Below are 121,896 nucleotides of genomic sequence, written 5' to 3' on the forward strand. Positions count from 1 at the left end.
TCAAGGGGTGACTACAGCCTGAAGGTTAGCCACCTACTTTTGTAAATAAAGTTTTATTGGAATATATTCCTGTCTATTTCTGTACATACCATCTATGGCTACTTGGGCACTACATTGGCATCATTGAGTAGTTGCAAAAGAGACCCTATGGGCCATTAAGCTGAAAATATTTCTTCTCTGGCCCTTTAGGGAAAGTGTTCCTACCCCTGCTGTGCTCTGTTACTTCTCAAAGTATGGGCCACATCTTTTCTTCACTACTCTGTTCCCAAGACCAAGAATGATTCCTGTAACATAGCAGGTGCTTCAGAAATATTTGCATCAAAAATATGCCAATAAAGGCCCTGGCTGATGTGGCTCAGTGGTTTGAGCACCAGCCTGTGGACCAAAGGCTCACTGGTTCAATTCTAGGCCAGGGCATATGCCTGGGTTATGTGTCAGGTCCCCAGTGGTGGCGGGGGGGGGGGTGGTGACAGGCAACCACACATTGATGTTTCTCTCCCTCTCTATCTCCCTCCCTTCCCTTCTCTCTAAAAAGAAATAAATAAAATCTTTTTCAAGAATCTACCAATAAAGACATAAGGCTGGCCTTACCTGCTGAGGCCAGGTTCCCATAGTTCTCCAGCATCACGTCTCTGTACAGCATTTTCTGAGCAGTGCCTGTCAACACATGAGTGGATAAACAAAATCTATATATTCTGTTGATGCAAAAAACATCCAAACCTATAGAGAATTTTTATAAGAGTTTATCAGGTCCAAACTGACAACACATGCCAGGGAACAAGGTCTCAAATGCTCCAAAGAATAATAGTTTTATGTATTTGAAATTAAGAAGTGACTGTAAGAAAAATTACGTAGAGAGGGATAAGCAAGGCAGGGATTGTATTACAGGATCATTAACAAGATTATATGCTTTCTTGAGGGTGGTTATGACATATTTCAAAACTATGTTAATTTACATGCACAGAAACAATGAACAGGGTTTGCTTAAGGCAAAGATAAACCTTTTCCTAAAGAGGTAGGGTGTGACTACCTACCGTGACTGCCCAGTAAGGAATTTATGATCAGATCATCCTATAAAAGCAGGTCTGGGGTCAGCAACACAGAGCAACACAAGATCATTAGCAGAGCATTAATTAGCATGAATGTTGCCAGTGGGGACCTTTCCAGAGCATCAGCCACCTAAAGTATCCCTAATCCTTGTCTCTTCAAGTCCCCAGGGAAGAAAGGTTTTGGGGGAAGGAACTAGTATCAGGCAGGGAGCAGGACTCTGGTGTCTTTCCCCTACCCTGGGGCAAACCAACCCTAAGCCATCTTTTTTTGTCAGTTCACAACTTCCTCCAGCCTTTCCCAGCCAGAAACAACTCCCAGCTGGCAGTACCTCCTCCTCAACCCCCAAGATCCTTCTCACTATTCCCAGGTGTCCATGAGCCCAGCCTCCCTGACTTTGTGCCAGGGTTCTCCCATGGAATCTTCTAGGAAGCCTTTGCAATTGTATCTGAGCCACCTGACCTTCTCCATCCAAAAGTTTCCTCATTCCCCCACCCCCTTGAGGGACCCAATTTGCATCAAGTAGAGCTCAGCCACTGAGGAGACATAGAACGGAAGCTGGAGCCCTAAGGGCTAAACTGGGTTGAGTGGTGGTCTATTTGAACAGAACCTCCTCTGGTACACTGGGTGAACTGCAGAGGATGGCTGGCTGTTCAGGAGAGGTCCTGGGCTGGCTGTGAAATCACCCAGAGACTGATTGATCCTTTTTTTATAAAGACACACACTGATAAATTTCCATGGAGGAATTTTCATGAAGAATTTATTTCCTATCACTGGGCCATTAAGTCTCTAATTTCTCAACTTGTTTTCTATACAGCACAATTGCAACAGTGGTAAATTTTCTTTTCTTTTCAGTTGTTTCCTTATTTGTTAAAGAGAGGGGATGGGAGGAAGAAAGAGAAACATCAATGTATGAGAGAAACATTGACTGGTTGCCTCTCTCATGTCCTAAAGTGGGGACTTGGCCCACAACCCAGGCATGTGCCCCAACCAGGAAATGAACCCATGACCTTTTGATTTGTGGGACAATGCCCATTCCCTGAGCCACACCAGTCAGGGCACAACAGTGGTAAGATGTGATCACTTTCCTTCACCCACTTTGACTTAGTCTACATCTTTTCATGGACATCAGTTACTTTTCCTGTGTTACTTCATTCTTTCCATAGCACTTGGCTTCATTGCAGTAAAAGGCCAATTGGGATAGAAACTTGGGTATGCTTACTTACAGATCTAATCAAAGAATTGTTCAAAGGATAGTGGTGGTAAGGATCCATGAGCACTTTCCCCCTGCACCTCCTCTTTTCCCTCCCTTTCTGACAAAACCCCTTACTCCACCTTTCAGGTTTCAGATTCAAGTCACTCCCTCAGAGTCCTCCCCACCCCATCGATTTTTCACACTCTCCCTTGTAATGATTAGAACTTGGAGTTCTTATGATCATGAGAACAATGCTGTATATTTTATTTACATATGTTTATTGCTTGGACCCCATACATAGCCCTAGCATAAGCATGCATTAGGTGCTCTTTTATCCCTCAATAAATAAATGACTGAATGAATAAAGGAGCAAACCAGTACTCTCAAGAACACGTCCCACATCTCTTTCAAATCCTCTTCTTCCCTACTCCACAGCCACCATCTAAGTGCAGGCTACCAATACCCTATTCTGAGACATATTTCTTGTCACCATGACTTCTGAAGTGTTTCCTGAAATCCATTTCCATCCAGGAGCTAGAATGTTCTCACTAAATCAGATTGAATCACATCACATCCATGTTTTAATCTCTTCTGTGAACTGCAATTTCCTTAAAGTCCTCCCAAGTCCTGCTTTCCTCTTCTACCATCCTCCCCACATCTCTGGTCAGGCCTGTCTTTCCTCAGTTCCTGCAACACACCAGACTCTTCCTGCACCTGGGACTCTGCATGACATTAAGTTTCTCCCATCTCTCAAACCCCCTCCCTCCACAAGTCCCTCCCTAGCTCAGTCCTACTTATCTCTCATTCTCAAATATCATTTCCCCCTAAGAGGTCTCTGGACTGTACATATTAAGCTCTTCTGTTGGTCATAGACCCCACATCAGTTGCTTATCTGTTTCTGGTATAAACAGCCTATTCTGGGGGGAAAACACTATGTCTTTTTTATTGTCTCTGTGCCCATGAACTACTCCAGGCCTGACTCATACCCAGCACCCAAAGAGTTTCTGCTGAGTGCCCTGAAAATGTCCCTACAGCTGTATTGAGAAGGTGCACAAATCCAATAGAAATGCAATACAAATATTAACACAGGAATTACGTTAAATGCCTGTCCACATATAAACCACCAGTGATATTTCTGAAACTTAAGAAAAAGGCAAGGGGTGAGAAATATTATTTTTAGAAACAAGTGATCTGTGTTGCTGAATTTCTTCCTCCAGAATTATTTTTCCACCAACTTCTCACCCCTGAGTTTTTAACCTCATTGGGGGAAAAAAAAAAACAATGGTCAGAACACCTCTCTTTAAGGTTAGTAAAGTCAGTTTTCTGCTACTAACAATAGGAAAGCTGCTTTCTCCCTTTCCTGGAGATCCCGATATTTTTCTTTTTCTTTTCTTTGTTTTTTAATTTTATTTTAATCATTGTTCAAGTAGTTTTCTCCCTTTTACTCCCAATCCAGCCCCCCCTCCCAACGCTCCCCACTTCCCTCCCATTACCACCCTCCCCCTAGTTTTTGTCCATGTGTCCTTTAAGTTTGTTCCCGTGAACCCTTCCCAATGTCCCCTGATATTCCCTCTTCTCTCCCATGTGGTCACTGTCAGCCTGTCCTCTATTTCAGTGTCTTTGGTTATATTTTGCTTGTTTCTTTGTTTTGTTGTTTAGGTTCCTGTTAAAGGTGAGATCATATGGTATTTGTCTTTCACTGCCTGGCTTGTTTCACTTAACATAATGCTTTCCAGCTCCATCCAAGCTGTTGCAAAGGGTAGAAGTTCCTTCTTCCTTTCTGCTACATAGAATTCCATTGTGTAAATGTACCATAGTTTTTTGATCCACTCATTTACTGCTGGGCATTTTGGTTGCTTCCAGCATCTAGCTAGTATAAATTGTGCTGCTATGAACATTGGGATGCATAGGTTCTTTTGGATTGGTGTTTTAGTATTCTTAGGATACAGTCCCAGCAGTACAATTGCAGGGTCAAAAGGCAGATCCATTTTTAGTTTTCTGAGGAAGTTCCATACTGCTTTCCATAGTGGTTGTATTAGTCTGCAGTCCCACCAACAGTGCACTAGGGTCCCCTTTTCTCCACAACCTCTCCAACACTTGTTGTTTGTTGCTTTGTTTATGATGGCCATTCTGACTGGTGTGAAGTGGTATCTCACTGTGGTTTTAATTTGCATCTCTCTGATAGCTAGCGATACTGAACATCGTTTCATGTGTCTTTGGATTTTCTGTATGTCCTCCTTGGAGAAGTGTCTGTTCAAGTCCTTTGCCCATTTTTGAATTGGATTCCTTGTCTTCTTAGAGTGCTGTCGTGTAAGTTCTTTATATATTTTGGAGATTAAACCCTTGTCTGAGGTATCATTGGCAAATATGTTTTCCCATACAGTTGGTTCTCTTTTTATTTTGATACTGTTTTCTTTAGCTGTGCAGAAGCTTTTAATTTTGATGAGGTCCCATTTGTTTATTCTTTCCTTTATGTCCCTTGCTCTAGGGGACAAGTCAGTAAAAAAGTTTCTGCATGAAATATCTGAGATTTTCCTACCTATGTTCTCCTCTAGGACTTTAATGGTGTCATGTTTTATATTTAAGTCTTTCATCCACCTTGAATTTATTTTTGTATATGGTGTAAGTTGGTGCTCAAGTTTCATTTTTTTTCACGTGGCTGTTCAGTTCTCCCAACACCATTTGTTGAAGAGGCTATTTTTACTCCATTTTATGTTGCTGCCTCCTTTGTCAAATATTAATTGACCATAGAGACTTGGGTTTATTTCTGGGCTCTCTGTTCTGTTCCATTGGTCTATGTACCTGTTTTTATGCCACTACCAGGCTGTTTTGATTACAGTAGCCTTGTAGTATAGTTTAGTGTCAGGTATTGTATCCCTCCTACTTTACTCTTCTTTCTCAAAATTGCAGTAGCTATCGGGGTCATTTATGATTCCATATAAATTTTGAAGTGTTTGTTCTATGTCTGTGAAATATGCCATTGGTACTTTAATAGGAATTGCATTGAATGTGTAAATTGCTTTGGGTAGTATGGACATTTTGACGATGTTAATTCTTCTGATCCATGAACACAGTATATGTTTCCATTTGTTTGTGTCTTCCTTGATTTCTTTCCTCAGTGTTATGTAGGTTTCTGAATACAGGTCTTTTACCTCCTTGGTTAGGTTTATTCCTAGATATTTTATTTTTCTTTTTGCTATTTCAAATGGGATTTTGTCCTTGATTTCTGCTTCTGCTGTTTCACTGTTGGTGTACAGAAATGCCTTTGATTTCTGGATATTGACTTTGTGTCCCGCTGTTTTGCCAAATTCATTTATTAGGTCAAGCAGTTTTTTTGGTGGAGTCTATAGGATTTTCTAGGTACACTATCATGTCATCTGCAAACAGTGACAGTTTTGTTTCCTCCTTTCCGATTTGGATGCCTTTTATTTCTTTTTCTTGTCTGATTGCCTTGGCTAAAACTTCCAGTACTATATTGAATAGAAGTGGTGAAAGTGGACAGCCTTGTCTTGTTCCTGATCTTAGTGGAAAAGATTCTAATTTTTGCCCATTGAGTATGATGTTGGCTGTAGGTCTCTCATATATGGCCTTTATTATGTTGAGAAATGCTCCCTCTATTCCCACTTTACCGAGTGTTTTTATCATGAATGGGTGCTGTACCTTATCAAATGCTCTTTCTGCATCTATTCACACGATCATGTGGTTTTTGTCTTTGCTTTTGTTTGTGTGATGTATTACATTTACTGATTGGCGAATATTGTACCATTCTTGCATCCCTGGAATGAATCCCACTTGGTCATGGTGTATGATCTTTTTAATGTATTGTTGGATGCGGTTTGCAAGTATTTTGTTGAGGATTTTAGCGTCAATGTTCATCAGTGATATTGGCCTGAAGTTTTCTTTCTTTGTTGTGTCTTTATTTGGTTTTGGAATTAGGATGATATTGGCCTCATAAAAAGAGTTTGGGACTCTCCCATCTTTTTGGAATAGTCTGTGAAGGATAGGGGTTGGTTCTTCTTTAAATGCTTTGTAGAATTCTCCTGTGAAACCATCTGGTCCAGGGCTTTTGTGTGTTGGAAGTTTTTTGATTACTGCTTCAATTTCTTTTGTTGTTATTGGTCTGTTCAGGCTTTCTGCTTCTTTTTCATTGAGTTTTGGAAGATTATATTTTTCTAGAAACTTGTCCATTTCACCTAGGTTTTCAAATTTCTTGGCATACAGTTCTTTGTAGTAATTTCTTACAATCCTTTGTATTTCTGTGGTATCTGTTATAATCTCTCCTCTTTCATTTCTGATTGTGTTTATTTGGGTCTTCTCTCTTTTTTTCTTGATGAGTCTGCTTAAAGGCTTGTCGATTTTGTTTATCTTTTCAAAGAACCAGTTCTTGGATTCATTGATCCTTAAAATTGTGCTTTTAGTCTCTATGTCATTTAATTCTGCTCTGACCTTGGTTATTTCCTTCCTTCTGCTTGCTCTGGGCTGTCTTTGTTGTTGTTCCTCTAGTTCTTGTAGATGTAGGGTTAGGCTGTTTGTTTGGAATGTTTCTAACTTTTTTAGGTGGGCCTGTATCACTATGAACTTCCATCTCAGGACTGCCTTGGCTATGTCCCATAAGTTTTGGGTTGTTGTGAGTTCATTTTCAATTATTTCCAGAAACCTTTTGATATCTTCCCTAATATAATTCTTGACCCATTCATTGTTTAATAGCATGCTATTTAATCTCCATGATTTTGAGTGTTTTGGGTTTTTTTTCCTTGGGGTTGGTTTCTAGCTTCAGTCCCTTGTGGTCCGAGAAAATGCTTGGTATGATTTCAATTTTCTTGAAATTCTTGAGGCTTGTTTTTTGTCCTATCATGTGGTCAATCTTTCAAAATGTTCCATGTACATTTGAAAAGAATGTGTATTTAGCTTCTTTTGGATGGAGGGCTCTGTATATATCAGTAAAGTCCACTTCATCAAGGGTATTGTTCAATGCCACAATATCTTTGTTGATATCTTGTTTGGAAGATCTGTCCATTTTTGATAGTGGGGTGTTAAAATCTCCCACTATAATTGTGTTGCTGTCCATATCTTTCTTGAAGTCCTCTAAGATTTTCTTTATGTATTTGGGTGCTCCTATGTTGGGTGCATATATATTTACAATACTTATGTCTTCTTGGTGGATTCTTCCCTTGAGTATTATGAAGTGACCTTCTGGGTCTCTCTTTATGGCCCTTTTTTGGAAGTCTAGTTTGTCTGATATGAGTATGGCTACCCTGGCTTTTTTTTCCTGTCCATTTGCTTGGAAGATTTGTTTTCAGCCCTTCACTTTCAGCCTCTGTAGGTCTTTTATCCTGAGGTGGGTCTCTTGTAGACAGCAGATATGTGGGTCATTTTTTCTTATCCATTCGGCTATTCTATGTCTTTTGATTGGAGCATTTAATCCATTTACATTTAAGGTTATTATTAATAGGTACTTATTCATTGTCTTTTATGTATGTGTGTTCCTCCCTCTCTCCCTCCCTCTCTCTCTCTCTCTCTCTCTCTCTCTCTCTCTCTCTTCCCTCCCTTCCTTAAAGCAGTCCCTTTAGAATCTCTTGCAGAGCTGGTTTGGTGGAGGTGTATTCTTTTAGACTTCTTTTGTCTGGGAAGCTTCTTATTTGGCCTTCTATTTTGATTGAGAGCCTTGCTGGGTAAAGTAGCCTTGGTTGCAGACCTCTGGTTCTCATTACTTGGAGTATTTCTTGCCATTCTGTTCTGGCTTGGAGTGTTTCCGTTGAGAAGTCAGCTGTTAGCCTTATTGGGGCTCCCTTTTATGTTACTTCCTGTTTCTCCCTTACTGCCTTTAAGATTCTCTCTTTGTCTTGAAATTTTGCCATTTTAATTATGATGTGTCTTGAGGTGGGCCTCTTTGGGTTCCTCCTGGTTGAGACTCTCTGTGTTTCCTAGATTTGTGTGACTTTTTCTCTCATCAAATTAGGGAAGTCTTCCTTCATTACTTTTTCAAATAAGTTTTCGATCCCTTGCTCTTCTTCTTCTCCTTCTGGTATCCCTATTATACGGATATTATTATGTTTCATATTGTCTTGCATTTCTCTTAATCCCTCTTCATTCTTTCTGAGCCTCTTTTCCTTTTCTTGCTCTTTCTGGGTGTTCTTTTCTCCTTTGTCCTCTAGCTTGCTAATCCGATCTTCTGGTTCATCAATCCTGCTTTTCATTCCTTCTACTGTGTTCTTCAGTTCAGAAATTGTATTCTTCATTTCCTCTGGCCCTTGTTGAGAGTTTCTATTTCCTTTTTCATAGTTTATATAGTTTTCAGTGAGATTGTGTAGTTTCCCTCTAGTTTCTGATAGCTCATTGTGAGTTCATTGAACTTCCTGATAATCATTGTTTTGAACTCAATATCTGATAGTTGAGTTGCCTCTATTTCATTTAGCATTTTTCCTGAGGCTTCCTCGTTTCCCTTCAATTGGGGATTGTTTCTTTGTTTTCTCATTGCTCGTGGGTTTCTTCTTGTTAGCCTCTGTTTCTTAAATTGATCTGTTCTGGTTCCCTGTAATTATGGTGTGAACTTCTGTGGTAGAATATTTGTGAGTTTCAGTGGTGCAGTCTGCTTCGTGTATCCTGGTGTTCAGAACTTCCCCTTACTCTTTTTTGTGATCAGTTGGAGGAGTAAGGTGAAATGGTTTAAGACAGCAAGACAGTATACTATGATATTTACATTAGCAGCCAGTAGAGAAGAGATGGGTTATCCTTTGGCTCCTTATAGTGTTAACCATGATCCTCCACCCCACTATCCACGTTTTAGAAAGGATGGAAAGAAGGTAAGACTCTTATTGGGGATGAGAGGATTGTTAGTTGGATCTAGAAAGCTGTGAGGCTGTGGGAGGTCAGATTCACAGGTAGAGTTGGAATAAAGATTAGTAAATAGGAGTGGTGTGTAAAAGAATAGAGACAACCCCCACAAGAGCATAGTTCAGGAAATTGCAAAGTGGGCTGAGATCAGGTAGGGGTATTGAGTAGTATTTACAATTGTATGAACTAGGTCTTATTAACAGTAATAGTAAAGCGACAGTCTTGTGGCAGAATCGATGAGATCTAGATAACAAGAATAAAGAGTATAGGACCTTGAGAGGTGTATTAATGGAACACAGATGAAGGATAGTAAATTATCAACACACTGTGACTGAGATACCAGGGGGAACCTATCAAATGACAGTATAACCAGCCAAGCAAAGAAGATTATACAGAAAGAAAAAGAATACCAAAATACTATTAAAATAAAAAATGTCACAAAAGTGAGAAAAAGATAATACAAATTTACAGTAACTTGCAAGATCAAAAAAAAGCAGAAGATGGAGTGCAGGAGAGATAAATTTGGAGTGGAAGAAATAATACTAGGGTGAATGGGAGAGAAACATAAGGGATTGAGAGATATAAAAATAATAAGCATTGAAAAATAAAAAGTCACTTAAAACACAGATAAAATCAATCAACCAACAGCCACAAAAACAAAACAAAACAAAACAAAACAAAACAAAACAAACCTCATGTTGGTTTCTAACTGGCCAGACCAGTTTTTCTGGTCTTGCTGGCTTCAGCTGGCTGAGGGACCTTTGAAATGCTTATCACTCTTCCCAGCCAAATCTCAGCAAGTCTCTCAGGTACCCTGGGCGCTCCCGAGCACACTCGCTCTCCGGAGCTCACTGCCATGTTCTTCCGGGCTCCGGGGTCCCTGCAGAGTTCCAGCTCTATGATCTCAGGAGGCACCCTCGACGTTTTGGAATTCACTGTGCCCTCTCTAGGAATCGTAAAAGGGTGCACCCATCCACCAAATTTTTGAGTTTTGGGCTCTAGGAATGCCCCAAGCGCTGCGTCCCTTCTGGGTTCACAGCACAAGAGTCAGGATTCCCCATGGGGCTCGCGCTTCCACAGTTCAGCACCGCAGGCTCCAGAAACCTGAGAATGCCTGTGCCCTTTCCTGGAGCCAGGCTGTGATGTCTGGGTTTTCCACCAATCCACACTCCCACCAGGCTAGGGGTGTGGGTGCTCTTCCAGGCCGCCCCTGGTCATGCAGGCTGGAGGCCCTCACTTCTCCCAGTGCCCTGGGTGGGTGTTCACAGACCCTGGGTGATTTATTCCCCCCAGTCCAACTGGCCTCTCTGTGCCTTCAAGCAACAAGTTCTCCCCTGGTGTTGCTCAACCCCCATATTTGGGGGAGGGAGCAGTGACTCCCCTCTCCCAGGAGCACCGGGCCTGGAGACTGCAACCCCCTGGGTCCCTTTTGTCCTGAAGCAGTCTCCTTGTCGTCTGGTTTTTCAATGATCGCAATAATTTTTGATGTCCTGCTTTCAAAAATGATTCAGTTACCTCGGCCACTTGCTCTGTTTCTCCACGGATCCGGGAGTTTCCCTCCTCTTCACAGAAGTGGAGAAACACGCTGCCTGGAGTAAAGCCGCCATCTTTTCTCTGAGATCCCTATATTTTTCATAAATACAATTTCATGTATTTCACTTAGGCTTTAGACTTCTATTAGCTTTAGGTACAAGTATATACCACCAAACTCCATTTTAATAGTATGAATATTAGGAAATCCTTATGATTTCAAATTCTGCGGGGATCATAGCCTCATGAGGAGAGGTGGAGCTGACATGAGAAGTACACAGCTAAATAATCTTACTTTAATTTTTTTCATGTTCACTTATTCTATTTAGTTTTCTTTTATTACACTTATTTACACTCACCCTAGAATCCTGAGAAAGTATTTTCCCAAGTGAATTTGTCAAACATAAATAACTGAGAAAAAAATTTACGATCCCCTCGCATTAACGATGCTCACAAAAGCAGAAGCCACAGGTAAAATTCTTTCCAAAGCGGGGCAGAAACGGACCTCCTCAATTAAATTTCTCCGGCGCCTCCTCACCTCCAAAACCCACGAAATCCCAGGTCACAGGACACAAGGACTCGGGGACCCAGTCACGTCAGCATGTCTCCCACCTCCTCAGTAGTGGGGCGGCACCGCCCTGCCAGGTGGACAGTTGCAGGGAAGGTGGCGGCGCGTGGAACGGTTGCAGCAGAGGCGGCACCGCCCTTGCAATGTGCGCTCCACTTCCGGACTCCGGGTCTGAAAGGCTGAGGAGCTCTGGCCGGCGTGGGAGCGCCTGAGCGCGGGAGAGGTAGCGGCCCAACAGCCCTCCAGCCCTCCAGCCCTCCCCTACCCGCAGGCTCCACTGGGGACTTTGGGGACAGAACCAGGCGAGAGCCGGGCTGGGAACCTGACCGAACAGTTCCGGGCCTACAGGCGGGTTGGGTGAGGTCTCTCGACTGCCCCAGACCCGCCAGATGGAAAGAGGCTCAAAAAATGTTTTTCCTGTCATTCATTCAACAAATACTTGAGTCTTGCCTTCACAGAATTTTATTTCAAACGGCGACGAGGGCAGATGGTAGAACAAATACACGAAAATATGTCCTATCAAGGCCACATCGGAATATCTCCACAGAAAATTTCCAAATTTCTGTGGAGATTCATTCAATCGTTTCTTTGTAAAGTCTTTTCAAAAGATAAAACACACACCAAAAAAAAAAAGGACACAAAACAAATGGTGTGATAAATACTTTTAAAATCCACTACCATATAAATTTCTTGTGTCCCTTCTCTATCACAAGGCCGGTTCCCCTCCCAAAAAGATGCAATATCTTGCCTGTTATACTAATTGTCTTTATACTTTTACCACCTGAGCATTTATTCCCAGTACCACAGTTTAATTTTGCCTCTTTCTGAGTTTTATGTAATCATACAGGGTTTTGTTTTGTTTTGAGTTTCTTTCACTCAACATTGTAAGACTGATGCATATTACTGTGTATACTGGAGCTGGGTGGGCAAGGCGCGAGGCCCAAGCGCGCACTGAGGGGACACCGCCCTTGACCACCAGCGGAAGAGTAGAGATGACGTCCGGTTTTGTGCGCGGAGGCAGAGCGGTACCCCAGAGCTTGGGCCAGGCAAAGGGAAGGGAAGGGAGGAGCCTAGGGAAGCCAGAGGGGCAGTCAGGAGCCGGAAATCCTTCCAACCTGGGGTGAGGAGATAGGGGCGGGAACAGTGCGTGGAGGGCGTGACCTACATCGAAGACCTATCCTACGCGGTGAGACCAAAAGCTACCAGACCCAAGGGCGGGGCTAAAGGGTGGGCTCCACCATCAGAGGGTGGAACCCCAGGGAAGGGAATGAGGTTGAGGGCCGGGCTTGGCCAGGACCTCGTTTCTAGTTGCCAGTTCTAAGGATACCAAAAAAGCTTTTCTTGATCTTCTTTATCTGCATTCTGAGACCATACAAGAGTACACCACGCTTACAAAGGTATCTGCCAGTCCACAAAATGGATCACACTTCCATTCATCCCATTCCTCCTTTACGCCCTTGAAGAAAGTCTTATTTTCTTCTTCAATGCGTTGTCTTTCAGTTAGGTCAATTCCTAGACACTATATATACATACACTTAACTTTTTGTTTCATTTCCCATTTTATTATTTTTGGAGAGTTCTGACGGATAAGGGACATGCTCTGACAAATCACAAATGGAAATCAGAGCATCCAGCTGATACAGCAGATGCCCAACAAATATGCATTTCCTTCTCCTTCCCCCTTCTGAAGTATAGACAAATATTGGTAGTTTCTCAATTCCTGTTATGAAGATATAATTTACCTGTAAATCCAGTGAGGTACTGCCATCTTCTGGGATTCATGGGTATTACACACTATCTCAAGCAGCTGTTCTTGAAACCAGTCATACCTTCCTTCCCTATGAGAAATTTCCTATTTTTGAAAGCATTTTTTAAAATAAAATCTTTAAAAAGCGCTTTTATGATCCAATATATCTTTGGGTTAGAACATCTGCCTAGTGTTTGGGCTGGGGGGAGAGGAGCAGTGGGAGGAAAGGAGTGACAATTTGACAGATGAGAGAACTCAAGCTCAGAGTCGTTGGAACACAGAAGTGCAAGTATGCACACTTCACACTTCACCCCCAGAAACCAGGCTGAAGGAATTTAGGGAATGTCTATGGATTTCTGTGGAGAGAGTGAACAGCAAGTGCAAAAAGCCCTGAATGTTTGGTCTCTTTAACAAACAGCAGAAGCCAAAATGTTTGAAAGAGTTGAAATGAGTTTGACAGGATAGAGACTAGAAGGAAGTGAAATCAGAAAAGTAACAGAATCAAATTATACTGGACCACCTGGACAACTGTAAAAATCTTGGGTTTGACTCTGAGTGAAATGGGGAGCCCATGAAGGGTTTTGAGCTACAGGAACATTATCTGATGTGTATTTTTAAAAGGTCTCTTTGTCTTTTCTGCGACTCTAGGGAGGCAAACATCAAATCAGGGAGGAAAGACGGAGGTGGCTAGACCATGGTGGAAGGGGAGGGCAGGAGGAGTGGGACTTGAGTATTAAGGCAGAGCAGGTGGATATTTTCTGGTGGATTTGATGTGTGGTTTGGGGTAAGGAGTTGAGAATGACTTCAAGGATTGCTTTTTTGTTGTTGTTTTCTAGTGTCAAGTAAAAATAATTCTGGACCTCAGAAAAGAAACTTCATTCAGCCCTGGCTGGCATAGCTCAGAGAATTGAGCACGGGCTGCGAACCAAAGCATCACAGGTTCGATTCCCAATCAGGGCACATGCCTGGGTTGCAGGCCATTTACCCCAGCAACCGCACATTGATGTTTCTCTCTCTCTCTCTTTCTCCCTCCCTTCTCTCTCTAAAAATAAATAAACAAATAAATAAATAAATCTAAATGTGGTGATTTGCTAAAAAAAAAAAAGAAACTTCATTCAAAAATTATTGCAAGATGGAGAAAAAGGCCTATTGCCTTTTAAGGAGACCATAAGATTCTGCAAGCATCTAAAAAATTAGACAGAAAAAACTTCTTTTGCAGGGAGGAGTAAGCTAAGCTCAGGGAATGTCTGTGTTTAAGGGGGTGCAGTGTGCATGCCTGAAAATAAGCTTTTGATTGATGAGGCATCCATTTCAAAGACATCTACCTCAAATAAACATATTGCTACTGCATGAATCAGTTACTAGCTAAGCAACCAGACTGAAAGCAGGCTGCCCCACCCATGGTTTCCCTTTTGGAAAACCCTGAGTAACCTAGATAACTGACCACTTGAGTGACCCTGCTTTTCCTTTCTCATTCCTTAATTTCTGCTCTTATATTTTAAATTTACCAATAGTGTGAACCCAAGAAACCCTAGGCCCCCACCCTTGACCCCAATAAAGGCAGAGCCTCAGGTCCATGCTCTCTCTCCCTCTCACTCTACCTATGACCTTGCCGTATGGCCTTTGCATGCTGTGTGCACTCCAGGGCCTGAGAGTAATAAACCCTGTCATGTCAAAGTTCCCTGAGGCATGTCTTTCTATCATAATAAGGACCACAAGGGTAGGTGGAGGCACAACATTAGCTTTGGTCGCAGAAATGTCTGGGGGTTCTCATCACAAGTTGTAGGTGGTCCTAGCCAATAGCATCACTATCAGTAGGCTGAAACCTCCACAAAACAGGCAATGCAATCTACTGCAGTCTGAGCTAGGGAAGAAACTCTGTCCTCTGACTTCCTGTGTCCAAGTAGGGAAATTTCAGCTGAAGCGACAGTCCTGACCACTCTGCACATACACACCCATGTACCTTATCTGACTAGTCAGTTTGGAAAAAGGAACTGAGCTTCTTTGGTTCATGTCCTTTTTCTCTCCCTTTGGGAGTCTGTGGGACCCCAGAGAGAGGGTATTTTGATCAGGCCGAGGCCAGGCAGTAATCATCCAGAGGAGCCTTGTGGTTGAGCAGCTGTGCCATGCCCAAGTAGGTTGGCAAGTTCAGGAGTGAAATCACCAGAAAGCTCACTGGGGCCTCATAGTGAATCCACATGCTCCAAGCCTGCTTTTATCAGTCATAAAGCTAAATAAATCACCTCTGATTCCTGTGATTGGTCCCAAACTCAGATATGTCATTGATTTTCTCCAAAGTCCTAATAATAGACAAAGTTCTAGAAGATAATATATCAAACTTCGCACAATGATTCCCTCCAGGGTCTGTGATTAGAAAGAATTTCACTCTCCGTAATGCTAAAAATTCTTTACAAGCATGTATTATTTTTCACAGTAGGAAAATTATTTTTAACAAAAAAGTGTACATTTAAACACATATTTATCATCAGTGAATAGATACACATTGTGCCATAACCATATGACGTACCATAGGGGATTCCCCTTATCCTCAGGGATACGTGCAAGACTCCCAGTGGATGCCTGAAACTGCAAATAGTACTGAGCCATATATATATGTGAACCATATATATATGGTTCATACTGAACCATATAGATGAACCATATATATTGAACCATATATATATGGTTCATACCGAACTATGTACATATATGAACTATATATGAAATGGTATGAACTATATGGTTCTTAATGAACTATATATATAGTATATATATAATATATGCTATGTTTTCTTCTATATATACCTACCTATGATAAAGTTTAGTTTATAAATTAGGTGCAGTAAGAAATTAACTTATAATAAAATTGAATAATTATAATAATTTACTATAATAAAAGTTATATGAATGTGGTATTTCTCTCTCTCAAAATATTTTGTTGTACTGAACCCACCCTTTTCTGTGATGATGTGAAATAACAAAATGCCTACATAATGAGGTGAAGTGAAGTAAGTGACATTTGCATCATGACACAGTGTTAGGCTACTACTGACCTTCTGAGGATAAGTCAGGAGGATCGTCTGCTTTCGGTGATCCTGCATCATTGAGCCAGGATGATGTCAATGGTTGATGTCAGGAGCATATGAGGTCAATGATTGGAGAAATTTATTATTTTTGGACTGGGATTGACTGCGGGTAACTAAAGCTGCAGATAAGGGCAGGGGGTGGTTACTGTACTACTCAGAACAAACCATTGATTCCTCCAACCTGGATGAGTGTCAAAGTCATTGTGCCAGGTGAAACAAGATTGCAACCCCCCCACACACACACAAAAGTACCTACTCTATAATTCATGTTCATAAAATGTTAGGAAAAGCAAAATACTCTATAGTGACAGAAAGCAGATTAGTGGTTGTCTGCAGACAAGGGTAGAGGGAGGAAAGGATACCAGGGGCCACAAGGAAACTTTGGGGAATGAAGGCAATGTTTGTCATCTTGATTGTGGTGATGGTTTCATGAGTGTATACATATGTCAAAAGCCATCAAATTATATAAATATGTGCAGTTTATTATACATTAATTACATCTCAATAAAGTTGTAGTATTTCTTATGTGTCTAGTTTTTAGTTCCTAATGAGGCACAGTTACGGAGCCATCCTTTCGGTACTGTTACACATTAACAACATAACTTTACATAATGGTTAAGATTGTGGAATAAGGTTACTCAAGTTCTGCTTTTTTCTTTTTAAAAAAAAATTTTAGCCATTTTTAGAGGGAGGGGAAAGGAAGGAGAAAGAGAGGGAAACATCAATGCCTGACCACCTCCCACACACACCCCCACTGGGGGCCTGGCCCACAACCCAGGCATGTGCCATGATTGGGAATCAAACCGGCAATCCTTCGGTTACCAGGCCAGCACTCAATCCACTGAACCACACCAGCCAGGGGTCAAATTCTGCTCTTTTTAACAGCTATGTGACTTTGGACAACTTAACTTTTCTGATTAACAGTTTCTTCTCCCTCTGTGCCTTCTTCACTGGGGTGCTCGTAGGAGGCCAAGTCAAGCAGGAAGGACTGAGCACAGTGCCTGACACAAAATAAACACTCAATAATGTCGGCTGTTGTGGTGGTCCTTAACCTATCCTGGAAAGAGTATTGATCATGCTTTTTAAATTTCCTGTATTTTATAATGCCTTGACATCTTAGGGCCTTGCGAACCTGGGGAAGGACCACCCCAGCAAAGGTTGGATAATTCCTGGAGACAACAAACAACTTATCTTCTGGCACACCTTTCAAATGCAAACTAACCAATTCAACCTATCTATCTCTTCCACTCTAAACCAATATACACTTTGCCCTAAGTCACCTCAGGACCAAGTAACAGACAACTAAGGACAACCCCTAGAGCCCACTGAAATTATTCAAATTAGCCAATTGTAAACTTGCTTAAACTTGCTCAACTTGCTTACCCTGCCTCGCCTATTCCTTCCCACAAAAGTCATAATAAATCCTCTGCTCATGCTTTACCCTCACTCTTTCTGACCAATTCTGGTGCACCCCAGTGTGGCCATGAGTGGCAAGGCATGCCCCCTTCTCCTGGGAATTGTATGTAATGAACTTTTTTTCAGAAAGTTGTCTGCCTGTCACTCACCTTACTATCCATGATTGAAACAAATCTCAGGTATATTTTCAAGTAGAGGTTATTCTTAAGGCTGTAGCCCCTTATCCAGGAGAAGACAATGGTTAGGGGTGGGGGATATCAAGAAGTGGGAAGCTATATGACATCCTGTAACCACACCACCCCTCAGAGCTAAGCCCAGAAAGGGGTCACTAAGGTAGAGTGAGTCCTCTAGAAGACCCCTCTAACCAGTGCTGTTCATGGCAGCTCAGGACTACCCATTACTAAACTTTCAGGAATCTTGTGAATCAGCTGTTAAACCATTGGTAGCCTGAAAGCAGCCATGATGGGAGTATTTACACCACACAAATCTGCCCTCTACTAATCCTTCACATCAGGGCTTCCCCACCACCACCACCTGCTAACACTGTTAAACGTTTACATGTGCACCACTGACTTGAACTTCACATCTGCTTCTCTGTTCCTCCTAGAAAGGCTGAGTGAAAGGAAGCAGCTTTTTTTCCCCCTAGAACTGCTTTAGGTGGAGCATCTGCAGCCCACCTCCAGGACTGCTGGGGTCCAGCCTCGGCAGGATCTCAGGGTCCCCAAAGGATGCATGGCTAAGGCAAAGAGACTGAATTGAGATACCGGGTGGGGTGCCGGAGGACAGTCAGGCTTTTTGGGCCCAACTGACTCACCGAGAAAAATCAATCTTTATTTTTATAGGGGAGGTTATACAACATTCAATGCATAGTGTGATTATTAAAACAGAAACGGTTACCACAGAAATAATTTCTAAAAACACAGAAGATTTTACGGATCAATCATGTTAAACAAAGAAATAGCCGAAAAGTACAGGAAGTCCCACAGATCAACCATATTAAACAAAGGTTATTTTGACTAAGAGGGTCATTAATTAGTTAGCCAATGAAGCTATATGGGCACAAATTTTCAGGTGCCAATTAGTAACTAGGCACCTATTAAAATTCTAGGAATTGGTCTAAATTAAAAGGGTGCAAGGGGTGATTTATAGGTATATAGAAATCAACTATTATCCATTAAAATTAAATTTATCTCAATCAAATAACTAATTTTTGGCCTATATTTTTTGATTTATACATCTTGGGGAGGGGCCATGTTTTGTGTTTGTTTCCATGTATTGAGATTACTATTCTCAACTAGAACTCCTTGTTTCTATACACTCCTGTCCAGGGTATGGGAGGGGTAGTGGTTCTAATTAATCTTAAGCTTTCAGGTGGTGACTCCCTAAGAAACATTCCTAGCAACAGCTTCCTTCAGCATTCTGGCAGTTGGTCTGCCCATAGTTTAATTTTGTCCTTAATTTCCCAGGTGAGGGAAACAGGCAACATTAGGATTGCTAGGGGTCTCTATTCTGTGGTCAACAAATCATTTCACGCAGAATCAGAGGCATCGTGCAAATTTTTTGTTATAACACACAGGTATCTAAAAATCCCACCACCTATTGCTAGCAGGGACAGGCATACAGGAAGAGATAGACAGGAGATCCAACCATAGTCGCCTCTGCTGTGCAAATGTGTCTCACCCAACCCGACTGTGTCAAAGGTCAGCTGTTGGTCAGCTCCCGACACAGGACCACCAGCAGGGCCGGCCCAGGCAGCATTGGTGTTGGCCCTTCCATCACAGTCCCTACAATCGATCCCAGGTCTCCAGAAAGACCTCATTTCCCCACCCGACATTTCTCCAGTCCGCATGCCACAGCTTGGATCTACCCAGTGCCCCAGTGCTGAGCTGGAACCGCCAGGTTTGTCGTGGTTTGGGACCAGTAGACCCTAACTATGGCCATACTAAGGGAGAACTCATACCCCAGTGCTCATGTGGCCAGATAAGGAGGGAATTTCCACTCTACCCTCCAGTGGGAAAAGAATGGGAGAAACACCTGAGTCTTCCCTGACAGACACACTTGGAATAAGGAATCAAGGTGTAGGGTAAGTGGAGGCAGTCTGGCTTCCTCACCCAGGTGTCTGGGTAACTAAGGAGAGCAATGTTCCCATAGCCTTGGAGGGGCCTGATAACCAGTGTTCTCACAGCCTTGAGACTGGGTCCAATAAACTGTTCCCATAACATGAAGTGGGCTCGCATGCTCAGAACTATGTTATGTTATGTAACGTTCCGGCATCTTGCCAGCTTTGTTCCCCTCTAGTACTTAAACAGGTAGGGACTCCCTACTAGGAGCGATGATGATGAGAGACACACACCAGGGGACAGGTGCCACGATGGGGGCCACACTGGGGAGCAGAGGCCATGACATGAGACATGCATATAGACATGCAGCTTGCAGTGTGCGTGGCTCGCCCGCCAGTGAATAAAGGCACGCCAGACATCTCAAAGGCCCCGAGAATCTTCTTCCATCTGCACGAATACCATGAACCTGCCTGGCCTTGAAAGGTGACAACACACAAGGATACCCAGCTCAGCTCCCGTCTCTCTCCTGGCTCTGCCCACCACAGAGCAGGCTGGCTGAGGGGGCAGGTGGTAAGACCATACAGCCCTCCTACCTAGCTCAGCTCAGAAGTAACGCTCATCTCACCAGGTGGCGCCCATGATCACTATCAGTCTGCCACCTGCATGTTTCAAGTGGTTCAGACTCAAAACGCAGGAAGAGGAGCCCCTAAAACCTGAGCCACCTGTGAGGCCCTGTCCAACCTCACCCCCTCATCTCTGACTTCACTCCTATTGCTCAATTCTCATTCCTTCAACCACAGGGACCTTTGTCCAGTTCCTGGAAATGCCAAGTTCATTTCCACCAACAACTTTGCCTTTTCTATCTGCCCCAGCACTCCCCAGGGCTGGTTACTCAACACAGCTCAGAGGCCCACGCTACCAACCATGCGTCTCCAACACATGACCCTGGCTTATTGTCTCCATTTCTGAAACTGTTCCCTGGATGTGCTCATGTGTTTATCACCCTGTCTTCTCAGGTCTTGTCTGTTTGGTCACTGCTGTGACCCAGCACCTAGGACAGTGCCTGCAAAATTGCAGGGGCTTTAGAAATGTGTGTTGAATAAACTGAATGCTTTCTTTTTCTAAACAAAATAAGTATTTTTCTTTAATAGTAAAGTAATATATATTGTGGAAAACTCAGGAAATATAAAATACAAAAAAATGAAATAAAATTCATTAACACTTTAATCCATGCATGTAGGTATAATCAGTGTGGAGGTGTGTGGGTGTGTACACAGTCCTTCCAAGCTTCCTAAGGGGCCCTAGCCCTTCCGGTCCCCCTAACTCCTAACCACACCCTTCTGCATCCCTCCTGTTCCTGAGGGCTGTCTGACAATGACCCTTCACTGAGGACCTTCTCGGGCCCAGGAAAGTGTAAGGCTTTGCAACATAACTGTGAGGTAGCTATAGTCTTCCCCATTTCCAGATGTGGAGGCCAGGCCAGCTGATGTCACAGAAGCTACACAGGTGGCAAACAATTCCAATGATCTGGCGGTGCCAAGATCATTGGCCTCTCTCTACCTTTGGCCTTCAGGCCCCTTTAATCTAATTACCTATCAGCAGCAAGGTACTGCCTAGAGGGCTTGGGTCTCATTGATAAAAACTGATACACCTCAGGGACAGGTGGTGAGTCACATCCACCAGTCCATAGACTCTTTGGGGCAGGCCCTGACAATGACCAGACAGTGGGGCAGGCCCTTACACAGGATCCTCACTGCCTCCTGACCCTCCCACTCCAGCCCCTGCAGCTCAAGGACCCTAAGCTTGGGCATGGTGAGGCAGGAGGAGATTATTTCAGCTGGGGAAGGCGTTTCCGGGGTGATGTGCAGGCCCTGCAGGCACAGACTCTCCAGGGCTGGCATTCCCTCCAGGACTGACAGACCAGGGGCAGAGAGGCCTCTGATGGTCACCCGGATCTTCCGAACATCTCGGAGGTGGCGGCTAATGGCCAGGAGGGTGCTATCAGCCGAAGGGGTGCAACCCAGCACCTCCAACCTTTGCAGGTAGCTCAGTTCCTGCAGGCTTGCATCCAATCCCATCTCAGTCACCCGGTAGGTGCCGCCCAGCACCAGTGAGCGCAGGGCGCGAAAGCGCGTCAGGCCCTGCAGGTGCTCATCCCGAAAGGCAGGAACTCGAGACAACACCAGGCACTCAAGTAGGGGCAGCACGGTGGGGTTCTGCCCCTCAAGGAGCCAGTCCATGGAAATCTCACAACTGTGCAGCTCCAGGGTCCTCAGGGTACAAGGCAGACTGGTGACTGGCACCATGCTCAGGTTGGCCACATGCAGGCAGAGATGCTTCAGGTTGGGGCACTTCTGGCCCAGAGCGTTCATCAGGGCTGGGGACAACTGCGAAGCCTGGGAGCCTGAGAGCAGGTAGCCACCCAGGCGCAAAGAATGGAGGCGAGATGTCATGTACCGGTGAAGGAGGTGCCATATGACTTTAGGCCGCACCTAAGAGCCAAAGATAGGGGTGACTAGGTGAGAGACACAGTGATCTTCCAAGGTCCTCACCTACCTGGAGTCAGATGAACCCCAGTGGGATTTCTGCTGCTCCCCTGGAATTATCCTTCCACCACCAACTTCATCTGACCAGACACTTCTCCAGAGTAACAAAACAATTTAACCCCAACACTTTGACTTCCAGATTTGAATAAAAGCAATGCAAGAAAAAGACTATAACAGACCTGTCTTTAGCAACAGAGTGGATTCTCATTATGTTGTGGAGTAAGTAACCAAGATTTTTATCCCTATTTTAACGACCACCTTGGAAAGAAACAATAACGTAAAAGAAAACTGAAAAAAGCTAAAACTGCCCAGGGTACATCAGTTCTAGGTTTAAAAAAAAATCACAGCCTGGTAATAGCAAAAGCTGTAAAAAAGTAGTCCTGAGAAGTTAGACTAAGAAAACAAACAACTGATAGCACTGTGCATTGCACTGTATGTACATTTTACCTAGAAAAATAATAAAGAAAACACAGCATAAATTTTTTGACTATTTTTGACAGAGGAATCACATCTTCCTGGCCAAATTTAAACCTTCAAGTTTGAAGGACAAATTTTTTTGTTTCAGAATATCAAATATTAGCCTACATGTGGAGAACCAGCTCTCGAGCCCTGCTGGTGGGAATTAGTCTCGATACTTTGGAATGCAATCTGGTGATTTTTATTAAAATGTAAAATGTAGATACCCACTACCACCTATTTTGCTTTTTAATAAAGATAATTATATTTTTGCATGCAGAGAATACCCCCAAAAGGACTCCAAAGAAAAAGGGAGTATTTGCTGCCTCTGGGGGAAAAGCCAAGGTGACCTGGGTGACAAGATTGTTGGGGGGAGACATTCCTTTCCACCTTTTATTATTTTGCATATTTTGAATCCTGGTTACTCTGGGGAAGGGTTAAGGGCACCAGGAAACAACTATCAGAGGCTCTTAGCTTCATCTGTAGTAATATTTTAACTTTTTTTGTTTTTATTTGTTTTATCTGCAATTTATTTTGCAATGTATTTAGAAAATAAAATGGATTGGTGGATGGAAAGAGGGATGAGTCAACAGGTGATAAAACAAATGTAGTTCACTATAAACGGTGGCATATCTTGGTGTTCCCTGTACTATTCTTTCAACTTTTGTGTATGTTTAAAATTTTTCATAAGATGATAGGAAAAAATAATACAGAAAACAATAATCATTTTTAAAAAGGTAATCTCAATAAAAATAATTTCTATATAGGGCCACAATTCCTTATCCAAAACCCTTGTGGACAGATGGGTTTCAGAATTCAGAATTAACATGGTATAGACACCATATGCAACACCAATAGTGGGGTCTAGGTCAGCACCCTGTTATCAGGTTAATATTATTCAGTATAACATAAGACTATTTATTCTAAGTGGAATAAGAAAAAGGACATTAATATCTTCAACCCACTTCAGGTCAGGTTTTGGCAACAAATGAATTAGTGTCAAACTTACAAAACAAAACTTTCCACTTTGCAAGTTTGTTTTGTTTTTTAAGCACTCAAGGGGGACTTTTTTTAATGCTTCTAGAGAGGAAGGGAGAGAGAGAAAAAAAAACATCAGTTTGAGAGAGAAACATGCATTGCTTCCTTCTAGTACGTGCCCTGACCAAATAGAACCTGCAACCTGGGTATGTGCCCTGATCGCAAATGCAAACTGCACAATAACTCAATGTTTCTTTCTCCCTCTCCCTCCCCCTTCCTCTCTCTCTCAAACAATTTTTTTTTAAAAAGTGATGTAATGTGAATAAAGCTAGTTGTGGGTGGAAATATAGGTAAAACAGCATTTAATTTTCTAAATAGAATACCATTATCTAAACTTTAGAAACACATTAACAGTACTATATATGGCTTATGGGCACACACATAGGTAGTAAATAGAAAGCCAAAGGAAAGTTACGATTCCATTTTATATGGTGGTTCCTCTGAGGGGGGTTTCAAAAAGGGCAAAAAATATATCTATAAATGTCGTGTGTGTGTGTGTGTGTGTGTGTGTGTGCGCGTGCTTCATGTGATCCTCAGTAAATAAGGCCAAAGAATAAACCAGGTTAAATCTAGGTGGTGAGTACCTGTTTCTTTGAAATCATGTTATCCTCTATACATTTCTATATATTTGAAATAATGCACAATAAAAACAAAAAATGCAAATGGTAGAAAGTGGAAACGGTTCAGTTGCACTACTCAGGAAATTAATTCTGGAAATAAGTTGACTATGGAAAATGATTTTCCCATGAAAACTCATCAATTATAATAATCATAAGTGATAATCTAGTCATCAACCAGCATTTATCATATGCTGACTATGTACATCTCAGACACTAAGCCCCATTCCCTAACAATCTCGGCTATCCTCACTTTAGAGACGGGGAAACAGGCCAGGAGGTAGCAAAGGAACACGTAGGCAACGCAGGCGGGATGTGCCCAGGACAGCCTGGCTGGAAATCCAGGGTGGGAGGGGGCTGGTCCCTGAGGTCCGGCCAACAGACCACGGCCCAAGTCTGCCCCGCCTACCTCACTTACCTGGTAGACGGACAGGTCAATGTGTCGCCACAGCCACCCGTCGTTCACCAGCCTCTTCCAATGGCGACAGACCCTGAGGAAGGAGAATGCCGTTAGAACAACCCTAACCCTGCCCGGCCCTTCCCCTCCCGCCCTCCCAACCACGGGGCCCTCCCAACGACTGGGGGGAGGCCGCACCTGGAGAGGCGAATCCGGTCCCGGACGGGGAGGTAAGAAAAGATCTCCAACAGGACTAAGTCCGGCAAGTCCGAAAGAGTCGCCATGATCCCGCTGACACACATTGCCACTTCTGGTAAAGGAACTCCGTGATTCGCCCTGGGAGCGCCTTAGGAGGCGAGGGTAGTGGGGTGTGGGCAGGGAGGTGACAACGGCCTCTGGTGACCAGCGGAGAGTTTCAGCTTTCCTTCAGAGGGAACGTGGTTCAGCCCCTCCCAGGGATTCGGACCAGAAGCGTGGAATGAGCTTCCAACCAGTAGTAAGCCGGAAAGGCCTCTCTGGGGCGCTGGCGACACAGGGGGCGTGGCTAAGGGCGGGGGGGGGGAGCGGGGGGGACGGTTGGGGGCGGGCTTAAGGAACGTGAGGCTCCTCGGGGGCGGGGCTTGGGACAAGGACCAACCTCCCAAGTGACGGGAAGCGCCAGGGCTGAGATGGGGACCAGGACCAGCCACAGAGCCGAGGTTAGGGTTCGGACCGGACCAAACTCGAAAGGCGTGGCTGGGGTGGTGACAGGCCAGGGAGCAGGGCCGGGAGCAGACGGGGAGGGCCGGGGCTGGGTACCACCGCGGAGCCAGGAAGGTGAAGCAGAGGCGGTGACGAACCCTGGAGCGGTCCAGGGCGGAGTGCGTGGCTTCTACTTTTCAATCTTAATGTTTTTTATGCATATGCACTAGAATAATTTGTAGACAAGAAATAATTTGTTAAAGGGCATGTTGAACTTTTCGTTTTGATTGATAGTGACATTGTTGCCGTAGAGGCTGAGTTGACAGTCCTATCAAATGTCACTCATTTTTATTTATTTTTAAAAAGATTTTACTTATTTTTAGAGAGAAGAGAAGGGTAGGGGAAGCAGAGGGAGGGAAACGTCGATGTGCGGGAGATACATCCATGGGCCACCTCCTCAAGCCCCCAACCAAGGTTCTGGCAAGCAACCCAGGTATGTGCACCGACTGGGAATCGAATTGGCAACCCTTTGGTTCACAGGCTGGCACTCAACCCACTGAGCCACACCAGCCAGACTAAATATCACTCATTTTTAAAATAGTAATTGAAAAAGAACATAATCATTATGCACCTGAGCCAGGGATCAAACCCACAACCTTTTAGTGTATGGGCCAATGCTGCCACCTAGCCACCTGGCCAGGGCTACAAAATGGAAACTTTTAAGGGTAGTTGTTCCTGGGGAGGGGCGGGGGTCTGAAGGCAAGCCAACTTTGTGTGCTGTATAGATACTTTTATACTACTTGAATTTTTACCATGTGCAAGTACATATTACCTGGAAAAAAAATAAGTCCCAAGTATTTATTAATAAATAAAACCTTTGATATTTTTCCTTAAACAAGAGCACAGGAAACATGTTTCCAGCTCTGGCAGCCATCTTGTGACTGAAAGAAAATATCAAAAGAATTGCACAGAGGTCAAGTCATATGCTAGGACCCCAATCTCAAATTTTTCTGATCCCAGAACATGGCCTCCTTCAAGATGCTCTATGGTCGTGATTTCCTCCGGAAAACCCACATCATCTTGCAGAGACAATACCTTCTGGGCTCCCAAGGCCTGGGCTTCCACTCACACCACCCATCACAGTGTGTTGCAAAAACCTCTTCATTTTTCTTCTTTGTCTTCCTCCTCTATCAGACTGAACTCTGAGGTGGCAGGTCAGCCCTGGTCATTGCTGTACCTTCAAGGCCTGCTGACATGCTGAGATTTTAGGGAAAGGGATCTCCTGAACAACTCCCTCTACCCCTAAGATGATTCCCCTCTGGTGAACCCTGGGTGTGAAGGTATCTCTGCCATCAGCACAGTTACAGGAGGTTCCTAAGAACCATCTTCTGCCCCACCTGCAGAATGAAGAGAAGGGATCCCCATAAGAAAGCTCCTTCCTCTGGGCCAGAAACCCAGGAAACAAGAGAGCAGAAGGGGCCTGCCCAACTTGCTCCTTGGGTCAGGACCCAGACCTCTCCTTCCTAGGAAGCACCTACCTCCCCAAGAAGGAGCAAATCTGACTGCAGATCCTACTACCTCCCAGGCAGGGGCATGGGGCTGCCCTGGCCCTTCAATGCACAGTCACTGAGCCCTTTGGTAAGAAGCCCCAAATTAACATTACCCGGGTGTGGTGTCCTGTGCCCTGAGGCCCCCTCCCCCTCTTACCTGGGTTCAGGGGTGTGTCTGTAGCACTGGCAGTCTAGTTCTGGGACTGCCCATTGCCTGCCCCGCTCAGGACAGCTTAGTCCAGCTGGAGCTCCCCATGGACCCCAAGCCTCCAGCAACCTCAGACTTATTTTCCTCCCCTTTCCAAAATGCTCCCCATCCCTTTCCGATCTCCCCCAGCCCATAACTCAGCACCATGATCCTGTGCTTGAGCTATCTTTGAATAACGTTGAGAAATTAGAACTTCCTTTAAAACAAACAAACAAACCAGCAGCCCTGGCCAGTGTGCTCAGTTGGTTGAAGCATCATCCTCCTGTACACCAAAAGGTTCGATCCCTGGTTGGGCTTGTCAGGGAGGCTACCAATTGATGTTTCCCTCTCTCATCCCCCCTTTCTCTCTCTCTAAAAGCAATGAAAAATGTCCTCAGGTGAGGACTAAAAAAAAAAACAACTCACATTTACTACCCCACCCCACCCCCTTACAAACATAACATGTTCGTTGTAGGTAATCTGGGAAAATACCAAAAAGCACCAAGGAAAATAGGCCTCAGCAATTTATCTTGGGGTATCAACATAAGAAACATCCAAACCTGTAGAGAATTTTTATAAGACTTTATCTGAGCCAAACTGACCACATGCTGGGAAAATCTCAAATGCTCCACAGAGCAAGTTTTGTGGCTCTTATGCATTTGAAATTAAGGAGGAAACCAGCAAGGAGAGAAAGGCAGAGATTGGATTACAGGATAGTTAACAAGATTATGTGCTCTCTTGATTGTGGTGAGGCTTATTACAACGGTGTGTTAACCTAGATTCTCAAAAACAATGGACAGGGCTTGCTTAAAGCAAAGTAAACCTTTTACTAAAACGTTATATGCCTGGGACAAGACTACCCACTATGACCTCCCAGTTTGGAATTTATGATCAGATCACCCAGTGAGGTTACTATCCTTAGAACTCCCTTTCATCCACAGAACATAGGGAGGAGCACCCCCTGTCGCACCAGCCCGGGGGACCAACCTGTAGTACCGGGGCTACAAGGTATGTTTGAGATCTACAAAGTGCTTACTTAAGGGCGGAAGCTACCTTTGTTGAAGATAAAAACCTGGAAGATTTTGCCTGTGTGCCGTTTCCACCTTCCTCGTTTCTGTTGCTGTTAGCGTGCAACGTCCATTCTAATAAGTGCTGGTATCCAGGCCAGGATCCAGGATCAGCCCCTTCGTTTCCTTCGCTTATCGACTATAGTCTGCACCCTAGAGGGGAGACCCAGCCCAGAATGAAGGCAGAGGGCGGGACTCGACTCGGCTTCCCGTAGGCCCCGTAGTTGCAGTAAGAGGCACAGGCAGGCTCAAGAACAGTAGGTCACCCGGCCCCTCTAGGGTCCCCACCAACTGACGGTGTCTCCCCACAGCGAATGAGACCCTAACCAGATGGGCCCTGACCCCTGACCTCTGACCCTCCCTCCATGCACCTTCCCCCGGCCCTCCACAGGCTGGCACCCCCCACTCGGCCCCACGCACCAGCTCCAAGTTTCCCCTGCCCAAACCGGGGACCCCAAAGCCCCGCCTGAGGACCACAAGCCTACGCAGGGCTGGTAGGGCAAAGAATGCGATGGGGCGTTTACTAGCACCGGGGGAGGGGCTTTAAGTTGCGCACTTCCGCTTCCGGTTCTCCGCGTCGACTCGGGTCCTGGCTTCGCTTTCGCACGACTAGGTTGTGGCGTCGGTAGGTTCTAGGCGATTCGAGGTGAGGGGCCAAGCGGAGCGGTCTGGAGTTGGAGAAAGCTGTCGGGACCCGACTATCGACGGTCTGCGGTCCCGAGAGAGGCGACCTAAAGGGGGGTTGGCGCGGCTAGGTGAAATCCGCGGTCCTGGGACAGGGAACTTGGGGTCCCGGAGGACTCGCGTCTGGGGGTTGGGAAGTGAATGTAAGTCTAAACCGGAGGTCTTGGGGCCTGGGAGACTTTGACGTCCCGCCTCTGCTGCTTCCCAACTACTACCCTCTGTAGTTCCAGACAGGATGATCGAGGTTGTTTGCAACGACCGTCTGGGGAAGAAGGTCCGGGTAAAGTGCAAGTATCCACTGCTGGCGGAGAGACAGTGGTCCCTGGGGGTGCTTGGAGTGAGACAACTCAGTCTGTGTTGTAGAGGGGGCGGATGGGGTCTTGGCAAAGTGCATTCCGCCCTGCAATGCCCTCTTCTTCGTTCTACTACTCCGTACCATTTTCCTTAACTCTTCTGCGCCCAGCACCGATGACACCATCGGGGACCTTAAGAAGCTGATCGCAGCCCAAACGGGTACCCGTTGGAACAAGATCGTATTAAAGAAGTGGTGAGTGCAGTGACAGAGCTGGGGGACCGACTGGACAGGCTACATCAGAAGGTTTGGGCTGGAGGAGTGCTGCAGACAGCCCTTTGCTTAGCCGGGGCTTCCTTAGCTTACCTCCAGGGTGAAGAGCCACCTCAGGTTTCTGTCTGAAAGGTTGCTATCCTGTAGGTACACCTTTTTTGTTTTGTTTTTTACTTTTTTCAAATCATTTTTTATTGTTATTCTATTATGGTTGGCCCAATTTTCCCCCTCTGCCCAGCTCACCCCTGCTCCCACAGTCAATTCCCACACTGTTCATGTCTGTGGGTTATTCATAGATGTTCTTTGTCTAGTCCCTTCCCCTTCTTTCCATCAGTATTCTCCTCCCCGTCCCCTCTGGTCACTTTCATTCTGTTCCATGTTTTCACAGTGGTTCTATTTTGTTCATTAGTTTATTTTGTTCATTAGATTCCTCTTATAGGTGAAATCATTTGGTATTTGTCTTTCAGGTACACGATTTTTAAGGACCACGTTTCTCTGGGGGACTGTATCCTTTGTGTGATTTCTTGAGGAAAGGTCCACACACTGCGTCCTAGTTCTCTTTGTTCAATACTGAGTCTGAGATTATAGTATAAGATGTTTAACTTAGTATGTAGCACATGGTAAGCATTTAGAAAATAGGAGTCACGTGATTATTTTGTTGGAGGAGGAGTGTGGTTTCCTTGTTAAATGTTTTGAAGCTTAGAAGACACTTTAAGGTCCAAATATTTATTACTGAGCTCCACCTAGTGTGGACAGGAGGTTGGGATGGAATGAGTCAGCTATGCAAAAGGATCATGAACTTTTTTTTTAATAGTTTGGATTCTTTCCATATCAAAATGACCCTGTCCAAAATGGCTTCCTTGGCTCTGGGCTGAACGCTTAAGCTGCCCTGTCCCAGCTGTGAGGTGAAAGGGTGGGGACCAAACCCACAGTAATGCTTCCTTAACACCTTTACTTCAGATGAAATCCACGATGGGATGAACCTGGAGCTTTATTACCAATAAAGCAGAATTCCTCCTCTACACTCTGCCCTCCCTAACTCTCCCCTCTTCTCCCACCCTCAACCCCCATACTGGTATGAATGCTTGTTTTTAAAAAGTCATGTTAATAAAAACTTAGAAGCAGCTTGCTTCATTGTTGTCATCTTTGAATGAGAGTTATTTAAGGAGGGGAGATTGGCATCTTGTTGTCACTATACCCTCAGTGTGCAGCTGCTCAGTAAGGGCTCAAGATTGACTGGATCAGTGAGGGAAGAACAAACCAGTAGAGTAGAAGCCCAGTGCTCTGGGGCTTTCCATGGATTCCTGAAGGGCAAGAGATCCTGAGATGATTTTCATCCTGATAGACCAAGGAGCCTCTGGGTAGGAACAGTAGATGTAGTACTTAGGAATACCAGTTCTGGATTCAGACAGACTATGGGTAGAGTCCCAGCTCTGATACCAACAGTAACCCTGGGCAAGTTATTTAACCTCCCTAAGCCTTCACCTCCTTTTCCAAACTGGAACTGATAGTTCATTGTCATGTTGTGAAGTACAGATGAGACAAAACATGGTTAAGCATCTACAGTTCCTGGCACTTACAAAGTCCTAGTGGACAGAGCAAGACAGTATGGCATGGGCTGAATTTTGACTGATCATTAGTAGTGGGATTTGGGGAAGTCAGCTTCTTTGGTCCTCAGTTTCCTCCTTGAAATGGGGTACCACGATGATACTCATATCTTAGTGAGATAGTGCGGTTAAAACAGCAGGATGTCTGCTGTGTGGTTTTATTAGCTGTCTCCAGCCTTCTCCAAGATGTGAGTAGACAGGATGCCAAACACCCCATCTCTGTTCTCCTAGCCATAGATCCTAGGGTCGACCTTGGCCTTGTCCTTTCCCAGACCTGGAGCCTTCTCAAGAGCTTCACCCAAAACCTAGCTCCATTCTTTCTCCCCTCTCTTGCACTGACCTGCCCTATCCTACCTCAGTACACAAACACAGTCAAGTCCAACCCAGTGTTCCTTCCCTTCCCCCCAAGCTCCTCCCAGCCTCTGCCTTCCCTTCACCACCAAGCTTCTTGGGAGGTGAATCTGCCAGCTGCCTGGGATGCTGCTGGCCTGTAGTCAGTTGAGAATGTTTCTCTTTTGTCTCCATTAGTCACATCTCTACCCGCCTCTTGGTTTCCCGTCTGTCCCTAAGAGATATCTGTTTCCAGGTACCCTTCTTCTTACACTTAGAGCTCAATCAATCTCTCCTTTACCTGTCTGTTAAAATACAACCCCACACTGAAATTTTTTAACTCTATGACAGCCTTTTATTAACCAGTATCACCCCAATAAATTTGATAAAAAATACATATATAATAAATTAACAAATATAAAACCTGAAGTAAAGCAAAAAAAAAGATGTAATAATAAACTATGTGAAAGCCTTTACAGGTGATTCCTTATAAATTCAAATCAGCATAGAAAAGTGCACACTAAAAGTGAAACCCCTTTACTCACTCCAGTCTCCTAGGTCAGGACTTTTTCAGTGCATTGGTATAAACTTCAGTTTTATTTGTAACATAACTATGCTAATATCTGCTTGTAAAAAAATCCAGATGTTATGTTAAAAATTGTTTTATATTAAACCACCCCTCCCACCAGGGGAAGTCATTAACATACTCGAGTGAATACAGACATTTTCTAAAACACAACCTATAGTTTTTATACAATTAGGATAATTATACGTTCTGTAATCACATGCCATGCAGTTTGCTGTTTTATGCTTTTGACGTCTTTCCATATAAATTATATATCCCATTCTTGTTAATTAGTATTTTTATTGATTTTTGTTATGTTTCTTTTTTAAACATAAAAGGGCAGTATGGTGATAGATGCAGAACTCTTCATTTGTCAAGGAGGATGTAGGAAGAAAGATGGAATGCAGGCCATCAGATGAATCTGCCTATATTACAGATGAATCACATGACTACACTGAAGAAGCTGAGGATGAAAGCTGGCCTAAGTTTGGGAAAAGTATATGATGGGGGTCCTGGCCGGTGTGGCTCAGGGGACTGAGCTTTGGTCTGTGAACTGGAAGGTTGCGGGCCCAATTCCCAGTTAGGGCACATGTCTGAGTTGCGGGCCAGATCCCCCATTGGGCATGTGTGAGAAGCAATCGATGGATTTTGCACATGTTTCTCTCCCTCTTTCTCCTTCCCTTCCCCTTCTCTAAAAATAAATAGATGAAATCTTAGAAAAAAATTTTAAGTAGTATATGATGGGGTACAAGGAAGGTTATGGACAAAAGTGTGCAAAAACACTGTACTCTAGTTGGTAAATACGTTCCTCATAGGGGTATGATTTAGCAGTTCTGAAACTTTGTACGCATATGTCCACACAGTTGAACAAATGGGTAAATATATTGTAAATAATGAGAGCCAGGTTTCTTACTGCTGGAGAAAGAAGTTACAAATAAAATGAGGATCAGTGAGTGGAAGGGTGTGGTTAGAATGAACCCTGTAGGACTGGATTAGACCTGGAGGCATCCCTGTGGACATGGTTTTTATTTACTATTTATATGGGCAATGCAGATATGTGTGTATACATTTATTTCTTTTTTCCACCTAGAAGGACCAGAAGCAGTGACACCCCACTAGCAATGAGCATGCCCAACACCCAGGTCTTGGTGTCTAAATAACATTCTCCAATGAAAGAAGCCAGGGATTCTTGGAGAAGTGTTTGTTTCCAGAGCTAGGGGCAGGAAGATATGAGCTGAGCATGGAACATCCTGTGATGTCAGGAAGTAGGAAGTGCCCAAAACAAAAAGGATGAAGACATGTTGAAAGGTCACAGTCTCAAAGTATCTCCTCAAAAGTATTCATTACAATAGTAAGTTCGGAAACTGCCTTAACCAAATGATCAAAGTTAACGTTGCAGGTGTGGTATGTAACCTTTGAAGTGGTGCCTAATGATCCCCTTGTCCTTGTGTATTCACACCCTTGTGTAATCCCTTCCTCTTGACTATAGACTAGACCTAGCTTCAGACAAATAGAACATGGCAAAAGTGATGGCATATCACCTCTGAGATGAGGTTGCAAGGAGACTGGCTTCTGTCTTGCTCTTTCATTTGTTCATTGATGAAAGCCAGCTGCTAATGCTGTGAGCTGCCTTATGGGGAGGCCCCCAAATAGTAGCCAGCAAGGAACTGCAGTCTTCAGACAAATATCCTGTTAGCAACTGGAGCCTGCCAGCAGACACAGGAGAGAACCTAGAAGCAGATCCTGCCCCGCTTAAGCCTTCAGATTAGACCACACCCACCTTGCTGACACCAGCTAACCTGTGTCTGGATTCCTAAGCCACAGAAGCTGTGAGAAAATAAATGTTAAGCCATTAAATTGTGGGGTAATTTGTTATTGCAGCAAATATCTTATTACAACCAGGAATACATCGCATACTAGGTATGATGCACTGAGGTTATATTGTCTCTATGGTATCCTTCCCAATAATGTATAACCTCATTCTAATCATGAGAAAATACCCAACAAACCCCATCATGACAAAACATCAAAATCAGGGCCATTCTGCTATTCAAAAGCATTAAGATCATGCAAGACAAGGAAGACCTAAAAATTGTCACATATGAGAAGAGACAAAGGAGGTGTGACAATGTGGATTCAAGTCTAGTTTAGCTAATAGTATTGTACCAGTGTTGACTTCTTTGATATTCCATGGCAGAGTTTCTCAGCTCTGGCACTGTTGGCATTTTGGGCTGGATAATTCTTTGTTCTGGAGGCTGTGCATTATAGGTTATTTAGCAGCACCCTTGTCCTCTACCCACTAAATGCCGGTAACATTTCCCTCCCCTCTTTTGTGACAACCAAACATGTTAAGACATTGTCAATCCCTGACAGGTGTGGCTCAGTTTGTTGGGCCTCCTCCTGCTAGCAAAAGGTCAATGGTTCAATTCTTGGTCAGGGCACACGCCTATGTTGTGGGTTTGGTCCTGGGTTGGAAAGCATATGAGAGGCAACTGATCAATGTTTCTCTCCGTCTCACTCTCTCCCCACTTCTTCCTCCCCTTAGAATAAATAAAATCTTTTTTAAAAATACATTGTCATATTTCCCCCGGGGAAAAAAAATCACCTCTGGTTAAGAACCTCTGTTCTGTTATTAGCACCTGTTATTAAATGCTAATACAAGGGAAGGCTAGGTGAAGGTCTATATTCCATATAAACTCTATACTACTTTTGCAACTCTGCCCTAAGTATAAAATTATCTTTTTAAAAAAGATTATTATGCTAATACATGCCTGTAAAAAATCAAAATGACATATTTAAGTTGCTCATTTCTTCCTTTACCTGCATCACCAGTGGTAAGTCATTAACATTTGATTGAATCCAAAAATTTTCTGTGATATACACCTATAGTTTTTACACGGTTGAAGCAATTATACATATTCTAATATTGATACTGTTTAGCAGCTTTCTTTTTCATGCTTTTTTAATGCTTTGATATCTTTCCATATCATTTTTTTAAAAGAATTGTGCCTCAAGGGTCATTGGCCCACTCCTTTTTTTTGTATTTACTTTTTAGAGAGAAGGGAAGAGAGGGACAAAGAGAAGGAAAGAAACATCAATGTGTGTGAGATACATTGGTTGCCTCTCAAGCGCCCCCTACTGGGGACCTGGCCCACAACCCAGACATGTGCCCTGACTGGGAACTGAACCGGCAACCTTTCGGTTCGCAGGCTGGCGCTCAGTCCACCGAGCCGCAGCAGCCAGGGGTGATGTCATTATTTTAAGTAACTATTTGTTGATTTGTTAGGCCTTTCTACACATTATAATTACTATGCTGTACTATGATTTGCTTTTTTCCACCCAGCAAATACAGCCTTGCTATGTATAGGCCAGGCACTGTTTTGAGTGTTATAAATTAACTCATTTAATCTTTACATCAAAGGTATGTATGAAATATATTTTATTTCTTATCCTCATTTCATAGATGGGAAAGCTGAAATGCAGAGGTTAAGTAAGTGATTTGTTCAAGGTCATAGCAAATGGTGGAGCCAGGCTTGAACTCAAGCAATCTGGCTCTTGAGCGCTGTTAACCTTCTACTGCATCCTGTCTCTACCTTCTTGTGAACAAGTTTCCCTGTTTTTCATGTCACTGTGCCGCATTCTTTTTAAAGGTGACATGAGAGTCCATGCTATAGATGAACTGTATTTGAACTCTTCCCCATTAATGTCTAACTTCCATATATATCTCCATCCCTGGGTCCCCAACCACCTCCTCAGTATCCCATGGGCGCTGCAGACTCCATTTTAAATTGACTCAAATTGAATTCATCCTCCTCCTCCCACCTGCGCTTCCTCCCATGTCCCCATCTGAGTGGCAGTGCCAACAACCACAAGTCATCAGGTTGGAGGCAAAAGTCAGTGTGAGCGAAAAATAGTGAAGTGATTAGGTTCCAAAATACCAAAGTGTCTGGGTCGGTGGCATAGGGAAAGGGTTAGCTTTGCACAAAATATAAAAGGGGGGTGGGATAACCTGAGAGGAAACTAGAGGAAAGAGGTGGGAAGAGGGAGGAAGGAGCAGCCAAATTCAGGTTTCTGGTTATCAGCTGCTCGTCACCAAGGCAACTGCGTTGCTACGGCAACAGCAAAGGCAGTACCGCATTTCCAACTACCCCATCGACTTGCCGTTACCTCTACACCAGCCATACACTTCCGCTTGGGGGTCTGCGGACGTCCGGAAATGGTTTAGGAAAAAGGGAATTGCTGCTGCAATAGCCAATCGGATGGGTTCTGTGCCTAAGGACGCGTAGAAAGGGGTCGAGACTTCTCCGAAGCTTGCCAAAGGGCCTTGAGAAGGTGGGAGTGTATTCCTTCCTCACCACTAAAAGGGCCGAAGAAAGGGGGAAGGCGTGGCTCAGATTAAAAAAAAAAAGGCGGGGATACGCCTACTCTCGCTTCTGCCCAATAAAAGCAAGAAACCCAGTTAAGGTTCCCAATAAATGTCGTTACCAGGCTTCTGTTCTAAGCACTACTAGCCAATAGGCGGCGGTGGTGGGCGGGCACAGGTAGTAGAGGCGGTGCGGCGGGGGCGGAGCAGGCGCTGCAGCAAGAGGGAAGATGGCGGACGAAGAGAAGCTGCCGCTCGGCTGGGAGAAGCGCATGAGCCGCAGCTCAGGTGCCGCGGGGGTCGGGGCTAGGGCGGGGCCGCGCGGGCCTGCGGAAGCAAGACTCGAGCTTGCCCCTCGGGCACGGCGCAGCCGTCCGACTCCCGTGGGGTCTTGGCTCCTCCGCGTTGACCCGGGTAACGGCTCCGGCCGGTCCTGTGGAGGCTCGAGCCTCTGGAGTTGGGAAGCCGAAGAAAACTGAGGCAGGGACCGGGCCGGCGAGGCCCAGCGTGCTGGCGGCGGGGGGGGGGGGCGGGCGGCTGGGGCGGGGTGGTGATCCCGTGGCGTCTCTCCCAGCGATGGCCTTGGCCCTGCGAATCTGGCTGACATCTTTCGGCCTAAAGCACCTGATGTCGCTAGGGAATGTCTCTGCACCCCTTTGGGCCCTGGGAATGATCCCTGTGAGAGGATACCCCAAGCTCATGCTCAGGGCGTGGCTCCAAGGTGTTGCCGGGCCTCGGATGCACAACCTAACCCTGCTACCACGCCTGCCACCTATCCCTAATCCTGAACCTATGGTTATTTTCTGCCTGACGAGGGCTCCTGTTCTTCGGTCCAGTTTAAGGCTAATCTACAATAATTATATCGACAGCAGGGCACTTTTATCAGCACCAATCATTATGCCAAACGTTTTAAGTTTCTTCTCTCTGAATGGCCACAACTTTGGGAAGTCAGTTGCCATTATTTCCATTTTGCAGGTGAGGAAACTGAGGCCAGAAAATGTAAGGAACTTGCCTAAGGTCATTCATTTGAGGGGGTGGGGGGCTTAGGACTCTGTTAAAACCCAGTTATTTTGACTCCAGAGCCCCATGCCCTTGTCACTGCAAACTGCAGAGGAGCAGTTCCTGCAAATTACTCCATTGTCCACAGTAATCATAGTCGCAGTAATAACTCTGGCTTATTGAATGCCAAGCCCTCTGGTGAGCACTTTGTGTACATCCTCATCCACGCTCCACATTAACCCCAGGAAGTTTGGTGGCCTTACCTCTTCACCACCACTTTTCAGGGAGTTAGAGTCCATTGCTAAGGTTTTAGAGACCATCAGTGGCTCAGCTCTTGCTCACCTTACTCTAGCCCTGGCCTGTGACTATGACCTGTGCCATAAATCTGAACCTGGGGGCTCAACTCTGGACCCCCAGTCCTGCCATTTCTGTGTGGCTTGACCCTGACAATCCTCAGGGGTGGCACCTAGCCCTTCACCAGTGCTGGCCACAAGTCCTCCATATAACCCAGGCAAACTCTGGGTCCCTGGGATGACACCCCTTTTCTACTGGGTCCCTTCCACTTCAAGTTGTGTGCAGTGTTCACTCCATGCTCCTCAGTCCCTGGGTAACATCTGACCCCCGGTAGTGCTGGGCCCACTTTGTTCGGCACAGTACACTGTAGGGGAAAGAGCAGAGCTTTGGTGTGTGACATCTGGGTACAGTTCCTCCCTCTTGGCATAATGTGCCTGGGGCACAGTAAGCACTCAGGAAACATTACCTAGTTTTTTTGTCTATAAAATAGCAATAGTAATAGCTATCACACTCTTAATATGTGTCGGGAGCTGTGCTAAGCACTTTAGAGATAATGAATTTATTTAGTCCTTACAACAACCCTACAGGCAGGTACTGTTGTTTCCATTTTACAGGTGAGAAAATGGAGGCCTGGGGAAGGTAGGTCATGCAGTGAGTGAGGGGCAGAGCCAGATTTGCATAGGTGGTCTGGCTGCTGAGTGCATGCTTTGAACCACTTCATCTCCCCGACCTTGGCTGCTTCCCTTGTCACCCTGGGTTATTCAAAGGTATCAATGACTGAACTTACCATGTCTTATTTGCTTGACTGGTGCCGATCTGCCCCCACCTAGAATGGTAGCTCCCTAAGGGCCTGTGGCACATGGTGGACACACAGTGGATTTGCTGAATGATGGTGTCTCATAGGCCAGTCCCTTCTTCTGACTTCAGGGTGGCATCCTATGAGCAGGCCTAGCTGAGTTTCCCACCTCCTGTCCCTCCAGGCCGGGTGTACTACTTCAATCACATCACTAATGCCAGCCAGTGGGAGCGGCCAAGTGGCAACAGCAGTGGCAGCGGCAAAAATGGACAGGGGGAACCCACCAGGGTCCGCTGCTCACACCTGCTGGTCAAGCACAGCCAGTCACGGCGGCCTTCATCTTGGAGGCAAGAGAAGATCACTCGGACCAAGGAGGAGGCCCTGGAGCTGATCAACAGTGAGCAGGGCTGGACACAGGGTCTGGGGGGAGGGGGGCTTCTCTCCCCCAGGGGGCCAGAGCAAGCCTTGTTGAAATCACACCAAACCCTCCACCCCCGCTTGCTCAGCTGTCAGGTGTGGCATTGGCCAACATGGAAGTGCCTGTACATGACATGAGCCTGGCCCACGCAGCCACCTCTTCTTTTTCTTTCCATCTGTAGGAGTGGGAGGACCTAGCCTTGGGGGCTGGCAGGCCTGGGTTCAGGTAGTAGCTATGCCCCCATAAGCTCTATGACCTTGGGGGACCGGAATCACCTCCCTGAGACTCACTTTTCACGTCTATAAAATGGACATTGTCGTATACCTGCATCTGAAGCTTGTTGTGAAAACCCAGTGGGATAAGACAGTGGGTGGTACACAGTGGGCCCTCAGTCAGTGGGAATGGTTGTTGATAATATTAGGCAGGGTTCTGCAGCGCATACAAGAGGCTGGAAAGGTACAACAGTACATGGCTGGCCAGCAGTTTGTAAGTTTATTCTGCCCAGGGAGAGGAGGCTGTTCTTTGGTAGAGCAGTGGCTGGCAGACTTTTTCTTACAAGGCCCAATGGTAAATAGTTTAGGTTTTGCCAGCCATACAGTCTCTGTAAGCTCTGCTTTGTAACATGATAGCAGCCGCAGACAAAAAGTAAACAAATGGGCGTGGCTATAATACCAGTAAAATTCTCTTTACAAAAATAGCAGGCTTTGGCCTGTGGGCGGTTGTTGGGAGAACCCTGATCTAGAGCTGTCCAGTGTGGCTGCTACTACCTACATGTAGCTATATCCATTTGAATTAATTAAAATTAAGAGTATTAAAGATTACTTCTTTTTTAAGATTTTATTTCTTTTTAGAGAGGAGAAGGGAAGGAGAAGGAGAGGAAGGGATGGGGGTTGCCTCTCACACACCCCATACTAGGGACATGACCCACAACCCAGACATGTGCCCTGACTAGGAATCAAACCAGTGACCCTTTGGTTCACAGGCTGGTGCTCACTCCACTGAGCCACACTAGCCAGGGTATAAGGATTGTTTCTGTAATAGTGCTGGCCGCACTTAAGGTGTTTACTAGCCACATGTGGTTAGTGGCTGCCATCTTGGACAGCACAGATATAAAATACTTACGTCCATGCAAGAAGTTATGTTGGACAGTGCTGGTCTGCACCTCCATTGTGATTTCATCATCCACTGAGCCTCTCCCACCAGAGACCCCAGACCTCTCCCTGGCCACTGCTACCTCACATAACTGGTCCTTCACCCATGCCCAGACAGCCTGAATTCCTATCTGACTGCCAGGTCCTGGCTGTGTGACCTTAATCAAATTACTTAACATCTCCAAGCCTCAGTCTCTTTCACCTCTAAAGTTAATATGCTGCTAACAGAATCCACCCATAGGGAAATTGTGGGGACTCCAACCTAATACAGTAAAGCAGGAGTAATAGCACCTGCCAGCTAGTAAAATTGCTAACTGTGATTATGCTTGTTATTAGCACAGGCCTGGCTAAGAGTACACACTCCATCAGTATCAGCTGTTGTTTAACCATCATATCACTTGGTCCAGTACCTGGCCTGTAGGATAGTTCTTATACTTGCACACACACCCATATGGTGTCTGGAATGATTAATGGCACCTGCAGGCTCATACCTCCTAGCATTGTAGAGAGCATCTGAATTCTTGCACAGAACCTTTTTGAGCAAGTGCATCTGTGTTCTGTGATACACATTAGTTTGAAACCCAGCTGACACTGTTTTCTTTTAGCTTGTTGGCATCATTTTGAATTTTTTTTTCTTTTTCTTTGCACACAATCTTAAAGGCAGATTAAAAATCTTGCCTCCTGAGCTTTGTGAGGGCAGGGACTGGATCTGTCTCCCCACTGTACTTCCACCGCCCAACACACAGCCTGGCTATGTTAGTACTCACAGCACTGTTTCATGAACCAATAGGAAGTGGGAAGGATTATTGGCAGAGGCGATGACAGAAATAAAGGCCTGGCACCAAGCTGTGCAGGGGACTGAAAAGGGACTAGGTCCTTCCAGGGCAGGTCCCATCCAGGCAGAGGAGTGCCAAGAGTGAGGCAAAGAATTGGGGCCTTTCCTGGTGATAGCAGGAAACACATGGCTAAGTGTGACCCAGAGAAGGACCCTGCAGTGGTGTGTTTCAGAACTGTGTGGCTCGAGGATGGAGGGCCAGGGAAGCTGGAGGGTCCCCAGGCTGGCTGGGACCAACTGTGAGTGTTGGAGAAGAGGGAAAGTGGGGATGGGGGGTTGTTTGCCCCAGGGGAAAAGGAGGAAGTAGGTGGGGAAAGCCCAGAGAGAATCTTGAGGTGATGTCTTGGGTCCTCCAGCTCAAATGGTCCCCATTCCAAGGCTTCTGGAATACATGAAATTAAGCAAGAGGTAACAGGCATTTGAGAGTGAGTAGCAAGAGGTGCCACTACTAGTAGAGGGGACTTGGGAAGAGGAGCAGTCTGGGGAGGGACTGACTCAGTCCGAGGAGCCAGAGGAAGAGAACGTGGGAAGGCAACTGGGAGAGGGCTTGGGTTCAGCACATCAGCCAGACCAAAGGCAGTCCTGGCAAGAGATGTCAGGAAGCTAAGGCAGGTGGACACAGTGCGATCTCATCATGTCTTGGAAGGAAAATGGGCTGTGGGAACTGCCTGGGAGTGGCAATGAGGATGCCTCCGCCCATCTCTAGGATGGACAGGTGAGTGCCTGGTGGGGCTGACACTGCAGTGGGGGCCTGAGAGGCTGAGGTCAGCTTGGATCTTGGGGAGGGTTACCTGGGGTGGGGGTGCTCCCAGTAAGCAGCAGGGCCCTGAGGCCTAACTTTAAGTGGATGGAGACTAGGGTTAGAGAAGATAGGGCATGCCTGCCTGTGCTGGAGGGCCTGGTAGAAGCTATGGGAGGAATTAGAGCTAGAGATGATGTGACCTGAACTTGGAGGTGGGTGGGAGGGGTGGAACAGATTCCAGAGAGATTTAGGAGGCAGAATCCAGAAGGGATGGGGTAAGGTTGGAACCAGTGTGGCCCGCCCTATAGTCACGCAGAGATGGACACTAGTGCCAGCTATGTGGCCTTAAGCAAATGCCTTCATCCTCAGAACCTCAGTTTCCTTTTCTGTAAAACGGGGACAAGATGGCCATGAAAATCCTAGGAGTGCTTAGTAGAGCAATGGGCTGTGTCTGGCACTCACTTTCTACGTGATGGAGCCTTGACCTCAGTCATTTAGGCGTGTGTGGTAGGGGGCCAAGGTCAAGCAAGGCCTTTGTTCACAGGCAGCCCCTGCTGCTTCCCCAAGGCTGATGGGAAGAGCTCTGGGCAAGGATGCAGGACGCCAGTGGGCTCTGCATGCAGACCCTCTGATGACCTTGGGCAGTAATCTCCCTCTTTTGGCCTTAGTGTCCCGAGACACTGAGATGGGGCTGGGCCAGGCCTCCTTCAGGGTTGTCAGGAGGGAGCAGTGAGATGCAGGCTGTGGTGCCATGTCAGCAAGTTTGGGGCGTTTGGGCCTCCTATTTTCTCCCCTGAAAGTGAATGTTCCCCCTGTCATGGCTCGTTCCAGGTGATCAGGAGATGAGGATTGGGGCAGCACGATCTGTAGCTGGCAGCCTGATCTGGAGTCCCATCAGAATCCATTTAGAGCCTGTGCTCCCTGTTGCCCCAAGGGACAGGCTGCCTGCAGTGAGAACCAGCACATCCAAGTTTTCTGCTGATGCTCCTTTTCTCAGCGTTGGCTCCTCTGCAGCTGCTGGGCTGTGGCCAGGGGCTATCAGAGATCCAAGAACTGGCTGCCTGGAGTTGCCGGAGTCCTTGTCTAAGGAGGCCAGGCCATGGAGAAGCCCTCCCCACCTGCTCTCCATCCCTCTGCCCCCGTATTCCCATGGCTTAGGGCTTCAGGGAGGCCTTGGTGTGAACAACAGTCCCCCCCCAAATACACTTACACCCAGGATCAAGGGTCAGTGTGTGCCTTTGGTCAAGTCCCCCACCCTAGGTCAGTGACTCCCTTCCAGCCTGCTGGGTCTGTGGTCTCTCTAGGCCCTTCCTGCTGGATCTTGGGTCTTCTGGGATGACAACTCAACTTGTCACCTTTTTCCTGTCATGGTTTCTTCCCTTGTTTGTCTCCAGACCTTTTTAAGGTCAGAGACCACCCCATTTGTTCATCACTTCCCCTTAGGTAATTTTGCTGTGTTGGCTTGGGCTGCCATAACAGAATACCAAAGCCTGGGGGACTTAGGCAATGGGGATTTATTTCTCACAGTTCCAGAGGCTGGAAATTCAAGATCAAGGCTCTGACTGACTGTTCTGGTGAGGGCTCTCTTCAGGTTTATGGACAGCTGCCCACTGATGTGTCGCCACAGGGCCTTTGTGCGTGCCCCCGGCGGAGGGGGGGAGAAAGCTGGAGCTCACTGGTATCTCTTACGAGAACACTAATGTTTGGATCAAGGCCCCACCCTCATGACCTCCTTTAACCTTAATTACCTCTGTAAAGGCCCATCTCCACATACAGTCACATTGAGAGTTTAGGGCTTCAATACGAATTAGGGGCACACAATTCAGTCTGTATTATGGGGGCTGACAGCTGTCAAGGGCTTGCTCTGGTCCAAGTCCTGCTCCAGCAGTAACTTCTTTACTCCTAACAGCTCTTGAAGGTGGGAGCTGCTGATTAGCCCATTTTACAGGTCAGGCAAGTGAGGCTCCAAGTGGAAAAGTCACCCACCAGGGTCACAGCTCAGGAACAGTAAAGCTGGGATCTGAACACAGCAGTTAAAGTTCAAAGTCCACCCTCCTCGGCCTCTGGGATATGCTATGATCTGCCAGCAGGAGCAGATGCCATTCTGTTGGGGCTCCTGAACTCCCCACAGTGGGGGGAAGGTGCCTACCCCAGACTGGGAGCTCCCCGAGAGGCCCTCCTGGTCTAGCTAGCTCTCAGTGCCCCAGCTGGAGCTCTGTTGGACAAGGGTTGGATGAGCACTATTTCGGTGACACACAGGGAGGGGAGGCCAGGACATTGCTGGGGAAAGGCCAGGCAGCTCTGGTTTGTACTTCCTTTCTTGCCACCTCTTTAGCGTTTGGGCCTGAAGCTCACAGAAAAAGTATAAGATTTCAGCACTTCTGCCTACAGAGCCCAGTGGAAGAAGCTCTTTCCTTCCCCATGGCCTGTTTCTGTCTCATTTATTCATGAATTCCTTCAATATAAGTGAACACCTGTTCTGTGTGCAGCTCTGGGTACTGGGGACAGAGCAGTGAGCAAGGCCGACCCAGGCCCTGTCCTCCCAGTGTGAGGCAGGTTACAGGCACACAAACAGGATGGTGTTGAGTGCAGACCCAGGGAGGCACCTCACACAGCCTGGTCTTAAGGAAGCCTCCTGGGTGAGACCAGAAGAGAGCAGGTGAGCTTCAGGCGGGAAGAGATACCTAAGGGTGGCGTTATGGGCACCAAGGTGGCAGGTAGATGGGCGAGAGAAGCAGGGCAAGTCGGGGGCGGGGGGGGATGTAAGCCTGAACTGAGGGGACACAGGGATCCAAAGATTCCCTTGCATCTTGTGGCCAAGAACAGACCCCTGTGTCGGACATGGGGAAAACAGGTGACGAGCACGTTTATGGGAGTACCAAACAGATCAGATACCAGGACACTGCGTGCAGTTGCTGTGATGTGCGGTGAATAGGTGATGGCAACATAGTCAGTCATGCCATTTTAACTGGTCTCTGGCAGATGGGTGACAGTGACCTTGAGGTCAAACAGGAAACTGAGGCTGATGGTCCTGGCGAGGTTTGCAGCCCAGCATCAGGCAGGTGACCCTGGTTGGGTGTCTGAGCCTCAGAGTACCAGGTAGATGAATCCACAGTGTTCCTGTGCAACTCATACAGGTACCAGACAGGTGTGTCACAGCCCTGTTGGGATCTGACAGGAGCAGTGGTCAGAGCATCACAGTGGTGTGCAGAAACCCTGGCAGGTGTGGCAGGGTGACCCTCCCATCCGATGTGCTGGTGTCCCATTGCTAAGCCAAGTGGGCATGTGGCCCTGGGAGAGGGGTGGTCATGAAGGCCACGCAGGCCCAAGTGGAATGAAGGTCTGGGGCCAGATGTTGTGGGACCCCCCCTGTGGCTGAGCCTGTGGGCACAGGGAGGATACCTGCAGGGGCACTCATTCACGTGCCAGGACAGCTGGCCAGAGCAGGACCAAGGCATTTCAGGGAGGGAGGGATGGGTTCCAGCACCAAGGGCTCCTGCTTGGACTCAAAAGAGCAGCTGGTGGCTCCTTTCTACCTGCGCACACAGGGTCCCCTGTGCTCTGAACCCAAAGGAAAGACAGTGATGCTTGTTACTTCCCCTGTCCCCCTCTACTCCCCAGCCTCCCTCTCCATCCAGAGGAAATTGGTACCTAGTGGGGACAGTTTGGGCCACACTGAGAATATGGTGCTCTGCCAACACACCCTGTTAGGGCAGCTGGGAAAATAGCCTTGTCAGCTGCCTCTGGGGCCGTAGTCCATAGTCCATGGGAATGACACATGTCCTTTCCTGGGGTCTCTTCACAATGCCCCAGTGGGCCACCCAGGGGCTGAGGACTCAGCTGGCTTCTCTGGGAGAGGTGGGCTCACACTCTGGCCTCCTTCCCTTCTAGACGATTCTAGGAAAGTTTCCCACCACAGTCCTGGAGACTCTCAGAGGACCCTAGTCTCCAGCAGCCCTCTTTCTCTGCCTGGTTTCCTGCTGTTCTCCCCTATGGGGCCTGGAGTTAGCTTTTCTCAGAGTGTGTGGGAGGCAGGAGGGGACCATGCTAGGTTCATGTTATATTTGGGTGGAGTGATGGGGGGAGCGGGAGTTAGGAGTGGGGTGTGAAACTGGCATGGCTGTTGAGGTTACTGCAGGGTCTCAGTGCACATGTACGTGGAAGGCACCACTTCAGGGACACCTGGGACTCCAGGCATGACTCGGCACACATGTGCAGGGAGAAGGCATTTGTGTATGTGTTAGCATGTGGGGGTGGCAAGAGTATTCACCCGTGTGTGTGTGTGTGTGTGTGTGTGTGTATGGGTACACGAGCACAGTAGAGCGGAGGTTGCACAGTTCCATCCTGAGTGATGTGCCACCGTCCACCTGGAGCCCTCTGCCCTGTCTGTCCTGCTGCTGACTTGGAGGTCTCCTGTGTGCCTCATGTCGTGTGTGTCCACAGGCTACATCCAGAAGATCAAGTCGGGAGAAGAGGACTTTGAATCTCTGGCTTCACAGTTCAGTGACTGCAGCTCAGCCAAGGCCAGGGGAGACCTGGGTGCCTTCAGCAGAGGTGCGCAAATAATGGGCACCACCTGGCCTGTGGAGGATGGATGGCATGGCCCCTGCCACACAGGCCTTTGGGGTCCACCAGGTGGCAGCACAGTCCCTCCCTCAGGCTTCAGAGGCTGCCTTGCTGGTGGGGGACAGGGGTGACTGTTGGAGCCTTTTCCCCATGTCATTCCATCCTGGGTTGGGGAGTCACTTTGTGTGTTTCTTCGCACATTTTTCCCCATCACAGACCCACCACACTGCCATTAGCCTCTCCCCCTATTGGAGGTATAAGGCAGGGTTCCCTAAGAGCCCCAGGTAGTCTCCCGGAATTCTCCACCCCGCCCTTACTGGTGGGGAGCCAGAAGTGAGAGGAGGATGGGTTGGTCAGATCAGCAACCCTGAGTTTAGGTCTATATGTCTGGGACAGTGGGAAGGGAAGAGCAGAGGGGACCAGGTCACCACCCCCTTCTTTTTGTCCTCCTTTCCGTCCCTGAGATACCCAGGGTGGGGTGAGGGGTGTGGGGACAACAAGGAGCTGCTGCCCACCCCAGGAGGCAGACGAGACACAACGTGGCAGGGGCTGGGAACGGAGCCCAGGGAGACAAATTCATCACTAAAATGCATTTCTAAGCACACAGCAGCGCCAGGAGCTCTGCCTGACATCCCTCATGCTGTCCTCAGGCTTCCTGGGGCCTCCTTAATGGCCCTGCCACCTCCAGCTGGGCTGCTCAGCACTGTAACAGGGCCATAAACCTAGTGACAGATGAGTGCAAGGCAGGGCGCAGGTGGGAGCCCCATCTGGCTGCCCTGCCTAGTCCTAGCTTTTGCCAGGTCTTGACCGCTCACCTCCCCACCCCCACCCGTCCCTGCCTCCCGGAACATCATCCCTTACGCTTCCCCAGGTCAGATGCAAAAGCCATTTGAAGATGCCTCCTTTGCACTCCGGACGGGGGAGATGAGCGGGCCCGTGTTCACGGATTCTGGCATCCACATCATCCTGCGCACGGAGTGAGGGAGCAGGTGGCCCAGGCCTGGCCTGTGGGATGGGCCGGGGGCGGGGTGGCTGGGCCCGCAGACCCTGCTTACTGCCGCCAGCCGAGCATGGGCGCCCCTCCCTGCTGATGTCACACAGTATTTATTGTTCCCAAAATGGCTAGGAGAGGGGCTCTGCACCATTCAGAGCTCCCTGTCTGCCCCAGGTTGGGGCTATCCCTGCCAGATTCCCTCCTCTTCAGGAACTGACTTCTGAAGGGCAGCAGTATGGGTGGGCTCCCAGAGCTCTCAGACCAAGGGGGTGAGGGTTGCCTGTCCCAAAGGGAAGGCCCTGTCAGCTGAGCTGTCCCTTGACCCCCAGGTCCCAGATCGGGGTAGGAGGGCCTCACTTTGTTTCTGGCTATGCCATGTTCCTCTATTAAATTGCAAAAAGCAAATGCTCTGCCCGGGGCTTGGGCTGCCACTGCCTGGGGCCCGCCAAGCAGCAGTGCAGCACCCTCCACACCCTCCATTAAACCTGGAACCGCTGCTCTGCCGTCCTGTGTCTCATTTCCTCCCTGCTGAGGTGCTGGGGGCACTGTTGGGGACCTAGGCCTTTCCCGCCCCCCCCTGGTGTCCAAATGTCCAGCTGCACTTGCTCCCTCAGAAGTTTCTCCACGTCCCAGGCATGAGGATGCCCTCCAGGAGTTCATCCCAGCACCCAGACTTCAGGAAAGCGGGGTGCCACTCAGTGCCAGCCGTCCTCAAGCCTGGGTGTGGTAGAATGCAAGGACCCTGCCTTGACCGCATAGCTCTGGATTCAGCAGGTCAGGTGGAGCTGACGATCTTTGGGGGATTCTTGGAAAGCCAGATTTGGGCATGCTTTCCGCACACACCCCCACCCCCACCCCTCCACACATGGGCCACACAGAATGAATGATGCCTACATTCCTGTCACACCACAGGCTCTTCTGGCAGGTGGTACCTGGGTCCTGCCATCTCTGCAGATGCTGGGGAAGGCGTGTGCTGAAACATCGGGGGAGGGGCTGTCCTTGAGCAGAGGGGAATCCTGTGGCAAACGAGAGGTGGGGCATGGTGGGCATGACCCTCCTGCTGTCCATCCCATACTCACAGTTGCCCCTGTACCAGCGCCTGAGCTGGGGCTCTGAGTTCATTCTCATGATTTATGGGTCTGTTAGGTGGTTGTGCCCACTCTGGCCACCCCTTCTTCATGGGGACCAGCCACAGCATGGGGGTGGCAGGGTACCAGGGCTTGGGGACCTGAGCAAATTAAAGCCTTGCTGGGTTGATCCCAAAGGAAGCCCACAGGGCTAAATCTGTAATATAATGACCTGAGTCACAAACAGTCACCTAAGTGGACTCCAATCTGGCAGGTTTCTGGAGCAGTCACTCTGCCTGCCGCCTGCTGGAGCGGTGGTCATTAGAAAGGTTTAATGAATTTCAGCTCTGGCAGCCAAGGGAGCTGGCTCGGAGGCTGCACCTCCTGGCAGAATCTTCCACCGCCTGTGGGGACCATGGGGCAGGCAGTGAGCAGCCCCACCCTTTGCACCAACAGCTCTGTGGGGTTGGGGGAGCAGTGGCACCCGTCCTGGCCCAATAGTGCCTCTGGGAAGGATCAGAAATGAGTACTGGGCGAGGGTGGGGGGTGGTGCAGGACAGCAGAGTTTGTGGAGTTGTGCTTCAGGGTGGAGGGGCTGCTGAAGAATGGGCCTGTGCCTCACTTTCAACACCAAAGACGCAGAGAAAGTGTCCCTGGGCTCCCGGGTGGCTAAGAGGCTGCCAGAGAGAAGGTTGTGTATTTTCCTGTTCTGGCTGGCAGGAAAATGGTCTTTATGGTACTCCTGTCACTTCGGGCATCTGTCTGTCTGTCTCGCTTTCACTCTCTCTCTCTCATGTGCATGTAGCCATGTAACTGGTTGTGTCCAGTGCAACCCTGGGAGTGCCCCACCCCCATCTGGGTTTGATCCCCTGCCTCTGTGGACCCCCACCCCTTCCTTTGTCTAGCTGTGCAGCAGCCAAAACACAAACACAAAACATTGCTCTTAGATAAACATGCCCCCAGAGCCCACTCAGTGTCGGGCTGATTCACGGTTTGGTAGCTGTGCCTTTCCTCACCTGCTCCACGTTCCCCCACCCGCTCCTGCCTGGAAGGGGGCCATAAATCCTGGGCCTTCAGAATGTCAGCAACAGCATAGTCTTTCCTCCCAGCCAGACTCTGCCCCACTCTTCCCTGTGCACCAGCCCAGGCTTCTGTGGCCACAGGACAGGGCTAGTTCAGGTCCCTTCAACTCCTGGTAACCCAGGTACTGCCACCAGGTGGGCTTCAGTGCTTTCCCAACGCAACCTGGTGCATGCGCAGAAGGGGATGTTGGAGCTAGCAGAGGGTGGCCTGAAACATGCTGGCGGTTTGGGGGTGGGATCCTGGCCCATTGGGGGTGGGGGGAGTATTCCTGCCTTTGCGTGGTTGGCTGTCCAGTTGCCCCTTGAACAATGCAGGTGTTAGGGGCATCAGCCCTCACACAACCAAAAATCCACATTTAACTTGTGATTGCCCCAAAACTTAACTACTTATAACCTACTGTTACCAGAAGCCTTATGGATAATAAAGTCAATTAACACATATATTGTGTGTGACACGTATTATATACTGAGTTCTTACAGTAAGCTAGAAAGAAAATGTTAAGAATCATAAGAGAAAGCACATTTACTGTATTTATTGAAAAAAAAATCGGCCATAAGTAGGCCTGCACAGTTCAAACCCGTGTTCAAGGGTCAGCTGTGTTTCCATAAAGTACATCCACAATGTAAGGAGCGAGCACTAGGCCCGCCTTGTGACGGGGGTGTGGTTACAATGCCAAGTGCCTGTGGCATCCATTTGAGGATTGGCGTGCAGATGTGACAGACACACCCACACCCTCATGTGAGTCTCCAAGTCTGTGTGTGTTTTAGACAAAGATTGTTGAGCTCAGCAGCTCTCGGTCCCCACCTTACTTTGGGAAAATTTGCCATCAGAGAACAATGCCCTACCTGTGGCAACCACCACCACCGCCCCCGCCCTGTGCTCAGCTTGGAGATTTGCCTCCAAACAGAGGGCTGGTGTGCCTTTCTTTTCAAGCAGGTACAGAGCAAAGTGCCTCTCAACGTGTTTACCCAGGAATCAATTCTTTTTCTATGTCAACTTGTTAATTTAAATGGAAATTAATTGCTTTTCTTGAAGATTTCTTTAAAAAATGGTTTTAAGTGAGAGCATTAGGCAGTCACATATATTATTCATTGGTTTCCTTCACAAGGCAACCCCCATGTTCCCGAAGATGATTTAATCAGGGAGGCCATTAATTAGAGCCACGGAGGGGAATGTTCCTTCCAGAGGAGCAGGTTTCATTCACAGCCTCTGTGGCCTCGGTGGGGTGGGGTGGGGTCTGGGCCAGTGAGTCTCTGCACAATGTTTCTGCTCAGGGTTTGGTGGGGCCCATATGTTGTGGTGGACGGTACTGCCCTTGCTCCCAACCAGCAGCCCCAGAGGTCACTCTCCCCACTCTCCTTGCACTGTCTCACCCAGACTACTAGCAATCTGGCTGAAAAAACGTCATCTGCCCTTCCTTCTGTGACCCCCACAGCCACCCACCCGCCTTAGTCTTATCACCACAGGCTCCTGAGGATTTGGCCTCAGCTTACTTCAGTCTCTACCTGAAGTCATCCTTCTCACACCCCTTCCTGTCTCAGATACTTCCTAGCTTTGCTGTCCTTCCCCTTCAAGAGCTGGGGTCCCTGTGGTGGGCTCATGCCTGACCAAGGCCCTTCTAGGTAAATGGGACCCAGGTGTGGGCGCATTCAACGGAAAGCGCACTGCACCTGCAGGCTGTTTCTAGTCTTTTGTTATTAATGCAGAACAGGTGCAAATGAAATAAAGTGATTTTAAAATTACAAAGCAAAAAGAGAAGAAAAAGGAAAAATTCGACCATGTCCTATCCACTCATACCCAAATTCTTAAAAGTGGCCAAATTGTTTTAAAAAAAAAAAGTTGCCAGAGGGCTCAGCAGTGCACCAGAGTGAACAATGAGTGAAAAAATGAATGACGAAGACTATTCATTTGAGGCCTGTTTTCATTGTTGTGATAGAATTCTCAGGTGTTTTGATCAAACTGCTTTTAAACAAATTGTTTTTGATTGAAACAATTTTGCCTATTTCTCCAAAGGGCTCACCCTGGCCGCCCCGCAGGCTGGACTTGCCTGCCCTGGTTCACAAAGCTTGCCATATGGGACCAGGGTCCAACAGGGATGGGTCTCTGGGCTTGGGCTTACCCTCCAGGCCTCCTCTGCCCCTTCTGGACACACAGAGCAACAGAAGCATCAAATGTCAAAGGTCCCGTTTATTCCGGCAACCCAGGAAAAAAAGGTGTAAATAAAAAATAAAAAGAAACAGATCCATGCACTCAACTCCTTGGAGGGCGAGAGGGAGGGTTCAAAGAGAAGGAGAAGGAGTGGGAGGGAAGCAAAGAGGGAGGGGAGGGAGGGATGAGGAAGAGACAGGCAGGGACAGGGAATGATCTGGAGAGTCAGATCAATAAAAACAAAGAGACAGTGACATCAATAAAAAGGCAGAATGACAACTGGAGTATCAAAATCAGATCAATAAAGGAGAAGAGACAACACAGAGAAAATGCATCGGGAGAAATACAGAGGCAGAGAAGGAAAACTGGGCCAAAGGCAGGGACAGAGATAAAGGGACAGGAGGGGAGGCAGGGCACAACAGACAGACCAACTTGAAGGGACACAGGCAGAGTAGAAAGGGCCCCTGGTGGCCTTCTAGGGGTCCCCAGCAGTGCTGATGACATGGAAGAGGGTGACGTTGTAGAGCACCTGGTGGCCATTGTTCCAGGTGTAGAGGGCCCGCTCCCGGGGGTTGTAATCCAGCATGGAGATGTGGGAGTACTGATTGTGGAAGGGCACGTCCGTGTACTCGTAGCTGGACGTGTTGGTGAAGTAAGCAAAATAGACCTTGGCCCCGGCCAGGTGGGAGTTGGTCACGTAGAGCACACCACAGATCATGAAGGCCTCCCCAGCACTGCGCTTGGGGTAGCCGGTGTCCCAGGACCGCATGACCTCCAGGGTGTGTGGGTCCAGCCGGCTGACCACGATGTTGCCTGCATTCTGGTTGGTGGTGTACACGGCCCAGAGCCCGCTCTCGTCCACCATGAAGTCCATGTCGGAGAAGCCACCCCAAGAGTAGGGGAAGGTGTTGTTGTAACCGGCTCCCGGAAGGCTCCTCTGCACCAGCACGGAGCGGGAGCGGAAGTGGTACTTGACCACCACGTTGCTCTGGTACTTGTTGTAGAACAGGGAGCCATTGTACACCACATGGCCTGTGCCTGCCCACGGCTGGGGCAGCAGATGCTGGATAAAGTTCTGGCCTTTGATGAAGTCTCCCAGAGTGCGGAACTCCAGGACACGCCGGCCCTTGTAATAACCATCCATGTACCAGACCTACGAGAGAGCCGCTGGTCACTGGAGGGCTAATGCCAGTGACCCAAAGTCTCCAGCAACCACTCAGGAATCAACCATGCTCTTTAGGGCCAATGGTCACTAAGTAGTCATTAGTCAGTCATGGAATGACCAGTGACCATTCATGACCTGTCATAGTCCCAGTGACTAGGATTGTTTGATCAGGGAGTGCCACTAAAACACACACTAAATAGATGGTGCTTGGTCCCCAAGGATTGGGGAATTGCAGTGTCTGGGGTCTCACTGGACCCAGGAATTCACTGGCCATTGGCTATTGGATGGTTACTGGTCATTGGACAGCCATTCGATGATGAGAGGTCACTTGTATTCATTGCCCATGGTAGCCCCTGTGACCACAAGATGACCAAGCCTGCAATCAGCATCTTCACCATCCTCACTGGTCAGCCTGTTTATTAGCATGTTCACTAGCCTTAGTGCCCTTACTAGAGCTGGTTACTGGGCTATGCATCTTAAAAGCTTTAATGCTGACATCATCATGGCCCTTTTGAAGATACGGAAATTGAGTATCTGAGACATTAAGGAACCTTAGACAACTAAGAATTGGTGAAACTGAGACGCAAATCCAAATTTGATTACCAAACCCAAGCTCTTAGCCACCCAGTTGAACCACCATAATCCCTGGGAGGCCAATGCTCATGGCAAGGATACCAGTCACTAGCATAGTCACCAGGCAGTTCGTGGATGGGTGGTTCCTGTGGGTCAGAGGTGATGGGCAATTGTGAACACGGAGGCCACTGGAAGTCAGTGAGTGGTGCTGGATGCAGGAAGGGAGTGGTCCCTAGTTCTGTGAAGACACTGGTTATTACTAGGTAGTTACTTAAAGGTCAGTGGTCATTGGAAGCTGGTCAGTAGTACTAGTAAACATTAGTCTCTATACAGTCGTCAGAGGTCAACAGACTTGGGGATTCATAGGGCTGGAGGGCCCTGAATCGCTTGGTAGTCACTAGACAGGCAAGGGGAGGTCCAAGGGCACTGGAGATCCCAAGACACTTTGGACTACAAGAGAATCATTGGTGTGAAGTCACCAGGCACCTACAGACAGCCACAGGCTATGTCCCTCCCAGGCTCTGACCCCTGGAATGGGCACAGTCACTCACCCGGCTATCCGCACTGGGGGCCATCGTGTCGGTCATCCAGGAGCCAAAGCGGGACCCCATGGCTCGAATGGTGATGGGGTTACTGACCCCGGTCAGCTTCCCACAGCCTGGGAGGCAGGAACAGGGGGAATAAGGGAGTGGGGGGTGGAAAGAGCCCAAGGGAGGCTGAGCAATGATGAAGTGGGATTGGGAAGAGTGGGGACCAGGGTTGAGAGTGGATCCAGAGATCTGGTTCCAAGATGGAATTAAGTTGGGAGTGAGGGGCTAAAAGTCAAGGGTCAGGGCCATTTCCAGCTTTGAGGGTCTATATTTGGCCTTGGGAAGGGAGGTTAAGAGTCAAAGTTTAGAAGCTAGAGGTCAAAACTGTCTAGCTTCTGCGTATTGGGGTTGGGCAAGGAGGTTAGGGGTCAAGGTCAAGGATCAAGGCATACCCAGCTTCTGGGCACAGGCGTGGAGCCGGGCCTCCAGAGCCATCACCCGCTGCTGTAGGTCCTCATACCCGTAGGCACCCATCTCCTCCTGGATGGCTGCGAGGCTGCCGGACAGATTCCTCACCTCTTCCCGCAGGCGCACGATAGTCCGCGTGTCTGCCTTATACTGCTCCAGGACTGAGCTCAGGGGCAACAGCTCCGTCATCCTGTCCTTTAGTTCCTGCCCACCAAGATGGAACTGTCGCTGATCCCTACTCCTGACCTTTGACCCAGACACGACCCCAACATTTGACCCATAACCTCACCCCTTATGTTTGACATTTAGCCCATACTGGACCCTAGACCCCAGCCAAATCTCTGTCTTCCCAGATGTGATCCCACTCTCAGAAAAATGGGCATCATTCCTAATTCTTCCTTTGACCTCTGACCTGAACCCAGAAGGACCCACCTGGAAGCTCTTGGCCGAGAGGGACCCATCAGCTGCCCGGAGGCGTGCATCCAGGCTCCGCATGAGGGTCTCCATGCTGCGTACATACTGGAGGTCACGATACGTCCGCAACTCAAGGACCTCCATGGACTGGGAGACATTCTGGACCTAGGAACTGGGAGGGTTAGAGAAAGCCAGACTCCTGCCCCCACCCCCTCCCTGCAGATGCCACAGAGAAGACCTGGCAAGCACCCAACCAACCTCCTCCTCCCATGATCTTACCAGCAGTCTCCCAAAGGCATGCCCATTCCATCCATTGGCTCTTCCTGGAATGGCCACCATCACGTTTCACCACCCTCCTCTCCTCCCTGGCCTCCTGCTCCCACCCTAGCCCCCAATGGGCAGTTCACACAGCAGCCAGAGGGAGCTTCTCCGAAGACTGGATCACCTCCTTCCCCTGAAGACCCTGTGGGATGGTTCTGCCCCCTTGCCTGTCCCCTCTCCATGTTCATCCACTCCAGCCACCAGCCCCCTTCACTCTCACAGATTCTAAGTTCCTTTGCTCCTCAGGGTCTTTGCACTCACAGATCCCTCTGCCTGAAGCACTGTTCCCGTCATCTTCCCACAGCCTCTCCTTCTCATCCTTCAGGTCTCAACTCCAGCACCACCCCCTCAGAGTGGCCTTCTCTGACCATGTTAGCTGGTTATTATCTTCCCAGCTATGACTATTATCTGGAACATTCCTATTCATCTGCCTGGTTCAGGATGGAGGCAGTAATCCCTAGTGCCCAGCATTGCTCCCAGCAGATGCTTAATAAATACTTTTTGGCTAAATGAGTAAACTGGAATTCCCTAGACCTGGCCTCTCCTAACCCAAACTGGGCAAAGTGAGCTGCACAAAGCCAAGGTGAGCCCCACTGGCTAAGGTGAACTCAAAGGCTGCACTGGATGCTTATTGAAATACACAGGCTTTCCACATGACACTTGGAAGTTCTCAGAAAGCCAACAGCCTGATACCCACCCTGACTACCACAAAACATTATACAGCCATCGTCAATAATCAGGGGACATCACATGGGCACCCCAGATTGCTGGGGAAAGCAGCTCTGGTGTTGAGGTTAGGGCAGGGCCCTATGGAGTTCATGGGTGGGAGGTTCTCATGCCAAGAAGGGTGTCTTCTGTCCTCTGCCAAGCCTCAGCTTCCCCCTTTATACAGTGATGCTGGGAGACAGCCAGTGCCTTTTAACACCAACATTAGAACTGTCTAATGGGCAGTCAGCTGGGCAGCGGCAAGGGACAGCAATCAGTCTATAAAGGGCACTAAGACTGTAAAGGGATGTATTGAATGGGGACCGTTTTCTATTGGCCACAACCAGAGGGGAAGGAATCTTTATACAAGCCTCTTGGGATAGAGGGTGAGAACCCTCCCCAAGGGACCCCAAGCACCTTTTCAGCAGGTGAGTCTGGCAAACCACAGGGCTGAGTGGGGTGTGCACAGTGGGCAGGCCGGAGCCCACACGTGCAGGAGGCACAGATGCTGCCATGGGGGCCTCTTTCCTTCTGGTCCCCACACAGCACTCAGCTCCTCCTCCGAAGAATCACTGAGCAGATATTAACTAAAATATCCACCTGGATGGGAGGCAGGCTATCTGCCAGCTCTGAATAACCTGTATGGCTAGATGTGGCCCTGGCTGACCTGGATGGGGCCAGGGGGCAGGATGGGGACTGGGAGAGTTCTCCAGCTTCCCCAAGGAACATGGAAGGTTCTCACCTTCTCCATCAGCTGCCGCAGCTCTCGACTCCTGCCATCTCGGGAGCAGGTGCTCTGGGCAGGGATCACCGCCGTGCAGATGCATTTCCCATCAGGGGCCTGGGCCGAAGTATACAGTTGCCAGCCTTCCTCTGGGCTTTGGAAGAGGGTCTGTGGGGAGGTCAGGGATTAGAAAGCAGGAACCTAATGAGGGAGACAGGGGACCCAGAGAAACAAGAGATGCCCTTTGCTGGACCCCAGGAACGTGCCGGAGTAGGTGCCGAGTGTCTGATGCATGGAACCCCACTTTACAGATGGCAAGACTGAGGGGTTAAAGAACATGACAAGGAGTTGTGGGACTTGAGCCCTTCCACAAGACAGGAATTTATTCAATCACACACGTTTGCATACACACAGCATTGCCTCCATAACAACCATTAGAGATTGGCCTTTTTAAAAAATGGTTATTCTATTACAGTTGTCCCAGTTTTTCCCCTTTTGCCCTCCTCCACCTATCCCACCCCCTGCTCCCACAATCAGTCCCCACACTGCTGTCCATGTCCATGGGTCATTCGTACATGTCCTTTAGCTAATCCCTTCCCCTTCTTCCCATCATTATCCACCCCCACCCCTTCCCTCTGGCCACTGTCAGTCTGTTCCATGTTTCTTGCCTCTGGTACTATTTTGCTCATTAGGTTTTTCTTATAAGTGAGATCATATGGTATTTGTCTTTCACAGGCTGGCTTATTTCACTTAGCATAATAGGCTCCAGTTCCAACCATGCCGTTGCAAAAAGTAGGAGTTCCTTCTTTCTTTCTGCTACATTGTATTCCATCGTGTAAATGTACCACAGTTTTTTGATCTTCTCATCTACTGATGGGCACTTAGGCTGTTTCTAGAAAAAGACAGAACGAAGCCTGCTTGTACTGACACCCAAACCTGGACCCCTCTTTCTGCTTCCCCAGTCCAGGGCAACACATAAACTCTGGATACGCACTGTTGTTCCCACCCCACCCCTGCCCCTGCTCCTGAGAAGCCCAAGCAAGGCAATGGCCAAAGGGTGACAATTCTCTCAGAGACCTCCAGGCCCTTGACAGAAGCCATCACCTTCAGACCCCTCCTAATGAAACTTCAAGCTAGTTTACATCACTCAGGCAGCTCCGGGATCGATCACAGCTGTGTTTCCCAAGCCGTAGTCCTGGGAACCCTGGCAGTGTCACCCAGCGTGCTGGAGAAGGGGTCCTCTGCGGTCAGAGAAGTTTGTACACAGTTCAAAACACACCCACTGCCAAAACTTGGACATTGCTCTTAGCAGTATTTTTCTGATTTATCACCTCAGGCAAGGAAAACAAAAAAATAAATAAATGGGACTACATCAAACTAAAAAGTTTTTACACAGCAAAGGATACCATCAACAAAACAAAAAGACTACCTACCAAACGGAAGAAGATATTTGACAATGACGTGTTCAATGAGGGGTTAGTATTCAAAATTTATAAAGAACTCATACAACTCAATGCCCAAAAAAATCCTATTTAAAAAATGAGCAGTCCTCCATGACCAGTGTGGCTCAGTGGGTTGGTCACTGTCCCACAAAGTGAGAGGTGACTGGTTTGATTCCCAGTCAAGGCACTTGACTGGGTCACAGGTTCAGTCCCCGGTGGGGTGTATATGAGAGGCAACCAACTGATGTTTCTCTCTTTCATCGAGGTTCCTCTTCCCCTCTTTCTCCCTCCCTTCTCCTCTCTCTAATTTTTTTTTTTTTTTAAATAATGAGCAGCTCTGGTCAGGTGGCTCAGTTGGTTGGAGCATCATCCCATACATCAGAAAAAGTACACGTACAGTCAGGGGCCCTCAGGAGGCAACCAATCAACATTTCTCTCTCACATCTGTTTTTTTTCTCTCTCTCTCCCCCCACCCCACCTTCCTCTCTTTCTAAAATCAATAAATACATCCATGAGTGACAATTACAATAAAAAATGGGCAGAGGACCTAAATAGACACTTCTCAAAGAGGACATACACATTGTCAACAGACACATGAAAAGATATCCAATGTCACTAATCATCAGAGAATGTAAATTAAAACCACAATGAGACATCACCTTGTACCTGTCAGAATGGCTGCCATCAATAAATCAACAAACAAGTGCTGGAGAGGATGTGGAGAAAAGCGAAACCTTGTGCACTGTTGGTGGGAATGCAGACTGGTGCAGCCAGTGTGGAAAGCAGTATGATGATTCCTCAAAAAATTAAAAATGGAACTGTCTTATAACTCAGCAACTCCACTTCTGGGTATATAGCTGAAGAAACCCCAAAACACTGATTCAAAAAAGATATATGCACCCTTATGTTCATTGCAGCATTATTTACAGTAGTCAAAATAGAGAAACAACCTAAGTATCTGTCAATAGACAATTGGTTAAAGAAGATGCAGTACATATATACAATGGAATATTACTTGGCCATAAAAAATAATTACATCTTACCATTTTCAACATCACTGATGAACCTAGAGGGTATTATGCTAAATGAGGCAGAGAAAGACAAATACCATATGATTTTACTTATATGTGGAATCTAAAGAACAAAATAAAGGAACAAACAGACTCACAGATGCACAGAACAAACTGATGGCTATCAGAGGGGAGGAACATCAGGGGATGGGTGGAAAAGGTGAAGGATTAAGAAGTACAAATTGGTAATTATAAGATAGTCACAGGGATGTAAAGTACAACATAGAGAATATAGTCAATAATATTGCAAGAACTACGGATGACAATGCCAGGTGGGTACTCAAATTATCGGGGATCACCTTGTAAATTTATAATTGTCTAACCAATATGTTGTGCCCCGAAACTAATATAAAATGATACTGAATGTCAACCGTAACTGAAAAATAAAATTTAAAACAATAAGCACTGATTGCCACTGGGTGGCGCATGCTGGGCCCCCAGGTCAGGACCCCTTCAGCTTCCCCAGAACGCACTGGAGTTTGTCACAAGTCCCAATCCTCTTGTTTTCACTAGGTCATGATGGTCTCATTTGTTCAACAAGTATTTGTAAAGCACCTACTGTGTGTCGAGCTCTGTTCTGTACCCTGAAAACACAGCAGTGAACAAAACACAAACACAAAACTCTTCTAGAAGTGCACATTAGAGACACAGAAATAAACATCACGTGTAAGTAATGTTTATTACTTTACATCTGAGTGTAAAGTAAACATTTCGTGTTTAAAGGGCAATGAGTGCCACAGAGAGAGGTAATGCAGGGAAGAAGTGACAGGGGACACAGGGATTGGGGTTGTTAGGGGTTGTAGTTTTAGGCCTGGGAAAGCCTCCACTAGAAGATGCATCTGAGTCGAGACTTGAAGAAGGCGAGGGAGAATCATGTGGCTAGCTATCTAGGCAGTATGTTCCAGACAGAGAGAACAGGAGGTGCAAAGGCCCTGAGGCAAGATCATTCCTTAGCACGTTTAGGAAACAGGGAAGAGGCTGGTGTGGCTGGAGCAGAGTGAGCAAAGGGGTAAGTGGCGGTGGGGGAGCGGGGAGGAGGGAGATGAGGGCAGGGAGGAGACAGGGAAGCATGCCCAGGGCCTGTAGGCAGCAGGGAGGATCTGTTGTTTGCTCTGAGTCAAATGGGAGCCATGAGGGTTCTGAACAGAGGATGGACATGACCTAACTCACAGGCGCCCTCTGGCTGCTGTGGGGGGAACAGACTGTAGGGGTTGGGGAGCTGGGCCAGTGCAGGAGATCAGGGCAAAAGTGACTGCACATCCAGGCAAGGGATGATGAGTGGTGAACAGAGAGGTGGGAAATGAAAGATTCTGGTCCTAATCAGGATGCATTCCTACAGACACCGAAGAAATTCTGATAAAAGCCAAGTGTTTTACAGAGAAACAAAGCCCCACAATAATTGATCATTTGCAGGCTGTTAACTGAGGCTGTTCCCAGGAGTTGTAGCAGAGATAAGCCAGGCTGTGAATTACGCACAATCTCAGAGTCTCCAGCTATTATACGCCCACCTTTCTCTCTCTCTCATTCAATAAAGTCTTTTTTTAAAGCTTATTGAAATGTGAGCAAGTGATATAATTGTACAGATGAGTTTGACTCCTCACTAATTTATAAGGGAAAAAAACATTCAGAAATGCCATCTAAAACTACTGTAATTAGTCATTCTTTGTGCCTTACACACACACTTCTGAGTTGGGAGAACCCCCTTTTTACACATCCACATCTCCCCTGTGGAGGAACGGAGTCACTCACCTCCCCAGACTGCCTCACATGCAGGTGTGCTTCAGGAGGAGCCTGGCTCGTGACTCTGCAGAATTGCCCAGGATCCCTCACTGCCATGGGCTTTCTCTGGTGGTCTGAGCCCGCTTTGCCTTTGCACTAGGCAAGCAGTCCCTCCCACCCACAGGCCCCATCCACGCTTCATGGGAGTTACTGATAAGTCCCACCCCTCTCCCTGAGGTGTACACTGCACAGTTCCCCAGGGGAGCCTATTAGGACCAGCGCTCCAGGTGCCCACGGCAGTACACTGCTCACTGGCTCACCCTTCATGGGTTTCCTCGGCTTCTGGTCTCACTCCCCCCACTGGTTCTTCTTGGGATCACCTGACGGTGAATGCTTGTGCTCAACTCGTCTCCTCCAGCTCTGCCCTGTGCGAGCCCGACCCAAGACGAGACAGGCAACCCAAGACGAGAAGTGACCCAAGACAAGATGGGTGACTCAAGAAAGCTTCCCCCTTGGCTCTGCTTCCTTTCAGAACAAATCCAGTTCTTTAAAAACACACACACAACACAATGCAACACAAAAACAATGAATGTGAGTCCCAGCTTCCCATCCCTGTTCCCCAGGCTTTGATCCCCAAGCAATTATTGACACCCCCCCCCCACTAAAATTCTCACTTGTACAGAAACAGAGCTGCCCAGTACAACAGAATTAACATCTCCTTTCTGCAGCTCCTACCCTGTGCTTTGAAGCAAACAATCCATGTTCTCTCAACAATTGAAATACTGAATTGCAAAAGAGAAGCAAGATTTAAGTGGCCAGGAGAGGCAGCCTCCACGGCTTTCCTAAAATAATTGTCCACGTGGACACGCCCCGCCGAAGTGCTCTCTGCAGCAGTGTGATTAAATGCCTGGGCTTGGCTGCCAGCTCTCAGCACAGCAAAGATTCTGAATTTTGCTCCTTGTCAGGTTCAAGATCAAATGCACAGGCAGTTCATGTCCTGAGGGGACCCATGGAATGTCCTGGAAGTTTCAATGTTTGAGTGTCCAAATGCCTGCTCTCCAGACTGGGTTTAGCTTGGAACCAAAGTCATGAACTCTTGGTGGTCACAGCCTCAGGGACAGAGAATGGCGTATACTAAAGAAAATGCTGTAACAGTAGGTGTGAAAGCTCAGGAGCTCCCCAGGTACAGACACCTCCGATGGGGTAGCCTGTCTCACCTCAGATGCAGCAAATGCTCCTGAGAAGCCAGCCACTCTCTTGGCTTAGCTGCTGGTTCTGAGTTTAATATTCCTGCTAATGAACTCTAAGAGGGTAAGCTATATGCTCAGTGGCTGCTCCTCAAACTGTCTTTCTGGCTGGGATTTTTCAAATACTTCTGCTGAGGCTGCTGCCCCAATTAAGCTGATGTCTCTATAACAGACCCAGGATTGACTGAGTATGAGAAACTCAGGAAAATTTTTCTTGCTGTCACATCCAGGGTCATCATCTCAGGGTACAGTTCTGTCACCTACACCTTGGTTTAAAATCAATTTCTGGATCTTCCAGGGGCGGAGGGATTGCTCCAAGATCCTGGGGGTAGCCAGCCAGCCAGCACTGGCTATCGGGGATTAGCCAACAGGAATAGAGCAAGCAGCTGCCTCTTAATAAGACAAGGATATTATTGCATTTGAGGCTGGACAATTTAATCAGGAAGCAGAAGTGGCTTGGGGCTTATAAATATATTTGTACCTTGCCTTATTCCAGAGAGGACTCCGAGTGGTTTACAAGGATATGTAAAATACCACGCGATAGCGCCAATTAAATAGAAGAGTGGGAATTAGATGTTTCTGGAGGGCAGTCTGCCAATCCAGGGCCAGAGCTTTAATGTTTCTGCATTTGTATTTGACCCAGCCAAGCCAAGTCTGAGAATTTAGCCCAGGGAGATCGTGTGGACAAACACACTGCTACAAGCATCCTCATTAAAGTGCTGTTTAAAATTGGACAACTGGAATTTTTTCCTCATTTTGCCTGATGATAAGAGGATTGACTTCAAAACTTAAGGTGCATTCACAGGATGAAATACTATGCAGACACTAAAGGGGGATTAGCCCTGGCCAGGTAGGTCATCTGGTTGGAGCGGCACCCCCAGCACCAGGAAGGCTTCCATTCAATCCCCAGTCGGGACACATACAGGGGGCAACCGTTCAATGTTTCTCTCTCACATTGATGTCTCCGTTTCTCTCTCTCTCTCTCTCCCTAAAATCAATAACTATATATCCTCGGGGGAGGACTTTTTAAAACTTGGGGCTTAGTGGGGATTCTTATTGCCATCTTCAAAAGTACCTTATTTTCTAAAATGAATGCATAGTGGTCTTGTAAAGATTTTTTTTCAACCCCTTAATTTTTTTTTTTTTGGCAAGGGAGAAAAGGAAAAAAAGAGAAAAGTGGGGGCAGAGAGACAGAAATGAGGCTAAGAAAAACCCGAACAACCAGCATATGGCTGGGCCATAAAACTGGCTCCTGGCTCCTTAGCAGCCAACTCAAAAAGGGAAAGCTGGTCATTTATGCGGTTCCCAGTGTCCTGAGACAAAGAACACCAGATGCTCAGGAGAAGGCTTGAGTATTTTTGGTAACCAAGAACAGGCAGGGATCTCTCCCACAGTCCTCCCAAAAAGGGGCCTGTGTGATGTCACCAGCATCTCTCCAGACAACTTCCTTACGACAGGAGCCACTCGTTCCTCTGGCTACCTCCTAGTGCCACTCAGATGGCAGAATCAAGCCACATGGTTGAGAACTGTGTCCTGGGGTCAGGCTGCCTGGGTTTATGTCCTGGCTCGGCCACTCACTTGCTGTGTGAAGTGGGCAAGTCAGTTAACCTCTCTGTCACACCATTTCCTTGTTTGTAAAAATGGACATGATAACTGTACTGACCTCACAGGATTGCTGGGAAGCTGGAACATGCTCATACTATATGTACAAGCAATTAGAACAATCATCGGAAGTGTTTGTTGTTGTTGTTACAACCCTCACAACACTCTACAGCCAGTTCAGGAACTTTCTGAAGGCAGAATGGTTTGAGCTTGATGCGGTCACTAAATTGAGACATTCTGCAAGGACTGATGAAACTCATCATCATTCCCCGTGGAGTTGGGGCTGAGGCTGTGGAATGAGGAGGCATCACGGAATGTCCAATGATAGAGGAGTGAGTGGGAGCCTCGAGGAAGATGGCCAGAGACACTTGCTGCATCCTGGTCCCTATGTGGCCCGGCGGCTTCCTGTCCTAGGGGCTCTCCTTGACATAATTTGGTGGAGGTGAGCCCTGCTTCAACAAGACTCACAATGCAGTGTTCTCTCTGGCCCATACTCTAGTTGTCCTGCCCTTCCTGCAACACACAAGGCTTTTTTCCCACCTCCAGGCCTTTGCACTGGCTGGACTCTGCCATCAACACTCACCCCATCTCCTGGCCAGGCTCACACTTCCCCACTCCTGGGCTCAAGCATAACCGTCTGCTCCAAAAGCAGCCCCTGCTGAACCTGTCCCATGTACCCCATCCCCCAAGGCATCCTGTGCTTTTTTCCCCCTAATACTTCTATTTTTTTACTATATGTTCAGCATTGTTCTAAGTACTTTGCATGTTTTAACTGATTTGATTCTCACCACAAAGCTAGGAGGCAGTTGCTGTCATTATCCTCTTCTGAGAAGTGAAAAAACTGGGTATAAGAGGCTCATGTCTCTTAACCAGAGCCTCACACCCTGTAAGTGGTGGGCCTGGGATTCGAACAGGGGCCATCTGGCTCCAATCCGAAGCATCACGCTGCACCTCCCCTGTCCTCCTTCAATCCCTGATCACAGTGGCCATTAGGACCTCACGGGTGTGAGAATTCTGTCTGTTTTGCTTATCACTGAATCTCCCAGGCCTGACACAATGTTTGCTGAATGACTGGATGCTAGTTGGCCCATGGGACAGAGAGCAAATATCTTCACAGATCCACCGTGCCTCTCCCTGCTGCCACCAAATGGGCTCCCACGGAGGGATGGTCTGAGATCAGGATGCAGACAGATGCCCAGCAGGCTCAGAGGCAGCCATGGGTGGCAGCATGGCCATGATGAATGATCAGGGACATGCTTGTCTGCCATGTCTGAGCCATGACAGGGGCCATGTCCCTTTGGACGGCTTAAGATAACAGCAGGCTGCCCCCGTCAAACCTCGAGGTATTGGGCAAATCCTCCCTGAGTGATAAGCTTGACAGGCCTTAAAGAAGATGTCAGCTCATTCATGCCAAGAGAGAGAACTGGGGCCTCCCTCAGCCTGAGCAGCTGGGGCTTTGCCTGTGAGAGATTGTGACTGGGGGAGGGGCCAGGTTGGAGGCAACCCCCAGTCTGTCCATTCACTCATTCACTCCCAATGTAGTTAACCCATCTTTCCCTGAGAGGCTATGCAGGCTGGCAGCACAGCACCACTTCTGACCCTTTGAAGACCCCCAAGTCTTGGCAGAAGACCCCAGCAGCTGCTGAGCCACAATCCAGGCCAGTACTTATGTTCTAGCATGCCCTGGTCGCTGCCTTCACAGCGCCAATGCAGACCAATAGTCAGTGAGATAGACTTCCTTGGGGAGGGTGGGAAGAAAAACAGGTCTCTGAATTCAAATGACTTCCTTCCCTGGAGTTCAGGGAAGGGGTGCCAGAGGCTTGCCTTGTGCAAGAATTTACAAATACAAAGACTCAATTTAAATTCAGAAATAAGCCAAGATTTGAAAGTAACCCAAGTGCCCATCAGTAGATGAGGGGATGAAAAAGCTGTGGTACATTTGCACAGTGGAACACTGCTCAGTCACAAAGAATAAGGAAATCTACCTTCTGCGACATCATGGATGGACCTGGAGAGTATTATGCTAAGTGAAATAAGCCAGTCAGAAAAAGGCAAGTATCAGATGATTTCACTTCCATGTGGAATTTAATGAACAAAATAAACTAACAAACAAAATATAAACAGATTCATAGATATAGAAACAGACTGACAGGTGTCAGAGGGGAGGGGGGCTGGAGGCTGGGTAAAAAAGGTGAAGGGATTTAGCAAAGATGAAAACTCGTGGACACAGACAATGGCATGGTGATTACCAGAGGGAAAGGAGGTGGGGGAGGTAGGAGAGGGTAAAGAGGGGATAAATGGTGATGGAAGGAGATTTAACGTGGGTTGGTGAACACACAATACAGTGTACAGGTGAGATGTTATAGAACTGTACACCTGAAACCTATGTAATTGTATTAACCAATGTCATACCAATAAATTCAATAATTTTTTTAAAAAACCAAAAAAATTTTTCAGAAATGAAAAAGAAGTTACAACAGACATCCCTGAGATAGGAAGGACTATGCAAGAATACTGTGAAAGGCTACACACCACCAAATTCCAATAACCTAGAAGAAATTGACAAGTTTTTAGAAATACAGCTTTCCTAGACTAGATCATGAAGAACTGGAAAATCTGAACAGACCGATTAACAGTAAGGAAATTGAAACAGTCATCAAAAACCTCCCCCAAAATAAAAGTCCTGCCCTGGTTGGTGTGGCTTAGTGGATTGAGTGCCAGCCTGCAAACCAAAAAGTCACTGGTTTGATTCCCAGTTGGGGAACATGCTTGGGTTGCGGCCCAGGTCCTTAGTGGGGTGCACTCAAGAGGCAATCACACGTTGATGTTTCTCTCCCTCTTTTTCTCCCTCTCTTCCCCTTTCTAAAAATAAATAAATAAATGAAGTGGACTACATCAAATTAAAAAGCTTCTGCACAGCAAAAGAAACCATCAACAAAACAAAAAGGCAACCAACAGAATGAGAGAGGGTATTTGCAAATAATACCTCCAATAAGGGGTTACTATCCAAAATACATAAAGAACCCATACAACTCAACAACAAAAAATCCTATTAAAAATGTGCAGAGGACCTCAATAGACACTTTTCCCAGAAAGACATACAAATGGCCAACAGGTATATGAAAAGATGCTCAATTTCACTAGCTATAAGGAAAATGCAAATCAAAACCACAATAAGATATCACCTCACAGCTGTTAGAATGGCTATTATTAACAAGAAATAGCAGGTGTCGGAGAGGGTGGGGAGAAAAAGGGACACTTACACACTGCTGGTGGGAATGTGATTGGTAGAGCCCCTATAGAAAAATTTTTGAGGATGTTCCTCAAAAAATTAAGAATAGATCCATTAATTCCTCTTCTGGGTATCTACTGCAAAAACTTGAAAACATTTATTCATAACCATATATGTACCTCCATGTTTATTGCAGTATTATTCACAGTAGCCAAGACATGGAAACAACCTAAATGTCCTTCAATGAATAACTGGGTAAAGAAGATGTGGTACATATACACAATGAAATATTGCCATTTGCGACAGCATGGATGGATCTTGGGACTATCATACTAAGTGAAATGTCAGATAGAAAAGGACAAGAACAGTATGATTTCACTCACATGTGGCATATGAAACAAAAAGTAATAAACAAACAGGCTCATAGACACGGGCAACAAACAATGTGAAGGTTATCAGAGGGTAGAGGGAGGTTGAAGAGGGTAAACAGGGTGATGATGGGAGGAGATGAGACTTTGGGTGGTGAGCACACAATGATTGCATACAACAGACATACAATGGAAGTGGTCTATCTACAACATACAACAGATGGTGTATTGCAGAACTGTACACTTGAAACTTATGTAATGTTATTAACCAGTGTCACCCCAATAAATTTCATTAGAAATCTACAAACACAGTCCATTTCCTCTGAGTGTGGCCCAAGCTGTGTTGGAACCAGGAACCCCTGCAGAGAGCAGAGTTTATGGACTGAGGTCTGCTTTGAGGCTCTAAGTTCTCACTCAAGAGCCACATCAAGCTTGCTTTGAAAAAGGGCAAGTCCCCCACCCCAGCACTCAAGAACAACCCAACTGAGAAAACACTTCTAGGTGGAAACAAGTTCTCACTCAAGTCTCCTGAGTCTCACGGAGCTCCTTTCAGATTCTCAAAGACTCCTCAGCTCTTTATCGCCCCAGGACCTTCAAACATCCTGCCAACACCACCGTCGTCCAGGTGAGCCATGGCTAGCACCAGGATGGACATGACAGACAAATGGGTAGATTCCTATGTTTCATTTTATTTTAATTTTTCAGTTTTTATCTTTCAATTAAAGTTGACATTCAATATTACACTAGTGTCGGGTGTACAGCATAGTGGTTAGGCATTTAAATAACTTACAAAGTGATCCCCAAACAAGTCCTGCACCCACCTGACATCATACATACATAGTTATTACAATATTATCAATTATGCTATAGTCCACATCCCCGTGACTATTCTGTAACTGCCAATTTGTACTTCTTAATCCCTTCACCTTTCTCACCAAGCCCCCAACTCCCTGCCTGCTGGCAACCATCAGTTTCTTCTCTGTGTCTGTGAGTTTGTTTCTGTTCTGTTTGTTCATTTATTTTGTTTTTTTGATTCCACATATAAGTGAAATCATATGATGATTGTCTTTCTCTGTCTGACTTATTTCACTTAGCATACTATCCTCTAAGTCCTCCCATATTGTTGCAAATGGTAAGAATTCATTCTTTTTATGACCAAGTAATATCCTATTGTATACTTCTTTATCTGTTTGTCTTTTGACTGGAGCATTTAATCCATTTACATTTAAAGTAATTATTGATAGGTAGTTATTTCCACTTTATTGTTTTCTGATTGTTTTTTCTGTAGTTCTTCTCTGTTCCTTTCTCATTCTCCTCCTCACTTCTGTTGTATGTTGATGGCTTTCTGTAGCATTGCTTGGATTCCTTCCTTTCCATTTCTCGTATCTCTCTTGTAGATTTTTGGTTTGTGGTTACCATGTTCCCTCAAATATACCAACCTATATATAGCCGTCTATTTTAAGTTGATGGTTGCTTAATTTCAAACACATCCTAAAATCACTATTTTAACTCACTCCCTCTACCTTTGTTTTTGTCATTATTTTTTTACTTCTTTTGTGTATGTTTGTTAATTTATTGTTGCAAATATAATATTCCTTCTTTTGCCTCTTAACCTTTGTACTAGCTTTAGTGTTGATGGATCCACTGCTTTTATGTGTTTGCCTTTGTCAGTGAGATTTTTTCTGTGCAATATTTTCTTATTTGTAGTTTTAAATTTTTCTTCTTTTTCTTAAAAAAGTCTCTTTAACATTTCTTGTAATACTGGATTGGAAGTGATGAACTTCTTCAGCTTTTCTTGTCTGGGAAGCTCTTTATCTGTCCTTCAATTCTACTTGATAGCTTTGCTGGGAAGTCTCAGTGTAGGTCTTTGTTTCTCATCACTTTGAATACTCCATGTCAGTCCCTTCTGGCCTGCAAAGTTTCTGTTGAGTTATCAGCTGAAAGTCTCATGGGAGCTCCCTTGTAGGTAACTGACTGCTTTTCTCTTACTGCTTTTTAGATTCTCTCTTTGTCTTTAGCCTTTGACATTTTAATCATGATGTGTCTTTGTGTGGGCCTCTTCAGGTTCATCTTCTTTGGGACTCTCTGCACTTCCAGGACCTGTATGTCCATTTCTTTCTCCAGGTTAAGAAAGTTTTCAGCCATTATTTTTTCAAATAGGTTATCAATCCTTTGCTCTCTCTCTTCTCCTGGTACTCCTGTGATGTGAATGTTGTTATACTGATGTTGTCCCTCAGGTCCCTTAAACTATCCTCATTTTAAAATTATTTTTTTCTTTTTGCTATTCTGATTGGGTGTTTTCCACTACTTTGTCTTCTAAGTCAGTGATTTGATCCTCTGCTTCCTCTGATCTGTTGTTGATTCCATCTAATGTATTCTTCATTTTAGTTATTGTATTCTATATTTCTGATTGGCTCCTTTTCATGGTTTCCATTTCCTTTTTTAAAAAAATATTTTTTTATTTATTTTTAGACAGAGGGGAAAGGAGAGAGAAAGAGAGGAAGAGAAACATCAATGTGTGTTTGCCTCTCATGCACCCCACACTGGGGACCTGGCCTGCAACCCAGGCATGTGTCCTGACTGGGAATCTAACCAGCGACCCTTTGGTTTGCAGGCCAGTGCTCAATCCACTGAGCCACAACAGCCAGGGCTCCATCTCCTTTTTTATGTGCCCTATCTTTGTAAAAGTTCTCACTAAGATCATATATTCTTACCCTAAGTTCACTGAGCATTCTTATAACCAGTGTTTTGAACACTGCATCTCATAGATTATTTGCCTCCTTTCCTTCTATTCTTTAATTTGGGGCATGTTTCTTTGTCTCCCCATTATGGCAGCTTCCCTGTGTTTGTTTCTATGTATTAGTAGAGCTCCTACATCTCCCAGTCTTGTCGGAGAGGCCTTATGTAGTAGGGTTTTGTGGCGCAGTCTCTCTGGTCACCTGAGTCGGGTGTTCCAGGGTGTCACTTGTGTGGGTAGTCTGTACCTTCCTATTGTAGTTGAGCCTTGACTGTTGCTGGCACATGAGTGTGTGAGACTGCCCCTCATGCTGACTGGCTGTGAGGACTGGCTGACTTCAGTGGACAAGCTGTTGTGTGGCAGCTGACCTGATGGAGCTGGTTCAATTTAGCAGAACTCTGCTATCTGCCAAAGCCACCCTTTGGGTGTGTCATTTGTGGCACTAACTGGGTGGTGCTCTGGTGTGAAGCCAGCACCTGGAGAGTTGGTTCTGGCCTCTTGGGTACAGGCTCAGGCGCAGGCCAACGTCAGCTACTGCCTGTGTCCAGCCTGGGGCACCTGGTAGCAGCTACAAAATTCTCTGCAGTTGGTAGCTGCATGTGCTGGGCTTGGAGATGCCTGGGAGTGGTTATGCTGTGAACTGAGAGGCTGGCTGCCACTAGTGCCAGGCTGGGGCCACTTAGCAAGAGGTACAGGGCACTCTGAGGCCAGCCACCATTTGTTTGGGGTTTATGAACTTTCGAGAGATTTTAGGAAAGTTTGCAGTGCCTCTCATATAGATTAGCCTGTGCAAGAGGTTTGGGCCAAGCTCATGAATCAGATAAAGTAGGTCTCAGGGAATCACTAGGGCAGAGAAGAGCTACATTAGCTAGGATGATGGACACTCAGCTATGGTGCCCACCTGCACCTGCAGACTGTGTGTGGGGAGAGTTCAGCAAAGGAACAATGTCGCCTGCCAGCACTTTAGTCCCAGACAGAACTGTCCCCCTACCCCTTGCCCTGAAGCCAAAGAATTGAGTTCCTCTCCATATGTCCCTGGTGCCTTTTGAGCTAGTGTCCCTTCTCTGGAATTTAGGGTGAGTGTGGGTGAGTTTGTGCGCAGACCCTTTAAAAGGATGCCTGAGTCTACAGCAGCCTTCCATCGCACCTGGACTGAATCCCTGCTGATTTTCACAGCCAGCTGTTGTGGGGATTCCTCTTCTCAGCCCTGGTGCCCTGGGCTGAGGACCTCTTGCTCCTCAGAGGGAGAAGGGGATGTCATTTGCATTGGAGATACCCATCCTGATTCTTAACCATCACACCTGTTTCACATCTCTGCCTTTCCTACCAGTCTCCACATGGCTTCTTCTTTATACCCTTAGTTAGTAGAGTTCTGTTCACCTAGTCCTCAGGTGGTTCTCAGAGTTAGTTGTTCTATAATTTAGTTGTAATTTTAATGTGGTTATAGAAGGAGGTAAGCACAGGGTTTACCTTCCTGACCAAAAGTTCCATATTCTTATGTTGAGCCCACAGGCTTGGAGGAACCAGATGTGGGGTAGAAAGGAATGGGGGGAGTTGAGAATGACTTCCACTTTTGGAACCCAAGTGATGTAGTGGACAAATGGGGGTCCACTTACTGAGCTGGAGAAGGCTGGGGGGATGGAAGTCAAGAGTCCAGCCTGAAGGCATGTTCCGGTTATGGATGCTGTGACCACACCCAGGTGAAAGTGTCAGGTCGGCAGCTAAGAGGAGCAGCAGCAAAGAGATGCACATTTGGGTGCTGTCAGCAGACAGGGATTGAAAGCCACAGGAATGGCTGAAGGAGTGGACCAGGCACCCACCAATGAGGTTTTCTATTTTACTGAACACTGACAGAGCTCATTCTTTGCTACAGGCTGAATGTTTGTGTCCCTCCCAAATGCGTATTTGAAACCTAGTCCCCACTGTGCTGGTATTTGGAAGTGAGGCCTTTGGAGTGGAATTCATGCCCTGAGGACCTAACAAGAAGACACCGTCTATGAACCAGGAATTTGGTTCTCATCAGGCACTGAATCTGCCAGTGCCTTGATCTTGGACTTTCCAGTCTCCCCAAATGTGAGAAATAAATGTTTTGTTGTTTAAGTCACACCATCCATTGGATTTTTGTTATAGCAGCCTGAATGGACTGAGACTCTTCTAAGGCGCTTTATAAGTATGAAATCCTTATAGCTTCCCCTCCCCTGATGAGGTAGGTACTAACACTAGCACCATTTTACAGATGGAGAAACTGAGGTACAGAACCAAAAAGCAGAGCTGGTAAGTGTCCGAGCTGGGATTTGGACCCTGGTGCACCAGACTCTCAAGTCCTCGATTTTAGCCAGCATGCTCTGAGGGGAGAAGAGTCCATCCCTTCAGAGAAGCTTGGCCTCAAGCCTTTTGCTCTCTGATCCATTCTCCCCAGAGAAGCCAGAGCTGGCTTTTATGAGTCACCCCCACATGGGATCCTTCATGGATCCCAGGACCCTCAGTATAAAGCCCAAATGCCACCTGGACGCACTCACTTGTCCTGCTCTGTTGGGCTTGACCGAATTAACCTCATCACTTGTCTGTCTCCACCCAGTTGTTTCAGTTCCCTTTGCCTGCCTCTGGACCTTTGTCTGTGCTGTATTTATTGCTTAGGGCACTCTCCCCCAACCCCCTTCACATGGGGAAAACCTGCTCAGGCCTTAGCAGTGTTGGGTGCCCTGGTTCCAGGATGAGCCCCCCTTAAGAGGTCCCCTGGCATTTTAGTAACCCCCCCACATACACACACAGAGTCCTGTGACAGTGGGACATGATAGTTCTACGCAAAGGTAGGTCCTTAAGCATCACCAAAATGGCGGCAATCATAATCATCATCATCATCATCATCATCATCACCAGTAACAGCTCACATTTCTGGAGCACATCCTGTGAGCCAGGCCCTGTTCTAAGTGCACCACAGCTCATTCTCACCAATCTTCAGAAGAACCTACGAGGTTGAATCATACTCAATGTTCAAGTCCTGGACCTGCCACTTCCTCTTTGGGAGTTCTGAAGCAAATCTCTTTGTCACTGTCATTTGTAAAGTGGGGATCAAAACTGTCCCCTACCCTTCTCTCCCAGGCCCTCCATGCACACATAAGCTTAAGTGTAAGCTGCCTGACAGCTGAACTTTCATTCCCTTTCCCTCCCCTGCCCTGCTCTGTGAGCTCAGGAACAAAGATTCCCACACCCCTTTGACCTCTGGCTTCCAGGAAGGTTCAGACAATAGGTGGCACTCACGGAAAATCTGAGGGCAAGACAAAGGGCGAAGCAGGGGTACTTCCCCCCTCTCCCTGCCTCCTGTGTTCTGCCATGGCTACATCTCTTCTGTGGCTTCAGCTCCCACCGGTAGCCACACTCCTGGGTTTCATTTACACCACCTCTTCCATCTGACACTGCCCGCCACATCCTGAAAGGATAGAGGCTCTCTGCTATTGTCAATCGCTGAGCCTCATCTCCATCCTCTGCTTATTTCTCCTCCCTTCATCTTTGTGACCAAGTCCCTGAATTAAAATCTCTGAAAGACCTAGGAGAGTTCTCTTTCTCTAGTCAGCCCCTGAGGGGATATAGTAGCTGCTCAATAAATGCCTGTGTGTGAATGGGCAAGTGTAGAATTTAATAGCTCAGGCTTCTTGGACCCATATTCTGATCTGTGCCTTCCTATGTGACCTTCAGCAAGTAGCTTATCCTCTCTGTGCCTTTCTTAACCTCTCTGCTTCCTCATATAAAAGTTGGGATCATAATGGCTGGGATTCTCGAGGCTGTTGATTAGTACGTCAAGTCAATCCCAGCACCCATCACTTAGTGAGTACTCAGCGATGAGGAGCTTTTATATCAACTCACAGAACCAGCACTATTCTAGAATGGTTCCATGCCCCCAGTGACTTATTTAAAATAGACTTTTCATTTTGGAATAATTTGAGATTTACAGAGAAGTTATGAAGTTAAGACAGAGAGCTCCCATGTGCCCCTCACCCAGTTTCCCTGTTTGTTATCATCTTTCCATAGATCCAAGATATATTAGTCACAACTAAACATCAACATTGGTACGTCACTATTACTAAACTCTAGACACGGCAGTATTTGGATTGCCCTGGCTTTTCCACTCATGTCCTTTGCTGGTCCAGAATACCATGTCATTGAGTTGTCATGTCTCCTTAGTCTTCCCGGTCTGCAATAGTTTCTGTCTTCCCTTGTTTTTCATGACTATGACAGTTTCGAGGACTAGCGGTCAGGGATTTTGCAGCATGCCCCATGGGCTTGTACAGCCAGGAACTGGGTTCTAATCTGCCCCTGCAGTTCCTCCAGCTCACAGCCTCATGCCTGGCACACAGGAGCTGCTTCACGGGCGCTTCCTAAATGAATGAACACATGAATGGCAGTCATTTATTTCTTTACCCTCCCACACCCCACGTTCTGCAGACTTCCCTGCCAGAGGCTAGATCTCAAACGTTCACAGTGAAATAAAAGCCCTTCTCCTTTCAGAAAGGTTTGTTTTTGATCCTTTTTTGTCGACATCAAGGATTCATTTCTTTAATATCGTAGAAAGGGGAAACAGCTACATTTGCACCAGACGTCTCATTTTTCAAGGCAAGCAAGAGAGATCTTTCTAGCAAGATGGGGTTTCTTCCTCCACAGAGCTGTGGCTTGGTTTCTCTGCTTCTCCTTCCCCCACCTTTGGGCCAGAGGCAGGGGGTGGAATGGAGGCGAGGGGCTCTGGAAATACCCACACTTTGAGGTCTTCTCCACTGCAACCCAAGGAAGCTTAATTAGAACCTTGCAAAGGCACGGAGACCAAGTCAGCCTCAGGAGCTGGTGCAGGAGCCTGGCAATGAATTAGAAGCTTTACTTCCCATTCCCCCTAATGGCTCAATATTTACCACGGGGACCAGGAGGCTTGCCTTTGGGTACACAGAGTGTGCCCTTTCTCTAACATTAGCTGATCAGAAATGGGAATTCCCTGTAACTGTGCAGGCCCACAGGCCTGGCTGCTTTTTATGTCTCAGCCCCGGGAGGCCAAGCTGAAGGCAGAGAAGGTAAGGAAAATACCCACAGTGAGTAATTTCCCCCCCACCATGGTCCCTGCTGCTGGAAGACACTGGCCCAGGTTTAATCTCCCGGCTGGAGTTTGTCAGAAGTAAAAATGAGTCTGGATGAGCTCTTCAGACACTTCCCTCGACTTACAGGAATTCAATTTCTGGCACCGGCATAAATTTGCAGCCGTCAGTGCCTGCAGTGGGGGCTGGGCCTGGGCACACTGGTGGGGGATAGATTTCTGAAATCAATCCATCAGCACGTGGAAAAGGTCATCATGGGGTAAGTTAATCTTCCATAGCTGGCAGAGGCATTTCCCCGGATAGCCAGGCCATCCCTGCACACAGCGAAGGTGCTTGCCACCAGGCTCCCGGGCAGGGGCTGCATGGAAGAAGGCCTCGGAAACTGGACAGAGTGGCCAGGAGGTGACAGAGGAACCAACCTGCCAGCTAAGAACTCACAGGGACAGCCAGGGGCCAGCACTGCCTGGAACCCACTTCCATGGGCTCTGTGTGTGCCCCTGGGGATGCCAAGTTAATTTGAGTCCAGAGCTTTTATCATGTGGCTGCACCTTGGACACACATGCCAGGGTTTCAGAGAAATGATTCTGAAAGGCATTCAAGCCACCAGCCAAGGCAAGGCAACAAAGCATGTTGTTTAGGGTGCCAACTCTGAAGCCAAGTTGCCCGAGTTCAAATCCCCACTCTGCCGTGTGAGCTTAGGCTAGTGACTTAACTCTGGGCCTCTGTTTCCCCAGCTGTAATATGATGTCATGGAGGTGGTTGTTTATATATGCAAATGGATTCATACAGGCAATGTAATATAATAGTGACTGCAACAAAGTTGATTATGGAATAAAAATAAGCAAACAGATGCTGACAGAGAATATAAAAAGGCAAACCAGTATCTGGGGACCAGATGGGCTGCATTTAAATCCTGGCTCTGTGTTACCCTGGGCAGCTTACCTACCTGCTCTGTGCCTCAGTTTCCTTATCTCTCAAAAGGGAGGGGATGGTGACAATGTTGGTGTTCTGTGGGTTAAGTGAGCTGATATATTTGAAAGATGAGGAAGAGGTGATTAAAAAATGGTGTGTGACATGTGCTGTGATGGGGACAGCACATGTCACACAGGGGCTAAGAACAGGGGCTGGCTACAGAACCTGGATGGGCAGGGATAGCCTCCTGGGAGAGCGATAGCTAAACAGACTGGATGAGGGAGCAGGAGTCAGCAAGGCGAGGAGGAGAGGGTTCCAGGCAGAGGAAACAGCATAGGCAAAGGCCTGGAGAGCAGAGAGCATCTGTGCAGCCCACACATATTTATTGAGCACATACTATGTTCCAGGCACTGCTCTAGGCACTGGAGGCCAGCGAGACAGGCAAAGATCCCTGCCTTCCTAAAGGTTCCACTCTAGCAGGGAGAGGCACGGGGCACCTGAAAACTACCCAATGAGGAGCTGAAACTCAAACTGGGAGGCCCCTGTTCACCCTTCGAGATCCACTCTCCCCACTCGTCCATGCTCTGTGCTCTGGGGGCTGGCCCCTGTAGCCCACCCCTCCCTGCCCTGCAGCCTCCAGTGAGGCCTGGCCATGAAAGCAGGCACAGGGGGGCAGAGGAGAGAAGTCTGGGGTATTTAGTCCCCTCGTTCCCTTCTAGCCAAGCAGTGGTTCCACCGTGGCTTTGTCCCTCTCCAGAAGCTGGTGGCTGCTTTGGGTATCCCCTCTGTTATGGACTGAGTTGTGTTCCTCCCAAAATCCACATGTTAAAGTCTTCACCCCCAGGACCTCAGAATGAGACTGTATTTGTAGATAGGACCTTAAAGGAGGTAGCTAGTGGGTGATTAGGGTGGGGTGGGCCCCAATCCAATGAGACTGCTGTCCTTACACAGAGATCAGGACACAATATCCACAGAGCAAAGACCGTGTGAAGACACAAGGAGGAGGCAGCCACCGACAAGCCAAGAAAAGAGGTCTCAGGTCAGGAGCCACCCCTGTGGACACCTTGTTCTCTGTCTTCTAGCCTTCAGAATGGTGAGGAATCATGTCTGCAGTTTCAGCCACCCAGTCTGTGATATTCTGTTATGGTAGCTCAGGCAGACTCACACTCTCTCCCACAGCCACGGCTCTCCAAGGTCTGTGGGTGGCAACAGCTCTCCTCAGCTGCTGACCCCAGGGGTCTTCAACACCCCCTTGCTTGATCTTTTAACCCTGCCCACCCCCCTGAAAATAGCCATTTCATTGAATTCTCTGTACTCATCCCTTGTGAGGGAGCCATGCTTCCCACTGGGGCCGGAACACGCAAGGCCGGGAATAATAGTTTACCCCAAGAGGGTGGGAAGTCACAAAGGCATGTGCATCAGTTTGCTGGGGCTGCCACAACAAAGCACCCAGACTGGGGGCCTTAAGAGAAACTTAGTGTCTCACCATTCTGCGTACTAGAAGTGCAAGATGAAGTAAGTGCCACCAGAGTTGGTTCCTCCTGAGGCCCCTCTCCGTGGCTCGTGGATGGCTGTCTTCTCCCCGTGTCATCACGTGGTCTTGTCTCTGTGCGTGTCTGTGACCTCCTCATACAAGGACACCAGTCATATTGGATTAGGACCCACCTTGATGACCTCATTTTAACTTAATTACCTCTTTCAAGGCCCTTTCTCCAAATACAGTCACATTCTGGGGTCTTGGGGACAAGGACTTCATATGAGTGGGGGAGGGGCACAATTCAGCCCCTAACCACCTGTGAGTGGGGAAAGGACCTGGTCAGGGAGATTGTGGAGGGTGCGCTGGCCAGGGCAAGACCGAGGCAGAGAAAGCCACCCGTGAGCTCCAGGTGAGCACACAGCCTTGGTGGGGAAGCCACCTCGGCCCATCCTAGTTTTCCAGAGCTTTCAAAGAAATGAATCCCAAAGACAGAAAACAGCTCCAGCCAGCTGCAAGCCATGCCCTCCGCTCAGAAGGGAGGGGCAGTGATGGCCACCTGGGCGAGGGAGCCCTTTGTTAGCACGAATGGGCCAGTTGAAAGGAAATCAATTCTGGCTAAGCATAGAGCAGCTGCTCCCAGCCAAAGCTGCTAGAGAGAGACCCTTGGCCGCCGCTCCTCTAGGGCTGCTCCGGAGCCAGCAGGAGCCTGAGGACTGTTCTTCCATATGGTCAGTCCCAGAAGGGCCTTCGATCAGCACACATGGTGGCTGCCAGTGCCTTGAGTCTGTCTGAGGTGGAGTTTCAACATCACCTCCATCCTGGGCACTCACCACAGACCAGCTCCACATGGACTGGTCATCATTGCCCCTAACTTGCCCAGCGCTGTACATGCACAGTGAGTGCGCAAGGGACCTGCTGGCCATGTGACCTTGAGCAAGTGACTTGAACCTTACTGTGCCTCAGTTTCCCCATGAAACAGAGCTAACAGTAGGATTAACATTAACAGAGCTAACACCCACCCCTTAGGATTGTTATGGGGGTTAAATGAGGGCCTGTGCAGAGCTTCAAACCATACAAGTAAGAACCATGTAAGGTTAGCTACTGAGAATATGGTCTCCCTGCACCTCACAACAACTATGTGATATTGGTGGTATCACAAACTGAAGGGCAGGGAGGAAAAGTCAAGTGGCAGTGCCTGATGTGCCATCCCTCAGTTAAGGGGATAGAGGGCATGTCTGCTGGTTCATGGTGGAAATGTAATATGGGGATTGTGGTGCTAAGGAGCCAGAAGGGCTGAAAGAGGGCAGTGGAGAAGGTGACAGGAGCAAAAGAATAGCAACTGCAAGAAGCTGCAGGGCTGGAGGACAAATGGAGGAGTAGTGTTACCAGAGCCCAGAAGCCAGAGCCACCAAGCAGGAAGCAGAGCTGCCTGAGTGGATGCCAGGTGGGAGCTGGGCCCAGGGAGGTAACAGGGCACTGCCTGCAGCAAAGAAACAGGGAGCAATCCCCTGGCTTCTGGCTTCTTCCCGCCTCCATATTCCCATCACAGCCTCCCATTGGCCAAATCTAATAGGCAGTCAGTAGCAAGGGAACCTGGGAAATGTAGTTTTCAGGTGTCAACTCCCTGAGATCGAGGAAGAGCAAGGACAGAACGGATCTGAGACACGAGCCAGCAGGACTCTGGCCCAGACTGCCTCTCTCTAAAATGGTCTTACCCACCGAGTTCGGTGGGTACATACTCAGGGAGTATTTGCTCATGTCAACTGTCCCATTTCACCTCCTACAATACAGCCTTTGACAAACAGTGGAAATGCTGCATCTTTCTTGTCCAGAATTAAGAATTAAATTTAAAAGCCACCTCCTCAGGGAAGTCTCCCTTGACTACCTCCTTAAAGAAGCCCTTCTCAATCCCCATCTCTCAGCCTGGCATTTGTCATGGCAGAAACCATTCTACATATTCATTGGCTGGTGTGGTGTATGACCAACTAGGAGGGGCATTTACAAGGGGCTCAAGTCTTGGTCACTACAATGTTCCCAAAGCCTAAAAGCACTTGGCACATAGTAGGTGCTCAATAAGGATTTTTACAAGTTTTTAAAACCTTAAGGTTGATGATGCTTGCTCTATATAGAGAGTGGTAAAGCTGGAATTATAAACCCAGGTCTGTGGGCTGTACAGATGCTGGTGTTTCTTCTCTGCTGCCCTCCCATCAGCTATGCCAGGGCTCTCCAAACTCTAAGCATCTTCCAGGGCTCAGAGTAAACATTATCACCACCAGGAAGCCTTCCCCATCCCTGCAGACAGGCCATGATCCATTCCACCTACCCCTACCCACAGCACCCAGCTTCCTACCCCGTCCCTGTTGCTAGATTCTTAAATGTTATTCTCTTCCTTGCCTGGCTGACAGTATGTGTGCCTTGTTAAACTCTGAGCTCCAAAGGGGCAGGGCCGAGGGTGTTCTTCTTTCTCACTGTGGCCCCAACAACAGCACATATGGACAGAGTAGGCAGACATCAATAGATCATGAATGAATGAATGCTTCTTGCACACTCCAAGCCTTCAATGTCATCCTTTTCTCCCCCACTCTCCACACACCTTCTGTTCCATTCTCTCAGGCTCACCTCCCTCCTTCCCCTCCATCTCAGGGTAGAAACAGGAGATTTTGAAGAAGTTATGGAGTTTAAGGCAGTTGAGTGTAGCTCTGAAGCACATAGACCCCAGAACCTAGTGACTTGAGTTCAAATCCTGGCTCCTTCACACTCTAGCTATGTGACCTCGGGTAAGTAATTTAACTTCTCTATGCATCCACTTCCACATCTGTAAAATGGGAGTGATAGCAGGGCCTTTCTGTCGGGCCATGGGAGAATGAAATGATCCATTCTGACCTGTTTCAGGACAGCATCTTTCCCTCTAAGCTCCCTTCTGCAATTCCCAGGCAAACTGGGAAGCAGAGGGCTGAGGCTTTGGCAGTTAATGAATCCGGAAAGGATCTCAGCTGTGTCAGGGGAGCTCCAGTGCCAAGTTGGCCTGATTGTCATACCGAGAGAGCTGAGAACAAGCTCTGGTGTCAGACATCCATGCTGTGATTGACATAAATGCCTGATGCTTCTCTGACCCTCTTAGGCAGAGCCTGGGGCTCTGCCCAGATCGCTTACTGACTGGGCACACCCATTCCACAGCTGCTGAGAGCAGAGGCTCACAGCTGGCACCTGTGACCTTCTCTGAAGACTTATCCTTGGCTTTTGGGAGCCAGCACACCCTGGAGATGTCTAGGAGGTGTCCCCTAGCCCCAGGAGTAGCCAATGATTGATTGATGCAGGGGTGGGCTCTTGGAGCCCACCCCTTTGCAGTACAATTTATCTTCTGGAGGTACCCCCAACCCTGTGGATCAGGCTAAGCCTGGACCTTACTGGAAACTTCATCCTTGGTCAACTCATTCCCCATGTCAGTTCTAGTTCTCTTAGCTCCCACTCTCAATTAATCATGTACTCCAAATTCCTGCCTTAGGTTCTGCTTCTCAAGCACCCAACCTAAGATGGGAGAAACAATGAATATTCAGTGTAAGGAGGTATTTATGTGGGTGTCCCTTCAAAACTCAAATTCACACCCAAGCACAAAGTTCTGCCATTTCCACCTACATATGCACTCTGCCAGCCAACCCTGAGAGCTCTCACTTCGAAATGCATCCCAAATTCTGCCCACTCCACTCAGTCTACATGTGTGGCCCCATCACTCTCCAAGGCTCGCTTTTCTGCATTTTTGTCTGTAGAACTTCCTACACTTGACTCTAGACTAAAATTTATCTTGTTTCTTGTCTGTCTCCTCCATGATACTAACAAATCCCCAAGGGCAGGATAATTATCACTTTGTTCAATGCTGTGTTCTCAAGTCAGACAGTGCCTGGCACATAGTAGGTACTCAATAAACATTTCTGGAACTAAAGAATGAATTCTTGAAATGCATTTATTTAGAGACAACTTCAATTATTTCTTTTTTTGTATAGCTTTACAATCAGAATCTACTCATTTCTCCACCTCTCAATGGCCAGATATCTACCCAGTGCAGCTGCCTTTGCACTGGAGCCCTGACTGCCAACCTTGCCTCCCAGTTTGTTCCCACCACAGCAGCCAGAAGGCGCCTGTGAGCACCTGAGTTGGGTCACTTTTTTCCTCCCAAATACAATACAATCGAAAGCTTATTTAGAAAATCAGAGACAGAAAAAGTGAGCCAGCTGGGCTGCGTGGGCTCAGGAAACAAGTCACAGAGGCTAAGGGAAGGCCCTTGGAGCTTAGAAGACAGAGAGAGCGAAGGTATGCACCTTGAGGGAAGCAGAGGGAGAAAGGCGCAGTTTATTCAAGAGAGAGGGAGAGAGAGAAAGAATGGCAGATCATATTCTTTCTCATCTCAAAATCCTGCATGGCTCCCATCTCACTGGAGGTAAAAAGCAAAGTCCTCCCCCTGGCTCACCAGGCCCAGCAAGATCAGATGCCCTGTCCCCTCCCTGCCCTCACCTCCTCCACACTACCCTTCACTCACTCTGCTCAGCTGCACCAGACTCCTTGCTCCATCTGTAACCTGGGGCATGTTTCTTTGATAGCAAGTCTTCGCACAGGCTATTATTCTCTCTGCCTGAAATGTCCCTCTACTTCCTTCAAATGTCATGTTTCCAGAGGACTTCCCTGATCTCCTCCCCCACAGTCAGAACTACATGTGTCTTGGCACTTGCCTCCCCCCCACTTTATCAGCTTCCAACACACTACATCATTTGTGCATTAATTTTGCATATTATCTTTCTTCCCCTCCAGATGTCAGGCAGGGATTTTTTTAGCTGTTTTTGTTCACTTTTATGCTGCCAGTACCTAGAGTAGTACCTTGCACACAACAGGCACTTGGTATCTATTTTTTATTTTTAAAAATCTGCACAATCACTCTGTGAGGTAGGGATTCTCAGCATCTCCCTTACATAGGTGAGGAAACCAAACCGCAGAAAGGGGAATTGCTGTGCTTGGGTGGTGGGTCAGGAAGTGAGCCCATGAGCAGGGGCCCTGGGCCTCTCTCCGATTAGTGTGACTGTGTGCAGCTATGTGTTGTATGTGCCAGTCTGAGCCTAAGTGGACGTATCTGCCTGAAAGAGGACCCAGGAGGCTGCCGGACACAGGAAGATTTTGCATGTCAACGTGTGTGGGGAAGGGAGGCTGTGGGGCCAGGACCCAGGCAGGTGCGAACACGTATCTGTGCGTTCCACAGGGTGTGAATGTGTGCCTGTGCAAAAGCGCGCTGGAGGACAACAATTCGTGCAGCCAGCGCCAAGTTTTGTGTGCGCATGCGCGCACAGGGTAGTTCTGTGAGGCTTGGACGCGACTGGAGCTAAAGTTGAAGGAATGTGGTGGGTGAGGAAAGAACCCCATCAGCCACAGGCCTGTTATTTATAGACGTATCCTGGTTCATAAATTCCAATTTTTTTTATCTCCTTCGTTCCCAGGGCCCTATAAATATTCATGAGCTTCCTGCCTTGGAATATTTAAGTAGTTGGAAGGAGGAGTGGGGCAGGCCTTGAGAGGGGAAGGAGAGGGTCCCAGGTGGTGGGGCGGGGGGGTGGGGGTGGGGTGGGGAGTGCAGCGGGGAGGACGGAGGTCTCTGGATTTGCCTTCTTCCCTCCAGGCTCCCCTTCCTAGCTGCCGCTGGCAATGTGGGGAAGGTGCTCAGCCTATCCGGATATCTCCCAATGCCTATTATTATTCTTCCCCAGTGTCTGTGGAAAAACACCACCCACTCCAGGGGCAGAGAAGGTGTCTGCGCTGTTTTCTCAGCTCTGACTCTAGCTCCAGCTTGGAAACTTGTTACCCTGGGACCCCCAGCTCAGGAGGGAGAGGGAGACCTCTCGGATGTGCCACCAGGCAAAGGCACTCTGGAGGCAGACCAGGTGGAGGGCATGTGTGGCCTCTTGCCTCATCCTATGGAGAGGAGTGTGTCATAAAGACTGGTCCGTATGACAGGGAATAAAGTGTGTGTGGAGAGGGCTGCATATGCAGGTGCAGTAGCTCTCTGAATGTGAAAGAGACTGGGGATAGTTAGCAGAAGTGTTCACACATTTTCCAGTTCTTCTCTCTCGGGTACGCTAGGACTGTACTTCCTCAGCATGGCCTTCCTTAGCCAATGCCATGTGAGTGGCAGTGACTTCCAGGTGACAGCCTTAAAAGCCATGTTCTTGCCTCAGCCATTGTGGAAGTACGTGTTGATGAGAAGCCTCTGTCAGCTAGAGTCTCCAAGGGACTGACAACGTTAGGCAGGCCCCTGCCAATGGGTGTGCAGCAAGAGCAATACCTCATTTGGTTGTACGAATCCACTGAGACTCGGGGAGTGTGTGCTATGCAGCACTGCCTTGCTTCGCCGACTAGCACAGAGCCTATCAGTGCATGATGCATGTGTGGCACTTCTGTGTCCATGTAGCCAAGAACACAAATGAGTGTTTAGCCATTTATAGGCCTACGTGTGCAAGCATCAGCAAGCATATGAAACTACATGAGAGTGTAAAACCAGAACTGAGTAAGAGTGTGGAAGACTGTGTTAGTGGGTGTAAAAATGTGAATGTGAGAGACGGGGCATTTCACTGAACAACTCCAAGGGGCACTGTTCTCAGAAACACCATGCCCCCTAGAGTTGTACCACTGTTAGAGATGTGAGAGTGCCATGGTGTGGGAGACAACACCTTAATGTGCTGGCTGGGCTGGCTAGTGTGAGATCTGAGGTGGTCCGTGCATGTGAGTGCAAGGATTTGTGTGTGGCCACTGGGTCAATGTGCATGTGTGCTACTGTGGGTTTGAGGTACATGTGTGGGGCTTGGGTGTTGTGTGTGTGTGTGTGTGTGTGTCTGCTGTGATATGAAAATGTGAGCCCCTGTGTGGGATGAGCCTGTGCAGAATATGAGCACCACTCTAGTCTGCATCAGAGTGGCCACAGCCAGCATTCATGGACGGATGGCCACACTGGGCATTCCCAAGCTGTCAGCTCTGCTGAGAGTGTTCCCAGGTTCATGGGCCTGAGCTAGCTTAAACTTGGGTCCTAGGACGATCTGGCATTGGAAAGTAAAATTCACTCAGTCCCCTCATCAGTCCTGGGACATACCACATCATTTGCAATGGACATCAGCCCCACAGGTATTCAGTAGTTTGAGTAAAGTGGCTCAACAAGTAGGGAGACCCCCACAGGGCAAACCTATTCTGCCCTAACTTCCCCATGATCAGCTTATTTTCTGTTTCTACCTTTGCGTGCATAGGTCTATCTCAGGACGTGGGTTCAGCACTGGTCCATCTCAGCACTCAGGTTCAACTCTGGTCTATCCTGGCACCCGAGTTAGGCCTTGTCTCTCTCAGCTGGTACTATGACCCTGCTTCACCCAGGACTGGGATTCAGTTCTGGTCTCCTAGGTCTCCTAGGATCAGGTTTATCTTTGGTCTCTCTCTAGATCCAAGTTCAGTCTTTGTCTATTCAAGGATTGGGCTTGACCCTAGTCCATCTCAGGATCAACCATGGAGTATCTTAAGACCTCAGGAGAATATCCCTGTTCTGTCCCAGGACTTGAACTAATCCCTCATCTCAGGACCTGAGCCAAGCCTGGTCCATCTCAGAACCCAGTTTCCCCAGGTCTGTCTCAGTGCCTGCGTCCTCCTGGCCCTTGCTTGACTTTCACAGTCAAGCGAGAAATCCAGAGCTGAAGTTTCCTCTTCCTGAGCATCTCCCCACTGATGGAGCACTTCCCCCCAAGTGCTCAGGACTCGGGTGAATATCCACTGCAAATGATTGGTGTGACCAAGGATTAATGAGGGTAAGGGGATTTTATTTTTTCAATGCCACTATCTAAGGCTCATTAACGTAGATTTTATGGGTCTTTGTCAAGGATTATTACAAAGCTTTCTTGAAGGGCATTATAAACAGTATTAAATTTCAAAAGTTGGGGACTTCACGAGAACCCATTATGAGTTGGACATCCCCCCATCCCAGTTCTCTCTGGGCTCAGATGCCAAACCTCAGGCCAGGAGCTCAGGAGAGGACTTTGAAGAGGAATTTTTTCTTGGGTATGTATACGAGGAAGGCCAGCACACTGTCGCAGGGCGATTCGAGCTGAATAGGAAGACTCAAAACTTTCTCCATTTTCCTCCACCCCCCACCCCAAACTGCCAGGGAAAACATAAAATGGAATCTCTCTTCTCCCCTCATAACTGACAAACTTTTGCCCCATCCTGATCCCTCCCTCCTGTTATAATAGAAGAGCTGCTCTTTGTCTTAAAGTTCATGTAGCTATTCTTCTTTTTAAGATTTTATTTATTTATTTTTAGAGAGGGAAGGGAGGGAGAGAGAGAAACATCAATGTGCAGTTGCTGGGGGTCATGGCCTGCAACCCAGGCATGTACCCTGACTGGGAATCGAACCTTCGACACTTTGGTTCACAGCCTGCGCTCAATCCACTGAGCTACGCCAGCCAGGGCTCATGTAGCTATTCTTGCTTTGGTCTTCCTTGACCTTCTTGGGAATCCCATATAATCAATATACTATCTTTATCTTACATATTCAACTTCTTCCTCTCAAGCAGAACTTTCTCATTGGTTTTCAAATAAACTCAAGTCTCTCCTACTAAAAAAACAAAGCACCTTACTTGGTTCATCCTTCCATCTGTCTCCTACTTCTCTCACCCTTTTCTTAGTTGCACATACCAACTGCCTCCTTTTCCTCGCTTTCGGAACTCGCTCCTCCACCTCTCCTATCTAGTTTCTGACCCGATCATACCACCAACACAGCTCTTGCGAAGTCCACCAAGCCTCCATATTTCTAAATATCATGGATGCCTTTCGGTCTGCCAATGTTCTTGACCTCTCAGCAGGATTCAACTCTGTTGACTGCTCTCTTTTCTTCATATGTTTCCTTCTCTTGAGCACCATGACACAGACTTGCATGGTTCCCTTCCACCTCAATGCATCACCTTTGCAGACTCATCGTCCTCCACCTGGCTATGCTACTCTAGACCCAGGTTTTTCTACCTGAGCACTATTGCTATTTTGGCCAGATAACAACTCTGTGCACTGTAAAGATGTTCAGCAACATTCCTGGCTTCTCTCCTCTAGATGCCAGTAGTATCCCTTCCCAGCTACAACAATTACATATCTCCAGACATTACCAAATGTCCCGTGGGTGCAAAATCGCCTCCTGGCTGAGAACCAAGATTCTAGACTTAGACCTTAGCTTCTCTCTTTGCCTTGATCTTTCTTTAAGTGTTGTTAACCTTGTCAAATCTCCCATCACCACCTGCTTTCATATAAGTCCTCAGAACTCCAGATCCATGTATACACCTGACTGCTTGACTCCCATCCTTGGAGGCCTCAAAAGCATCTCAGTCCCAACATCCTCAAAACAAAATGCAAGATCATTTCTCTTGAACCTAGTCCTCATCCAGTCTTCCCTCTGTCACCATCCCTGTTTCCCCAGGTCGGTGGGTCAGATGCCCAGGCACTATCCTCACCCCCACCTACACCCCCTCACCAAGTCCAGCTGACTTTAACTCCTAGATATTTTCACAGTTCATACATGGTTCTCCATCTTTATCACCACTCAATGGTCCAAGCCACCCCTCACAGTTCTGAAAGTCTCTCTGGTCTACCTTGATCTACCCTTTCTCTCACCAGTCCAGGCTATACATAGGAGCCTCAGGGAACTTGCACAATGCACATCTGATCCTATTATCCTCCCAAGCAAAACCTTATTGGTAAGTCCCTTTTATTCTTAGGATATAGCTAAAACTCTTTAACAAGGCCCCAAGGCCCTGAGGGTCTGCCCTTTACTTACCTCTCCGCTTTCATCCCAAAGGGTCTTTCCCACCAAGGCCTCCTTTGGTCAGTCACACTGTCCACACCTTCTCTCTCCCCCAGGGCTGCTGCATAAGCAAGTCCCTCTGCCTAGAATACCCTTTGCTTTCTGCTTCAGATCTCAGTTTCTGCTTCCTCTGAGCTTCTAAATTGGATTAAATCCCCTGTTAGAAGCTCCTGTAACACCAAGGATCTTTTCCTCAAGCTGTTATCACAGCTGCCTTTTATATCTATTTGGGTATCTTTGATCATACCTGTCTCCTGTTTGGAAGGAAGCTCCATGTATCCCTGTCTCCTTAGCTCACACACCATCTTAACTCCCATGATGGGCACACAGTAGGTCTTCAAAAGCACTTCTTGAATCAATACATAGGGGGTAAATGGCCCCACTGCTTTCAGGATCACGTCCAGGTGTCATGCCCTAGCATTTAAGGCTCTCCATCACCTCGCTCTCTATCTGGTCTGTGCTCTCAGTCCACATAGAGATTGGGGCAGAGACAAAAGGGCAACAGATGCCAAATGGGGAGCAACAATTAGCAGAAGCAGGGAGTTGGAAGCAGGGATCATCAAGAAAATATAGGCCATCTAGGAAGGGTGGAAATCTTGGGAAGACCCTGGCCTTCTATGGAGTGTGGAAGGGGGTTCAGGCCACTATCTCCTCCTGGCTATTAAGGTAGGGTGACCCAGTTGACATCTGGTCTGCTGTTACCCACTCCTGCTTTTTAAAAATTCTTCTTAGGCAGCCCTGGCTGGTGTGGCTCATTTGGTTGAAGCATCATCTTATAACAGAAAGGTTGCAGGTTCTATTCCCAGTCAGGACACAAACCTAGGTTGTGGGTTCAATCCCTTGTCCAGGCACACATGATCCCTGGTCTGGGCACATACAGGAGGCAACCCATCTATACTTCTCTCTCACATTGATGTGTGTGTCTCTCTCCCTTCCTCTCTCTCTAAAAAAAGCAGTAAAAAAATGTCTTTGGGTTGAGGATAAAAAAATTTTTTAAAGAAATTCTCCCTAGGCCTCATGCTTCTCTCCAGTCACCACCCTGTTTCTCTGTTCCTTTCTCTCACTCCTCACATCTGATCCATCAGCAAGTCCTGACAGCTCTACTACTAAGACATGAGCCAAATCTGCCCACTGCTCACTATTCGATGCTTCTGTGCTGGCTCAGCCACCACTGGCTTTTGCTTGGACTATTGCAGTCTCCTCTTCCCTGACCTCCATGCTTCCATCCTCTCTCCCTGGAATTTACTCCCCATCACAGAAGAGAGAGGGATCTTTAAATATGGGGAATCAAACCACGGTGCTCCTCCCCACTGCAGCTTGTCTAGCGGCTTCTCACTGCATTCAGAATGAAAACCAACAACTCACTTCGGCCTGTGAGGGCTGCATGCAGTGCCACCCACCAACCTGCACAACTTCATCCCCTCCTCCCTCAAGCCACCCAGCCCTCTCTTTCCAGAAGCCAGTCACCAAGCTCGTTTTCATGTCAGGGACACATGCACTTGCGGTTCCCTCTCCCAGAATGTTCCTCTCCTGTTCTTCCCATGGCCAACTCCTCATCTGTCAGGTTTCTGCTCCAGTGTCACCTCCCCAGCTTCCAAGTACAAGATGAGTAAGTTCCTGGGATGTGACGTACAGTGTGGTGACTATAGTCAGCAATATTGTATTATACACTTGAAAGATGCAGAGAGAGGATCTTAAATGTTCTCACCACACACACGCACACATGCACACAGGTAATTAATTATGTGAGGAGGAGGTGGAGGTGTTAACTCACCCTAATGTGGCAATCATTTTGCAATATATACAAATACCAAGTCATTTCACTGAACACCTTAAACTTCCGCAATATAATATGTCAATTATATCTCCAAAAAAAGCTGGGGGAAATGTCATCTTCCCAGAGAGCCTACCCCAATGTCCCAACAAAATGGGGTTCTCCAGTCACTTTCTTTCACGTCTTGTTATTTTTCTCTACTGCACTTATCAATACAAAATAAGCACACTTATTCATTTGCTTATGTGTTTCCTGTACCTCCAGTGTACATACACATCATAAAATGGAGGCAGACCTGCCACATTCCCACTGTGGCTCAGCACCTACAACAGCGCCTGGGATTGGCACTCAGTCAGCCTGTCCAGTGAGTGAATGACTGAAGGACAGTGTCTACCATTGCCTCCCCTCCCCGTGCCCCTTCCAAGGGAATGCCCTTACCCGTAAATCTCTCCTGAGAGGAAGACCTCCATAACCACGTGTTCCCAGCTGCCCAAGGTGTCCAGTTCCAGTGAATTGGATGACAGCGGATTTCTGATACATGTTGAAAGAGGCTAATTCTCCAGTCCAGGGAGTTGGAATTGGAACATGGAGGTCAAAGCGATAAAACCTGTGGGGCTGTGGAACTGAAGGCTCATGGGAGACCAGGGGCTGCAGAAACCCAGAGTCATGGGCAGGCTAGAGTGACAGGTGCAGAAACAAAGGGCCCCCAGAGTGGAGAGGGGACAAGAAAGTGGGGATTTGCTCCTAAACCCAGAGTGACCCCACCTCCACGACCATCCCTCTCTGCACAGCGCTGTTAGTGGACGACAATTTCTCACGTGTTTGTCACTGGCCTCTTCCCACTGAAATGTCAGCCACATGAGAGTAAGCATCTCATCTACCTTGTCTACCCAGCACACAGTAGGTACATAATAAATATTTGCTAACTAAATTGAGAAATGGGTGAGTGAATTATGGCCTTCCAAATCCCCAGAACCTCAGTTATTGGGTTCTGTGAAATTCCCTGCATTTCTTACATGAAGCTCCTATTTCACTGGGCCACTTTAGGGGGCTCTCTATTCCAAACAGACTCTCTGACACCAACCTACCCACCATCCCTGGCAAAAAGACCAGAACTGTAATGCCTGGAGGCAAATGAGAATGAAGAGACGTGTCAGGAAAGAGCCCACCAGTGAGAAAGGAAACCAAGGTTTTCAAGAATTGACTCTCTGAAGTGAGAGCAGGAGAGAAACAGATGAAGCTGGAAGGCTAGCAGGACACCAGGGCAGGTGCCTGGACAGGCAGGGGGATGAGAGGAAAGGCTGGAGAATGAGACACAAAGGACTAGGAGCTCTCTGCATTGCAAGGAGAATATTCCCAATGGTATCAACAATTCCACTCAATGATAATGATGGTCCCTAACATGCTCTGCCTTGTGCCAGGGGCCACTCTAAGCCATTTCTGAGCATTGGCTAACACAATTCTCTCTGACTGTAGAGGGTATCAATGGGGCAGAATCTTGGCTAAGACAGCTGGGTCCACGAGGCTGGGCTCAGGGCTCTGTATTCTTGGATGGCATTGCTGGGTCGCCCACGTAACTCTGTACTCCCCCTGCAAAAAGGGCCTAGGCAGTTCTGAGGCTGTCTCTGAAACCTCACTTTGCCAGTAGTCCAGGGAATAGGAGGGGATTTGGTCAGTTGTGTCCCAAAATAGTGGCATGTAGGAATCGGTGCACACAGGGGATCTGTGACTGTCTGGGGATATCCATGTTTATCCACAGACACCTGTGAGAATCATTCTAGACATATATGGAACATCTGGACACATCTGTGACTTGCCGTGTATACAGGTGCACATGTGTGTAAACCCAGACAGATGCCAGTGTGCACCGGTAGAGAAGTTCAAGTATACGTGCAACTTGCACTGTTGCCCATGGCCACGAACATTTCCTTCATTCAGACACGTTCACAGCATTCTGTTCCCATATGCTCTGTACAATTCATGAGCCCACAAGTCAATCCTGATATGTGTACACCAGATATATTTGTGTTCATTTGCCTTTCTCCTTGAGCATTTATGTCCATGTGCTACCCTGTAGCCATGTATGGAAATGCACATGGCCTCTGCCCACCAAGAGCTCCGCCACAGTGGGCCCATCACACAGGTGAAGGCCTCCCCGTAGGTACCCTTGGCCTCCGTATGCTATTCTGGACAGCCACAGACATGTGTACATGCCTGCCCAGAAGCCACAGATACATTACAATGGTCCCTTTAAGACCGTGCGTGCCCTTTCTGGTGTATTTCTCCACATCTCTATGTGTCCACCTGCCTGTATCTGTGAACATTCCTACACGCCTCTCCCTAGGAAGTGGCATCTGTGTACATTCTGTCAGTGCCCTCTTAGTTCTCCCTAACTCATTAGCATTGCACTCAGTCCTGACATGTTCCTGCAGGATTTATGCTTTACAAATAAGTCTGGTGTCCTGCCGAGGTCACACGGCACTTACAAGGGCTAATGAAGCCACCTTGGCCAGTAGGGGTGGGGAATCCTGGCCTCCTGGAATAGCCAGAGAAGCACTCAACACGATGAGCAAATTCCCCTTCCCTCTGACTGCACCAAATGTCCCAGCCAGCACCCATCTGCGGACCAAAGTAACATTTCAAGATATTTTACGTTTATGACCCCAGCACTACCCTGGCAACACGGTAAGGGCTGCATCACCAGATTTGTCACTGTACTGAAGGCCGCATCACCCATCAGGGCCCTACACTGAGGGCTGCATCCTCAGACTTGCCGTTATGGGAGGGCCGAATCACCCTTTCAGTCACACCACTGAGGGCTCGGGCTGAGTATTGTACTGAAGTCTTCATAACTAGAAAGTAAAATTTGAGAAGCAACATTTTCCCTCTGTGCTGGCAACTCCTCTGTGTGGGGTGGAAAGGGGCAGGCAGAGGTGAGAAGTAATCCGAAGGGGCCTGGTAAGAATAGAGCAGTGGGCAAGCTGGGGACTCTGAAGCTATGCACTGCGGGGAGAGGGGGAGGGATGCTACAGAGGACAGAGCAACAAGTTGAGATTTGGAACTCAACCCCTCGGGTCCACCAGTGCTGAAGGGGCTGGGAGATCCCGAGTGTGGAGCAGGGGATGGGAGCTGGGTTATGGCCAGCTCCTCCTGGAAGCTGTAGACATTGTCATGCCTCCACTGTCCTGGCCAGGGGACCTGCAACACCTACCTTTCTGTGCCCTCGAGGACAGATGCCCCCCGACATGGGCACGCCGTGCTCAGACACCCACCGTGAGAGACAGGCCTGACCTGCTTCAACATGTCCCACACGCTCAGAGGTGCCCGGTGGCCAGTGGACTTTCCATACACACAGGGGCATGCCTGCCACACAGACATGCTGGGACACGTTCAAACACGCTATGACCCACCCTGACACAAAGGGCAGGCTCCACTGTGCACGCACTCGCCCAAGCATGCCCTGGGAGGTCAGAGGGTCTCCAGCCTCTGCCCAAGTCTACATGCCTGCAGCCACCTTGCCCTTCTGGATGGATTGACGGCGAAGGAGAGAAGACTGTTATAAATTAAACATCGAGACGCGGTCTGAACACCAGACTGCCATCCACTCGCTGGCTGCTTCTCTCCCAGGAGGCCTCGGGACCACGGGGTGGAGGAGAGGGCAGGGGCAGAGTGGCTCGCTTAATTAATTAGTTCTAATTGAGATATCTTTGTAAATATCTCTTTATTGAAGGACAGGCTCTCATTGTTTCCTGGGAATTTGCCATCTCTGCTTGCTCCAGCCCCTGAGTATCACTGAGATGGAGACACATCGCAGAAACGACAAGAAAAGAGCAGTCCAGGAGGCTGCTTAGACCTTTGCTGTGCTTCTGATAATGACAGCAGCACCAAGGGACAGGCGAGGAGGCTCAGGGACACAGAGACCCAGGCAGAGGGGTGGGCAAAGAGACAGAGATGCAGGCTCTGACATATGGGAGGAGGGAGAAACTTCAGGACCGAGAGTACCAGAAGTGGGGGCAGATGGACCCACGGCTGGACAGACAGACCCCCTCTGCCTTTTCTTGCCTCACCTGGTTTCCCCATCTCCCGGGCAAACCACCCACTGCGGCAGCAGCAACAATCAAGCCTGATTCCGTTTGGCCCTTGCCGCCCTCCCCTTTGCTCTCCCTCCCCCCGTCACTCCTGCAATCATCTCCCTTGTTCAAAATGAGCTTCTGCAGCTGCAGCCCAGACAGCTGTTCCATCTTGGAGCCGGCACTGGGGTGGAGTGGCTGGGTCCTAGCGGGATATACATCCTCCTGGGCGGCAGGGGGAGTGGGAATGGGGGATGGAGGACTGGGGGCCACCTGGAGCTTGGGCACCACGGTCCCCTCATCCCTGACTCCCACCAGATCCCACCCCCAGCAGCACACTCTGGGGCCTTCACAAGCTCTCGATGGTCTGGCTCATCCTGCCCACTCACTGAATCCTGCCCAGCACCAGCACGGGTCCTAGCTCTGTCCTGTCTCAACAGCCCTTTTGGGTCTGAGAATTCTAGCGTCTCCCCTCCTCTCTCTCTATCAGGGTCCTAGACTGTGCCACAGCAACTACAGCAACTACAGCAACTACAGCAACATGAAAACAGAATCTCAGAGAGAGACAGACAAACTGAGAGACAAATGAGACAGACAGAGACAGGGACACCAAGAGATAGAAATGACAGAGAGAAAAGAGACTCAAAAGGGGCAGAGACAGAAAAGGAAAGACAGACAGAGAGGACAAAATAGTCTCAGAGACAGACAACAACAAGACACAGACAGAAAGTATGACAAAGAAAAGCAGACAAAGAGATAATCATCCGTATTCACTCAACAGTTATTAAATGTCTACTGTGCATTGTGGATACACAGAGAAAAGGAATAAAGATAGTTCATGAAACAAAGATGAAAGAGAGAGACTCAAACAACGAGAGTTTAAAAATAGAGACGCGTTAAGGCTGAGATGGAGACAAGGACTGGTCTCCAGTGGAAGCCTCTCCACTCACACACACACACAATCTGACCCCACATCAGACCGCCCAAGCGCGGGGGCCCCCAGCAGTCTTTTCGTCCTCGCCTTGTGGCTGCTCCCTGCCAGAGCTCCACACAGAGACACCAGCCACACAGGGCCGGAGGTGAGAAGAATGCTGGGGGCACGAAAGAACCAAGAGGCAGAAAACAGAGCTTCCCACTGGAAGAGGAGGAAGCCTGTTTTAGCTAGACACCAGTGGCCCAGGCCGCCTCGCCTGGACAGCTGTCTGTGGTTCCGACTGGGTGGGCAAACGCCGGCATCACAGTGGGGGCGGGCTGGGTCCACGATGGGCGCCACCTGCTGGGGAAGGCTCCCTCCTACCTCACCAGATCCACGAACACTCTACCTGCCGTCGACTCCAATACCTTCACAAACCCCATTGTCTTCACCTCTGTCCCTCTACCTGACCAGCTCTGTCCCTGCTTTGTGTATCCTCCATGTCTCAGGGCAAACGTCATCTCCTCAGGGAAGCCTTCCCTGACCACCTTTCCTAATTGCATGCCCCCATGGCTCCACATCTTCTCCCTCATTGCCCTCATCAAACTGTGCTTACACTGCCATCTGCACACTCCCATCTTCACTGTCTCCCTGGGAAGCTCTGTGAGGGGAGAGACTGTGCGTCTCCCGTTCACAGCTGTATCCCCAGCCCACGACCCAGGACTCAGCGCATAGAGGGGCTCAACCATTGCTAGTTGGGAATGACTCTGTTTTGCCCTTGGGGGGCGACACCACTCCCTACCTTTAGGTGGCAAGTTGGCGATGCACACACTTTCTGACCATCCATTCAAACAGAGAGGCATTGTTGAGACACAAGGACACAAGAAAAAGGGCTTTAAGAAACAGATGCTTCTGAGCCATGGGAGAAGACTCAAGGTCACAGAAATAAATACTCATCAAGGTGCAGAGCTGTCCCCGGGGGGGAGTAAGGGGCAGCACTGAGGCCACTCAGTAAACACCCACTGCTTGACATGAGAAGCTCCCAGGAATAAACAAGAGTGGCAAAGTTTTTTCTCCCACGGCACTTCCAGTTCTGTCGGCGGTAAACAAACAATGAGCGTGATGATTTCCGATGATTCTGAGTACTGGGCAGAAAATAGAACAGGTTCAAATAATAGAGTGGGGACATGATAGCTGAGGTGGTCCAGGAAGGTCTCCTGAGGAGGTGACACTTGAGCTGGGACCTGAGTGGTGAGAAGGGGCTGGTAGGAGGACGGGTGTCCCCAGAGGGTGGCCCAGCAAGTGTGAAGCTCCTGCAGGGAGAACAAGAAGAGTCTGGAGGGTAGATGGGTGGCCCAAGGTGTGAGACTTGGGAAGGTGGGCTGCTGTAATGATAACAGAGATGACCGCAATAACAGTGGCTGACCCTTACAGGCCCCTCCCACGTGTCAGGCACACAGCTGAGCATGGCGCTACGCGATGCATTCTACTATCACCCTCATTTTACGAATGAAGAAAGGGAGGCTCAGCAAGTCCGGCCAGGTAAGGAGTTTGGATTTGGTGCAAGTGAGGTGGGCAAACGTTAAAGGGGGCAAGTTTCACACTCGCAATCCCAAAGGATTTTCTAACAATGAGGTCTCTAGAAAGGTGGGACAGGCAGCCTCCTATCACTTCCCTCTTCCAAGCCCCTCCAAGTCTCCCATCCTTTGACACTTGGGACAAGCACAGGCACCTCAAGCCAAATCCCTTTGTGACATGGACTCTCCTGACCACTCGGGCCACTTCCACACACTCCCCAACGTAGCATGGGAGTCTCCAGCAACTGTGAACTCTCTGCAGTCTCTGTGGCCACGAGCACGCTCCTGGCGTCTGAGCCTCTGTCACGCTGTTCCTGCTGTCTGGAATGCCACGCTCTCTCTTCCTCTGGCCAATTCCTTTAAGACACAGTCTGGGCAGCGTCACCTCCAGGGAACCTCCATCACTGCCTGGCTGGCTCAGGGCCCCTCCTCTCTGCCCTCGTAACACTCCAGAAACATCCCTAGCATCTGCTGATGAGGCTGCAATCTGACTGAAGTCGGGGGGCACTGTTCATCTTTATATTCCATGACAGGAAGTAGATGTTTGATAAATATTTCTTCACACTTTGACATGTTTAAGCAGAAACTCTAAGTCCATGATTAGGAGCAGGAGAATACGGCAGGTGTGGTCACACCCACAGTATACCTAGATACTTTTCTCTACCTGCTTGGCCCCTACCCTGGTCCAGGCCCCACCCTCCCTCATCGGGGCCAGGGCAGTCGCCTCTTGCCTGGTCTCCCAGTTCCTGCTCTCACTTCCTACAGTCTGTCCTTCCCACCAAGGCCACAGGGAAACTACGAATACCTGAGTCAAGACCATCCCTCTGCTGCTCAGAACCCTCCTTCATATCCTATTTCTTCACTTACAAATATCTGTTCAACACAAATTATGTGCTAGGCCCGGGGCTAGGACCTGGGGCTACAACAGTTGACAAAAATTGATTTTTAAAAAATCCCTGTCCCCAAGTTGCTGAACATTACAGTGGGGAGAATCAGGTAAAATAAATAACTCAAGTACATAGAGTATTAACAGAAGGCTAAAAGTGCAATGGAGAAAAGGAAAGCATGAGAGGATGATAGGGGATGCGTGAGGAGTTTCATATTAAATCTGAAATTTCTACAAGGCTTCCCCATCCCAAACCAGACGTGGCTCCCACGACCTCCCTACCCTCATCTCCTCTTGCTGCCCCCCACCTCACTCACTCTGTTCCAGCCATACGGTATCTTCACTGTTTCTCCAACACTCCAGGCATACTCCCACCTCAGGGCCTTTGCACGTGCTGTTCCCTCGACTTGCAATTCCTTTCTTCTAGATATGAGCCCTCTCTCCCTTCCTTCAGATCTCTGTTCAAACATCACCTCCTCAGAAAGGCCACTCAACCTAAAAGTGCTCCCAGCACTCTCCACTCCCCTCATACTGCTCTATGCTTCTTCACAGCACATACATCATCACTGCAAATAGTGTAGATTTTTCTACATACTTACTTATGTCTCCCATCCCTACCCTAGCATGTCAGTTCCACAGGGACAAGGGTATCTGTCTATTTTGTTCACTGGTATATCTTTGATACCTAGAATAGTGCCTGCCACATAGTAGGTACTCAATACATATTTGTTGAATGGAGATACCCTCTAAGAGAAATCTTGTCACTTAGGGTAAAAGGAGGAGGGAATCAGTAGGGCAGGGAGGCAGTCAGCATTGTTCACAAATACCTGGTCCTTCCTCTCCAACCAGGTCAGCGTAGGACCACACTCCTTACTCTCTTTGAGGTTAGGCATGCCATGTCACTTGCACTGACCAATGAAATGTGAGCAAAGGTAACATGTGTCACCTCCAAGGCAAGGCTTTAGGGGCTAGTGAGAGTTTGCTGCACCCTCCTTTTCTTGTCTCAGTGATTATGTCACCATAGAGCCTCCATCACCCAGGGTTCCTGAGTGACCACTATGGACAGAGACCTCCAGCCAACAGTGGACACCTAGTGCAAAAGAGAAATACATAAATCACAGAGACGTGAGGCTGCTTCACGACCACAGTGTAACTCGGCCTGTCTGGACTGATACATGCATAGACTCTCCGAGGCCATTTCCCTCCAGAAAACTGTCAGGAAGAGACATGGATTCGACACTTTGATTCTTCACAGGAAAATCATCAAAGAACATTTTGCTGATAGCTGCTCAGCCCCTCCCCATTCCTCCATGAGGAGAGGGTCCTCCCCAGACAGAATACCCTCCTCCACCTTCCCTTTCTTCCCTCCCACCTTAAGGATGAGGGAAATGGGCAATGACACAACGTATAAGATGCAGGTAACTCACTTCAGGCCCCATAACGACAGCAGCTGCTGGCAACAAGGCTGACAGCTTTTGGTCTGGCTCCGGATTTATGACCCCCGGGTGAGAAGCCATTCCATCGAAGGCTCCCATCCCACAAGGATGGTTTATGGCTGGGCGTTGGCCAAAGCCAGGAGCAGTGGCAGCTCCCTCCCCATTCCTTTCCAGGGATGGTCTGTACCACCATCTCTCAGAGCCTCTTAGGATGTGAAGCTGCTCCTCTGGGTCAGGTCGGGGAGGGACAGCCAGAGACAAGAATGGCCACAGGGTCTGGGATCCCCAGCCCCCACACCTCGCAACTGATGTTCTTTATTAAGCCAAATACCAGCACCCAACCTTCTGCCTTATAATGGGAATTCTCACTACAATCCGTTGGGTAACCCATATTGGTGCCCTACACCTTCTCACAGCTCCACCTTACTGAGCACCTACTCTGTGCCTTGTCATTTCCACTTGCTCTTCCCAGTCCTCAGGAAGGTGGATTATTGTTTTAGACACTTGACAAATATTTATTGGAGACCTACTATGTGCTTGACTACAATGACAAACAAAGCAATTTCTCCTTACTGAGCACTTATATCAGGGATTTTCAACAGGTGTGCCACAAGAATTTTTAAAGCATGCAATACCTGACTATTTAGTCAGGGGCCCTGACCTCTTTACCCTTAGACTGTCAAATAAAACAACAGCCAACACAACAATAGCCGTCCGGTGTGAATGAATAAAAACTATAGCCTTTTTTTGTCAGATCAGTAAAAAATATCTATTTTTGGTGTGACACAGAATTTTAGTAAATTAATATGTGCCATGAGATAAAAAAAGGTTTGAAAATCACTAACCTACATGCACCACATCCACCCATTTGTTTCTATTTGAAGGTGGGACCCATGAATCCTTATGAAGACATCATTGTTGGTTCTGCCACCTGACAAATATTTATTGCAGGCCTACTATGCATCAAGCCTTAGAGTTCAGTAGTAAGCAAAACATACCTGTCCTCATGGATCCTGTGGTCTAACAGGGACTCTGACCTCTCCTTGACTAATAAGGATATTGGAGCTGAAAGAGATGAAATAACTCCCCTCAAGGCCATACTGCTAGCATGGGCCAGAGTTCAAACCCAGATGTTTGACTCAGAGTCCTAGCACTAACTGAGAATCTCCTATGGCAGGCACTGAGCTGGAGCTTTCAAGCATACACATGCTCAACATAAAGGAGGCACTCAATAAGTCTGCCGACGAAACAAGATGGATGAGAGGATGGATGGAAAGAGAGATAGGTGGATGGAAGGGTGAATAAATAGAGGACAGATGAAGAAATGGCCAGATGATGGATAATGACTGAAAGGAGGTATTGGTGGCTACATGGATAGAGAGATAGATGGATGGAAGGATGGATGCATGAAAGGATAGACGGAGAGGCAAGTGATGGATAATCAATGGGAAGATGGATGGAGGTGGATGGAAAGATGAATGGAAGGATAAAGAGATAAATGAACAGGTGGGTGGATGGATGGGTGGAGAGATGAATGGATGGAGAGATGAATGAATGGATGGAAGGAAGGATGGACGGACGGGGAGCTGGGCAGTAGATCTGTTGCCCATGACAGTTCTGTGAGGTAGGAGTCATCATGGCCATTTGATTCACGGGGAAACTGCAGCTCAAAGTGCTGAAGTCACTGGCCCTGAGTCAAGAGCAAGTTCGGGGAATGTCTGGATTCCACCTAGGTCTCTCACACACTCCCAAGGCCCTCCCAGAGCACCCTCATGTCACAGCGCCCCCCCCCAGGTCCCAAACTGAGCCCCTCCCTTGGCATCCAAAGAGCCCTTCTGGCAAGGCTTAGTGAAGCTCAGGGATAGGGTGGGGATCGGGGATCGGAGAACTGTTAGCTTTCAGCAGGCAATTTCATGGGAGCACTGACCAAGGCATTATTCACTACGGGTTGGCCAGAGTGGAGACCAGGTCTGTTGGGTGCACACACACACTCACACTCACAGAAAACACATATACACCCAGAAACCCACCACATGCGTATAATACAAGGTAGACTCACATTATCAGATACACACTTACACATGTATGCACATTCTCTTGAAGATGTACATGTCCACATTTATATGCACACACATGCATCGGTACGTCCTTGCACAGACTCATATGTACACACAAAATCATAACTCAGAGACACACTGTTACACACTTATGTACACTTTCTCCAGACAGAGCATATGTCCTCATTTATACACTGTATGCTGCACATAATACATGCATGCATTCACACAAAGTCACATTCCTTCAATGGTACGGGAGGGGAACCTGGCTTTTAATTTCAATGAAACATCTTTCTTGCCCCTCAGAAGGTAACAGCAAGAAGGCCGTCTCAGACTCATGTATGAAAACACATATGGGCACATGCCATCACATTAACACATGGGAACCCTCCATCAGCGACATACAACTGCAGAATCACAGTTAGATGCATCCACACCCAGACATACTCGCTCAGGGACACACTCACACTAATCCTGGGACTCACCCTCACACACACAAAAATACACTTAGGCCCCTATGCTGGCAAAGAGCGTCAACTTTCTCACCCCCCATTCACACACACCCCCCACAGACACACGGAAACCCATGCACAGAGAGACACATCAGGACAGACGCTGAGGCATCATGTATGATTCACACACTAGCTTCAAGTCTGAGTTTGCACTGATACCCCTCACCTGTGCCAAGCCCAGGGCAATCCCCCCACCCCCGGGGGCTGGGCGAAGCCCGGGCAAAGGGCATGGCACACCCTCTCCCCTTGCCTGAAACTCTCGGGAGCAAAGACCCCTTTTCGTTCATGGAAGGGACAGAAAGAAGCAGCGTGGTAGCCTTTGGGGCTAAACAGAGTTGCTGGGGAAGTTGGGGCAAAATCGAGCGGGAGAGGAAGCCCACGCATCCCAGCTCCACCTATCGGGAGGACTCCGGCAAACAGACTGAAGAGGGGACAGGGTGGGAGGGGCACATCCGGAGGAGATGGAGGGAAGTTTGCAATGGAGGCTGCCTCCTCCCCTCACCCGGGGACACCAGGACCACCGCTACTAACCCCGACTGGGTTCCCTTCCCTCCCCTCAAGCTCCACCGCAGGGGAGCGGGAGGACGAAGGTGATGGAGGATAGGATAGCGTGGGGGAGGGGCAACGCTGGAGCTTCTGGGGGCAGCGTAGGCCCCTGCCCCAGGCTGAAACCCTTCTACATCCTACGGAGGGCAAGTTACGGGGATAAATATTCAGATTCAGCACGTGGTGAGCAGGTAATGAAGAGTGAGGTCCTGGGGTGGCGGGGGGCGATAAGAGAGGAAACGATAGATAGACAAAAAGGAGATACAAAGTCAGAGGCAGTGCAACAGAGACAGAGACAGGGAGAGACGTAAATAGAGGAGCGCACCAGAGGGAAAACAGACCGGGAGACAGACAGACAGACAGACACACTGGACTGTTCAGAGACACCGACACAAACAGGCAGAGACCCCGAGGCGGAGGCACTCGGAGATCCCGAGGCTGCGGGGCTCCGAGGCAGGGTCCCTCTCGGAGGGGCGGAACCTCCCCCCGGCTCTGCCCCACTCAGCCCCGACCCTCGCCGCCTCCACCCCGGGCCGGAGCGAGCCCTGTACGTTGTTGCCACTCGGACACTGCTCAGTAACAATAAATAATAACAGCAGCAGCGATGATGAGCAGCGCGGAGTTAGCTGAGGGTCGCGAGGCCCCTCCGCCAGTGCGTTTGGCCCCCAGCCCCGGAAGAGCGCTCCCGGGCAGGGAAGCTGGGGGACCGGGGTCCCCGGGGGCTGCGGCGGCGGCACCGGCACCACGCCCCCCGGGAGCGCCCCCAGCGCGGCGGCCACTCACGATTTTCTCGGAGGCGCCGGCACGGGACACTGTGCCGTTGAGCCCCACGAGCGAGGGCAGCGTCTGCGACATCCAGTTGGTGACCATGGCCATGGTGCTGAGCACGGCCCCGATCTTGAGCAGCGGCACCGACATCGCGCCCCCGCCTCATGCCCCGCGGCCGCCCGCCGCGCGTCCCTTCTCCCGCCCGCCGCCTGGCGCTCCGTCCCTCGCCGCCCAGCCAACCCGGGCGCGCGAGCGCGAGCTGGGGTCCGGGACCGGCCGGCCGGGGGGGTCTCCGGGACGCGGGCTGCGGCTCAGCGCGCCGGGCGGGCTCCGTTTATAAAGCACCGGCTCGACTCCCGCCCCCTCCCGCGCCTCCGCGCCGGGCACTTCCAGCCGCTGTGACGTCACGGCTCAGGCCCGGAGCCCGGGGGGTGGCGCCGGGGGGCGCCCGGACTGTCCCAGACCCTCCCCCGGCCAAGCCGCTCCCCTGCCCGGGACCATCCCACCCCGAGAGGTAGCACTGCGCCGTCCCCATGGCCCCAGCCCAGCGACGCGGCATTCCCAGACCCGCCCCCATCGGCGTTCCCGCCCCCCACCAGCGGGGTCTCCCCCCGCCCCCCACCAGCGGTGTCCCCAGGCTACCTTCAGCGCACAGAACCCCAGTGCTTGGCCCACCTCGGCCACCCAAAGCTGGCAGGGGACCAGTCCCAAATCCCCACCCATCTCCTGTTAGGACAGCGACCCCGGCTCTCTAACACCCGGGAGGACAGGTGTGAGGGTCTATGGGGGGCGAGACTCTGGTGCGCCCCCATGAATCCAGCAGCCCAGAGTTTCCTTTTCCTTGCGGAAAGGGCAACTCTTTGGGGACTACTTTGGGGACCACTGGGTCGTTTTGGAACGAGGGAAGCCCAGAGTGGCGGGTCCGAAGCCGGTAGACGCGGTGATCTGGATAAAGATGCGGAAAAGAGGGTCACTAGGTCAGCAGGAGGATTCCCCAGTGCACCCAGGGGCGGCATTAAGACCCGTGCGGCGGAGACAGGAGCTAGCCTTTTGCAGACAAGTCCCAGGTGGCTCTCCACTCACAACTTGAACTTGGGGTGGGGGCGGGTAACTGATGCTTGCGACTTTCTCCACGCCCCAGGGCCCCAGCGCCCCCGCTTTGGGGAGCGGAGAGTGCAGAGCCCCCGCACCTCCCACCCACGCACCAGCCGGCGGCGGGAGTGGCGGGGGCGGCGGGGGCGGCGGGGGCGGCGAAGCTGCGGGAGAAGCGCCCGGCGGGTTTAATTTCCTCTGTTTTCCCTGCGCTCACGCCCCCTCCTGGCGCTCCGGCATCACCTCGCGCCGCCGCCGCCGCTGCCGCCGCCGCCGCCACCGCCGTCTGGAGGCGGCGATGACTCAGGCTTTTGCAGGGCTCGCCTGGAGAATAGCCCTTAACATGGGAGTGCGGGTCTTGAACTGTCCTTTTTCTGACACCGAGAGGGAGGTTCTGCCCCTGTGTCACCTCCTGCAATGACCTCTCTGCTTCAGTTTCCTCCTCTGCAAAGTGGGTTGTTGTGAGGACTCTGATATGTGTAAAGGACTCCATTGTCCCAAGAATCAAGTGAAAGGTATATTGAGCATCTGTGTCCCAGACACTGTGAACCACAAACAAAATGCCTGCCTTTGTGGAGCCGAACATTCTGTGGAGTGAATCACACAAGAAATAGGAAAACAAAAGTAAAATAAGACACAGAGATTCAAGTGGAGCAGAAGAATAAATAGGGGAGTAAACTTGAAACAGGGTCGTTGGGGAAAGTGACATCTGGGAGGAGACCTGCAGAAGGTGAGGGAGGGAGCCGCGTGGACAGGGGAGGGAAGAGTTCCCGGCAATGGGAACGGCAAGCGCCAAGGCCCGGGCAGGAGGGTAGGTGTTCAAGGAACAGGAAGGCAGCCGGTGTGATTGGAGCACGGCGAGCTGGGGACAGTGCGGGGAGATGGGGCTTGGAAAGCATTTTGCAGGGTGACTGGGAGATGGTGAGTGTTTTATAAATAGTAGCTGCCATCCTTATTATTATTTGCAACTGATGGCGAGCTTAAAAAAAATGAGATGCGCCCTTACCTACTTGTACTACAGCTTGCATTTATGAGTGCTGAACACGATGCAAATGTGCTTGCTGAGCAGTTACCGCACCCTCCCATGAAAAGTACAGTGACTTTCCTATTTACACGGCACTAAACGGCTCAAAAAGGAGAGGGGACCGGGTCAAAGTGACCCAGCAGGTAAGTGTGGGCCCAAGATTTGAACTCGGGTGTGTCTGATACTAGACACCAAAGCCACTAGGCTCCAGGCCTCCTAGCTTAGAGAATGAGGGACTGAGTGACACTCTCATTCGTGCACTGTGGGTGTATGCTGTAGGAAACTGCCCCGGCTCCTTTCAGCCAGGCTTCTCCAAGGAGGTTTACACTCACATCTGCCCTTGCTGTCTCTGCTTCTTCACCTCCCACCTCCTCCATCTTTCTGAAACTCCTCTCATCATAGGGGCCAATGACCTTTCAATTTGCTCATCCCACAGCCTCACACTGGCCCTCATTTAGTCACTCCCACAAGTGAGTCTTCATGGAGCGTTCCCTCTTTCTTGAAAGTCATTTGTCCCTTGATTTCAAAAATCTTAACATTTTCTAGTTCTGCCCCCACTTCTCTAGCTGCACCACCACTGTCTCCTGTCTTCTCTCTAGTTACATCTCCCAGGCTTTTGCTGTAGATTTCCAGCCCCTCTCTGTACACTTAGTGTAGACCACCACACCCACTCTCAGGGTTTTGGTTCCATCTGGCCTCAGGACCTTTGAACTTGCTGTCCTTTACCCAGCACATTATTACCACAGATACACATATGGTTTGTTCATTTACTTACTTCACTTATATTAATGTTCTAGCATCTGGGTAAAAAACATGCTCTACCATTCTCCAGAAAACTACACTTCCCAGGTTCCCTTGCACATTGGCTCCCTATTAGATTCATCCAATAGGAGGCACTGGAGGGAGATTGGAGAGTGGGGAGGAAGGAAGAAGCTGGGGTATTTCTCTTTCTGCTTGTGGCCAGGGTGTGTCCTGACATCATGGTTACACACCCTCCATGGTGCCAGCTCCCACACAAAAGCCCCTTTCTCATCATACCACCCTTTTTCATGCCCCTCTAACAGCTGTGTACTGTGGCTAATTGCTGGATTCCCTGATCAGTTTGGCTTCTCAACTCTTCCATCTCACACTCAACCAGTTTCCTGTATTAAATTCCCTCTTTGAAACCCTGGACTAGTCTGTTACCCTGACCAGACTCTGAGTGATATGGCCATTACAGACCTTCCCTGGCCACCTCATCTACAAACAGCAGCCCCCACCACTCTCTGTCTCTTACACTGCTCTATTTTTTTAAAACAGCATGTGACATTATAATTTTATTTGTTTATGGTCTGTCTTCTCCACTAGACTTGCAACTTCACAAGGGCACCTACATGTCTATATTCTTCACAACTATAACCGCAAGACTTAGGACAGTCATTGGCACCTAGTAGATGCCCAAGAAACTATTTACTGACTAAATGAATCTACAGCTGAGGCCTCCCAAAAGTCTATGTACGGCCCAGATCTCCCCCTGGAACTCAGATCCCCATGCCCATCTGCTTCTTGGACACCTCCACTTGTGTATTTTACAGAACTAATAGCACGTGGCATCCACCAGAACAACCTCACTCAAAAAGGCAGTATCACCCTGGCTGGTGTGTCTCGGTTGGTTGGAGCATCATTCTGCAGCCAAAAGGTTATGGCTTCAGTTCCTGGTCAGGGTGCATGCCTGGGTTGTGGGTTCAATTCCCAGTCCAGGCACATACAAGAGGCAACTGATCGATGCTTCTTTCTTGCATTGATGTCTCTCCCTTCCTCTCTCCCTTCATCTCTCTCTAAAAGCAATGAAAAAATGTCCTCAGGTGAGGATTTGAAAAATGGGGAGGGAGGCAATACCAAGTATTGGTAATGATATGGCAAAGCCCATTGCAAGTGGGAATATAAAACATTGCCACCAGTTTGAGAAACAATTTAGCAGTTTCCTAAAAAGTTAAACTTCCCACAAGACCCAACAATTCTATCAATTCCATCTACCCAAGAGAAATAAAAACATGTCCATGGAAAGGCTTATATATGAATATTCAAAGCAGCATTTTTCATAATGAAGGAAATGACCCAAATGCCCATCAACTGGTGAATGGATAAACTCTGGTCCATCCATATAATGGAATGCCATTAAACAATAAAAAGAAATGAACTACTGATACATGTTACAACATGGATAAGCCTCAAAAATAATTTGGCTAGACCTGGCTGTGTGGCTCAGTTGAGTGGAGTGTTGTCCCATGCACCAAAAGGTTGCAGGTTCAATCCCTGATCAGGGTACATCCCTAGGTCCAGGGTTCAATCCCAGGTCAGGGTGCATACAGTAGGCAAAAAATTGGTGTCTGTCTGTCTCTCCTCTTTCGCAAATCAAAAATACATACACTCAAATGAGGATTTTTTAACACAGAATCACAAAATATTTGGCTAAGTGAAAGAAGCAAGACAATCACTAATTTGAAGCAATATCATAATTTCAGGTTGGAGAGAGGATGGACTACAAATGGGCATGAGGGACCTTATGGAGCGGGGAGATAGAAATGTCCTAAAACTGAATTAGGGTGATGTTTGCACAACTCTGTAAATTTACTAAAAGCCATTGAATTTCACCCTTAAACAGATGGATGTTATGGTATGTAAGTTATACTTCAATAAAACTGTTAAAAGAGAAGAACATTCTTGAACTTTTCCTGCACGCCCCCTTCCCTGAGGCGCCCTGACTTGTACGGACAGGAGAATGACTTCTTCCTTAAATTTTTCACCCCATGTGCCTTGCTTTCCAGGAACATGGCCCAGGTGTACCCACAGTTCTTGCCACAGATCTTGCTCCCTTTTACCCCCTTGTTCTCCCTTCCTGCTCCTTCATCCAAGTCAGCACCGATGCTGGCTTATTTTGATGCAGAAATATCTCCAAAAAGGGTCTCCTCCTCTCCATCACCACTGTCACTCTAAGCATGGTGTTTGGGAGTGCTGTGAATTGAATGTTTGTGTTCTCCCAGATTCATATGCTGAAGCCCTAACCCCCAAGGTGGCAGCACTATATTAGGAGATGTGGTGTTTGGGAGGCGATTAGATCATGAAGGTGAAGCCCTCACCAATGGGATTAGTGCTCTTATAAAAGAAACCCCTCACCCTTTCCACCATGTGAGGTCACAGCGAGCAGACACTATCTATGAACCAGGAAGTGGGCCCTCACCAGGCACTGTGTCTGCTGGCACCTTGATCTTGGACTTCCCAGCCTCCAGAGCTGTGAAGTGTAAATCTGTGTTGCTTAGAAACCACCCGGTCTGTGGTATTCTGTTATAGCAGCCTGAATGCATTAAGACTGGGAGCCATGGAAAGTAATATGTTTTTACCCAAAAAATTCCCAGGAGGAATAAGGTCATAACTGTCAAAAACCATAACAATAATTGCTAAGGTTTATTAAATACTTATGTACTACACATCGTTTGTGGTGATGTAATAACTCAACCCTCAGAATACGACTATGAAGTACATAGGATTAGAATTCCTATAATTCTCATTTTTAAAATGAGGAAATAGAAACACAGAGATGCTAACAAATTTCCCCAAAGGCCTCCAGGATTCTATCCTGGGCAGACAGGACAGGGTGCTGGGCCATTCAGACCCATTCCTAGATTGTACATTCTAAACGTGAAAGGGAAACAATAAAGCTTTTAGAAGACAATATGGAACATCTTCATTATTCTAGGGTAAGCAAAGATCACTGAAACTGAACAGTAACAAGCACTAACCCTGAAAGAAAAATTATTTGAACTACATTAAGATTTAGAATTGTGCCCTGGCTGGTATGGCTCAGTGGTTGAATGCTGGCCTGAGGATCAACGGGTCACCGGTTCAATTCCCAGTCAGGGCACATGCCTGGGTTTCGGGCCAGGTCGCCGGTGTGGGGGCACACAGGAGGCAACCACACATTGATGTTTCTCTCCCTCTCTTCCTCCCTTCCCCTCTCTAAAAAATAAATAAAATGTTTAAAAAAAGATTTAAAAATTTCATTGGTCAAAGTTCCCATGTTGAGAATGAGAAGACAAGCCACAGGGTAAGAGGAGGTATATTCAATATTTATGTCTAACAAACAACTCACATCCTGATTTTATATTTGTATAAATATGTAGGGATAGATAGATGAGATAGTCCTACAAACCAACAAGAACAAGGCAGACAGCTTTCTAGAGAAATGGGCAAAAGACTTGAATGGACATTTTGCAAATGGAAATATCTGAATGGTCAATAAATATGCGAAGCCCTGGCTGGTGTCACTCAGTGGATTGAGCGCTGGCTTGAGAACTGAAATGTCGCCGGTTACATTTCCAGTCAGGGCACCACGCCTGGTTTGCAGGCCAGGTCCCCTCACATACACATCGATGATTCTGTCCCTCTCTTTCTCCCTGTCTTCCCTTTTCTCTGAAAATAAATGACTAGAATATTTTTAAAAATTAAACATGAAAAGATAGCACAATTAGTCATCAGGAAATGTACATTAAACCCATGCCCTGGCCAGGTGGCTAAACAGGTTGGAGCATTGTCCCGTGCACCAAAAGTTTATGGGTTTGATTCCTGGTCAGGACACCCACCTAGGTTTCAGGTTTGATACCTGGTCCTGGCACACGCAAGAGGCAACTGATCGATGTTTCTCTTTCACATCCACGTTTCTCTCTTTCTCTCCCCACCCCCTGAAATCAATAAATATATCCTCAAGTGAGGATTTAAAAAAATTAAACCCACAATGTGATATCACTACACACCCATCAGAATGTCTAAAATGAAAAGGAATACCATATACATCCATTTCCAACCTAGCCAATAGCGTTCTTATAAACAGAGTGAATGTTCCTAAAACCTTGTGGACACTGTAGGAGGTGTGGCAAGCATCAATCCCACAAAGTAACAGTACGAGAAGGGCACTGAGCTCTGTACGCGCAGGGAAAGCAGAGGGAAAGCAGCGTTCAGGCAGGAAGCAGCAAGGCTGAGGTGGGCGGATGTGTCGAGCCTGACTGCAGATCTAAGAGAAAGCTGGCTGTTCAGAAACGCTAGCAGTTTGAACTGGAAGGAAGTAAGACGAGAAAGGGCCAAGCGATCCAGGTCTCAGCTTCACATTTTGTTTCATTATGTAACAATAAAATCCCGAGGATGTGGTCAAAAAAAGAGAAAGACAACGCCAGGTGTTTGGCGATGGTGTGGAACAACTGGAACGCTCAGGCAGTGCTGGTGGAAGAGTAAACAGGCAAACTCTTTGGACCCAAACAGAAGACCCTTTGGAACTTTGGAAGGCTGTTTGGCAGCATCTCCTAAAGCTCGATATACCCACCCCCTGCATGCCCCAGCAGCTCTACTCTCGGGTATGTACAGTTGAGTCTCATCATTTGCAGATCCCATGTCAGCAAGCTCGCCTACTCACTGCGGTTTATTGGTGACCCCACATCAATAGGCGCAGGGCTTTTGTGGTTGTTTGTAGACGTGCACGGAGTGGGTCACCCACCCACAGGTTCCCAGCTGAGGTCCAACACGGCCATGCTCTGCCTTCTTGTTTCAGTTCTAACCGTATACAGGTCCTTTTCCCTCTACTTAGTGCCAGACTGTCCCCATGTTCGTGTTTTTTATTGGTGATTTCTGTTTTAAGTGGCTCCCACACATAATGCTGAAGAGCTGTCTGGTGGCTCTAGGCACAAGAAGGCTGTGACGTGTCTTCATGAGAAAATACGTCTGGTCAATAAACTTCACTCAGGTACAAGTCGTACCACCTTGGCTGTGAGTTCGATGCTAACAGACCAACAACATATGTTAAATAAGGTGTTTTAAAACAGAAACATATAAAACAAGGCTGCTATTGTTTGGTGCACAAATATGCTGTGACCACAGGTTTGCAGGAATCTCACCCTGCGATGATTCAGTGTCCTCAGGGTCTTCATAGAGCAGATCTACCATGAATAAAGAGAATCCACTGAGCGTGCATACCCGGGCATTCACTGCAGACGTGTGTCAGAGAGTCTATAGCAGCACTGTTTGTGCCAGCCAGAAGCTACCAGCCCGAATGCCGAGAAAGGGCAGACCAGCTGTGCCATGGTGCGGTCACACAGCGGGACACAGTGAAGAGGTAGGAACGTGCAATCTATCACAAAACAACAGCTTGAAGGAATCTTACAAACATTATGCTGAGCAAAAGAAACTGGACACCAAACACTACATACTTAATGACTTTGTTAAGTCAAAAAGTGGGTCAAACTTCTGTGGTGGGACATGTCAGGTCCGCAGTTACACCTGGGGTGTGGGTGGCACTGGGGAGGAGCCTGAGGGGACCTCTGGATTTTTGCAAAGTTCTGTTCCTTGACCTGGTGTGGTAACACTATGTCACTTCAAGACAATTTATGAAGCTGCACTTTTATAATTTGTGCATGTCTCTAGCTAGGTTTTATGTCAAGAAGAAAATTTACTCAAAAGTATAAATTAAAGTATTAAGCATAAAACATAGGTTTGATCTCTGTTTGATGGGCAGCAGGTTAAAAATAGCAGGGCCTTCCAGGAGAAAGTCTAGAAAATACAAACCAGCAAAACTAAGTGTCGTTTGCAATAAGCCAAGTGGGCTCTGTCAGCGGGGCCTCTGTGGTGTTCCATTCACACATAAGGAGGCATGAATTCATGTCCACACATACACAGCTCCCGTCCCTCAGAACACGGATGGTGTGAGCTTTTTGGCCTGTGGCTAGTTTTAGTTTTTTTCTTGGTTACAGCAGGTTTCAGGAAATGGTGTTGAAACATGTCTCCTTTCCACCACCCTCCCCCCTCGGAAGAGCTGTTTTTTGTTTGTTTTTTTTTCTCTACTCTGAACACCGGCTCTCTTTCTGGTCATCTCTGCTTTCCTACCTGGTTCAGAATTCCAGGAGGAGGCAGGAAGGAGACAATAGGTCTTGTTAAGGACTTCAGACATCAGACAAGGAGAAGTACCCTCCCTGCACCCCCCACCCCCAAGCATTCGTCTCTCTCGCTGTGCCTCTGGCCGCCACCAATCTGCCTCAGGCCTTGTCAGCTCCTGAAATAATTCTCTCTTCACACCTTTACTCTTCCCACTCCAGTCTGTCTTCCATGTTATAGCCAGAGGATCTGCCCCGCACACAAATGCAACCATGTCTCATTCCTGGCTTTAAAATCTCTTTAAACAACAACAAAAACCAACTGAAAAATGGACAAAGGACTTAACTAGATATTCCTCCAGAGAAGATGTACAAATGACCAATAACCATATGGAAAGATGCTCAACATCACTCACCCTTAATGATGTGCAAATTGAAGCCACAATGAGAGATCACCTCACACCCAACAGGACGAGCTAGAGTCACAAGTCAGGTAGTGACAAGTATTAGTGAGGACATGGGGAGAGTGGAGCCCTTGTGCACTGCTGGTGAGAATGGAAAATGATGCAGGCACTGTGGGAAACAGTATGGAAGTTCTTCAAAAAATTAAATACATTGTTGGCTCCGAGGGCTGCTTGTATGCTTACTTGGTGCGAACCTGGTACGTCCTTTGTGAAACAGCAGCTGAATTCCCAGCCAGGGAAGGAGTCAGACTGAGAACCACGATCATATTAATTTGAAGGTGGTGGGTCAGCATGGTTCTGGGGTGCAGTTTATGATTAAGAGGCATACACCACTTAGTCAATTAATGAATTTATTTAGTAAATTAAATTACTGGGAAAGACAGGGTTTCTTTGATGAGGCAGATCAGATTCCGATCTGAGGGCAGCCAACCAAGGAAACAGACACACCTGCACCATGGGAAAGGGAGGATGAAGACAGGAACGAGGTGCTGGAGCAGCAGGCGGGCGGGGTCCAGAGGAAGGAAGCAACCTGCCCCTTCACTCCAGACCTCTGTCCCTCCAGACCGAGAAGACGTCCTCAGTGAGAAAACCACCATTTGGTTCCACCACTCCCCAACTACTACAGTGTGCTTTTCTCTATCCTTTCATTTTCCCCCTTCCCCATTCCTTTATTGTACGTAAAGTAACAGGTGTATGCGCACAGCATTTGCATTTTTAACAAAATGACCAATGGTATGTTTCGATCAACCTCAAGTGGAGATGGGATGGAGAAAAATACTGGCTCTGTGAAAATACCCTCTTTATCCATTACTGAGAACTCAATTAGCTCTTATCTTTACATCCCAGTCAGTTATTTTGCTCACACTGTTTAACAAAAAAAGGACATCAAAATCCTTGCATACCTTGTTTGATTGCAGAATTTTAATGTTTTTCATTTATCATTGTAAAACTAAGGACAATTTTTTTCAAAGATTTTATTTATTTTTAGACAGAGGAGAAGGGAGGGAGAAAGAGAGGGAGAGAAACATCAATGTGTGGCTGCCTCTCATGCACCCCCAACTGGGGACCTGGCCTGCAACCCAGGCATGTGCCCTGGCTGGGAATAGAACCGGCAACTTTTTTGTTCATAGACCTGTGCTCAATCCACTGAGCCACACCAACCAGGGCCAATTTTGTAACTTTTTTTGTATGCAGCTGTTACATGTAGGGCAATCTTTAAGTAAGGATAAATTAAAAGAAATGCATCCTAGATAGCTTTTCCTTCAAGCCAAGTATCTTGTTTAAACTTTTCGTTTAAAATGAAAAATAGCCCTGGCTGGTGTGGATTGAGTGCTGGCCTGCAAACCAAAAGATCGCAGGTTTGATTCCCAGTCAGGGCACATGCCTGGGTTACAGGCCAGGTCCCAGGTAGGGGGCGTGTGAGAGGCAACCACACATTGATGTTTCTCTCCCCCTCTTTCTCTCTCTTTCTCCTCTCTAAAAAACTTAATAAAATCTTTTTAAAAAGAAAAACAATTAATTACATTATTACCATATAACCCAGCAGTCCCACTTCTGATATACAGGGCCAGCACAAATAACACCCCCTTTTATTACAAAACCATAAGCATGTAATTCTGTAACATAACAATATCACACGACATTTTAAGTGAAATGTTCAAATTAAAACTATGTTACTCCCATATTATTACCCTACTAACCACACTCAAGAAGGTGTTACTTCTGCCAGACCCTGTATATTCAAAAGACCTGGAAGAAAGGTCTAGAAAGATATTTGTCCACCATGTTCAAACAGCATTGCTCACAATAGCCAAAAGGTGGAAGCAACACAAGATCTACCAAAGGATGAATGGATAAACAAAATGTAGTATACATCTACAATGGAATCTTATTCAGCCTGAGAAAGAATGGAATTCCTTTCTACAATGTGGATGAACCTGGAGGACATTATTCTAAGTGAAGTAAGGCAGTTAACAACAAGAAAAATACTGTATGGTTCACTTATGTGAGTTCCTTAGAGGAAAATAAAGACAGAAAATAAAGTGTTTGCCAGGGGCTGGGGGAGGGAGGATGGAGAATTATTGATTAGTGGGGACAAAGTTTCAGTTCAGGAAGATGAAAAGAGTTCTAGAGATGGATGGTGGGGATGGTTGCACAAAAAATTCGAGTGTACTTAATGCCATTGAATTATAAACTTAAAATGGATAAGATGGTAAATTTTATGTGTATTTTGCTGATTAAAAAAAAAAGACCTTCTGTGTAAACATACACACACAGAGACACCCATGCACACACACATCCCATTCCATGGCTTCATTGCCAGCTCACTAAACTATAAAATCCTTAACCAGCTTTCAAGGCCCTTACAACCAGACCACAGCCTACCTGTCCAAGCTCACCTCCTTTCTCACCGCCCCGTGCACACCATCCCCCTTCCACCCAACTCCGATTTTCAGAACCCACCATGTGCTGTAAATCTTGCTGGCCTGGCCAACAACCTTCTCCTGCATGGAATGTCCACCCTCCAATCTTCACTCACTCACCTTTCAAGGCCCAAATCAAGTGCTACTTCCTCCAGGAAGCCTGCCTAACTCTTGACATTTTGCACATTGTACCATGTGCCTACCACATGCTCCCCAATTGGCCCTGAAAACTCCTCCACAGTGAGCTGTGTCACAGACCTTCACATCCCCAGTGCCTCACTTGATGTCTTTCACACAGGAATGACTAAAGAAATTAGGAACAGAAAGAATCTGGCTCACCTTGTGCACACCATGTGTTTTTCTTGGGAATAACCAGAACTCTCTCAGGGCCTAAAAGGTAAGGAGCTACTTATTTCCATTTCATCCTATGGCTTCAACTGCTTTGCCCTTTGGTTTCTGTCTTCCACACTGTGACTCCCTGTCTTCCCATCTGCTGGGCAGGGCTTAGATGCTAGCTTCCCAGGCTTGTTAGAACTGTGAGTAAAGTAAGAGTAAACAGGCACTGAAGAGCCCACTGAGGCGCCCATGCAAATACGCTTCTTTGCACAGACCTCATGGAATCTATTCTGACTTCTCTCTGCTTCATCTGGTTCCTCTTTGGTTTGTGACTGAGCTGGAGGGATGAGGTTGTAACATAGACCAGGCTTCTACTCTGGACATGAAGACACATCAGTGTTGCCAGACTAGATTTCCCAGAAAGTGGGAACAAAGTCTCCTGCTCCAGTCACAACTCCCTTCTCCTCAGCACAGCCAGACCCAACATGGAAGATTAAATCTTCCATCCCACCCCTTGAGAGCTCAAACTGTCACCCAGCCCTTGGAATCTGGTTTAAGGCTCAGCACACAGAAGTCTCCCAGCAAATGCTTCCTAAATAAGCACAAAAGGACAACAGCAAGCTACTGCCTCCAGGTGCTGACACTGAATTGTGAGGACACAAAGTCATTGCCACCCCAGCTGCTGGGCTCATGAGAAATCCACACACACCCACATGATCAACCCATGAGGACACAGAGGCACTGTGTGCACACACCACAAGCATGATTATGGCACACACATGTCTCTGTGCCCAGCTTGGCCAGTGTCACGTACACAATCGCTAAACATACACACACACTCCTATAGAGCCAGGGGTAAGGTGAGGCAAGTGATGTGAGCTGTGCAAGTGCAGAGTTGAATCTTGTCTTTATTTAAAATTTTGATATTTTTCTCATCGGTTTTTTAATTAATTTTAATTTTCTTAAGATATTGAATTAGGATATTATTTACCTCAGTTTTAGAACTTTTTGGTACCCCTTCAACTTTGCACCGCAGGGGAGTGCTTCATTTGCCTCACCCTGGAGGGGGCCCTGACACACACAGGGACAGTGGCTAGCACACCTTTGCCAGGTGTGTGACGCGCGCGCGCACACACACACACACACACACACACACACAGTCTCTGCACAAACCTCATTCCACCAGTAGGTGTCGCCCCAGCCCCTCTTTCTGGGCCCCAGAGCCCAGCCCTGATCTTCCCTTCCTTGGAAGAAAATGTCCAATTCACTTATTTTCTAGGAGTCCTTAAGATTTGCCTATTTGCCTTTACTAGCCTCCACCTGGGACATTTACATTTTCTAAAGGGGCCTGGGAAAACAGCATCTTAACCCCAAATAATGGTGCCCTATAATGTGGAATTTTAGGCACAGATGAAGAGGGGTTGTCCTGATGCTTCATATCCAGGAGCAGTGGTTGACTTGAAATGGGCAAGCGATGGTGCAAGAGCAGCGTGTTTTCCCCAGCTCTCCCTTGCACAATAGTCCCACGGTTTGAGGAAAAAAAATATTCTGTTGGAGGAGGAGGGGAATCCATTCATTCATTCATTCATTCAACAAATATTTGTTGAGCACCTATTAATGAACAAATAAACCATGTAAAGGTGGTGACAAAGGCTATGAAGAAAAATAACACAGCATGAGCTCAAAGAATGGCAGTAGGGAGGTTATTTTAGATGGATGTTTGAGGTGGGCCTCTCAGAGTAAATGACATTTAAGCAAAAGGAGAGAGAAGGAATCGAGTAGCTACCTGTGGGAACAGTGTCCCAGGTAGAGGGAATGGCAAGTGCAGAGGCCCTGAGGCATGCAATGCAAACTGAATTACCTCTCCTATCCTATCTTATGGGGATCCCAGGAAAGAGGTGACCCCAAACCCAGACAATGCCAAAGATGTAGCTAGATCTTAGGGGAAATCTAGTGGTCAGCTTTCCATCCTTCCCACATGGAAAGCTCTCTGGTAGCTTCAAGGCATTTATGGGCCACACCCAGAACATTCCAGACATACCCGTGGTGAGTGGACCACTCCTCTGACAGGTGCTACTCCCCTGCTGTCAGGGTCAAATCCAAACCTCTGCCCATAACCCACAAGTTCCCATGTGATCTACCCCCTCCTGACTGCCCCGGTTTTGTCTCCCTAAAAGTTCCCTTTTGCTCACTTCTCTCCAGCCATAACCAGCCTCCTCACTGCTCCTCAAACTCACCAAATTTGTTCCCACCTCAGGACCTTTGCACTTACTGTCCCCTGCCTTGAATGTTCTGCTCCTGGATACCCGGAAGGCTCCCTCTGTCACCTCTTTCACGTGTGGCCTCAAATGCCATCTCTTTAGAGACACTGTCCCTGGCCACACCTGCTAAAACAGCCCCTACCCCACCACGATTACTCTTCAATTCTCTTTCCCCTACTTATTCTTTGTGACACCTGCATTGTATCATACATTTAGTTTTGACATTGTATTATGTATTTATTTGGTTCTTGTCTGTCCTGCCAGAAGATTGGCTCCAGGAAGGCAGGGATTTGATTACTTGATTCATGGCTGCATTTCAGTGCTTAATCAAGTGTTGATTAAATGGAAGAATGAATGCTTCCTAGAAGGAACTCCTCGTAGCGCCCAGGACCAGGCAGGGACGGAGGGCGGGGGGGGGGGGGGGGGGCTCTGGTAAGCGATGGAGGGGGCAGAGAGGGGACAGAGCTACAATTCTGCAGAGGCCTTTCTTCCCTGCGGCGACACTCTGGTGGGCAAGCTAGGGCCTGAGGCTGATTTACGACACTGTAGTGCCCACTGTGGCCGCCTGGAGGAACTGCAGCCCAAGGTAGGAGCTCAAGCCCCGCCCCAGCGGATTATTCCGGTTTAGCCCTGCCCCATCCGCCATTTAGCCCCGCCCCCACTGTCCCCAGCTGTGTCCTGTCCCAAATGGCCCCGTTTAGCCCCGCCCCATGGAACCTCAAGTTAGCCCCGCCCCGATTCAACTCTCCCAGTCCTGGGGTCTGAAAGACTTACTGTCCAGCACCCCCAAGCCCATTTTGGCTGTAAAACAGGGAAACTGAGCCCCGTAGGGCTAGCAAGGGTAAGGGAGAATACCCAGCTGGTGGTTCCAAGGACCCTCCTTGGAAATCAAATTAAACGTCTTTCCTCATTCAGTTTTTCGCAGCAGATTCTCAAGTGTATGTTTCTTTGGTTTCTTGCCGCTTTCTCAGCTGACTCTCTACTTCTCTGTGGTTCACATATCAATTGAGCATCTACTGTGTGTAGCCTGATGCTAGGTGCTGAGCATGCTTCTTATCCCACCTAGTATGTGGGTCCTAAAGTGGGAAAACAGAGGAGTGCTAGAGGAAGGGAACCCCACAACCTCTCCTTGAGGCCTGAAAATCCAATCTAGACTCTGACTGTCCCTCCCAATGCCCCCTTCAGGTTGGGTACAGGGGTCTAATTCCTTTCTTTTCTTGACCAGGAAAGAGAAAGTGCCAGGACTTTTTCCTTGAAGCTTCTACCTAAACCCCCTCCAAGTGTCTACATAGGCACTGCCCTCAACCATGGAGGGGATTATTTTACAAGAGGGTAAACATGTGGGCTAAGAAACCAGACTGCCTCTGTTAAATCCTAGCTATGCCATTCCCAAGTGGTCTGAGCTTGAGCAAGTGACTTAATTTTTCTGTGCCTCAGTTTCTCCATCTGTTAAATAAGGATAACAATAGCACCCACCAGTGGGGTGCTGGGAAGATTAAATTACTTCGTTCATGCTGTGTGCTTGAAACTGCCAGCACATAATAAGCACTTAATAAATGTTCGCTGTGATGATCTTTTTTTTTTTTTTCAATTCCGGCTTCCCTCTGAGCTCCTACAGATCTGAGAACCTGAGGGTGCCTCCACCCCCAAGATGGAGGAGGAAAGAGGTTTCCCAACAGCTGAAGAAAGCTTGGACCCCCACGTTTTGCAAGGTGCCCCAAGCCTACCAAAGAGATGGGGTAACATGGAGAGGGAGACCTCCTTCTGTGAAAACATAATGGAGCGTCCGAGACACCAGTGACACACACACACACACACAGATGCATGGATGCACACATTTGCACACACAGCCCTTGCTCTTTACACCCCTTTTTAAGTGATTTACTCAAAGGCATTGCACAGCACACGGTCACCCCAAACCTCTCACATTGCTATACACCTGAAGACACACATTTTGTAAGACACCCAGGCAGGTGGACAGAGTCATGGGGACACTGTCACACGCTGTCCTCTACACACAGCTATAGCTGCCCAAATACCGCCAGGATTAAGAGTCCTCGCTTGCTGTCACATCACCAGTCACACAGAGTCACACAACTCCCCAGGCACAGCCTCACAAGCCTCACATTGTCACACCAACCCTCCAGCCACAGCCTCCCGCTGTCACACACAGACTCTCCCTCACATACAAACACCCTCCCTGATCACACCCAACTCACACAGTTGGACACACACCAGCACAGCCACACACACAAACTCTCAGTCACACCCAGCCATGACACAAAGACACACGTTTACCCAGCACCCCTCAGCACCTCACACATGTCCCCATCAGTCACTCACACGTGAGCCCCGCCCCCTTCTTCACATTGGGGGTGCAGGTGAGGAGTGGGGGGCTTCAGAAGCTGGGCGCCTCCAGCCGTGATGGGGGGAGTGAAGGGTAAGCAACATCCCAAAGCCCCCTGAAGTTCCCCCCCAACCCCACATCAGCTCCAGCGAGATGGCGGGCGTGGTGGGCTCCCGGTCACCGAGGAGTTGAGAACCCTGAAGCTGGGGTCAGACTGTCCCCAAACCATCTCAGCCTGAGGCTGGATCTGAAGCCCTCCTTCTTTTCCCCAAAGCCAGGGTGGGCATTCCAGCCCATCCCCCGCTGAGACCTCCGCCCCTCGCAGCCCCGGGGGGCCTCGTGGAGCCCCAAACCCCGTTTCTGCGGGAACCCTCTGAGCCCCCCTCCCCTCCTGGAGCCCTCTGCACCCGCACCTGCCTGCCGGGCCCCTACCTGTCCGGCGAGGCCTGAACACAGCAGCAGCAGCAGCAGCGGCAGGACCGTGAGCGGCCACATGACGCGCCCCCAGCCCGGCGTTCTGTCCCCCCGCCCACCCTGGCGGTGCCTCCTCGGCGCGGGGACGGGCACAGGCGCGACCCCGCCCGCCCCGCCGGGCGACCCTCCGCCACCGCCTCCCCGGCCTCGCCGGCGGCCGGGATTCCGCCCCGCCCCTGGCTCCCCTCACTCGCTGGGAGTCTTTGTTACGGGCTCCGCCCCCCGCCCCGCCCCCAGTTCATCTTAAGAGTGTTGCGGGTGGGGAAGTGGGGGATCCCGCACTGGGGACAGTACCTGGGGACAAAACCCCCAGCCCCCCAGGCCATTATGCGGGTGAGTCATGGAGATGGGGGAGGGGTTCCATCACGTGTTTGTAAATTTCACTCTTTCTGGACATTTCCCTCTAAAAATGGGGATGGGGTCATCAAGGGACAGGAGAGTTGGAGGAAGGCCTGGTAGCAAAGGAGAGAAATTGAGAGGCTCCCTGCTTAAAGAACTCAAGAATCAGCAGAGAAACTGAGTCAGAGCCTGTGCAATTGGACGTTGGGGGAAGGGGGTCACTGCCAGGACAAGTGGCCTGAGGCAGAGGTGGAGACTGAGAGTGAGAAGCAACAACAGGGGCGGAAGACAGACCAGAGGCCAGTGGAGATGGCCAGCAGGGCAGGCCTGCCCCCAAAGGGGGCGCCCTGTTTTCACTCTCCCTACCCTACCTGCCTTTCCCCACGGGTGCTCCCGCTGAAGTCTCCCCTCCCCCCACCACACCTGGACAGTGTGTTACGCCCAGTTCAAAGGCCCAGCATGGGAGACTAGACCATGAGAGAATCAAAATATTAATCCACCTCCACATGAATAATTTGCATATGAAGGGTGGCCTTGTCCTTCCTCCAACCTTTCTCTGCCTCTTCCTCTTCATCAGTCTCTGGGGGCACCTTTCCTCCACATAGCCCCTCCTCAATGGCTTTTTTTAGGGGGCAGCAAGCAAGTCAGGTTATAGAAGAATCAGCCATAATATGCAGGAGGCCTGGATTTTTTTCGATCTTACTGTGTGCCAGGCAGATAACACATTATGGATGGTCTTGTCAAAGTGAGGAAAAGAGCTTGGTGTCCTGTAGAACATGGGTTCAACACTGGTTCTGTCACTTCTTGGCCCTGTGACCTTAGGCAAAGAGCATCCCTTCTCTCAGAAGACCAGTTTCCTCATAGAATTGCTAGGAGGCATCGGTGACTCATGCATAAAGAGAGCACCTAGCCAGCACACTCAATCCCCAGAGGACATTACTGTAGTGAAGCATGGGGCTGAGGACACTAGCCATGAGATGTAGGACACAAAACAGAAGCTGAGCCAGGAAAGGCATCTCATCCATCCGCTACCTTCTCTTTCCAAATGGGAGCTGGTCCTTTGCTGACTCCTCAGGCCAAGCCTGCCGTAGGCATGGGGTAGGGGAGGCATGCTGGTTGGTGCAGCCCTCGAGCTCTTGACCAAGAGTGGGCTGTGGTCAACACTGAAGTGGGGGAGGGCCCTGCCTGTCCCTTTCCTACCGAGTGGTGTCCTTGTTAGTGCTGTGTTTCAAGACTGTGAACAATGTTCCCCTTGGGGCTCTGGTCACTGAGGTGGTCACTGTCGTGGTCACTGCCATGGTCAAGCTATAGCTTGTGTTTTGTGGTTGACATTGGTCAATATGCCCTTAGGTACATTCTCCACCTGCTTTCTCTGTATCAGGGGAGATAGTCCCTGAAAACTGCATTTGCCAGGTTCCCATGACCCCCTCAAACTATATTTCCCAGGCTCTCCTGCATCTGGCTAGGTTCAGCCAATGGGAGGCCAGGAGGAAGATTGGCAGGTGGGAAGAAAGAAACCAGAGTGTATCTCCCTCTCTCCCCACTTTGGGTGTCTCTAGGAGCAGCTCTTGTGTCTCCTCTGTGCTCTCCACCCCACTGACAGAATCCATCACAGTTTGTTTGGCTCCTGGCAGGCAGCTGCAGGCCCTGGACTCTGGTGACTGCCTCCTCCCTTTGCTGCTTCAGCCCTGGGTAAGACGGTGGTTTACTAATCTACAGTCGATTCATCTTCTGCCATTTGCTCTTAAAGTTGAACTAACACCTCTGTTTAAATCCACTATTAAGTTTTTGCTATTGAACTACCTGATGTGAGCTGTATTCCTCTGACCAGGCCCTGGCCAGTACATTCAGTGCTCTGGCCATGCCCACAGCTGTGGTCAGTGGCAATCTCAGTGTCCTGGACATGCTGTGGTCACTGCCCTATTGAACTGTGATCCGTGCTGCCATCAGCATGTGGTTCTCCTGGGGTCAGCATTGTGGTCACTGTTGTGGTCTCCACTGGTCATTCCTGGTTGTTGTGGTTGGTGTGGTGACCAGTTTCTTGGCTATGTTCTGCTCAGTCACAATCACTGTACTGGTCAGGTTCTGACTGTGCTTTGGCCAGTTGCCTGGCTGTACTATGGTTAAAATTATGATCAGGTCATACTGTGGTCAGGGGAAGGGAGGCGAGGAGAGAGAGAGAGAGGAACATTGACGTGAGAGAGAAAGGTCAATCAGTTGCCTCTTGTATGTGCCCTGCACCCCGACCAGGGACCTAACCCACAGCCTAGGCATGTGCCCTGATGGGGAAGCAAACCTGTGACCTTTCAGTTTACAGGATGACACTCTAACCAACTAAGCCACACCAGCCAGAGCTGGTGGTGTATTTTTGAAGTCAGTGGTGCCCAGAGGGTGATTCCCCACCTTCCTGTGAAGAATAAGAGGCAGAAGGTCCTAAGAGGGGCCAATTCAGAAGTGATATTCTATAGCAAGGCATCCTATAGGATAAACTTAGAGTCCCACTGCCAACCTTCCAACAGTTTTGTAAGCACTGAGTTCCCTGGTTTGGGCCCTTGTTTCCTACAGCTAAACCCTGATTGCTGTGTGTCTGGAATATTCATTCTCTTGACCTGTTTGGACAGAACCTCGTCATTCCTGATGCCCTAACACCCCAGGTTATGTGTGATGACCCCACATCTCTTCATTGACAACCACCGAGCTCCCACTAAGAACTCAACACAAGGCTAGTCCTCTCCATGCATTATTTCCTTGAATTCTTACAATGACTCCATGAGGTAGGAATTATTATTCCAATTTAAGAACAGAAAGTTTGAACCTCAGAGAGGTTAG

The 121,896-nt window shown here is 48.2% G+C and overlaps 4 protein-coding genes and 1 long non-coding RNA gene across 9 annotated transcripts; 2 read left to right on the forward strand and 3 right to left on the reverse strand.

The window, feature by feature from the left end:
• Positions 1-19,762: 19,762 nt before the first annotated feature.
• On the reverse strand, positions 19,763-25,037 carry FBXL12 (F-box and leucine rich repeat protein 12). Its single transcript, XM_045853535.1, has 3 exons — positions 24,736-25,037; positions 24,559-24,631; positions 19,763-21,975 (listed from the first exon to the last, which is right to left on the reverse strand). The coding sequence occupies exons 1-3, from the start codon at positions 24,837-24,839 to the stop codon at positions 21,154-21,156; spliced, it is 999 nt and encodes a 332-aa protein (XP_045709491.1). The 5' UTR covers positions 24,840-25,037; the 3' UTR covers positions 19,763-21,153.
• A 968-nt stretch (positions 25,038-26,005) lies between these two features.
• On the reverse strand, positions 26,006-28,532 carry LOC123828498. The gene is made up of 3 exons (XR_006787468.1): positions 28,443-28,532; positions 28,009-28,175; positions 26,006-26,615 (listed from the first exon to the last, which is right to left on the reverse strand). It is a non-coding gene; the product is annotated as an uncharacterized LOC123828498 (long non-coding RNA).
• A 40-nt stretch (positions 28,533-28,572) lies between these two features.
• On the forward strand, positions 28,573-30,414 carry UBL5 (ubiquitin like 5). Of its 3 annotated transcripts, none has more exons than XM_045853536.1 (5): positions 28,573-28,668; positions 28,931-28,997; positions 29,170-29,253; positions 29,739-29,776; positions 30,232-30,414. In XM_045853536.1, the coding sequence occupies exons 2-5, from the start codon at positions 28,942-28,944 to the stop codon at positions 30,273-30,275; spliced, it is 222 nt and encodes a 73-aa protein (XP_045709492.1). In that variant the 5' UTR covers positions 28,573-28,668; positions 28,931-28,941; the 3' UTR covers positions 30,276-30,414. The 3 variants fall into 3 exon arrangements, with proteins under 3 accessions (XP_045709492.1, XP_045709493.1, XP_045709494.1); XM_045853537.1 differs by having other exon boundaries at positions 28,578-28,647; XM_045853538.1 differs by lacking the exon at positions 28,573-28,668 and adding an exon at positions 28,738-28,849.
• Positions 30,415-36,339: 5,925 nt separating this feature from the next.
• Positions 36,340-47,427, forward strand: PIN1 (peptidylprolyl cis/trans isomerase, NIMA-interacting 1). Its single transcript, XM_045853392.1, has 4 exons — positions 36,340-36,424; positions 38,410-38,622; positions 45,815-45,925; positions 46,809-47,427. Exons 1-4 carry the CDS (start codon positions 36,367-36,369, stop codon positions 46,916-46,918), a joined length of 492 nt encoding a protein of 163 aa, XP_045709348.1. The 5' UTR covers positions 36,340-36,366; the 3' UTR covers positions 46,919-47,427.
• A 2,219-nt stretch (positions 47,428-49,646) lies between these two features.
• On the reverse strand, positions 49,647-118,822 carry OLFM2 (olfactomedin 2). Of its 3 annotated transcripts, none has more exons than XM_045853183.1 (6): positions 118,687-118,822; positions 56,148-56,297; positions 54,398-54,544; positions 53,950-54,169; positions 53,519-53,625; positions 49,647-52,382 (listed from the first exon to the last, which is right to left on the reverse strand). In XM_045853183.1, the coding sequence occupies exons 1-6, from the start codon at positions 118,747-118,749 to the stop codon at positions 51,705-51,707; spliced, it is 1,365 nt and encodes a 454-aa protein (XP_045709139.1). In that variant the 5' UTR covers positions 118,750-118,822; the 3' UTR covers positions 49,647-51,704. The 3 variants fall into 3 exon arrangements, with proteins under 3 accessions (XP_045709139.1, XP_045709140.1, XP_045709138.1); XM_045853184.1 differs by lacking the exon at positions 118,687-118,822 and adding an exon at positions 118,668-118,684; XM_045853182.1 differs by lacking the exon at positions 118,687-118,822 and adding an exon at positions 101,430-101,570.
• Between the last annotated feature and the right edge of the window lie 3,074 nt (positions 118,823-121,896).

This window comes from Phyllostomus hastatus, unplaced genomic scaffold (assembly GCF_019186645.2).
Source record: "Phyllostomus hastatus isolate PE091 unplaced genomic scaffold, TTU_PhHast_1.1 phas_contig_98, whole genome shotgun sequence".
Taxonomy (NCBI): domain Eukaryota; kingdom Metazoa; phylum Chordata; class Mammalia; order Chiroptera; family Phyllostomidae; genus Phyllostomus; species Phyllostomus hastatus.

Coding starts and splice junctions, on each gene's coding strand:
- FBXL12 (XM_045853535.1), bottom strand. CDS start 24,839: ATGTGTGTCAGCGGGATCATGGCGACTCTTTCGGACTTGCCGGACTTA. Junction 24,632..24,735: donor GACCGGATTCGCCTCTCCAG/GTGCGGCCTCCC, acceptor CTCCTTCCTCAG/GGTCTGTCGCCATTGGAAGA. Junction 21,976..24,558: donor TTGACCTGTCCGTCTACCAG/GTAAGTGAGGTA, acceptor TTTGGCTCTTAG/GTGCGGCCTAAAGTCATATG.
- UBL5 (XM_045853536.1), top strand. CDS start 28,942: ATGATCGAGGTTGTTTGCAACGACCGTCTGGGGAAGAAGGTCCGGGTA. Junction 29,254..29,738: donor AAGATCGTATTAAAGAAGTG/GTGAGTGCAGTG, acceptor TTTGTCTTTCAG/GTACACGATTTTTAAGGACC. Junction 29,777..30,231: donor CCACGTTTCTCTGGGGGACT/GTATCCTTTGTG, acceptor CCTTTACTTCAG/ATGAAATCCACGATGGGATG.
- PIN1 (XM_045853392.1), top strand. CDS start 36,367: ATGGCGGACGAAGAGAAGCTGCCGCTCGGCTGGGAGAAGCGCATGAGC. Junction 36,425..38,409: donor GCGCATGAGCCGCAGCTCAG/GTGCCGCGGGGG, acceptor CTGTCCCTCCAG/GCCGGGTGTACTACTTCAAT. Junction 38,623..45,814: donor GGCCCTGGAGCTGATCAACA/GTGAGCAGGGCT, acceptor GTGTGTCCACAG/GCTACATCCAGAAGATCAAG.
- OLFM2 (XM_045853182.1), bottom strand. CDS start 101,564: ATGTCGGTGCCGCTGCTCAAGATCGGGGCCGTGCTCAGCACCATGGCC. Junction 53,626..53,949: donor CGCCTGTGCCCAGAAGCTGG/GTATGCCTTGAT, acceptor CCTGCCTCCCAG/GCTGTGGGAAGCTGACCGGG. Junction 52,383..53,518: donor CCCCCAGTGCGGATAGCCGG/GTGAGTGACTGT, acceptor GCTCTCTCGTAG/GTCTGGTACATGGATGGTTA.